At 48.6% G+C, this 136377-nt stretch overlaps 7 protein-coding genes, 2 long non-coding RNA genes and 1 pseudogene across 28 annotated transcripts in view, besides 32 other annotated features; 3 read left to right on the top strand and 7 right to left on the bottom strand.

The window, feature by feature from the left end:
• Positions 1–11310: 11310 nt before the first annotated feature.
• Positions 11311–18291, bottom strand: Gm41577. The gene is made up of 3 exons (XR_876776.1): positions 18143–18291; positions 17242–17328; positions 11311–11420 (listed from the first exon to the last, which is right to left on the bottom strand). It is a non-coding gene; the product is annotated as a predicted gene, 41577 (long non-coding RNA).
• Positions 18292–37939: 19648 nt separating this feature from the next.
• 2300002M23Rik (RIKEN cDNA 2300002M23 gene) lies at positions 37940–39400 on the bottom strand. The gene is made up of 2 exons (NM_175148.3): positions 39265–39400; positions 37940–39051 (listed from the first exon to the last, which is right to left on the bottom strand). Exons 1-2 carry the CDS (start codon positions 39329–39331, stop codon positions 38069–38071), a joined length of 1050 nt encoding a protein of 349 aa, NP_780357.1. The 5' UTR covers positions 39332–39400; the 3' UTR covers positions 37940–38068.
• Gm9613 (predicted gene 9613) lies at positions 44751–45162 on the top strand (annotated as a pseudogene).
• Positions 45163–49704: 4542 nt separating this feature from the next.
• Cdsn (corneodesmosin) lies at positions 49705–63784 on the bottom strand. 2 transcript variants are annotated; one of them, NM_001355275.1, is made up of 2 exons: positions 63706–63784; positions 49705–52224 (listed from the first exon to the last, which is right to left on the bottom strand). In NM_001355275.1, the coding sequence occupies exons 1-2, from the start codon at positions 63725–63727 to the stop codon at positions 50624–50626; spliced, it is 1623 nt and encodes a 540-aa protein (NP_001342204.1). In that variant the 5' UTR covers positions 63728–63784; the 3' UTR covers positions 49705–50623. The 2 variants fall into 2 exon arrangements, with proteins under 2 accessions (NP_001342204.1, NP_001008424.2); NM_001008424.2 differs by lacking the exon at positions 63706–63784 and adding an exon at positions 54600–54757.
• An 8453-nt stretch (positions 63785–72237) lies between these two features.
• Psors1c2 (psoriasis susceptibility 1 candidate 2 (human)) lies at positions 72238–73684 on the bottom strand. Its single transcript, NM_020576.2, has 2 exons — positions 73591–73684; positions 72238–72986 (listed from the first exon to the last, which is right to left on the bottom strand). The coding sequence occupies exons 1-2, from the start codon at positions 73643–73645 to the stop codon at positions 72634–72636; spliced, it is 408 nt and encodes a 135-aa protein (NP_065601.2). The 5' UTR covers positions 73646–73684; the 3' UTR covers positions 72238–72633.
• Positions 73685–75869: 2185 nt separating this feature from the next.
• Positions 75870–89836, bottom strand: Cchcr1 (coiled-coil alpha-helical rod protein 1). 15 transcript variants are annotated; one of them, NM_001372298.1, is made up of 18 exons: positions 89656–89836; positions 88602–88734; positions 88293–88506; positions 85707–86010; positions 82276–82439; positions 82051–82186; positions 81798–81908; positions 81476–81625; positions 80395–80505; positions 80170–80276; positions 78704–78816; positions 78498–78543; positions 78197–78345; positions 77919–78107; positions 77739–77840; positions 76586–76737; positions 76327–76441; positions 75870–76184 (listed from the first exon to the last, which is right to left on the bottom strand). In NM_001372298.1, the coding sequence occupies exons 2-18, from the start codon at positions 88615–88617 to the stop codon at positions 76051–76053; spliced, it is 2313 nt and encodes a 770-aa protein (NP_001359227.1). In that variant the 5' UTR covers positions 88618–88734; positions 89656–89836; the 3' UTR covers positions 75870–76050. The 15 variants fall into 15 exon arrangements, 14 of the variants coding, with proteins under 14 accessions (NP_001359227.1, NP_666360.2, NP_001359228.1 ...); NM_146248.3 differs by having other exon boundaries at positions 88602–88668; NM_001372299.1 differs by having other exon boundaries at positions 89774–89836.
• A 211-nt stretch (positions 89837–90047) lies between these two features.
• Positions 90048–94155, top strand: Tcf19 (transcription factor 19). 4 transcript variants are annotated; one of them, XM_030249438.1, is made up of 4 exons: positions 90048–90126; positions 90346–91007; positions 91865–92411; positions 93701–94155. In XM_030249438.1, the coding sequence occupies exons 2-4, from the start codon at positions 90770–90772 to the stop codon at positions 93705–93707; spliced, it is 792 nt and encodes a 263-aa protein (XP_030105298.1). In that variant the 5' UTR covers positions 90048–90126; positions 90346–90769; the 3' UTR covers positions 93708–94155. The 4 variants fall into 4 exon arrangements, with proteins under 4 accessions (XP_030105298.1, NP_001157236.1, NP_079950.2 ...); NM_001163764.1 differs by having other exon boundaries at positions 90061–90126; positions 90455–91007; positions 93701–94150; NM_025674.2 differs by having other exon boundaries at positions 90061–90174; positions 90455–91007; positions 93701–94150.
• Positions 94156–96107: 1952 nt separating this feature from the next.
• Pou5f1 (POU domain, class 5, transcription factor 1) lies at positions 96108–100853 on the bottom strand. Of its 2 annotated transcripts, none has more exons than NM_013633.3 (5): positions 100402–100853; positions 97662–97782; positions 97347–97477; positions 96746–96904; positions 96108–96597 (listed from the first exon to the last, which is right to left on the bottom strand). In NM_013633.3, exons 1-5 carry the CDS (start codon positions 100783–100785, stop codon positions 96334–96336), a joined length of 1059 nt encoding a protein of 352 aa, NP_038661.2. In that variant the 5' UTR covers positions 100786–100853; the 3' UTR covers positions 96108–96333. The 2 variants fall into 2 exon arrangements, with proteins under 2 accessions (NP_038661.2, NP_001239381.1); NM_001252452.1 differs by lacking the exon at positions 100402–100853 and adding an exon at positions 97989–98078.
• Positions 100783–105554: a promoter, noted in NCBI's record as "4.8 kb fragment from XhoI site to ATG translation start site". NCBI's record gives the evidence for it as "EXISTENCE:reporter gene assay evidence [ECO:0000049][PMID:15557334]".
• Positions 100786–100911: a conserved region, noted in NCBI's record as "conserved region; CR1". NCBI's record gives the evidence for it as "COORDINATES:sequence alignment evidence [ECO:0000200][PMID:11309664]".
• Positions 100807–101076: a promoter, noted in NCBI's record as "MspI/MspI 266 bp promoter fragment". NCBI's record gives the evidence for it as "EXISTENCE:reporter gene assay evidence [ECO:0000049][PMID:8289783]".
• Positions 100834–102734: a promoter, noted in NCBI's record as "2 kb AvrII/HindIII fragment". NCBI's record gives the evidence for it as "EXISTENCE:reporter gene assay evidence [ECO:0000049][PMID:1915274]".
• Positions 100867–100893: a protein binding site, noted in NCBI's record as "OL3 probe spanning Hormone Response Element (HRE) half sites R1-R2-R3". NCBI's record gives its function as "positive regulation of promoter activity" and the evidence as "EXISTENCE:protein binding evidence [ECO:0000024][PMID:8152920, PMID:8832901, PMID:7823919]".
• Positions 100872–100901: a protein binding site, noted in NCBI's record as "SF1 oligo". NCBI's record gives the evidence for it as "EXISTENCE:protein binding evidence [ECO:0000024][PMID:17442571]".
• Positions 100873–100892: a protein binding site, noted in NCBI's record as "RAREoct". NCBI's record gives its function as "negative regulation of promoter activity" and the evidence as "EXISTENCE:protein binding evidence [ECO:0000024][PMID:7823919]".
• Positions 100873–100892: a protein binding site, noted in NCBI's record as "RAREoct, similar to OL3 probe". NCBI's record gives its function as "competes with Rar/Rxr for binding; negative regulation of promoter activity" and the evidence as "EXISTENCE:protein binding evidence [ECO:0000024][PMID:8152920, PMID:8832901, PMID:7823919]".
• Positions 100875–100886: a protein binding site, noted in NCBI's record as "DR0; includes SF1(a) site". NCBI's record gives its function as "positive regulation of promoter activity; synergizes with retinoic acid receptor" and the evidence as "EXISTENCE:protein binding evidence [ECO:0000024][PMID:10692469, PMID:15831456]".
• Positions 100875–100886: a protein binding site, noted in NCBI's record as "DR0". NCBI's record gives the evidence for it as "EXISTENCE:protein binding evidence [ECO:0000024][PMID:15831456]".
• Positions 100875–100886: a protein binding site, noted in NCBI's record as "R2-R3 GCNF probe". NCBI's record gives its function as "represses promoter activity during postimplantation development" and the evidence as "EXISTENCE:protein binding evidence [ECO:0000024][PMID:11702949]".
• Positions 100878–100896: a protein binding site, noted in NCBI's record as "DR1". NCBI's record gives the evidence for it as "EXISTENCE:protein binding evidence [ECO:0000024][PMID:17187077]".
• Positions 101037–101083: a protein binding site, noted in NCBI's record as "UPE; includes SF1(b) site". NCBI's record gives the evidence for it as "EXISTENCE:protein binding evidence [ECO:0000024][PMID:10692469]".
• Positions 101059–101083: a protein binding site, noted in NCBI's record as "-297 to -273 NONO site". NCBI's record gives its function as "positive regulation of promoter activity; methylation sensitive" and the evidence as "EXISTENCE:protein binding evidence [ECO:0000024][PMID:23212346]".
• Positions 101068–102076: an enhancer, noted in NCBI's record as "BamHI/BstEII fragment for proximal enhancer (PE)". NCBI's record gives its function as "enhancer for preimplantation embryos" and the evidence as "EXISTENCE:knockout evidence [ECO:0001091][PMID:8631266]".
• On the top strand, positions 101148–106244 carry Gm32362. The gene is made up of 3 exons (XR_385564.3): positions 101148–101459; positions 103801–103899; positions 106188–106244. It is a non-coding gene; the product is annotated as a predicted gene, 32362 (long non-coding RNA).
• Positions 101201–101231: a protein binding site, noted in NCBI's record as "-426 NBE". NCBI's record gives its function as "positive regulation of transcription" and the evidence as "EXISTENCE:protein binding evidence [ECO:0000024][PMID:16997917]".
• Positions 101649–101848: a conserved region, noted in NCBI's record as "conserved region; CR2". NCBI's record gives the evidence for it as "COORDINATES:sequence alignment evidence [ECO:0000200][PMID:11309664]".
• Positions 101701–101730: a protein binding site, noted in NCBI's record as "PE2". NCBI's record gives the evidence for it as "EXISTENCE:protein binding evidence [ECO:0000024][PMID:15831456]".
• Positions 101701–101730: a protein binding site, noted in NCBI's record as "PE2". NCBI's record gives the evidence for it as "EXISTENCE:protein binding evidence [ECO:0000024][PMID:15831456]".
• Positions 101703–101729: a protein binding site, noted in NCBI's record as "Esrrb-P1". NCBI's record gives the evidence for it as "EXISTENCE:protein binding evidence [ECO:0000024][PMID:18957414]".
• Positions 101744–101986: an enhancer, noted in NCBI's record as "-1132 to -889 fragment for RARE 1; activity is antagonized by retinoic acid". NCBI's record gives the evidence for it as "EXISTENCE:reporter gene assay evidence [ECO:0000049][PMID:1915274]".
• Positions 101762–101791: a protein binding site, noted in NCBI's record as "PE1". NCBI's record gives the evidence for it as "EXISTENCE:protein binding evidence [ECO:0000024][PMID:15831456]".
• Positions 101762–101791: a protein binding site, noted in NCBI's record as "PE1". NCBI's record gives the evidence for it as "EXISTENCE:protein binding evidence [ECO:0000024][PMID:15831456]".
• Positions 101772–101798: a protein binding site, noted in NCBI's record as "Nanog site". NCBI's record gives the evidence for it as "EXISTENCE:protein binding evidence [ECO:0000024][PMID:18957414]".
• Positions 102071–105396: an enhancer, noted in NCBI's record as "BamHI fragment for distal enhancer (DE)". NCBI's record gives its function as "enhancer in embryonic stem cells, germ cell lineage cell lines, preimplantation embryos" and the evidence as "EXISTENCE:reporter gene assay evidence [ECO:0000049][PMID:8631266]".
• Positions 102084–102188: a conserved region, noted in NCBI's record as "conserved region; CR3". NCBI's record gives the evidence for it as "COORDINATES:sequence alignment evidence [ECO:0000200][PMID:11309664]".
• Positions 102378–102400: a protein binding site, noted in NCBI's record as "Esrrb-P2". NCBI's record gives the evidence for it as "EXISTENCE:protein binding evidence [ECO:0000024][PMID:18957414]".
• Positions 102762–102892: a conserved region, noted in NCBI's record as "conserved region; CR4". NCBI's record gives the evidence for it as "COORDINATES:sequence alignment evidence [ECO:0000200][PMID:11309664]".
• Positions 102767–102805: a protein binding site, noted in NCBI's record as "CR4C". NCBI's record gives its function as "positive regulation of transcription" and the evidence as "EXISTENCE:protein binding evidence [ECO:0000024][PMID:16980957]".
• Positions 102798–102906: an enhancer, noted in NCBI's record as "-2110 to -2002; contains site2A/site2B". NCBI's record gives its function as "core enhancer in ES cells" and the evidence as "EXISTENCE:reporter gene assay evidence [ECO:0000049][PMID:15557334]".
• Positions 102817–102841: a protein binding site, noted in NCBI's record as "site2B; contains Oct/Sox box". NCBI's record gives the evidence for it as "EXISTENCE:protein binding evidence [ECO:0000024][PMID:15557334, PMID:15988017]".
• Positions 102817–102841: a protein binding site, noted in NCBI's record as "site2B; contains Oct/Sox box". NCBI's record gives the evidence for it as "EXISTENCE:protein binding evidence [ECO:0000024][PMID:15557334, PMID:15988017]".
• Positions 106245–132321: 26077 nt separating the features above from the next.
• H2-Q10 (histocompatibility 2, Q region locus 10) overlaps positions 132322–136377 on the bottom strand; it is a 4475-nt gene continuing 419 nt past the window's right edge. The window contains exons 2-7 of the mRNA NM_010391.4: positions 136240–136377; positions 135784–136059; positions 133527–133802; positions 133296–133399; positions 133085–133117; positions 132322–132744 (exon numbers count right to left, since the gene is read on the bottom strand). The exon at positions 136240–136377 is cut by the window's right edge and continues 132 nt beyond it. Of these exons, the coding sequence (NP_034521.1) occupies positions 133317–133399; positions 133527–133802; positions 135784–136059; positions 136240–136377 (773 nt within the window). The 3' untranslated portion in view covers positions 132322–132744; positions 133085–133117; positions 133296–133316. The remainder of the gene's footprint in view (positions 132745–133084; positions 133118–133295; positions 133400–133526; positions 133803–135783; positions 136060–136239) is intronic.

Here is a 136377-nt window from a genome sequence, read left to right as displayed (position 1 = left end):
TTGTAGACCAGGCTCATAGAGATCTGCCCGCCTCTGCCTCTCGAGGGCTGGATTTAAAGGTGTGCTCCACCACCATCTGACTATCCCCACAGTTTCTAATGTGTGGGAGACAGGAGGGCCATCATAAGAAGGAGATTTAAAGACATTATAAGGCTGACACTGAGGTGGAACACAGAAACAACCTTCAAAGTCGGGGGATACACTCAGATAATACAGTGACCGAGAAGAAACTTATGAACTCTCCAGAAATTAATATTAATGAGGTTTGCAGACCCCTAACAATGAAGTTGTTAAAAGCACCTTGTTCTAGAGACACCACAACCCCCTCCTCACCCCCACCAGTCACCGATTTCCATTCATTCTCCTGGCCCACTAGCCCTCTCTTGTCTCTCTCCACACCTGATCCAGAACCCCCATTCCCCTTCCCATTTCCTCCCCCTACCCAGTTCCCTGCCTCCATCTGCCTCCTATGACTATTTCATACTCCCTTCCTACTGAGATTCAAGCATCTTCGCTTGGACCTTCCTTCTTGTTTAGCTCCTTTGGGTCTATGGAGTGTAGCATGAGTATCCTGTACTTCATGAGTAGTATCCACTTATCAGTGAGTGCACACCATGCAAGTTCTTTTAGGTCTGGGTTACCTCACTCAGGATGATATTTTCTAGTTCCATCCATTTGCCTGCAAAATTCATGTCCTTGTTTTTAACAGCTGAGTAGTATTCCATTGTACAAACAGCACATTTTCTGTATCCATTCTTTGGTTGAGGGACATCTGGGTTGTTTCCAGTTTCTGGCTATTATGAATAAAACAGCTATGAACATAGTGGAACATGTGTCCTTGTGGTATGGTAGAACATCTTTTGAGTATATTCCCAAGAGTTACCACTTCAGCAGGGTCTTCAGGTAGTGAGCTATTTCCAATTTTCTGAGAAACTGCCAAATTGATTTCCGGAGTGGTTGTACAAGTCTGCACTCCCACCAGCAATGAGGAGTGTTCCCCTTTCTCCACATCCTCACCAGCATGAGTTGTCTCTTGAGTTTTTTTATCTTAGCCATTCTGATGGGTGTAAGGTGAAATCTCAGGGTCGTTTTCATTTTCATTTCCCTGATGACTAAGGACATTGAACAAATACCAAGCTCTGAGCTGGGGGCTTTTGGATTTACAGTCACTTAGCCCTCATAGCTATCCTATGATGTACAGACTAGATCAGTCACAAAGCAGAGGGAAGCTTGCCATTCAGAAAGGAGCTGACACATGAGCAAGCTGAGCAGGTTTGCTGACTCTGGCTGATGTGTGTGAGTGGTTTGCCTGCCTGCATGCATGTTTGCACGTATGCATGCATGTATGTACACCACATGCATGTCTGATACTCAGATCTCCTGGAACTGGAGTTACAGACAGTTGTGATCTGCCATGTGAGTGCAGGGAATGGAACCCCAGGGTCCTCTGCAAGAGCGAGCTCTCTTAACTGCTGAGCCATCTGCCCAGCCCCTTTGATTGGTTTTGAAGAGAAAAAAAAAGTGTGAGAGATTGTGTTCATAGCATGGGGTAACTGACCACACTCATCAGTCCCACACTTGAAATATTCAAATTTCAAATCAACCTCCAACTGTCCCCCACTTTCTTTTATTTTTTTCAGTATAGCCCAGACTGGCCTCAAACTCACTATGTAGCTGATGATAGCCTCGGACTTCTGACCCTCCTGCGTCAACTTCTTGAACACTGGGATTACATGTGCACACCACCACACTAGTGCAGTTTGTATGAAGTTCTGGGGCTCAAACCTGGGTTCTAGGAATGGTAGGCAAGAACCAACAAGGCCACTTAAACCCAGCTCAACTTCCAAGCCCTTCCCAAGGCTTCATAGACTCTTGATCCCTGCCCCATCTCCACCCGACACCCACTTTTCTACCACAATCCCTTCCCTTTCTACTTCTAGAACTCGTTCATTCATCTGTTTTTATATCTTTGAATGTCAGCTTCAAAAGTACTTGTATTTTTCTATCTTTTTAAAAAATGATCTATTTTATTTGTTTTATGTATATGAGTACACTGTAGCTGTACAGATGGTTGTGAGCCTTCATGTGGTTGTTGGGAATTGAATTCAGGACCTCTGCTCGCTCTGGTCAGCCCCACTCACTCTGCTTGGCCCCACTTGGCCCCAGTTACTCAGTCCCTGCTCACTCTGGCCCAAAGATTTATTTATTATTATAAATACACTGTAGCTGTCTTCAGATACACCAGAAGAGGGCGTCAGATCTCATTATGGGTGGTTGTGAGCCACCATGTGGTTGCTGGGATTTGAACTCAGTTCCTTAGGAAGAGCAGTCAGTGCTCTTACCCCGTGAGCCATCTCTCCAGCCCATATTTTTCTATCTTGTCCACTAAAAGTTAATGACAACAGATAGTAGTCACTCATGAAATATCAGTTATGTGACTGTTAGCATCCTCCCATCTCATGGCCTGTGCACACATACTGGTTCATGCACACACCTAAATGCTCTAAGGTCCTTCCTCTGCCAAGAAGCCAGATTCCCGACGGGCACGGCCACAGCTTACTCAGTCACACGTGATATAAAGTTAAAACTCCCACAGTATAGCCCTTTCACAATGCGGTCTGTGCTGTTCTCTGCAACCTGATCCATCCTCTGTCCCCCATTCTGCTTCTAGGCCCAAGCCCCTCTGCCAGGAGTCTGGCCAATTCCCTTTATAATAAACCAATCTCTGATACAGATGCATTGGAGTTGGGAGGGGAAATAAAGTCAGCGTCTGGCCACACATCATAGGCAGGGTCTGCTCCTGCAGTCTCCAACAGCAGTCGCACGGCCGATAGCTACACATTTCGTGGTCCTCCAGGTTCACGTGGCTTTAATTTTTTCTGAAATCCTCTCGCCATGGTTTTGACTTACAAAGAGACCACCTCCTTCCTTCCTTCAGCTCTCACCTACTTTCTCCCTAACTCTGACCCTAACCCTAATTGCAGACGCCGCTATGAGCTTGTAAGATGCTTCCTCTAAACAAACCTTTGCGTTCTTTATGATAGTCAGATGACAGTAAGGAAAGAATACATGCAGAATGTCTGGGCAGGGCACCCGTGTCCCAGGGGATCATGGGTAACATTTGGTCCTACCGGGGGCGGGGAATCAGAAGAGGGCAGAAAGCAGGCATGAGGTGGACGAGAAGAAGGCTGTGCCTTGACTCTAACTGACCGACCGTGGTAGCCGGAGGACATTAAACTTAGGCTCCACCTGCTGGGTTTTGCTGGACTGTGCCAAGGCCACTGAGGGCTCCTTGGACTGGTGAGTCTCAAACTTGTGTGCATAAGTATTACCTGATAGAGGTAAAGTACGTGTTTCTGTCTCCCCCAACCTGCTTCCTTTTGGCTATCTTCTCTAGAGGGATACAACGCCATTTGGAAGGTTGCTGTGTGCATTCTGGGCCCTCCACTTTCTCTTCATGCACTATATCTGTGAAACCTTGCAAAAGACCGGAGTATCAACAGAACTGCCCCACTGTGACCACAAGCCACTGCCTCCTGCACGCAGGTGTATGGTAGTTACGGCTGAGAGCTGGCTCTGGAGTCAGACTTCTTTGAATTAAGCCTGCCCCACCACTGTCTGCCAGGAACCAGTTGCTTTATTTGCTTACTTTCAGTCTCCTTGTCTCTAAAATTTGGAAGATAACAGATCCTATCTCATGGAGACACTGTACGGATTTTCGGCATTGATTCCTATGTGGGCGGCACTTTGCACAATGCTTGGAACATAGACCCAGTAAGTGACTGGCTATCATTATTGTCGTTATAAGTAGTATAATATACTAATGTAATAAATAATATGATAAAATATTATTAGTATATTAGTGTAATATACTAATAGTGGCAATAATGATATTGTCCCATAGGTAATATAATATACTAATTAATATAAGTATGTTAGTAGCTGCTAAACTAAGCTAACCCTGCAATGGAAATGACCAGCCACTCTCTCTCCCCAACCCCACTCCAGGCTCCTGTCAGAGCATCACAAGCTCTGACCCTGGAGAACCCACAGCAAATCTCCCTGGAGCCACCTGTGGCAGCTCCTGGGACCTGTGGATCCAGCATAGTGACCACAGCCTCCAACATCAACATCATAGTAGCTACAACCCCAGCGTCACCAGCACAAGGCCACCCACTGCAGGAAGCAAAGGGAGAGCCTAACCAGGCCAGCTGAGGCCATGGGAAGTCACCCTAACTGCAATGGTCTCCATGGTTGTGGCCTCGGCCGTGGCTGTGGCTGTGGCTTTGATTCTTGCTGCAGGGCTTGTAGCCTCTCTTGTTGAGTATCTACAGAGTCTACAAATCTTTTTTCCTAACCAGGAGTTCAGGCAAATGAAGACAGAGGGCTGGAGAGCAGAGGCTGTCTGCACGGGTAACAAGAGGGACTGAGGAAGAGTTACACAGAAATGGCGGGCTAGAACTAGCAAGACAGAACATTGGAGAAGCTAGGTGCTATCCAGAAGATGCTAAAGAGGGGGATCAGGGTAGAAGACCCCCTTAGGGGTGAGCTCCCACAGGGCTAAGAGTGCAGAGGATGAAGGGATGGGAAGGGGGGACACGCCCCTGAGGTGTTGCCCTTGCCTGAGAAGCCTCACACCAAACCTGAACCACCCCCACAGCCCCAGCCACGGGCTGCACCCTCAAGCCTATCACCAGCCAAGTGCCACTGGACTCGACTGCAGAGACCAGAGTCCTCCTGCAACCGTGGAGCTGACTGGGAGATACTGTACCTGAGCATCCCAAAAGGTGACCTGGGGGTACCCAGAGGGGCAGGTTCCCCTGTCTCCATGGCAACCAAGCAGCCTCCCTCCCACTTGGCTGCCCACCAGGAAAAAGAGGAGTGTAGGCTGTGACTGTGTGATTAAACAAAATAAATGAACCTAATCCCCATCGGAGCCCAAGTATGGGCACATCACATGACACATCACGGAGGAAGGTGCCACACCCCAGTGTTACAGTTTGCTCACTGTTGCTGTGATAAATTTTGTACTGAAAGCACCTTGGGTTGTGGGGGGGTGGGGGGCAAGCAAGGGTTGGAGGAGGGAGGGTTTGTTTGGCTTACATTTATCTCCAGGGCAGAAGCTCGCAGGAGCCCGGAGGCAGGAACCATGGGGAAGTTGCTTGCCGGCTCACTCTCTCCTGCTCTCCTGCTTAGTTAGCTTGCTCGCTTTCTTTCTTTCTTTCTTTCTCTCTCTCTCTCTCTCTCTCTCTCTCTCTCTCTCTCTCTCTCTCTTTCTTTCTTTCTTTCTTTTCTTTTGTTAGCTTTCTTACACAGCCAGGACTATCTGCCCACACCCACATTCCAGCTATCCACGGTGGGCTGGGCCATTCTGCATAAGTTAGCTATCACAGAGACCTCCCACAGATGCGCCCACAGGCAAACCCAATCTAGGCAATTCCTCCATTGAGGTTTCCCTCACAGGTGTGTCAAGTTGACAGTTGAGGCTAACCATGAAGCCAGGAGACACCCTTCCCAGAATTCTCCCAGTCCCCAAATCCCTTGAGTGAAGTTGGGGGGGGGGGAGCAGGTGTGGACTTCAGGTTTGTGCTGTGCAGTGAGTGAGACACAGTTTCTGTGAGACAGACCAGGGTTGGGGTTGTGGGGGACTATGGATGTATGGATGTGTCTTGCTGATGATGGGGCTGCCCCGGTTCAGGCCACATCCTCTCTCAACAGTCAGTTCCAGGACTGAGTGCAGGTAACACCACCTGTCTCTAACCAGCCTTGTCCTGCAGAGAGAACTGCACCTTCAGGCATGGCCTGCACTTTTGTTCTTGAACCTGGTGCTCAACAGGCCCTAAGAAGCAGCCCTCTGACAAGGTCACCATGAGATCTCTCCAGAGGCTGGGCCAGTGTTCTTCCTCAGGGCTTCCAGGTCGCCTGGCTTGCCCACAAAGCTGCCAAGTCTCCTCTGCCCCTAGGTTCTCTCAGCCTGGGGCTTGACCAGAATCTCAGGACCTGAGTTGTTTCTCTGTGCACAGTTCACAGTGATATCGACAGAATAGGAGCCGTGTAATGTGAACAGCATTGTCAGTAGAAAATAGGGCTCTCATAAAATTCAAGAACGGAAGCTGGGATTGGTCATGAAGACCTTTGATCCGGGCTACCGAGAGGCTGAGGCAGGAAGATTTAAGACCAGTATCAGCAATTTGCTGAGCCTTGTCTCAAAACAAAAAATAAATTTAGTGTCTGGGGTGATGGCTATGGAGTAAAGTGCTTGTTGTACGAGCATGAGGACCTGCGTCTAAAACTCCCACACTAAAAAAAAAAATAAAAATTTAAAAGGCTGGGCATCGAGTGCATCTTTCCTGGGGAGTTGGAGAGGTGGATCCCTGGGCTTGCTGGCTAGCCAGACAGCCAATCAGCAAGCTCAAAGATAAATGAGAGACCATGTCTCAAAAGTAAGGAGGAGGGGCTGGAGAGATAGATCAGTGGTTAAGAGCACTGGCTGCTCTTCCAAAGGACCCAGGTTCAATTTCCAGCACCCACATGGCAGCTCAAAGCTATCTGTAACTCCAATTCCATGATCCAACACCCTCACACAGATATACATGCAGGTAAAACACCAGTTCACATAAAAAAATAAAATAAAATAAATAAGTTAAGTGAAACCAATACAGGAAGATGCTAGATGTCACCTCTGGCTCACACACACACACATACACACATGTGCCTACACATACATACATACACACATACACACATGCTCACACATATGTGTTCACACACATACACATGCTCCATGTACATATGTCCACACACATGCTCACACACACATACATGTGCTACACACATGCTCATACACATGTGCTTATACACACACATACATATATATTCATATGTACCACACACGTTTGCTCACACTCACATGTGCTTACACACACACACACATATACATATATATACACACATACACACACACACACACACATATATATATATATATTTACACACAGGTACTACACACACGTGCTCACACACGTTTTCACTCATATATATACACACACACATACACATGTGCTCTCACACACATATACACACGTGCTCCATTCCCACATTTGCTCGCACACATGAACACCTGTATGCATGCGCACACAAGTATCTTTTAAAGAGCTAGGAGTATGGCTTAGTAATATATACAGGCTGTCTAGCACGTATATTTAATCTCTAGTACTCAAGGGAGGAAGGAGGCCAGGAAGAAGGAAGAAAAAAAGAAAATGAAATGAACCTGGCCATGGTAGCGCATAACTTTAATCCCAACACTCCAGAGGTAGAGGCAGGTGGGTCTCTGTGAGTTCCAGGACTGCCAGTACTACAGAGAGAGACTCTGCCTCAAAAATAAACAAACGAATACACACAGAAAAGCAAAAAGACAACACAGGTAAGACTGACTTACGGTGACTGGGTCTCCTGAGAATGGAGTTGTAGAAAAGGAAGCTTCCTTGGTACCGGAAACAGTTGATATGTTGGCTGTGCTCTTACTGGCACAGCTAAAAATGTGTCAAGATTGGGCTAAAGAGACAGATCCGTGGTTAAGAATGTTGCTCTTTCTGAGGACCCTGGTTTGGCTCCCAGCAATGCATAGCTGCTCATAACCATCTGTAATTCCAGTCCCAGGCACTCTGATGCCCTCTCCTGACCTGCAAGCAACACGTGCACATGGGGCCCTCACATACGTGTAAAATGTCCATACACATAAAATAAAAATAGGGACTGGAGAGATGGCTCAGCGGTTAAGAGCACTGACTGCTCTTCCAGAGGTTCTAAGTTCAATTCCCAGCAACCACATGGTGGCTCACGACCATCTGTAATGGGATCCGATGCCCTCTTCTGGTGTGTCTGAAGAGAGCAATGGTGTACTCATATGCATAAAATAAATAAACAAATCTTTAAAAAAAACAAAATAAAAATAAATAAATAAAAATAAATTCAATGTTTAAAAACCATAAGATTTATGAATATTTAAGATCTGTACAAGAAGAAGAAGAAGAAGAAGAAGAAGAAGAAGAAGAAGAAGAAGAAGAAGAAGAAGAAGAAGAAGAAGAAGAAAACAACATCCGGGCATGGTGGCACATGCCTATAATCCCAGCACTCGGGAGGCAGAGGCAGGCAGATTTCTGAGTTCGAGGCCAGCCTGGTCTACAAAGTGAGTTCCAGCAGGACAGCCAGGGCTACACAGAGAAACCCTGTCTCGAAAAACCACAGGGGGGGAAAAAAAGATCTGTACATTACAGTGTTGTAAATTTTACCGCGTTAAAATAAGAACAATGTAAAGGGTTTTATAAAATGATATCCTGAAGCAGTGATTCATTGCTCAGCTACCTGATTCGTCACAGAGCTCTCTCCTCTTCAGCCATACCTTTATTTTAAGACCTCCATCCTTCCTTCATCCTTGCATTAAATGTACAAAGAGCCTGCTTGGAGCCTGAGAAGGTCCCAAGAAGATGGGGAGACGGGACACACAGGGCGGGGAAGGCTCCAGGGATGACCTGCAGGTCACCGTGTGGGCAAAGAGACAGGTTTATAGACAGATGAGTGGCAGGCTGTGCCCAAGGCTTTTCAATTGTCCTGCCCCAGAGGGAGGCTAGAAACTTGGCTCAGAGGTGGGGCTGCTCACAGGCAGGAGACAGGTGGACCATGAAGAATTTGGGGAAAGAAACAAGAATCCAAGAATACAGGCTGCAACTACAAGCCAGGGCGCGGCCAACGAGGGTCAGAAAGATTGTGGAGCTAGAAAGCGTAGCACAGGAAAAACGGTGGGGTTAACACAGCGCTAAGGATGCCACACAGAGGAGTCAGGAGTTAGGCCTGCCATAACAGGAAGCCAGCCAGCAGGGCAGTATAAGGAGTACGGAACAAAACACAAACAAAAGCAAAAACCAAGAGCAGGTTGACCACTGAACAAGGGGAAAATGGAGGACAGAATCAGGCCAGAAAGCTCCACCAAGCCCCAGCAAACAAACACACACACAGCCAGGGGATCCCCAGCGTGAATGGGAAGGAAGCAAGAAAAATGAGGATTTCAGGACATCTCTGGCCAGAGCTTTCATTTATTCTTTAATAATTACATACATGTATATACTGGACCTTGACCATACCCACTTTCAGCTCCTCTGTGCCAACATATCCCTCTCACAATGCCTCACACCCCAAAACAACCCCTCACCTTCACCCACACACACCCCAGTCCACCCAGCACACCCCAGCACACCCCGTTCATATTTTCACATTTTCTTTATTTTTCCAGTGACTCACTGAGTAAGCAGGAGCTGCCTAAAGGAACATGGATGATCTACCATTGGCCACACCCCCAGAGGAGAACCATCTACCTGCACCAGCAGCCAGCAGCTGACAATAGCTCCTCAGATGGAGTGAGTTTGGGGTGAGATCTCCCGAGTCTCTCCCCATTCATGCTGGGGTGTCTACTATCTTGATCGTGTGCTGGTCTTATGTGAGAGCTCAGAGCCTCAACCAAAACCACAGAGCAGATGGAGCAAACTAGGAGGGTAAAGTCATAAACAAAGCCCACCCACAGGGACACTTCCTCTGCCAGTGTCAGTCTCCTAAACCTACCCAACAGCGACCCCAACTGGAGACAAAGTGTTCAATACCAGAGCCTATGAGGGACTTTCCTACTCAAACCACCACAGGATGCATTTGAGGGAGTATTGGGAACTGGGGTAGAAAGGAGGCAGGAGTGGGTTTGGGGTGTGAGAGAGAACTTTGCTGAGACACAGGGAGAGACAGAAAGAAAAGAAAGAAGAAACTGTAGGAAAGATGAAGGGGAAGGAGAAGGAATGTTGAGAGGCTGAAGAGAAGGCAGAAAGGGCAAAGGGGGAAGGGGAGAGAGCACAGAAAAGGGGAAGTGGCAGTCAGAAAGAAAACACAAAAATACAAACAAAAGGGCTGAAGAGATGGCTCAGTGTTGGGAGCACTGACTGCTCTTGCAGAGGTCCTGAGTTCAAATCCCAGCAACCACATTGTAATGGCTCACAACCATCTGTAATGGGACCCGATACCCTTTTCTTGTGTGTCTGAAGACAGTTATAGTGTATTCACACACAGAAAATAAGATAAATAAATCTTTTTTAAAAAATACAAACACAAGTTAGGTGTGCTGAACACAGTAATCCTAGCACTTCAGGGCTGAGGCAGGAGGATTGTGAGTCTGAGGCAAGTATAAACTACAGAGTTAGGAAGATGTAATTCAGTCGAGAGCTTACGTCACATACAAGAAGCCCTGAGTTTGGTCACCAGCACTGTATAAAGTAGGGACGGTGATGGGTACTGTGATCTCACCATCTAGAAGGTAGAAGCAGGAGGGTCAGAAGTTCACGGTCATTCTCAGCTACAAGGAGAGTGTGAGGCTAGCCTGGGCTATGTGAGACACCGCCTCAAGAAACAAAGGAGAGAGAGATGGCTCAGCACTTGAGAGCATTTGTTGCTTTTGCAGAGGACCTGGGTTTGGTTCCCAGCACCTATGTCACCCATAACCACTTGAAACTCTACCTTCAGGGGCTCTGACACCTTCATCGAGTTTATGGGCGCTTGTATACATGTGGTACACACACATACACTCAGGCAAATGCGCATAAATATATATTTATATATTTACATGTATATTATATTTAAATTTATATTATATTTACACACACACACATATATACATATATAATTTTTTAAAAAATAAAGTATGACCTAGGCCTCTGTGTTTCTCTAAGACTTGACACGGTGTCTTCCTTTCCTGCCTCTCTTCCAAAGATCAAGCCTCGCCGTGTTCTGGGCTCCTCGAGGAGGAATGGCTGCTCATCTTGTGGTCTGGACCTAAGAAGCAGCTGCTCACTGCGATTTTTTAAAAGTGGCAGCTTGTGAGCCGAGCCAGCCTGTTCGGGTCGGTAAAGCCTCTTTAATTGATGACTGAGGCCATTATACACTGACCTCTGCCCCGAGAGGCAAAGCCACAGCCCCCGAAACATTTACACACGTGAGTAAAACCGAGGGTGATGAGCACACAGTTAGAATGCTCAGGTAGTGACACCTTGAAACATTCGGAAGGAATTCGGGAGGGAAGTGGCCACAGATACTTGATTCATGCATTGGTCATGTGCAGCACTTACCGGCAGAGGCGGGGAGCACAGCTCAGTGGTAGAGCTCCTACTTGGCACTAAGGAAGCCTTGGGTGAAATCCCCAGCACCCACAAAAGTTCTAGTAGAGGGTGCATTTGTGACCTTTCTTCCTGCTACCACAAAACACCTGACAAAGAGAACTTGGGCAAGTTGGCTTTATTTTGACTGGAATGCTAGGGTATAGTCCATCACGGTGGGGGAGGCTGGCAGCAGGAACCTGAAGAGATCGGTAGTCGCATTGTATCCAATATCTGGAAACAGAGGGAAAAGATGAATAAAAGATGAATGCAGTTACTCTCGCTTGCTCTCTCTCTCTCTCTCTCTCTCTCTTTCTCTCTCTCTCTGTGTGTGTGTGTGTGTGTGTGTGTGTGTTCACGCGTGTGCTGTCTACCTAGTACCCTCGGAGTCTAGAAGAGGGTATCAGATCTCCTGGAACTGGAGTTATGGATGACCGTGAGCCACCATGTGGGTGCTAGGAACAGACCCAAGTCCTCTACAAGAGCAGCAAGTGCTTATAACCGCTGAGCCTGCCCCTCCAGCCCTCCATTTCCCTTCTTTATTCACTTCAGGATCTCTGCTCTCGGGATCATACCACCCGCATTTAAGGTGGGTCTTTCCACTTCTATTTTAACCAAACCTAGAAACTTCCTCAAGGATGTGTGATGTCTCCTCCTGGATCCTGAGGTGCTGACCCTCCCAGTGCGGGATGGTCACTTTCTCCAGCTCCTCAGCCTCCAAACCAGAACTAATGCAGGGCATGGATGGCTCCCAAACACCAGGCCCTCCTCATCTTTCATAGACAACACAAAACAAAGGTGCACGGTATGGAAAATAAGAGGTACAACTACACCCCTATATCCCAAAACGTTAAATTTTTATTTTGTTTTTTGAGACAGGGTTTCTCTGTGCAGCCCTGGCTGTGCTTAGAACTAGCTCTGTAAACCAGGCTGGCCTCGAACTCACAGAGACCCACCAGTAGGGTGTGTTGATTGGTTGAAGATGGTTGCTGGTTTGTTCTGGGGACGTTGCTCTACAACAAAGAGCGGCCCTGATTTCAGGAGATGGGTCTAATCTGAGCCATCCCACAAGAGGAGGAAGCATAAGTTAGGGACGACCTCTGACTACAAGAACACCTTCACCTCTGTGAATCCAGGACTGAAGTCTCTTGCAGAGGATCCGGGTTCCATTCCTGGCGCATACCTGGTGGCTAGAATTTTATCCTTTTAAAATGAACTAATATTTATACCAATAAAAGCATGTGGGGCAGGAGCTATGGTAAAAACCTGCTAGCTTACCAAGGCAACCTTTTTTTAAAACTATTTACAAAATAATCTCTTTACAAGCCTGATTCTACAACTAAACTGCTAGCTCTTTAGAAATCTCTTTTTATCCTACCACACCACACTAATCTATCTTTATTTTGAGCTCCTCCAAATTCACAAGGGCTCCTTAGGTCTCTTCCCTCAAATCCTGTTTTATCTGTGTCCTGCCAGCTGCTTCTCTGCAAGCCCAGCGAGAAAATCCCTATCGCTAACCTGGAGAATCCCTATCGCTAACCTGAGGCTTCCTCCATGAAGCTCTTCTAAGCCAAACACAAGAGACCCCAAAGAGAGTGCCCCAGAAGAGCGCCCTCAAAAGTCCAGCTGCTATAAAGAAATCTCTAGCTCCTCCCCTACACACTTGACCATGTCACCGTCATGGGGTGGGGCTCCAATCCAAGTCTATAGAGGCTGAACCATTTCACCCTAGTAACCACAAGACCACTCCCAAGCAATTTGCCTTAAAATAGACAGGAACTTTCGATTCTTATTTATCAAGCCTTTAGAGGCACACCCAAACTTCAGGATCTTTCCTTTCCTTTCCTTTCCTTTCCTTTCCTTTCCTTTCCTTTCCTTTCCTTTCCTTTCCTTTCCTTTCTTTTCTTTTCTTTTCTTTTCTTTCTTTTTTTGTTTTTTTCGAGACAGGGTTTCTCTGTGTAGCCCTGGCTGTCCTGGAACTCACTCAGTAGACCAGGCTGCCCTCGAACTCAGAAATTCAGGATCTTTCTAAGCTTGTATATTTTACTAACAATTAGGTTTTCTATGAACCATAATCCAATAATCTGCAACGACCATCTTTAACGCCAGTTTCAGAGGATACAGCACTCTATTCTGACTTCCATGAGCAATGCATACACATGCTGCACATACATAAAGCCAGTGAAATAGTCATACACAATAAATTTTAAAAATATATACAATACATGTATAAATATATATTTTATATTTATAATCAATATAAATATCTATATTAGAGAGAACAATGATGTCTTATATATGTATACATGTGTATATTTGTATATGAATATACATTATATTGTATATGTACAACATATAATCTATATACAATGTATATACTATATATACAATGTATACAATATATAAATATATAGTATATACACAAATACACACACACACACACACATATATTCACCTTACTGTGTAATAGTTCAAAGGGTTTCTTTTTCCTAACTGTAACTTCGCACCCACTAATCTATTTTTTTCTCTCTCTCTTTTCCTCCTTCCTCCTATCATACTTTAAAATTTATGTGGAGGCTAGCGAGATGGCTCAACACTTGTTGCCCTTGCAAAGGACCCAGACTATGTTCCCAGCAACTAGGTGATAGCTCACAGTTGTCTATAACTCCAGCCCTGCCTCTGCAGGCACTGGACACACAGGTGGTACATAGACATACATGTAAGTGAAGCACTCATGCACATAAAATCGTAAATCTTAGGGCCGGGCGTGGTGGCGCACGCCTTTAATCCCAGCACTTGGGAGGCAGAGGCAGGTGGATTTCTGAGTTCGAGGCCAGCCTGGTCTACAAAGTGAGTTCCAAGACAGCCAGGGCTATACAGAGAAACCCTGTCTCGAAAAACCAAAAAAAAAAAAAAAAAAAAAAAAATCATAAATCTTTTAAAGTTAATAAAATCTTTAACTTTGTGTGCACGCAGTGACTATGTGGAGTTCAGAGGACAGTCTGTGGGGTGGTTCTCTCTCTACCCCGTGGGCTCCAGAATGAATCTCAGCTCATCAGGTTTGGCACCTTTACCTACCGCGCTACCTTGCTGGCATCACTATTTAAATTGTGAGTCCTATAAGGGCAAATGCAAGGACTCCTATTAGCTTCGCTCGGGTTTTGCATTTCTCAGTGGGAACAGGAAAATGCTCATATTACGGGGCTTTTAAGGACTATCGATGAGGGCAAAGCAAACGAGAGAGTTGAGTCCCGGCCTCTCTTTCATACTTGAAGAGGCTGAATTCTGTGTGAGGTGGCATTGTGCCTGCCTGAAAAACATCTTTTCCCAATCTCCCTTACACTCTCTGTGATGGCGGGGCGCTGCTCTGTCTGTGTGGTGTCTGTAGAAGTCGCTGCGGCTCCAGAGAGGAAAAAATAAAGAACACACCTTGATAACCCCCCCTGAGCCCCTGACCTTTCACAGGGGCTCACTAGAGCGACAAAGATTGGCAGTTAGCTTCCAACCACAGTTGCTAGTTCATTCATGTACAAAACTCAAGGGTAGTTAACCCATACCTGTTTCATGCCTCACCTTTTGCGCATGCGTCCAGCCCACCCCATCTAATAGCCTCGCTGTGTGATTAAGGAGTGGAACCAAGTCTGGGTGGGCTCAGCTGACACACACCATCACGATGCATCCTGAACTGAGTAGAACAGACATGCTCACCCCAGAGAAATAACCGCTTAGGTGAGTCACTCTTACAAACACATCTCGGCTACCGGCGCACATTCCAATCAGCCCGCATCCACCGCACGAGGATGCTGCGACACCTTCCTTATAAAGTATCTTTGACACCTTTGTAAACACAGCTGCAGTCAGGACTTTCCCTACCGTTTATCTGGCACAGACACCCCTTCGGTCTCTTACACCTCAGTGGAGCCAGCCAGGAGGTAGACTTGAGTTTCCGTAAATATATTTGTTCACTGCCTGCATCCTCTGCTAGAGCAAGAAGTGTCAGGCAGTGGTGGCGCACTCCTTTAATCCCAGCACTTGGGAGGCAGAGGCAGGCGGATCTCTGAGTTCAAGGCCAGCCTGGTCTACAAAGTGAGTTCCAGGACAGCCAGAGCTACACAGAGAAACCCTGTCTAAAAAAAAAAAAAAGAAGTGTCCAAAACCACTGAGGCATCTTTCCAGGCTCCTGAACAGTATTAGAAATCTAGAGAAGTTGCCAAAAAATGTGAACCATTAAAAAGTCACTGGAGCATCCCACTAGGAGCTACTGTCAACCGGACAATAGACCGGTTCTTTCCGGTTACCATTAGTATTCACTCCGGGTGATGAGCAGCCTGCTGCTGCTCTCTGTTACATGAATGGCAGCACCACAGAGCTGCAAACAAATTAAAGAGCAGCTAGTTCTAGAAGCTTCCGGGTTGGTGAAAACGGAAGGTAAAGGAGTGGAACCAAGTCTGGGTGGGCTCAGCTGACACACACCATCACGATGCATCCTGAACTGAGTAGAACAGACATGCTTAGCCCAGAGAATGGATGACATGGTCTGAATATATGCTCAGCATGCAAAAATAAATAATGGGAGAAAACAAGCCACAACAGTCAAACAACTATGGAAACAGTATCCATGGCAACCAAGGAAGGCCTCCAGAAGCAATCAAGACTGCCCGCCTGCAAACCCTAGACGAAGCGTGCTCATGAGCCCCCTAGTGGCAAAACTGGGTAGTGGCCCAGGGATTAGCGTCTCTCCTAAGAGTTAGTTGATTTATTATTTTCAAGAACGGAACTCGGGAAGTTGGCATGCATTGAAGTCCCTAAGATCCCTGTCACACCCCAGCTCCCTTCTCAACCGTGCTTGACGACATGTAGGCAGAGCACACATCCACTAACACCAACCAACTCCCTCTGACTATAAAGACCCCATTGGCTACGTAACACCATTCTTGCATGCACCACTAAGAAAAAAAAATAATCAATTTGGCTGGAACATGACGCTAGTGCTAGGACATAGCCACATTCGAAAGACGTTAAATGTGAAAATAATTATGTTTTATAACCCACAAAATGTGATAAGTGGCTTGGTGAGTCACTTAACCCCAGGGCCTCACTTCCTCACGTAAAACAGTTACGCCCTTCGGCCGCTTACTCACGCTGTGTTCCTCACGGGGCACTAACTCTGAGACAAGCACTGACTTCAGCTGGGAGGGTGAGTGAGAGCGGGACAGCAGAGATTTACCGAGTTTTCCTCTTCCAGGCGGCACTGCAGGGTTTTTTGGTTGTTTTTGTTTGTTTGTTTGTTTTTTAACCTTTTTTCAAAAACTTTAAAATGGCAGACGTGCGTGCGTGCGTGCGTGCATGTGTGTGTGTGTTGTTTTGTTTTTTTGTATTTTGAGAGAGGGTGGAGTGTACCTCATGCTGGCCTTGAACTTGCCAAGGATGAGTGAATTCCTGATGCTCCTGCCTCTGCCTTCCAAGGGCTTGGAATTCAGGCGTGCAGCAGGACACCTGTTCTAACTGTAAGGCTTCTGACGACCCTTGTCACATTAACAACCTGAGTCAGTGGTTCTATGACAAGCTGCAGAGTGAAAACAGAACCCAGATAAGGCCAGAACACCTGGGTCCTCCTTCACAGCCATAGGCACGCCCGATCCAGTTTTGTTTATCGGTTCCTCAATGGATTTGGTCATGTCTTGCCTCCTCCGCCTAACTTATGGCTTATCAAGATGAGGCTATATTTTTCTCCCAGTGAGGCCCTTCGAATAAAATAAAGTGGTAGTCTAAAAAACAACAACAAACAAACAAAAAAACAAAAAAGAAGAAGAAGAAGAAGAAGAAGAAGAAGAAGAAGAAGAAGAAGAAGAAGAAGAAGAAGAAGAAGAGGAAGAGGAAGAGGAAGAGGAAGAGGAAGAGGAAGAGGAAGAGGAAGAAGAAGAAGAAGAAGAAGAAGAAGAAGAAGAAGAAGAAGAAGAAGAAGAAGAAGAAGAAGAAGAAGAGGCTGGAGAGATGGCTAACAGTCCAGAGCACTGGCTGCTCTTCAGGAGGTCCCAGGTTCAGTTCCCAGCACCTCCGGGGTGGCTCACAACCATCTGCAACTTCAGCTCTAGAGGATCCGACATCTTTTTCTTCTGGCTTCTGCATACAACAGGCGCACCTGTGGTTCACAAACATACATGAAGGCAAAACATCCACATACATAAAATAAAAATAAATCTTTAAAAACAAAAAAGACAGTAAAGGAGACTCCACTAAAGTACAGTGACAAAAAAATCCTTTGGAGACAGAGGCAGGAGAATATCTGTGAATTTGAGGCCAAGTGTGGTCTATATAGCAGGTTCCAGGCCAGCCAGGCCTACATAGTAAGATCCTATCATAAAAACAAACAAACAAACAAACACATCAAAATATCTGTGACTGAGCTGGAGAGATGGCTCAGTGGTTAAGAGCACTGACTGCTCTTCCTAAGGTCCTGAGTTCAAATCCCAGCAACCACACAGTGGCTCACAACCATTCATAATGAGATCTGACGCCCTTTTCTGGTGTGTCTGAAGACAGCTACAGTGTACTTATTTATAATAATAACTAAATCTTTAGGCCAGAATGAGCAGGGTCGACTGGAGCGAGCAGAGGTCCTGAATTCAAATTCCCAGCAACCACATGATGGCTCACAGCCATCAGTACAGCTACAGTGTACTCACATACATAAAATAAATAAGTAAATCTTAAAAAATCAAACACAAAAACAAAAACCCGTGACTATGGTTTCCATGGTAACCAAGAGCCTATCCTTTCTTGTCCTCAGATCAAGAACATTCCAGAAATTTTCTTAATAACTATAGGCGTTAAACAGTATTGTTTTTCTACATATAAACATCTAACCCATAATAAGGTCTTTAAATTAATTTAAGCATTTAAAAGAGGTCTGCAAGCTCCTTGGAGGACAACTGTGGCTGAAGCTGGACACTCACCTACAGATCTGAGCAGAAGGCAGGATGTTTTTCTGCCCCGGGCGGGGTTGGGGGCTGGAGAAGCTGGTGGGGATCTCTAGTCCCCAGATTTTCAGGACAAAAGCTCTGGTTAAACAAGTGAGAGCCACGCTAGAAAGAAAGCTAATCCTGTCTGACATGGCCCCCCTGGGTGTAAGCAAGCCTAGGCAGGAAGAAGCTGAGCCTTTCATTCCTGGGCCAGTGGGGGCAGAAAACTGGAAGGAGAGAGAGAGAGAGACTCCTTCACAGCAGGGATTTGCAGCTGAATCGCCAGTGATGCCTTAGGGAACCCAAGTTAGGACCAGGCTCTGCTGCTTTCTTGTTTTGTTTTGAGACAATATCTCTCTATGTAGCTGTGATGGTTTGTATATGCTTGACCCAAGGAAGTAGCACTATTAGAAGGTGTGGCCCTGTGGGCGTGGGCTTTAAGACCCTCATCCTAACTGTCTGGAAGCCAATATTCTGCTAGCAGCCTTCAGATAAAGATGTAGACCTCTCAGTTCCTCCTGCACCATGCCTGCCTGGATGCTGCCATGCTCCCGCCTTGATGATAATGGACTGAACCTCTGAACCTGTAAGCCAGCCCCAATTAAATGTTGTCCTTATAAGAGTTGCCTTGGTCATGGTGTCTGCTCACAGCAGTAAAACCCTAACTATGACAATCATCCAGGCTGGGCTCAAAACCTACAATCCTCCTGCCTCAGCTTTCACATGCTAGGATAACAAGTGTGCTAGGAACAAGCTTTAAGGGCTGCAGATGTAGCTCAGTTGGTAGAGTGTTTGCCTCGAATGCCTAGGGCCTGGGTTCAATGCCCAGCACTGCATAAACCTGGTATGGTGGCACAGGATTGTAATCCCAGCTCCTGGGAAGGAAGGGAGAAGGAGCAGGTGGTAATATTAGCCTTGGATGCATATGAATTCTAGGACAGCCTGAACTACATGACACCCTGTCTCAAAAAAATAAAATAAATACTTAACATAGAGAAGAGACATAATTGAGAAGTCTAGAAATCTTTTGTTTCTTAAGATTTGTATGTAAATCCACACCAATGCCCTCCTAATGTGTTTGCTTTGGGTATGGATCTAAAAACTCAGGGTCAGGAGCTGAGAAAATTCTCAGCTGTTAAGAATGCATACTGCTCTTACAGAGGTTTTGAGCTCAGCTCCCAGCACCCATTTTGCATGGCTCCCAACCATCTGTAACTCCAGCTCCAGGGAATCTGATGCCCTCTTCTGGCCTCCAAGAGCACTGCACTCTCATGCACATACCCACATGCAAACACACATGTATCCTTTTTTATTGGGGTGGGGGGCACGGGGACTGAAGAGCTGGCTCAATGGTTAACATCACTGGCTGCTCCTCCAAAGGATCTGGGTTCAATTCCCAGCACCCACATGACAGTTCATCTGTAACTCCCATTCCAGGGGACCCAATGCCTTTTACCGACCCCTGAATGCACTAGGCACACAAGCAGTGCACAGATGTACAAGCAAGCAAAACACCATGCATATGAAAATTATTTTTAAAAGCCCTGAGGGGCTGGTGAGATAATTTGTTGGCTAAAAGCACTTGTCAGACAAGTTCAAGGACCTGAGTTCAATCTTCAGGGCCCATGAAGAAATCCAGGAGTGGTGGCCATATCTGTAATCCCACCACTCCTTTAGCATGGTGGGAGGCTCAAACAGGAATGGTACAAACCCAAAATGTTCTCCTCTGACCTCCATACACACGCACACTCACCTGCAGTCATACACACACACACACACACTTACCTGCAGTCATACACACACACACATTCACATGCAGTCATACACACACACACACATTCACAGTCACCTGAAGTCTCTCACACACTCACCTGCAGTCACACTCACACTCACCTGTAGACACACATACACACACACTCACCTGAAGTCACACACACAAACATACACACACACACACAAGCACCCACATGGCATCTCACTACTGCCTGTAACATCACTTCCAGGGCATCCAACATCCTCACAGATGCAACAACTATGCACAGAAAAAATAAAAATAATGAAGTTAAAAAAAAAAAAGTCAAGTACTCTCAGAGTGCACTGGTGAAACTCAGTTTCTCAGACTTGGGCGTGGTGGCGCACGCCTTTAATCTCAGCACTTGGGAGGCAGAGGCAGAGGATTGTCTTGAATTTGAGGCTAGCCTGAGCTACCTAGCATAATTCTGTCTCAAAAAGAAAAAAAGAAATTAAGAAAAGAAAAGAAAAAACAAAAACAAAAACAAAACGTGCTAGAGGGGTGAAATAAAACAAGACTCCAGAAGTATGAAATAAATAACTCCACACAATTCAAGTAGACACCCTGGCTTCTCCTCAGTAGGTACGGCTCTGTTTCCTTTGACTAAGTGGGGAGACAACTGAGTGGTTAAATCAGGATTGAACATTAGTGGCCATGGCAGATAAGTGACAAGTGGATTTGGCAGATAAGATATTCCGTGGAACATTCTGGAAGCAGGATTTCCACAGCTAGACCTCAGCAGGGATGGGGGTACCAAGAGCCCTCAGGTGTCTAGAACGCCTGACCTAACTGACCAGGTCCGAGACGCTCACACCCTGCCTGAGCCAACACGGCTCAGGGACCCCACCCCTGCCTCCTGCGTTCCACCCTGTGAGTGGTTTGCTCACTGAAGGCTGAAGCCTGTCATGGAGATCCTGCTAGCCATGCTGAAAATTATTTAAGATTAAGTCAAAACCTGTTTCCAACCTCCCCTGCTCCAGCCTTCCCAGCTCTTTCCAGGTAGTCCTGAGAACTTGGCAGCTGGACCTGCCCCAGGAAGATGAATGCAGAAATGCCCTCAGGGAGTGACCAGGTCAACTGATACCTGCAGAGCCTTCAATGAGGTGTTCCAAGGGGAACTGGGCTACTGTTTGCTTCAAACACACCCCTCCAGGGGGATCCTCTGAGGAGGAAGACGAGACCCAGGGCTTAGGTTTCTTTCCATTTTACCAGCCTCATCGACATAGGCAAAGGTCCACAGCTGGGTAGCCTCTGTTGACCCCACTGGCAGCAGCTGGTCCCTAACTGCAGGTGCCTGGCTTTCCTGTGACAGCTTTGTCACAGCCTCTTATGAAGACCTGGGACCACACACAGACTACAGCTCAAGATGCCCACTGCAAGGCTGGCAGGATAGCATAGCACTCGCCCGTAGTCCCAGGTCTCGGAGGCAGAGGCAGGACAATCAGGAGTACAAGACCATCTTCAGCTCTACAGTGAGCAAGAGGCCCATCTGGGCTACATGAGATATGTCACAAAACCCCTAAATCTGGGGCTGGTGAGATGTCCCATCTGCTAAAGGTGCTTGCTCCCTGCCAAGCCTGGTGACAGGGTTCCATCTCTGGGACCCATGTGGTAGGAAGAGAGAACTGATTCCCACAAGTTGTCTTGGACACATACACACAAACACACACATACACACACACACACACACACACACACACACGTGCGCGCGCCTTAAAAAAAAATCAGAGACTTGAGAGAGCTCAGATTTTAAGAGCACTTGCTACTCTTCCAGTGTTTGGCTCCCAGTACCGACGAGGTGGCTCACAACTGTCAGTAACTCCAGTTCCAGAGGATTTGACGTCCTCTTCGGCCCTCCCAGGACACCAGGCACATAAGTGACCCACATCCACTTAGGCAGACAAAGTTTTCACAGTGCATACATACATTTTTTAAAAAAAATTATGTAAAAACAAACCCCCAAACCCAAAAATCAATCAAACAAAAAGAGGTCCACCAAGGATTCAAGGTATAGTCAGGAACTAGGAGTCAACCTTTGACCCAGATTGTCGCTTAGTAAGCAATGGGGTAGTAACTTCAGTCATATAAGAAGCCAGAAACCTTCCTGGGACTGAGTTAGAGGACACACAAAACGGCGACGTTGGAAGGGGATGCCACTCACTACTGCACTAGACTGCATGTCAAACAGTCTGAGCACCTGGTTGTCAGATGACATCACTTTTATCCTGGGACCACAGTCAGGGGCGCCGGTGAGGCAGAGAGGTCTGAAGGGGAGAGGGGTGGTTGGAAACCACTTCTTGTATGCAAGGCCCGAGGCGCTCAGTCTCTGTCTGTGGTCGAGAGAACACGCGTCCTTAGCATACACAGCTGGGATTGAGCCCCCTGAATGTCACTGGACCACAGAGGGCTCCTGCCCAAGCATTCGCCAGAAAGCAAGCGTTCTTTCCTCTACTGGCGTCCCACTGGCTCCCTCTGCTGGCAACAGATCGATATTGAGCTTCCCAGACTGATGCTCTGTGGAGAACCGAATGTTGTCTGGTTGCCATTCCCCAAAGCTCTGCACCTGCTCACTCATTTCTTCTAAACATTGTTGCAAGTTCTTAAGGCTCTCCAGGTAACCCCCTGCTGATTACTACAGCTAAACAATGTCAATGCCAGGGCACTAAACACAGCTGGGTAATTACACACTGTTAAGGAATAAAACAAAAAATAGGGGCTGGAGAGATGGCTCAGCAGGTAGGAACAACACACTGCTCTTGGAAAGGACAGGACTTCGGGTCCCAGCATCCCATACTGCGGCTCATAACTCTCGGTAACGCCAGTTCCAAGGGACACAACATTCTCCTCTGGATTCCATGAACACTAGGCGTTCACGTGATCCCAGACATAACGTGCAAGCAAAACGCACATGCACACAAAAAATAATTTTTTAAAAAGAAGAAACAATGGCCGGGCGTGGTGGCACACACCTTTAATCCCAGCATTCGGGAAGCAGAGGCAGGCGGATTTCTGAGTTCGAGGCCAGCCTGGTCTACAGAGTGAGTTCCAGGACAGCCAGGGCTACACAGAGAAACCCTGTCTCAAAAATCAAAAAAGAAGAAGGAGAAGAAGAAGAAGGAGAAGAAGAAGAAGGAGAAGAATGAGAAGGAGAAGGAGAAGGAGAAGGAGAAGGAGAAGAAGAAGAAGAAGAAGAAGAAGAAGAAGAAGAAGAAGAAGAAGAAGAAGAAGAAGAAGAAGAAGAAGAAGAAGAAAAACAATGCTGGGCCTCTGGACCTGGCTGGTAGTAGCACTAGCCTGGTGTGTGCATGGCTCAGGCTTGTGGATGTTAGTATTTTAAAGTGTATATGACATGCTAATGTGGTAAAAGTTTAAAACTGTTCGTTAAGGTCTTGTAGGAATTAATATACATTAAGGCACTAAAGAATTGAACTGGCGCATGCCTTTAATCCCAGCACTCGGGAGGCAGAGGCAGGCGAATTTCTGAGTTCGAGGCCAGCCTGGTCTACAAAGTGAGTTCCAGGACAGCCAGGGCTACACAGAGAAACCCTGTCTCGAAAAAGAAAAAGAAAAAGAAAAAGAAAAAGAAAAAGAAAAAGAAAAAGAAAAAGAAAAAGAAAAAGAAAAAGAAAAAGAAAAAGAAAAAGAAAAAGAAAAAGAAAAAGAAAAAGAAAAAGAAAAAGAAAAAGAAAAAAAGATTTGAACTGTTTTCTTTTAAATCAAGGCTGGAGAGATGGCTCAGTGGTTAAGAGTACTTGCTACTCTTACTCTTGGCAGAAGGATCCAAGTTCAAACTCAGCCTCCACATAGAGCAACTCACAAACACCTGGAACAGCCCTGGCTCCAAGGGATCTGGTGCCCTCTTGTGGCCAGCAGTAGCACCTGCATTTGTGTGCACAGATATACACAAAATTAAAAATATTTTTGAGGGAAGGGGATTAAAGGCATACGCACCACTGACCAGCCCAAAACTTTTTTTTTTTTTTTGAGACAGGGTCTCTCTGTGTAGCCCCTGGCTGTCCTGGAACTCACTCTGTAGACCAGGCTGGCCTCGAACTCAGAAATTCGCTTCCCTCTGCCTCCTGAGTGCTGGGATTAAAGGTGTGCGCCACCATGCCCGGCCAAAATTAAGTATTTTTAAATTAAATAAATATATACATTTTCAAGAACTCAAGCAGGAAAGATCGCCACCCAGGAAAACTGGCTGTTGCATTCGCTGTGGTGTCTGGACACTCCCACATTCTTGGAGATTTACAAATGTATCAGGATACCAATGTATCCTTTTGGGAGCTCTGAGCCTCTCAGCATCCTGTCCAGGGCACACACTTTCCTTTCACACTTTCCACTCCTGTCCAGAGCTGAGCGAGGTGCAGTCCACACATTTTGGACCACTGTGTAGTTTTCAGAGCTTTGTCTTCTCCACACTTTTGCCTGGTCGTCTCCCGATTTCTCCTTCCAGAGACCCAAGACTCGTCCAGCCTTCTGCTAATAGCGTCCCTGTGCTTTGTGCTCTGGGGCCAGTGAGTCTCAATGTGTTATGTGTCCCCTCAGTACTGGCCAGAGTCCAACTGAAAGACAGCTGCTCTTGAGATTTGAGACTCTCTAATGTCTTGGGCTCGAGTTCCTGGAGCCCGGTGCACAAGCACTGCCTCATTTGCATTACTCTATGAAGTCAACATTGCTTCTTTTGTTTTTAGGTTTTATAAGTAATTTCTATTTATGTGCGTGAGAGGCAGGTATGTGCACATGACTGCAGGTTCCTTTGTAGGCCAGATGAGGGTGCTGTATCCCTTGGAGTCGGAGTTATAGGTGGCTGTGAGCCACCCAACATGGGTGCTGCAAACCCAACCTAGGTCGTCTGGAAGAGCAGTAAACACCCCTCACCACAGAAGCAACCTTCTGTTGCATTTTCTTTCTTTTTTTTAAGATTAATTATTATTATAATATCTAAGTACACTGTAGCTGTCTTCAGACCCACCAGAAGAGGGCACCAGATCTTATTACAGATGGTTGTGAGCCACCATGTGGTTGCCCGGATTTTGAACTCATGACCTTTGGAAGAGCAGTCAGTGCTCTTACCCACTGAGCCATCTCTCCAGCCCCCTCTGTTGCATTTTCTAGATTGCCACGTCCGGGTTAGTCTTCAAATGTGGGGAAACATAAATGAGGCTCCTAAGTCCAAAAGTCCCAATCAGACTCCTGCCAGATGCTCAGAGTCCTGCTGAGGTCTGAGGAAAAGCATGAGTGGCAGATATCCCTTCTGAGGCTGCTCCAGAAGGCAAGTGCCCTACCAGGAGGGGGCATACCCTCCAGCTGAGAGAAGTTCTGGAAGAAATCTGTTCCTGTCAACACTCTTGGCAGTACAGAAAGAGACTGGTCCTGAAAGCAGAACATGGGTGGCACACTAGTCATCTGGGACAGTTACAAAGACCAAGGATGGAATGTGGTTGGTTGGGTGGTCTTGGTTTGTTTGTTTGTTTGTTTTGAGACAGGGTTTCTCTGTGTATCCCTGGCTGTCCTGGAACTTACTCTGTAGACCAGGCTGGCCTTGATATGTTACTATCAGAGAGAGATTTGTTACTATCAATAAATGTTTGATTTTAAAGACCTGTTTTCCATACTTAGAAACTCAAGATGGCATAAACATTTCTCAGGTGGGCATCTACAATGGCTCAGCAAGTATGCGAGCTTGCTGCCAAGCCTTGAACTTATGTTTGATCCCCAGAACCCACATGTGAAAGGAGAAACCCAATATCTTCAGTGTTTTTACTGTCCTATCACACACACACACACACACACACACACACACACACACACACACACACACTAAATAGATAAATGGATAGATAGTTTTATATTTTCTCATCAAATAAGAACACAAGTGAAAAGACTTAAGACCTGTACTAACATTATTAGAAAATGTGTCAGACACCTGTTAACAAATCAAGAAATTATTTCAAAACAGAACTTAAGTAGTTAAGGAGCTGGCAAGATGGCTCAGTGGGCAAAGGGACTTGCTGCCAAGCCTGATTATCTGGATTTGATCCCTGGGACTCACACAGTTGTGATGATGCCTTTTTCTGAAAATGTCTCCCCCATTCTAAGAAACAGGAGTTTTTGTTGGACCTCACAGCCAGAGCTCATAATACACCTCGAAGTCACGGAAGAACTAAGGCTGCTGTCGCACTGTGTTTTCAAACTGTTTGTTTAACCTGCCATTAAGAGAGCAATATAAAAATCAACTGCTGGGCATGATGGCACACTCAGCACTCAGAGGCAGGAGGATCTCTGAGAGTTCGAGGCCAGCCTGGTCTACAGAGTGATTTCCAGGACAGCCAGAACTACACAGAGAAACCCTGTCTTAAAAAACAAAAACGTAGAAACAAACAAAAACATCAGAAAAATTTAAAAGGCAACCTTACTTGTCTTGGATTTCCCACATAATCAACTTTTACAACAAAAACTAATGCCTAGCTGTGATTTTAAAAAAGATTTATTTATTATATTATTATTATTATGTGTATATAGCTGTCTTCAGACAAGCCAGAAGGCAGCATCAGATCCCATTACAGATGGTTGTGAGCCACCATGTGGTTGCTGGGAATTGAACCGAGAACCTCTGGAGGAGCAGTCAGTGCCCTTAACCACTGAGCCATCTCTCTGGCCCCATGGCTATGATTTTAAGTTGTACTCTTCCATGCTCCCACCCCAGACTCTGCGTGTGTGTCATTTGCTGAAGGTAGCAAATGCAGACGTAGAAAACAGTACTTAAAATCTATCACAAAGGTTGATAAACAATGATGTTTATTGTCTGGGTCAGTTGGGATCTATTGAAGCCAATGACGTAACCCCTTTAAAAACCCTGTTAAAGATTTCTATAAAGTGTCCCATTCCTTCCCCATGCGATACCTTCTGTGCTGTTCAATAAATAGGGAAGAAAAACCCTGTGTGAGAGACAGATACCACTCACAGAGAAACAGACAGACAGACACATGCAGCTCATACATCAGACAAACAGACAAGGAGACAGACACACTGGGTGACAGGCACACAGACACGGGGACCAACCACAAGGCAGCCTTCTGGCTTGCACTGATTCAGACTCAGACAACAGACAGGAAACACAGGGAGCGTTAAGTAGAGAACTCAATCCGGACTCTCTCTCTCTCTCTCTCTCTCTCTCTCTCTCTCTCTGTTAAACTACCCCAAAGGGAAATGCTCTTCTTTCTTTCCTTGATGTGACACCACCAATGGTCGCTTAGACTTAATCACTAATACCTTGTATCCTGTGAACGCGGTGGTATGAGAAAACCACCTCCCACAACTGACCCACAATGCACTGCACTGCACACGCTTGCACATATACAAACAGCATCCAGCCGTCGTTGCACATATACAGATATAATCAACACACTTTTAAGTTTAAAATGTTAGGTTATTAAAAATCTGTGAAAAAGGGCTGGAGAGATGGCTCAGTGGTTAAGAGCACCGACTACTCTTCCGAAGGTCTTGAGTTCAAATCCCAGCAACCACATAGTGGCTCACAACCATCCATAATGAGATCTGACACCCTCTTCTGGTGCATCTGAAGATAGCTACAGTGTACTTGAATATAATAAATAAATCTTTTTTAAAAATCTGTGAAAAAACCCACATTATAATATGTTCACCCATGCTGTGGCTGCTATTCAGCCAATGGGTGGAGTGTATTCTGGTAACATGGCACAGAGGGATGTATCTCACATGACACTTTGCTAAGCACAGTAGGCCAGTCACTAAAAGACTGCATAATTCCACTGATATTAAATATTTGAGGGCAGAAGCTCAAAGTGTCAGAGAGTAGATTAGTAATCACTGAGGACTGGGACCAGGAGATAAGTGTTATAGTTTAGTGGGCATAGAGCTCGTTTGGAGTGGTGGAAAATTGTGTAAACAGTCAGTGGTTGCGGTCGCTTGACACTTTGGAATGTAGTCCATGCCACTGAATCACACATGTTAAAGGTTCAAATGGTATCATTCATACTCGATATACATATGAAGCCACGATATAAGAAATCCCTTTCTTTTAAATGCATGACGGCTCTAGCTGCATGTACACCTGCAGGCCAGAAGAGGGCAAAAGATCTCATTACAAATGGTTGTGAGCCACCATATGGTTGCTGGGAACTCAGGACCTCTGCAAGAGCAGCCAGTGCTCTTAACCGCTGAGCCATCTCGCCAGCCTAATATAGGAAATCTTAATGGCCTTGCCTTCTAAATGATTTTAAAGGTCAAAATAGGAGAACATTATATAAAACTTGTGAACTTCCCTGGTGTGGCCTACACAGTGGCTGCCATCTCCTGCAGGGCATCTTAGCTCCTCTCAGACCCTCTGGGAAACCCCAGGGTCATCAAAAAGAGGGCCAAGAAGCTTGTTCAGCACCAACTGGACCAGAAGTCAAAACTAAGCGCAACTGGTGGAAGCCCAGAGTTACAGATGCATACACTTGACATCTGTCATTCCGCGATTTGCCACTAGAGGGAAGGCTCTGGGTTCCATGGTGCTACCGTCTGCATGCAGAGTCTGCCCTCTAGTGGTGAAACTCAGAATGACAGGTACCTTTTTTTTTTTTTTTTTAAGTATGGGTCACCACACCCTCTTACCAAATTGCAGTGAGAAAAATTAATGATTGTAGCCTTGGCAATGACGCTAAGTGTTCCAGGACTCATAACTTCATATCTGGGGGAGAAGGGGACGGTGATTCGATCTACTCCTGCTCTACAAATTCAAAGTGGAGGCAGCTTGTCCCATCAGCCACTAACTAATGGCTACAAGAATGTCTGTGCCTACTTGGGACACTTGCCTGCTCTGGTTCCTGCTGCCTTGGAGTTTGTCTCCTTAGCGCTGGCTCTTTTCCTTCTCTCCCCTTGAAAGCTCACTCATCCATCACACATGGGTGTTTGCCTTCTGAGGCTTAAGGGCTGCACTGTATGAGCAAGCCTGTCTAGTAGAGGGGTGGTGCCATCCCGAGACACTCAGTTCCAGAACACCCGGAAAAGAAACTGAGTTGAACTCAAGATTGTTGCTGGGTCTCCAATACCTGGCCACTTAGCTACCAAGGTAAAGTGTTCTTGTCCATTGTCAAGAACACTTTAGGTAGGTACAAGCTACCTAGGAAAGGCCAATTGCCAATCAGATCCCCCAATAATGACCTGGAAGTCAAAGTCAGGAGAGGTGGATCTTTGGGGGACATTTCAACCAGATCATAGGAAAGCCTGGGCCTGCAAAAAAGTGCAGGACCATTTACATGAGCCTTGCTTTAACATCGAAAGCCAGAGGGACACGGTGCTAAGCATCTTGCGTGTTAGCATTGGGTGGCTTCATCCCAACAATTGTAATGCATTGGGCGCTCTGACTATCCTCATTTCACAGATAAGGAAACTGAGGTGGAGGGAGCTTATGCCAGGCCCATTAGTTACATTAGCCAGAGCTGTAATTATTCAATGCCATGAGAATGGCAGCATGAATGTGGGGAGGTGACCAGGGGTCAGGACGTTCACCTGTGAGTCACCTGCAGATGCATGGGCTTGTCTGTTTGGTTGTTCTGCTCTCATTGTAAGTCGCTCTGCATGGTCCTTGAAAGAGAACAAAGAAGTCAAAAAGTTCTGAAGAACTTCCTCCACCAGAGTAGCCACCAGAACCCTCATGAATGGACTCTCACAGGGACCGATGCAGGGGGTGCCCCATGGAGGATGCCAGGACCCTGGAACTCTATGCCCCTCTCTACCTTCAAGCCTCTGGATAGAACGAGGGGGCAGGACCATCCTGGAATCTGGATGCCTTTATTCTACCTGCTGGTCACTGTGGGCTTGCTCCAGCCTTCCCGGAGCTGAGGACATGGGCCAGCCTTTGCTTTCATTTGGTCAGTAGTTATTTGAAGTCTTAGCAAAACTATTTAAGTTAATATTCGCACGCGTGTGCAGATGCTCCTGAGCGTGAAGGTCAGAGGGCAACCTCCAGTGTGGTTTCTTCTCCAGTATACTATCCAGCCACCTTGTATTCTGAGATAGAGTCTCTCACTGGGACCTGGAGCAGGCTGATTCTCCATCGTGACTCCCAGGGACCCTATTGCCTCCTTCTCTCCAGCACTGGGGTTTATAACCATTCTCCATCACACCCAGCGTTTTAAAAATATTTATTATTGGGGCTGGAGAGATGGCTCAGAGGTTAAGAGCACCGACTGCTCTTCCAAAGGTCCTGAGTTCAAATCCCAGCAACCACATGGTGGCTCACAACCATCTGTAGTGGGATCTGATGACCTCTTCTGGTGTGTCTGAAGACAGCAATGGACTCACATAAAATAAATAAATAAATCCTTTTTTAAAAAGCTACAGTGTACTCATATAAATATAATAAATACGTCTTTTAAAATATTTATTTTTATTTTATGTGTATGAATGCACGCGTGTATATGCACTATGTTCATGCCTGGTGCCTGTGGAGGTTAGAAAAGGGCATTGGATCTCCTAGAACCGTAGGTAAAGATGGTTGTAAGCTGCCATGTGGGTGCTGGAAAACAAATTGAGGTTCCCTTTGCAACAACAGCCAGTGCTCTCAACTGCTGAGCCAGCTCTCCAGCCCCACTCCCAGCTTTTTAATGCATAAGCTGGAGATCAGACTCAGGTCGCCATGCCTGGGAGGCAGCACCTGACCCACAGACCATCTTACCAGCTCTTTTACAGCAACTTTTAAAAGCACCACAGACAATTCAGTTTTAGTTTTCCTCTGAAGCAAGCACACCTTCCCTTTCCCGTCTGTCTATCCATCCCTGACCCTGTTGTCTGTCTATCCCTGACCCCGTAGTCTCCTAAGTCGCCCCAGATTTTGTGAACACCCTCTGGAACTAGAATCTAGTGGGCGGATGGACCATTTACTAGACGGAGGTAGAGGTGGGTGGATGCGAAGCACAGGGTGCATAGTCAGCCCGGTTTTAAGGGCAGGTCACTTGGTAGGTCAGCAGGCGGGTCAGTGGGCGGGTGCCTGCAGCATTTATGAACTTATTTGGCCCAGCAAACATTTTGAGTGTCAGGCCGTGCCTACCCAAGGTGAGGGTAAGGAGCAAAATCAGCCCAGCCCAGAGCACTGGGTGGCTGGCTACACAGAGCCGACCTCTAATGCGCGCTCCGGGTCGGGATGGCACTCAGCTCACCTTTAGGGAGTGATGATCTGGATGCCTGGCTTGGAGGTGACAGAGCCTGCCCTTATGAGACAATTAAGAGACTGACTAAGCACCCGGCAGGAGGCCACGAGAATCCCCATGTGAGAAAGAAGAGCATAAACAGGAAACACATTTAATAATTAAACAAAGATAACTCCCTCGTGTGCGCGCACCGGGCCAGCCCCTATAGAAACATCTGAGGAGTCACTTCCTCCCATGACTCTCGCCCGCCCGGCCGGCTGGAGTCGGCTCCTGGCAAGCTTCAGGCACCTCAGTTGTCCTGAATACACACAGCACCCTTTCCTTACTGAAGCCCCTGAGAGCCTCCAGTTCTCCCTCCTTGCTCACCCACACTTCCTCCCTCCCGGCCCCTTCAGCGTTCCAAGGGGTAAATGTGGGCTGGGAAGACAGCTCAGCAGTGGAGAAATCGGGGTGCAGGTCAGTTGCTGCATAGACACACAGGTACACACACATATACAAAATTAAAAAAAAAAAACCCAACAGTTTCTTTGAGATAAAGACTCATTATGTAGCATTGACTGGCCTAGAACTCATAGAGATCCACATGCCTCTGTCTCCCAAGTGCTAGGATTAAAGGTGTGTACCATCGTGCCTGGCAAAAGTTTTAAAGAACACACACACACAGACACACACACACACACACACACACACATATGTGTGTGTGTATATGTATATATACACACAGATATTAAAGAGTTACATATTCTTTATATATTGCATATTATATATTATATTACATATCACATTATATATTACACATTAAACATTACCTATTACATCTATTACATGTTATATATTTTATATTATATATTAAATTTATATATATACATATATACAGACACACACATACACATAAATGAGCATTGGGAAGTAGAGGCAAGAGGTCTTAAGAGTTCCAGGCTACTCCTAGTTACACAGCTAGTAGAAGGCCAGCCTGGGTTACATAATAGATGCCTCGAAAACAAAAACAAAACAATTAAGTAAGATACAATGTATATAAATCATCAAATTCGGGAACCTTATATCATTTGTCTACCTTAAAGGTAGTCAGCAGATGAATTAATTAGTTCTCTTTATTTCCAGTCCTGGAGACCAAACTCAAGGCCCCATGCACGGCAGGCAAGTGCTCTGTCACTAGGCTACGAGCTTATTTCCCAGGAGAAAAGCATCTTACCACCAGCTTTCATCTGATGCCAGCACCTTGTCTGTGGTTCAAATCCTAGTCTCCGCTTAAGGAGATGAAGGTCTCATGTGTCCAGAGAGATGGCTCAGTTAGGACTCGCTGCTCTTGTAGAGGACAGGGTTTCAGTTCCCAGCACCCACAGGAGGCCCACGACCATCAGCAAGTCCACTTTCAGGGAGTCTGGTGCCCTCTTCTGACCTCAGTGGACACTGGGCAAACGTGCAGTACACACGTGTACATGCAGGCCAAACACTCAAACATGTATTTAAAAAAAGTTCTTTTTTTTATGTATAAATAAGTCTGAACTAAAGATAAATCTTAAAAAGAGAGGGGAGAGAAGCTGGGAGGGAGGGGGAACAGAAAGGGGGAAAGAGGAAGAGAGGGAGAGAGAAGGAGAAAGAGAGGGAGAGGGAGAAAAAGAGAGGAAAAGAAAGAAAAAGAGAGAGAAAGAGAGGGAGAGAGAGGGAGAGACAGAGAGGAAAAGAGAGAAGGGGAGAAAAAGAGAGGGAGAGAGAGAAAAGAGAGAGGAAGAGAGAGAAAGATAAAGGGAGGGAGAGAGGGAGGGAGAGAGGGAGGGAGAGGGAGACAGAGAGAGTGAGAGAGAGGGAGAGAGGGAGAGGGGGAGAGGGAGGGAAAGGGAGACAGTGAGAGGGAGAGAGAGAGAGAAGGAGAGAGAGGGAGAGAGGGAGAAAGGGTGAATGTGAAGCTCAGGTGATGGCTGGTTTTACCAGTCAGGGAATATCAGGATAGGAGTGGAATGTTCTGTCGCCTCCAGAAAGCAAAGATGTTTTCAAGAACAATAAAGAAAGTTCCAGAAAGAACTGGTCTGCAAGAGTCTGCCATTGTTCAAGTGGGGACGTGTAAGCACAGGACCTGAGAGGCAGGGACAGAACTTGCAGAGGCTGTGGTAGCCGCTGACACTCACCTGGCACTGCTCACACAAAGGTCACATAGTATCTATCACCCCTACAATAAAAATGTAGCCTTCAGAACGGTGAACAGTAAAGGACCTGGTGGAGTCTGTCTTCCCTGTCAATTGTGTGCTCTAAGCAGAGGGAATAGTTAAGTTCTGTAGGCAGAGAAGAGGCCTACAGGGAATCGCAAGAAAGCAAATAGCCCTGCATTTCATCATGAACATTCATTGAAATGAGGCTCCTGGCAGCGGCTGGAGAGATGGCTCAGTGGTTAGGAGCACTGGATGCTTTTGCAGAGGACCCAGGTTCAGTTCCCAGCACCCACATGGTGGCTTACAACTGAATGGAGCTCTTCTGACCTCAGACACGTGTGTGGTTCACAGAACACTCATACACATAAAATAAACAAATCTAATAAAATAATTTTTTAAAAAGATGTCTGACAGGGGCTGGAGAGATGGCTCAGTGGTTAAGAGCACTGACTGCTCTTCCAGAGGTCCCGAATTCAAATCCCAGCAACCACATGGTGGCTCACAGTCATCTGTAATGGGATCTTATGCCTCCTTCTGGTGTGTCTGAAGACAGCTACAGTGTACTCATATACATAAAATAAATAAATATCTCTTTTAAAATATTTTCATGCTTATTAGTAGTGTAAGAGTGTGTGTGAGTGTGTGGGTGTACACACATGCACTATATCACATGTGTGGGGGACAATAGTTTCAGGAATCAGCTTCCATCCTCTGCCCTGTAGGTCCTGGGGATTGAACTCAGGGCGTCAGAGCTGACAGCAAGAGCCCTTACGTAACCCATGAGCTATCTTGTCCAAGGGTGACGATAAAATATTTTTTTATTAGCTCAAGAAAGTAGACTGCAAGCTTTCAAAAATCTATGTGAAAGCCATATGAACTCTGTGATAGCCTATCATGGTGGCACAGGCCCTTACTACTAACCTGTAATCATACAACAGGGGAGGCAGGAACCGGAGCAACATCACAAGTTCAAGGTCATCCTGGTTGGTCTATGTAGCAATACCCTATCTCAATAATAATAATAATAATAATAACAATAATAATAATAATAATAAAAATAGAAAATCATCTGACCAAAAAAAAAGAAGAAGAAGAAGAAGAAGAACTGGTATGTGCCACCACAGGGAAAACACTGTGCTTACAACAGAAGAGAAAGTTTTTATTTAATTTTACTTATGTGAAATGCTTCAGGTAGACCAATTCACAAGACAGAAAGTAGGTAGCCTAGACCTGGCAGGGGGCCAGGGCAATGACTGCCCTCGGAGGGCCTGAGCAGGTAACAGGGAATTAATGACCTCACAGCGTCCCAAATCTGCCATGTAGCCCTTGGTCTGCACACTGTCGCTCCTCTCTCCAGGAGAGGCCACGGGACGCTTTGTCTTCTCAGTGCACACAGGAGTGTGGCGCCACCTTCAGTGTCAGAGGCCCTCACTGTCTCCACCCTATAGAGACTGTGGACTGACCGTCACCAGGCTTCCTCAGTTCCCCAACTGGAGCGTTCTCACAAGGCCCTCAGAAATGACCGTCAGGGCACAGGGTGTTGTAGTGGCCATGGAGGACTGGGGAAGGCAGGTGGATAAAAGGAGCTCCGGGTCCCATTTAAAGTATACAACTCAGGACGTTTGGGCGTGCTCACTGATTGGCAAGAAGGCAAGTCTGTGGGGCATTTTATTGATTAATGATGGATGTAGGTGGGCCCAGCCCACTGTGGGCAGCACCACCCCCAACCAGCCCCAACCAGGTGGTCCTGAGTAGTGTAAGAAATCAAGCTGAGTGAGCCAGGGAGAGCGAGCCAGTGAGCAGCTCTCCTCCATGGTCTCTGCTTCAGTCCCTGCCCTGGCTTCCCTCAGTGATGGATTGAGATGTGGAAGTACAAGCCGAATAAACTGACTGTAACTCCAGCTCCTGGGGATACGACACCCTCTTCTGGCCTCCTTGGGTACTGCATACTTGTGGTACACATACAAAGATGAAAGGAAAACACGTACACACACAAATAAATCTTTTTTTTTTTTTAACCTGCACTCTGACCACACCTACTCATAGAGGCCTCCCCCATTCCATTCCCAGCTCCTGAGCGTCATCAACAGCACCTGCCACGCAAGGCAAGCTTCACCCCGTCCTGTCTGGGGCTCAGTATCCCCTGCACAAGGGCCACTGCCACACCTTCCGGGGAGGCAGGTGGGAAGACTAGTTGGAAGGATTCGCATACACACCTTGTCCATGATGTAGCATGCACGGTGAAAATTAGCTGGTATTTCTGCTAATTGCCCTGTGCCTGAACACTCCCTGGATGGATGAGCTTGGAGTCACTGCCTCTGTCATCCCTGACTGTGTGAGTTGCTTCATGTCCCTGACTCTGTTTCTCTGTGTGGGGAAAAAACAAAAAACAAAACAAAGCCAAAAAAACAACGTAAAGTACTTTCGTCACAGGTAATAATCGTCACAGGTAATAATGAGGATGACATGGTGAGAAGGGCAGATCCTTGCTTGCACAGACCGAGAACAGTCTCAGGAGGCTCTGGGAGGGACGTGGCAGCCGTTCTGTGCCGTTCCGCACAGCCCGGTGGTTGAAGGATTGAATAGAAGAAAGAGAAGCCTGGAGACTTGGTGTTGGGCGGAGCTATCATAACTCACCGAGACAGTCAGCTTACAGAGTTTTGTCTGAGCTCATGGTTGCCCCTGTTGTTTGGGGACTGGGGGGAACTGGCAAGAGACAGCTCGTCAGGCAGGAGTACGCTATTGAAATAAACCGTTCATCTTATAGAAAACCAGGGAGCAAAGAGAAGAGGCCGGAGTCCTGTGATCTCACTTAGCAGCACTCTCTCCAATGATCCAATGCCCTCCCTTGTAGGCCCTGCCCCTTAAAGCTTCCAGTGCCTCCTAAGAGTACCAGGCTGGAGGCCAAACTGAAAACATGGGCCTGTGAGACCATCTTAGTTCAGTGCTGTGGATGGATGAGTGGGTAAATGTGTGGATAGATGGTGAATGGATGGACTGACAGACAGACAGGCAGCAAAAGGATTTGCCTGCTCATTCAGTGTTTGTTGAGTGTTTGCCTTCATCCAGACATTGTTCTGGAAGCACAACATTGAAATATGAGTTCCTTATCACACTGGTACAATTATAACAGGTCTGTGAGACGGACACATAACTTTGAAATGCATCTAGGAAGGGCTGGAGAGATGGCTCCGCAGATAAGAGCACCGAATGTCCTTCTAGAGGTCCTGAGTTCAATTCCCAGCAACCACATGGTGGCTCACAACCATCTGTAGTGGGATCTGATGCCCTCTTCTGCTGTGTCTGAAGAGAGTGACAGTGTACTCACATACATTAAGTAAATAAATTGCTGGGCGTGGTGGCACACGCCTTTAATCCCAGCACTCGGGAGGCAGAGGCAGGTGGATTTCTGAGTTCAAGGCCAGCCTGGTCTACAAAGTGAGTTCCAGGACAGCCAGGGCCATACAGAGAAACCCTGTCTCGAATAAATAAATAAACAAACAAACAAATAAATATTTTTTTTAATACACATAGGAGTGACTATAGCGTGGTGGGCAACTAGAGAGAGAAATGAGCTTGCATGCCTGATATGACCTTGGGCCTGTGGGAAAGAGAAGCTAAAAAAGTCCCCTACTTTTTCCCTAGGACTGAGAAAACTCAAGAGTCCAAGGAGGGGAGAGAGGTGCGTGAGGAGGTTGAGGCGGCAGAGAAGTGTGATTGGTTAGGGGAAACGTGGCTTATGAGGAATTGTGAGAACACCATAGACTCCAAGACGGCACGTCCCACTCCCATCCCTCAGCTTTCACCTGCTCCTCTTCAAGTTGCCCAGCCTCCCGATCTGGGGTGATGGCAGGCTGTACAGACCGTTGGTACACACATCTGGACCACCGAGAGCAAGTACAGTGGAGGAAATGCAGTCACGTCTGTCCCGGGTGACTTTTGTCTTCACCTCTGAAGCTCCACCCTCCCCCCACCCCCCACCCCACCGCCGCTGCCCTCACTCCCATCTTGTGCCAGGATGCTGAGCTCCTCGGGAAACCAGAGGGTGGAGGGAGAGACCACAGTTCAACCAAAGGAAGGGGCTGTGTAAGCCCGTGAGAACAAAGCGGCGCGAAGCGGCTGTGGGGCTGCTGGCTGCGAGACGCAGCCTTCTCTTTTCTCTCCTCTTTTCTCTTAGTAGGCAAATGTTCAAAGTCTGTGACTGCGCATAAAGCGCTAAGTGGTGCGTGCGGGAGGAGATTGACTCACCCTCCGTTTCCCAGAAGAGCATCTGGGAATAAAAGAAAGCATAGGTCACACGACCTCCCCTAGCCCTGGGTTCTGTGAATGCAAAGGCATTTGTCCCTCCTGGCCTGGTGCCTGCTTGGTGCACTTCCTTGCTCCCTCCCTCCTGCCACAGGTGGTCTCTCAAAATTTCCGACCGTCCTGCCTCTCCAGCCTCATGGGAACCAACTCTGCCACCTGGACAGTGGTGAAAGCATGGAGTCAGCCCACCTTCAAATTCCTGGGCTTTGATCTTTCTTCCCCAAAAGATGAGGACAACAAGATGGCATGTACAGGGAACCCTAGAGAGGCATAGGGGTGGTTAGAAAAAGAGGAGGCCCCAGGTACACTACCGGTACAACCAGAAACTGACGCGGAGAGAAATCGATTTCAAGAACTGCTTGTATTTATTGGCGACCAGCTCTGGTCGACAGAGGAGGCTTTAAAAATGGAAAGAGAAGGAGAAACCACGTGACTGGGCCCAACTGAGCCCTAACCCCGCTGCAAACCAGTTGTGAGATTAGGGGGTGATCCCAGAAGAGCCAGGACGTTTGGCTCCTGGGGGAAGCCGATTCTGACCTTTAGTTCCCCAGCTACCTGCTGGATATCGACAATTGGGCCTCCGGCTGCCTGCTGGATACTGGCAATTGGCCCCCCAGGTCCCTACTGGGGGGTACTGACCATAACCGCCCCAGGGCCCTACTGGGGGGTACTGACCATAACCGCCCCAGGTCCCTACTGGGGGGTACTGACCATAACCCCCCCAGGTCCCTACTGGGGGGTACCGACCATTACCCCCCAAGATCCTTAATGGGTACCAACCATTTCTCCCCCAGATTCTTACTGGGTAAGGACCCCTACCCCCCAAACTAGTACCTGATACTAAACCATTGCTACCCCATATTCCAGAAGGATATGGCATGGGTCTTGTTCCCCACCCAGTTCCAGCCCCTCCACTTCCCCAGGATGTTCCAGGCCTTAGGATCCTCCCAGATGAGCCAGGCAGAAGCTTGTGGATGAGAAACCAGAATGGGCTCCGAGCAAAGGCTTCTGCCTCAGTTTCCAGTGAACTGGAACCAGGCTGCAGTCCAGCCTCGGAGTCCTGAGGGTAGGAAGCCGCTAGTGAAGGTTGCCTGAGCCGTGCAGAGGAAGCCTCAGGCAGACGACCGCCTCTGGAAAGGTATGGCAGGGCTTCTGGCAGCATTTGCTCTAACTGGTCCTCAGCAACAGCAGCCATCCCTTGCTGAGGGTCCTCTGAGGGCCAGGACTCCATGGGGGGCGGCCCCCAGAAGGGAGGCCCGTTGGGCACCTCAGAGCCGCCCTCAGGTAGAGCACCATCTTGTGGAGATTCGCTGAGCCTGGGAAGAACTCCTAGTAACTCATTATTCACAGGGTCTGGCTTGGGCTGAGGCTGTCCAGGGTTAAGGAGGCTGGTGAAGGAAGGTTGTCCCGAATGTGGGGAGGCTTTCTCCTCTGGTGCCCCAGTGCTCCGTGCAAAAAGACCTGAAGGAAACGGAAGAGAAAGCAGCCAATGGGTCAGATTTGGTGCCCGCTACTCTTTTGACTCGCTGGCCCCTTCGCTGAATGCCTGATTCTGTACTGGCACTCCCCACTTCCCTCGGGAACCTAAATGCACAACCTTCCAAAACTGTGCACACTCCTACCTTCACCTTCTCCCTTAATTCCTGTTCCCAAGGACCCCAGTACCCTGCATACCTGGCAGGCACAGACAGATCAGGAGCAAGCCCAGGGGAGCCCGGCTCCCACCTGCGTGGCTCTGCATCTTGCTCAGCTCCTGCTTCTGCCTGGGCCCCAAGAGAGCAGCCTTTATCCTGTTGGTCGGGTGGAGGACAGCAGAAACAGTCTGGGAACAGTGGTTATAGAGACAATGAATCTGCCCAGTCCACCCTCATTCTTGATTCGGTCTGTGGCAACAGGTGTCACTTGAAAGTTCCTGAGGAACTGGGTGTTCCTCACCTGGCTACTTCCTGGTACTCCCTGCCCCTTCCTCACCCAGGTGCTCTACCATTATAGAGCACCCGGGTGCTCTATAATGCTCTACCATTATATAGACTATGATCAATTGTTGGCATGCAAACAGCCAACAATTGATCATAGTCTATATAATGTATCAAATGATCATAGTCTATATAATGTATCAATTGATCATAGCCTATATAATGTATCTGTCATTGACTAATAGCCTCCTCCACTTTCTGGGAAGCTAGTCAGCTATTCGTCCCTCATCAGTTCATTGTCAGAGGGGACTTAGGACTTGCATCCCCCTTGAGGGTACCAAGCAGAGGTTTAAGTTCTCCTGTAGTAAGCTTAAGATGAGGTCTTAGCTGATTAATGTCTCTTAACAACCTTCGAAAATCATTTAGAGTAACTAAATTATTTTTTCTTACTTGAATTTTCTGTGCTGCAATTTGTTCAGGCTGTAACTTATGTTCCAAATATTGAAAAAAAGAATTTGCCCTTGAATCTTTTCTGGAGCAACAACTACTCCAAAATGTTAAAGCTCATTGTATAAGAGCAAAGCCTTGTAGTAAAATTCCATCAGAGGGATCAGCTAATAAAATACCATCTACATATGAATACTATACACCGAAAAATTCCCAAGTCCTAACTTCTTGTATTGAAGCAGCGACAAAAATTTTTTACATAAAGTATGGATGGCTATTAGTCATTCCTTGAGGCAAAACTTTCCAATGACATCGCTTCATGGGCTCTTTAAAACTACAAACTAACTAAAAGCAAACCCTTTACATCATCAGGATGCAAAGGAATAAAGAACAATCCTCCAAACCCATCATAATTCTGTGTGGAGTAGGCAGGCCAGACTGCAATGCCCCTACAAGCTCCATAGTTTTATTAACCTTTCTCAAATCCTGCAACAATCTCAATCTGCCGGATTTTTTTCTTAATTACAAATATGTGCTAGTTAGAATCCTGAGCCTGTGCTCGAACTACAAGCTGCAGCCAATGGAACACTGGCAGTTTAACCATAATTTTTAAGTCTCTCTTATAACACAGGAGCACAACCACAATTTTGGCAAGCAAAACCTAATTTTAATAGTGTAAACAATCCGTTTCTTTAAAATCAACACCAAAAGCATGACTTTCACGTTACAAGGTTTTTAAGTGTCTCCCTACTTTTGAACTGCAGTTAGGGAGCCTGAGTCATTCTGAGATGGCGGCCCAGAACACGCAAGAACTTTGGAAAGCAAAGCTCAACCTCTAACAACCCAGTCTCTCCAAAAAACACCAGGTAAAGCACCTCCATGCGACAATGTTTGGCTGCCCATTCCTGCACACGAACGCAAGACGGTGCAGCCTCCAATACCTCCAAGAGACAGACACTGCCCTAAATCCTATCTTTTATAAGTCTGGTTTCTAGGATAAGAATTACATACAATATTACCCAATTTGGTGTATCTTTAGAGACCTGTTTCCATGGGTTGAGTCATGTCACATTACTCCAATCCGGTTACCAGTTTTTTGTTTTTTTTTTTAATTAGGTATTTTCCTCGTTTATATTTTAAATGCTATCCCAAAAGTCCCCCATACCCACCCCCCCAATTCCCTACCCACCCACTCCCCCTTTTTGGCCCTGGGGTTCCCCTGTACTGGGGCATATAAAGTTTGCAAGTCCAATGGGCCTCTCTTTGCAGTGATGGCCGACTAGGCCATCTTTTGATACATATTCAGCTAGAGACAAGAGTTTCGGGGTACTGGTTAGTTCATATTGTTGTTCCACCTATAGGGTTGCAGTTCCCTTTAGCTCCTTGGGTAATTTCTCTAGCTCCTCCATTGGGGGCCGTGTGATCCATCCAATAGCTGACTGTGATCATCCACTTCTGTGTTTGCTAGGCCCCAGCCGGTTACCAGTTTTAAGCTGACTTCCTGTTACCAATGTTACAAATTTCTAATCATACTCAATAACTTATAAGCTAATAATCTAAAACCAAGATATGTGGAACATGTATACTTTTAAAACCAGTCAGAAACAAAAAATGAAATGGCTGCATACAAGTTACTTATCTAAAGTTACTTATCTAAACCAGACAAAATTCTTAACTTCTCTAGCTGTAATTTCAAGAGAGGAGCCCCTTGTCACCTGCTGAACCCAATAATCACAGTCACAGAGATTATCCTAGGAAAAACAGCCATCAGCTCCCTTACCATAGAAGCCAAAAAGCTGCTGGCCCCTTTAAGAGCGGCTTCTACAGAGAAGCTCCTGGCAGGGCTTCTCCAGCTGCGCTAGACTCCTGACTACAGGTGCAGGGCTCCAAAGGCCAATTGAGACTGGTTTTTATTTAATTTTTTTCCTCTTCTTTTTAAGTTTTAGCCATTTTTTCTTTTGAACATGAAACAGAACAATCAATCAAACCACAAAATGAAAACACAGACTTAACATAAAACAGCCAGTTTTGGCGGACATGGATGGATTGGCACACCAAGGACAGACAATACACAGAGAGGGAAGAGAATTAGCCATCCCGAAGAGACCTAAATATCCTTCTTAAGAGACCCAGAACCAAGCATTCTTCCAGTAGGAGCCAGAGAGGGGGCAGGACATCTCCCGACCTCCTCCTGTCCCTAGGAGAGTTCTGAAACAGCTTACGTTCATTTTCCTTCTCTTTCACCAAATCGTCCCCAGATAGTCGGAGAGGAATACTTTTCTCAAACCCGTTCTCTCATGTCTCAGGTGTAAACTAGCTCTAGTCAGGGTCCAAAGGCTAAAATACCTTCACAGACGGGTGGTGGTGACCCACGCTTTTAATCCCAGCACTTGGGAGGCAGAGGCAGGTGGATTGCTGAATTCAAGGCCAGCCTGGTCTACAAAATGAGTTCCAGGACAGTCAGGACTATACAGAGAAACCCTGTCTCGAAAAAAAAAATTACCTTTGTTTCTCTAGATTTTTGCATAGCTCTAAACACATACCAAAAAAAAAAAAACAAAAAAACACACAAACAAACAAACAAACAAAAACCCACATTTTACCTTTCCCTTGTCCTTCTACAGGGTTTATTCACCGCTGGCCCAAATCTTCTTTACTTTCATTCATTTGCACGTGCTTCCAACTCCCGTGGTGTCCTTCACTGTATTCCACTGTATTCCACTTAGAGCTCCAACGTTGGGGCACCACCTGACCAAGCCCACTCAGTCAGTCAATAGTTTCTCCTGCGCAGGAGTGAGGATTAAAAAGAAAAAAGACGGTTAGATAGCATTGTAGCATGACCTCAGTTAATTCTGAGACTGAAGGCAAATTTAATTTTCCCAATCTGCTTTTTATACAATTTTAATTACATGCAAGTATTAAGGGGAGCAGTACAATAAGGAACTAACAACAATAGTCAGGGAACAAGCAAGACAATAAGCACAAAGCCCCATGATCACTCCGGTGATGCTGTTTCTAAGGACGATCAAGATATCTGAGCCTACTTCTTTGTTCTACCCTAAAACCAGATTCTTCCTTGTCCTTGGCCAATGTCAGATTCCTGTCAAATGGCACCCAAAAGGCTCTCCACAGATCCCCATTACAGATGGTTGTGAGCCACCATGTGGTTGCTGGGATTTGAACTCAGGACCTCTGGAAGAGAGTAGTCAGTGCTCTTAACTGCTGAGCCATCTCTCCAGCCGCTTTATCTTATTCTTAATTACGTGTGTGTGTGTGTGTGTGTGTGTGTGTGTGTGTGTGTGTGTGAGTGTGTGTGTGTGCGCGCGCACTTGGGGGGACAGGGGGATGTGCATGTGAGTGTAGTGCCCAAGGAGGCCAGAAGAGGGCGTCAGACTCCTAGAGCTAGAAATATATATAGGTGGTTGTGAGGAGCCTGACATTGGTTCTGAGAACTGAACTCTGGTTCTCTCAAGGGCAGCCAATGTTCTTAACCATGGAGCCATCTCTCCGACCAGTCACCATTCTTTACAACAAAAGTCTAAACTGGGTCTTTCTGGGTTAAAACAGAGGGATCCGAGGACTGAGCCCTGTTATGGTAGCTCTAGAGAGACTGTATTTATGGCCTTTCCCAGTTCCCAAGACCACGTGTGCTTCTTGTTGTAGTAAATATTTAATCTCAATCAGGAGTTTCTACCCCACGTTTGATCATTCAGTTCCCAGATAGAAGACATAAACCTTTCTATTTTTAAGTCTTTAAAGCATTGGAGATGGACAGATATCTATACTCTGAGCTATTAGTATTCAAGATTCAGGATAAGAGCTAGAAACCATGAGCTCATGGCCAGGAGAAACAGCAAGTATTTGAGGAACACCACTAGGGAGGTAATAGGCCAGCATTTAGAAAAGTAGATTAGGGATTACAACCAACACCACCCCAATAATTGTCGAAGCCAAATAAAATAACCATATTCTGAGTCTCCTTTATTTGTAAGCTAGTCGGGGATAAGCTGAAATTGGCTGTGCTACAGTTTCTGGCCTCTTGGCTCCCTTCTCCCTCCTTCCAAGCCCCACACAGTAGGTCTTCCTTCCCACACTGTATCATCTGGCTTCCTCTTCTGCCTCCCAAACTCACAATTTGAGACACTGTGTTTATGTTGGACCCACCCAGATAATCCTGGATAATCCCTTTATAGTAAAGTCAGATGACTAACAACCTGAGCTGAATCAAGAGTGTTGTTTCCCTTCGCTGAGTGATACAATGCATCCATACATTCCAGGGATTAGCACGGTGACATCTTTGTAATGTTGGGGGTGGAAGCAGGTGTCAGATGTATCCACAGAATATAAGAAACAGGGGGCCAGGAATATGGCTTGGCAGTTTAAAGTAATTGTTGCTTTTTGGTTGGTTGGTTTTTTGTTTTTCGAGACAGGATTTCTCTGTGTAGCCCTAGCTGTTCTGGAGCTCAGTCTGTAGATTAGGCTGGCCTTGAACTCAGAGATTCTCCAACCTTTGGCTCCCAAGTGCTGGGATGGGAGGTGTGCACCACCACCATCAGCTGAGTAGTTATTGTTTTTGCAGAGGACCAGGGTTTGATTCTCAGCAACCGTCTCCTGACTAACAACCTCCCTTAACTCCAGTTCCATGAGATGCCCTCTTCTGGTATCCATGGGTGCCAGACATGGACAAGGTGCATAGACATACATACAGGAAAAATAACTCATACTCATAAATTATCAATCTAAAAAAAGTGTTGTCAGGTGGATATAAGAAATTCTCAGAGGATCAGGGTCTGGTGAAGGGGCTGGAGGCGCCATGTCAGGCTGGGAAGGTGGCAAAAAAGAAGCCCCTGAAACAGCCCAAGAAGCTGGCCAAGGAGATGGATGAAGAAGATAAAGCTTTCAAGCAGAAACAAAAGGAGGAACAGAAGAAACTCGAGGAGCTAAAAGCCAAGGCTGCCTGGCAGGGCCCCCTGGCCACAGGTGGAATTAAGAAATCTGGCAAAAAGTAAGCTGTTCCTCACATCTGGGGTGATGGTGACCCTCCTCTTCCATTCCTATTTAAACATCTGGATTCCCTGCCATAGCATCTTTGCCTCCTACAGCTAGAATGAAGTGTTATCCTGTAACCTGTCAAACATCTGGATTCCCTGTCATAACATCTTTGCCATGTAATAGATAAAATGAAATGTTATCCTGAAGCCTGGTGTACATTGTAATAAACTTTTGTAAAAAAAAAAAAATGAATAAAGTAAATAATGCAATGGCTCGCTGTCTCTAGTGTTCAGCAATTCCTACCTCAGCTGTGAATTTAAAGTAAACTCAGTCTGGAATCCCACTAGAGCCTACTGTTCCATCTTCATTGTACTCTGAATTCTGTACCACTTTGAATTAAACCAACTCCTTTAAAAGCCTAAAAAAAATGCTCAGAGCACCCACAGAGAAGGGCATTTAAACACTGCTCTCAAATGACCGTGACTTCAACCCTGTTGCAAGGGTGACAGGAGCTCATTAATGATTGGTCTAGCTTTAAACACAGATGCTATTGTTTACATACGCCTTGGGAGTATTCCTCATGAGTCTCCAGTGTGGGGCTATTGAGAGATGCAGGACCTTTAAGAGGTGAGTCTATTGCAAGGTAGGTAAGTCACTGGGTAGATTAGTGGGGACTTGTTGGCATGCACGAGTTATTGCCTTGGGAAAGGGTTGCTACTGGAGTGAGTCTTGCTGGCTCTGTCGGCCTCAGGTCTATAGTTTCGACTTCTTGGAGGCTGAAGTTGGAGGGTGACAAGTTCAAGCCCAACCTGGGCTACAGAGTGAGTTCAAAGGCAGCTTCAGCAGCACAGTGAGACCCTGTCTGTCTCCAAAGAAAAAGGTTTAAAGGGGGAGAAAGGAGACTGGTGTGATGGCCCATGGCTCGGGACACCTTGCTGCTCTTGCAGAGGACTAGAGTTCAGTTCCTGGCATCCCCAGGGAAAAGGTCACAACCGGCTCTTGGGGATCTGAGGCTCTCTTCCAATCTCCTCAGGCATCCACACTCATAACGCATATGCCCAAACACGTAATTAAAAACTAAATATTAATACTAATACTCTTGAAAGTTTGGGGGGGTTGTTTATTGGTTTTGGGTTATTTATTTATTTATTTATTAGGCCGAGGACGAATCCAGGGCCTTGTGCTTGCTAAGCAGGTGCTCTACCACTGAGCTAAATCCCTAACCCTTTGTTTTCGTTTTTTTTATAGAGCAAGGGCCTGGAAAGGTGGCTTAGCAAATGATTAGGAGCACTGACTGCTCTTCCAGAGGTCCTAAGTTCAAATCCCAGCAACCACATGGTGGCTCACAACCATCTCTAATGGGATCTGATGTCCTCTTCTGGTGTGTCTGGAGACAGCTACAATGTACTTACATATAATGAATAAATCTAAAACACAAACACACACAATAGAGTGCTTGCCTGTCATACAATAATTCAGTCCCCACCACTTTGAAAAATAAATAAATAAACAGCCAGGTATGGTGGCACACACCTTTGATCCTGTACTCCTGAGGCAGATACAGGCAGATCTCTGTAAGTTAGAAGCCAGCCTGATCTATACAGCATGTTTCAGGACAGCCAGGACCACATAAGAAGACCCGGTCTCGAAAAACAACCAACAGTGAGGCCAGCATCCTGCTCTGCCGTGTGACCTCTCCTCAGTTCCTCCATGATGCTCAGAACTGGGCAGATGCTAGACCCATGCTCTTGAACTTGACCTGTGAGCTAAATTGACCTCTATTTGTACATATTCCTAGGTCTCAGGTGTTTTATTATAGCAACAGAAAGTGAACCCATGCAAATATATGTGAGGGGCTGGGGGGTGGGGGAGTGGCTCAGTTGCTAGAGTCCCTGCCTGGCAAGCAGGAAGCCCTGCACCCAGCTCCTGCACCCCATAAGACTGTAAGACTGGTGCACACCTGTAATCGCAACACTCAGGAGGTAGAGGCAGGAGGATCAGGAGCTCGGAGTCACCCTTGGTGTCCTAGTTAGGGTTTCTATTGCTGTGATGAGACACCGTGACCAAAGAAAAGGACAGGGTTTGCTTGGCTCACACTTGCACGTCACTGTTCATCACCAAAGGAAGTCGGGTCAGAAACTCAAGCAGGATAGGACCCTGAAGGCAGGAGCTGGTTCAGAAGCCGTGAGGGGTGCTGCTGCTGACTGGTCTGCTCAGCCTACTTTCTTATAGAACCCAGGACCGTCAGCTCAGGGACCGCATCGTTCATGTGGGTCCTCTCCCATTGATCTCCAGTTTAAAAATGACCTACCGGCTTGCCTTCGGGTCCATCTTATGGAGGCACTTTCTCAATTAAGGCTCCTCCTCCCTGCTCTCTCTAACTTGGGTGAAACTGACATAAGACTAGCCAGGACACTCAGCTTCATCGTGAGTTCAAGGTCAGACTGAGCTACATTTAATCTTGTCTCAAAAATTAAATAATATATATGTGTGTGTGTGTGTGTGTGTGTGTGTGTGTGTTAGTCAGGGTTTGTATTCCTGTACAAAACATCATGGCCAAGAGGCAAGTTGGGGAAGAAAGGGTTTATTCAGCTTTCACTTCCACATTGCTATTCATCACCAAAGGAAGTCAGGACAGGAACTCAACACGGGAAAGGAACTTGGAGGCAGGAGCTGATGCAGACAGAGGCCATGGAGGGTGCTGCTTGCTGGCTTGCTTCCCCTGGCTTGCTCAGCCTGCTCTCTTCTAGAACCCAGGACCACCAGTCCAGGGATGGCACCACCCACCATGGACCCTCCCACCCTTGATCACTAATTGAGAAAATGCCTTACAGCTGGATCTCATGGAGGCATTTCCTCAAGGGAGGCTCCTTTCTCTGTGATAACTCCAGCTGGTGTCAAGTTGACACGCAAAACCAGCCAGTACAGTGTGTCTTTGAAGTTTTTTGTAGTAAGAGGAGCTTATTGTTGTTTTATAATACTGGGACTTGAACCCACATCCTCAGGCATGCTAGGTGAGCCCTCTACCACTAAGCTATGCCCCACCCTTCTCCCTGTTAGCCTTCAGCTCATTCTGTAGCCCAGGCTGGCTTCAAACTTGTCATTTTCCTGCTTCAAGTTTCCAAATAGCTGGGGTTACAGGCCTATACCACTAGGCACACTTAACAAAAAGTGTTTGGTTGCCTTTTTAATTTTTAAAACTAATGATTTTGTGCGTGTAGGACATATGTGTATATGTTTGTGCACATGGCACGGCATGCATGTGGAGGTACAAAGACAGTTTGTGAAGTTGGTTCTCTCCCTCCAGCTTTACATGGGTTCTGGGGATCAAACTTAGGCTGCCAGCCCTGCGGGGCAAGCTTCTCTACCCACTGAGCCATCTTGCTGGCCCTTGACCACGTTTGTTTTCTCAGTGTCCTCTAGAAAGCTGTCGGGTAGGTGTCCCTGGCTGCCTGAGGACACACACTCGCTATTGGCTGATTTCTCTAGCTCCACCCCCATCCCATCCTCACCAGCCATCAGTGATAAGCCCTTCCCTGAACTAGCCAGCAGGGAACCTTAAAGCTTAGTTCCCGGTTTTGAGGTGACATACACCAACTGCGCCCAATTTTGGTTTTGTTATCTTGAGACAGGGTCTTGCTATGTAGCTCTGACTCTCTTGGAGCTTCGTAGACCAGGCTAGCCTCGAACACACAGATGCTTACCTGCCACTGCCTCCCAAGTGCTGGGATTAGAGGAATGTGCCACCATGCTTGCTTTGGCTTTGCCCACATGTTTAACGTGAACTGTACCAGAGACTAGAGGAGTCCCATGTAAATGTTAGCTTCTCCTGAGGTTCTCACCCTTGGAGACTATGAGGGCTGTGCCTCCTGGCACTGTCTGGACCAACGACTCTTTAAATATATATATTTATAAATTATATATATATATGCATATATATATGTATATATACATATACATATATATATATATATATAGTTTCATGTATATGAGTACACCACTGTAGCTGTCTTCAGACACACCAGAAGAGGGCATCAGGTCCCATTACAGATGGTTGTGAGCCACCATGTGGTTGCTGGGATTTGAATTCAGGACCTCTGGAAGAGCAGTCAGTGCTCTTAACCTCTGAGCCATCCAGCGGACCAGTGACTCCTTAGTAGACCTTGAAGCCTGACTTAGATCCCAGGGCATCTGTGGTCAGTTCAGGGTGAAGCCACTGTGGACTGGGCACCTGCTCTCTCCTTCCTAACGGGAGGGGGAAGGGCCGGACATGAGGGCAGAAGTGAGCCTTGTGCATGGAACGAGGATCTTCCTAGAGGGATACACACACCCTTCTGTCCTTCCCAGGCTAATGTCTGCCACAGTGCTCTCACCACAGAGCTTGGGCTGAGGAGGTGACACTGTGGCTTTGTCTATCACAGAACCTCATTAAGTAGGCCGGTGAGTCACCTCTCACGCTAGGATGTTTTCTCTCCCCACCCCCAGCTCCCAGAACACCCAGGCTCCTGCTCAGTCGTCAGGAATCTTGCCTGGCCTGGTCCAGCGTCCCAGAAACTCAAGATCGGCATTATGGCCTCTCAGAGATGACGGAGTTTAGAAGGTGAGGCTCACTCATGGAGAAGGCTAGGCGGGAGAGGAGAGAATGAGGGCTTTTTGGAGGGAAGGGAGGACTCCAGTGTCCGTGGGAAGCACAGAGGGGACAAATTTCTTGGAGGTGAGACAGGGAGAGGAAGGATCTGGACAGCAGGCAACTCGGTTGTCAGCTCAATCAATATTTATTGTTTTCCTTCTCTGTGGGAGGAGGGGTAATATAGGAAACACTGAGCCAAGTTATGAATGGAAATGGGAGACGTGAGCCCTCTAGAGGCACGGGAGGTGTACTACCAGACCCTCTAGAGGCACGGGAGGTGTACTACCAGGCCCTCTAGAGGCACGGGAGGTGTACTACCAGGCCCTCTAGAAGCACAGGAGGTCTACTACCCAGGAACTAAGAAGAGACCTTGGACCCCAAGAAGGCAAATAGTCTGCACAAAGTCCACAAAGTTTATTGAGCCCTGTCTAGGATCCAGAGGGAACTGGGAGTCTGTGCCAGATTCTGTGGCTGCCCTGGGGCACACACACACACAGAGTAACATCTGTGCTGTGGATGAAGCACAACCAGGCAGAAACCGACATGGAGAGCTGGGGAAGGAGAGGCACAGGTGTGCTGGAAATGGGTCTGGTAGGGTGTGGTGAAACTCATGATGAATGGTGGGAACCCAACAATTTAGAGGGCTGACTGAACGGATGGTGGGGGGGGGGGGGTCGCTGAGACATGCAGTTTGGTTCTCAGGCGATGGATTGGACTTTGCCTTATTTGGCAAACGGGCAGAAGCATGCTTGACTTATCCAGGCACCCAAGGTTGAGGTGTGCGTTCGAGGACTTCCCAGTCAAAAAAGTGTGTTTTAAGGCAGGTAATCGGACAGAGAGAACACCCCAGCAGCATGGTGCAGAAGCACCAGGAAAAGACGAGGAGGATGGAGTCCACCATTTGGAGTGTTGAATAAAGTCAAGAGCATCATCCGGCTAACCGCAGCATGTGAGGCAGCTCTCCCGGGGGGAGGGCAGGAAACTGGGCCCCTGGACGTCTTCCAGTTGGGAGGTGACTGGCAATTGGAAAATAGCTGGCATGCGTGACTTAAGACTTCTCAAGTGGCTCTCCCTGTGGCTCTCCCTGTGGCAGAGAAACTTTGGGATCCATTAACTGGGGTCCCAAAGGCTTCACTTGGGTCAGAATGTTGCGGATGGAACGGCAGGGCACTCTTCCAGGGCTGTTGAGGCCACAGAGCTTGACACCCACGGAGGGGACAGGCTGAGGAGAGCCATTCAGACCACCATTCAACGGGGAGGAGGGAACAGAAAGGCAGGGGTAACCCGAAGAGGTAGATTTGCTGCCGCAGGGCTGAAGGACGATTTTGCCAGAGGAGAGGGAGGAGCTTCCCCCACTGATGGAGCCGGTGCCTGGTGAGGAGCAAGGACCCTGGGAAGGACCACCGCTGCAGGGGTGGTAGGAGGTACTGGAGCTGCTGGAGGTGATCTGAATTCTCGTACCCGAGCAAGGGCCCTTAGAGCTGACAGAGCCAGTGCCACAGGGCTGAACCCCGCCAGAGCCCACGGGCTGGAACGCAACGCCCACTGGGTAGCCACTGGAACTGGAAGAGCCACGGCTGGGGATGATGGGGTTGCTAGAGAAGTACTTGCCCTCAGAGACTGGGGGCCCAGCTGCAAAGGAGGGGGCCCCTGGCGAGCCCCTGATAGGGTTGTCCTTGGTGAAGTAGCCCACGGGGTAGATTTTACCCCCACTGTAGGTCATGCCTGGGACCAGATAACTGTTGGCAGAGCCACCCACCACCTCATAGCCGCCATAGGGTTTCTGGACAGAGGTGATGGGAGGGCAGGGCTTACCTGCGGGGCCTCCATTGCTACAGGGCATGCCTTGAAACCCAGGGCCACCAGAGCCATGTTGCTCCACCACCACCACTACAGGTCTCTGGCCACCGGATACAGTGTGGGTGCCAGAGATGTAGGGCCCCGAGTGTGTGATGACAGGCCCCCCGCTGCAGGGAGAGTCGGGCACGTTGGAGCTACAGGGCCGCAGGTTGGAGCTGCTGCTCTGGGAAGTGGACGAGCCTCCAGACTGAGACATGCCTGATGTCTTGTCACCGGTTGGTAGAGCAGAGCCACTTCCGGGTCTGTCGCGACTGCTTCCTGAACTTCCGGACTGAGAACTGCTGCTTACCCATTGAGAACTGCTGCTTACCCATCTTCCTGACTGAGAGCCGCTGCTTCCTGACTGGGAGCCACTGCTTCCTGACTGAGAGCCACTGCTTCCTGACTGGGAGCCACTGCTTCCTGACTGGGAGCCGCTGCTTCCTGACTGAGAGCCGCTGCTTCCTGACTGAGAGCCGCTGCTTCCTGACTGAGAGCCGCTGCTTCCTGACTGAGAGCCACTGCCTCCTGGCCGGGAGCCGCCAGAGCCATAAGAGTAGCTACTCTGGGAATACCCTGTTCCTGGTTTATATATCAAGGATCCTGAAGAACTTCCCTGGGAGCTGCTGGATCCACCATGGCTGCTGAAACTGCTGGATCCACCTTGGCTGCTGAAGCTGCTGGATCCACCTTGGCTGCTGATGCTGTTGGAGCCAGTCTTTCCAATGAGACAAGGGTCATTCGGGGAGGTGATCCTCGTGGGGTCCTTACAGGGGTCTGAGAGGGTCCCAATGCTCTTAGCCAAGATTCCTGGGGATGAGAGCAGTGATCTGTAAATATCTCTCATCAGCCATCAGCCCCATCCCCGTCATCTGCCCAATATCTCCCAAGAGGAACCCAGGCAAGTTTGGAGGGAGAGAAAGGAAAACCTGGCTATTGTCTTTGAAGGTGGAAGGATCAGGGACGTTTCATTGTCCAAGCAAGTGAGGGGGTGAGCTTTTCTAAGAGCTCAAACTTTTCCAAGAAAAACAGATGCTGAAACTCTGAGAAGGTAGGCATTGAAGGAGTACCCTTCATAGTAGGCAAGGGAGCGAATAAGTCAGAAACGAGACAGAGTGTGGAGGCTGAAGCTATGGGGCAGGGCAGTCTGAGGCCATCGTGGGTCAGACCATAGAACCAAACGTAAGAACAGAGAGGTTGAGCAGGGTTTGGGGGCACTGGCTTAGCATAGGCAAGACCCTAGATGTGATGGGGAAGGGTGCTGAGCCAGGAAAAGATAATGATGCTAATGCAGAGGTGCCAGCTCCCAGAGGAGGAGCACACTTACTTAGCTGATACTCCACCACCAGCTCCCTAGTGAGAGTCCAGACTGCATGAGGGGTGGCATCCCTGCTTCCTGTCCCAAGTGTGGCCATTCCAGTAAATCAGGGTGGGGGCCAGGATGTGGGGGCACTCACCTGTTGCTTCAGAACCTGCCAGTACCAGTGTGACAGGACACTGCACCCTGAGCCACCCATGTTCTCACTGTCCCAACCCAGGGACAGAAGCATGAAACCTCCTCCAAAACACATGACCACTATCAATCTCCCCCCCCCCCCGCCCCCTGCCCCCCACCCGGTATTCATACTGCAGTGCCTGCTGCCCTCATTTCCCTCCACATTGAAGACTCTTGCTACTTTGGATCATCTTTAGGGCTATCCTCCACTAACTCTCTGCTCCCAGCCACATGTTCCTCTTCCCTCAGTCTGTCTACACAGCTCTCATCTCAGTGTCTTCTGCCCACCCCAACCCCTTCAGAGCTACACATTAGCAAGTGACTAGCCTTTTCAGGTTTATATATTCAGTAAGGCAAAGTCGGCCACACCTTCCTACAGGCCACAGTGAAGACCATGTGACATCTCTCTGGACCATATATGAAAACAGCAAACTAGACATCGCGCAGTTCATAATCAATACTCATGCAAGAGCAGTCCACCAGCAGCCAGACGGCTACCACCGGCCACTTCCTCAACCCCATCTCAAAAAGAAAAGCTCTGAATGCTGGACAGTGGTAGCACAAGCCTTTAATCCCAGCACTTGGGACTCAGAGGCAGAGTCTTGGATCTCTGGTCTCTGAGTTCAAGGCCAGCCTGGTCTACAGAGAAAGTTTCAGAATAATCAGAACTACACACAAGAGGAGGAGGAGAAGAGAAGAAAAGAAAGAAAGGAAAGCAGGCAGGCCCTGGTTTACCCTCACAACAAACCCTTCCCTTGCCTCTGTCCCTCTAACCTTAACACAGGCCACAAGCCACCCAACCTGGGCTCAGATTCCTGGATACCCTGCCTCTACATGCAATCTAAAGCCAGTTTCCTTCCAGATCCTCAGCTGCAGAGTGGAAACAGCCAGGGATCTACCATGCATATCTCAAAATGCTAATGTATTTAGAGTGCCAGCTACAGTGTCCCATTTAAAAGGCTCTGGGCTAAGGGTGCTACATGCCTGCAATCCTAGCTCTCAGGAGGCTGAGTTGGAGGCGAGGCTGGCCTACAAAGCAAGACCTTGTGTCAAAAAAAGAAGAAAAAGAAAGAAAGAAAAGAAAAAGGAAAAGAAAGAAAGAAAGAAAACAAAAAGGACCAAAGATCCTAGATCACTTAGCAAGCATGAGGCCTGGGGCTTCACTTCCAGAACCTCAGTAAAAAATAAACACAGAAGAAAATAAATAAATACATGCAAGTTGATCTAACTAAAATGCGTGTAAAGGAGAGCTCTGAAAATGGTAGCAATTGTTACTTCTGTAAAATGGGCTGACTGTATCTTCAGGTGGTCATATATAGCCACCTAGAACTTCTTTGGCTGTGTCACATGCATCATTTGCGTCAGAAACTGAAGCTAGATGATATTAACCCCCTCTCTAGGTTTCAGAAACAAGCTCAGAATGGCTTGGAGGATGGCCTGGCTGCAGAACACCCACCTGCTCAGCCACTGTGGAGCAAAGAACAAAAGAATTTGCCTGCAGTGACCATAGAGAGGGAGCCAGCATAGATGAGGGGTAGTCCCAGATAGAAAGGTCAGAGTCTAGACCCCTGCCTATGCCCTTGTTAGGGCCTCTCCTGGACCCTGTGCTCCAGACATTGGATCCCCCTAGCATCCCTGCCCCATGGTCTGTATCCCATACTGTCCCCCTCCCAAGGCCCCAGACTCCTACCTGGCAGAATAAGACCGGCCATCAGCAATGCCATCAGCCCGTGCCCTCCCACACTCCCCATCCGGGGTGCCCGAGAGGAACCCATTGTGCACAGCGTGGCCTCCTGACTGACAGAAGCTCATGGGCACCGGGACCTTTATGCCGGGCTGGACATTCTCTGGGCAGGAGTCACTGTGGGGAGGAGGAGGGGTGGAGGGGGAGGCTGCCTGAGGGAAGTTGGTGTGGCAGGAGAAGCTGAGGCAATCCGGTGTCACATCTGCCTACTCAGCAGAAGAGGTGACTGCGGTGCAGGGGACCTGGAGCCACTGGGCACTAGCCCCTACCCCAGCTGGCCTTCCTTAGCTCTCCATTGCCTAACCCAGAACCAGGTGCTCTGCCCCCGGGCCACCTCCTGGAAGCTGGCCACTCTCGCCCAGGGACCCAGTCACCCTGCTCTTCCCTCCCTGGCTTGCCCAAGGCCCAAGCTCCCAGTGTCCCTCCATCGAAGAAGAGTGGACAGCACAGCTTTCCCTCCTGGCCCCTGAGAAGCACCCTGCCTGCCCCTGCTCAGCCCACTATACAATACAACTCCACCGGGGCTCACACTATAGCTCCTATCAGCTTGGTTCCCTGGGATCCCATGCCTCGGCCTTCTCCTGCTTCAGATCTGAAGACCAGCCCCCCACTCCAGACTCCCCTAAAGCCACCAAACACCAGCCTGCCACAGGCCTATTAAATTGTCCCATTACCAAGCAAGGCTTTTTTTCCTTTCAGAAACTGGGCATCCATACGCTGAAAACCTGAGGGCTCTTTTCTGGGGGCTACTGGGTCAGCGGGAGTATTAGGTACCAGAGCTTGGACCAGGGAGAGGTCTGGGTTGGGACCCCTGTCATAGCTGAGCCTCGGTGACTCACAGGCCACTCACAGTCCCCATCCCATGGTAGTGACCCAGACTAAGGAGGATGAGCAAGAGGCCAATGAGGCTAATTGGGAAGGTGGTGGCCAGGCTGCTCATTAGCCTGCTCCTCCTCAGCCTAGCTGGGCAAACGGAAAGCATCTGAGGCTTGTGCCTGAGTAGGATAAAGGACAGCCAGACCAGCTCCTGGGTCCCTGGAGAACAGAAGGACAGAGCCGGACCCACTAAGAGGAAGATCGTTTCCCCTGGCCTGATGTCCTTCCCTCCTCCTGCAGTGCAGGCCCCACCCCAGCCAATTGCTCACTAGTATTGTGGGAGTATCAGTTTCAGAGGAAGGGCCCCGAGTTTCCCTTGCTCGGCCCCTCCTTCTTTCCAGACGTCCATCTCTTCACAAGGTATCTCTGTCCCTCCAGACCTTGGGTTGGTCCCTCCCTCTCTCCCTGCCCTGCCCCGTTCTGAGCCATGTGGTAGTAAACGTGGCCTTGTGTCAGTATTGTCTGACACCCCAGCTCTCCCCTGTGCCACACAGGACAAAAGCACTTCAAACGGTCGGTATAAGCCACTGAGTTCTTGTTTTATTTAAGTTTAAGTCTAAAAGACCATATGCAGGCTGGAGAGATGGCTCAGCGGTTAAGAGCACTGACTGCTCTTCCAGAGGTTCTGAGTTCAGTTCCCTGCAGCCACATGGTGGCTCACATTCATCTGTAATGGGGATCCAATGCACTCTTCTGGTGTGTCTGAAGACAGCTACAATGTACTCAGATAAATAAAACAAATCGAGAGAGAGAGAGAGAGAGAGAGAGAGAGAGAGAGAGAGAGAGAGAGAGAGAGAGAGAAACAGAGAGACAGAGACAGAGAGAGAGCGAGCTGTTGCTCAGCACTGTCTAGCCCTTCACTTCTCATTGGTGCCTAGAGGAGAGGATGGAAGGGGAAGAGGTCCAGGGAGCACCGCAGAGAGTAGAGACCAGAACAACAAGCCCTGAGATGGGTAGTGGACGGTTTTATGTATAAAAAACTACATGTGTGTAGTTCCTGAAAAGGCCAGAAGAGGGTGTTGGCTGACCCTGGGACTGGAGTTACAGATGGTTGTTAGCCTGCGTGGAAAGTGCCGGGAATCAAACCCAGGTCCTCTGGAAGAGCAGTCAGTGCTCTTCACTGCAGAACCATCTCTCTAGCCCACTGGAATTATTATCTTATAAATATCAAACAGGAGATGATCAGAGAGAATAAATTAAACAGGACCAGAATGAGGTCCCCTGCAGCGTGGCTCCCTGGCTGGAGCTCTCGGTTCCTCTCGCCTGTGTATTCCCTTTGGAAAGGCAAGCCAGACATTCACTCTCAGCCCTCACCCCGAGAGAGGATGCTCTTTCTGGAGCCTGCGATGTCTCCTCAGCCCCTCCCTAGACTCTCAGGCCCCAGCTAGGATCTGGAGAAGGAGTGGGGCCGAGGCAGGGTGAGGAGTGTCGGGAACAAGACAGGGAAAGGAGCCTTTGTGGTCTGAGAATGTGGGCATCCCCAAATGGGTGGAGAAAAAACAAACCGCTTTCCAGCACAGCTTCCCCCGGAGCCTCAGAGTAGGCACCCTCTTGTTTTCTTCTTCACATTCCTCCCTGTTGCCGTCAGACCTTGGCCAACACAGCCAGGCTGGGGGAGGCACAGTCTCTCTCGGCCTCACGCCAGCTCCCAGCCACCCACGCAGTCACGTTCCTCACCCAGCCTCTCTCCTGTCTTCTCTGTCCACCCTCTTCCCAACCTTCACCGCCCTGCCCATATCTGGGACCTGGAAGCCTCAATCTGTTCTCTGTGTTAGTACTGAAAGCTTGTCTGTTCCCCCTTATCCAGTCTCCCTCCCTCCCTGTCCATCATCCACAGTCTAAAAATAGTACATGGAAGGGGGTGGAGGGATGGCTCAGTGGTTTAAGAGCACTGGCTGCTCACACATAAGGAGCTTACAAATCCAACTCCAGGTCCTGGCGCACCCACATGATGCACTTACACATAAGGGCAAAACATCAATACACACTCACTAAGTAAATATTTCTAAAAAAATAGTAACAATGCAGTAAATTGCAGAAATAAGCAATTTGTTGTTCTGTGAATAACTCAATACAGTATATCATTATACTTGTCATGCTTAACTGTTTATCTCTTATTGGGTCTAATTCATAAATTAACCTTACCATAGTGTACAGAGGATGTTTGAGGCTACCTCAGGTATCACTACGCTCTTGGCTTGTACCCCACGCAGATAAAGAGGCTGCTATTCTAGGCCAGGTCTCTCCCTGTCGCCATAAGCCCTGTCAACCCAGGCTGCAAAACCCTAAAACCAGTGGGGATCAGAAGTTGAGGCAAGGGGTGTTAACTGAGTGACTGCACAGGCCAGGGTTACCTCTGGAGGCTGCTGGCTGGCTGAGGGAGACTCGATGGGTGCTCTGTCCAAGCGTGAGTGCTTAGCGTCTTAGATTGATTGTGTAAGAAACTGGGTAGTGCAGAGCAATCCCTTCCCCAGAGGAAACCCAAAGTCAAAGCAAGAGCCTTCGATGGGTAGGAATTCCACAGAAGGGGGTCTTTGTAGGCACCGGCTTAGGCTGGGGAGAAGGAAGTGAATGACAAAGAGGAAAGACTGAGAGGAGTCTTCCTGTGTAAAGACAGCTGGAGAGAGGTTGTCCTTAGCTCCTCCCTCCTCTCCCTGAGTCCTCAAGAAGAAGGTGACAGTCCTGGCCCCCTCCCACTGGGCATGTCCTCAGAGCTGTTTTTCCTGTAGTGGGGATTGGCGGCCCTGACCAAGAGCACTGAGGGACAGGATTTGTCTGTGTGTTCAGTCCCTACCAGACTAGGCCCCCTGTGACAGAAATCTCTCTCAGCTCCACTCATCCCTGGGAGCACTCTGCTGGCATCTTGGGAGCACTCTACTAGCATCCCTGGGAGCACTCTGCTGGCATCTCTGGGAACACTCTGCTGATATCTACAGTTTCTACCTTACAGAAGACAACCAGCTTTCTTCACTCTCTCCTCACACAGCCTCTGCAACCTGTCTGGCTCCCAAACACAAAGAACATTTCCGTAGGACCTCAGACTCTGGGACAGTGAGCGACATATGTGTGTACCTGAATTGCTAGCACTCATCCTTGGGAGGCACATGGTGATGCGGGGTGCGTGTATTACATACATGTTCATGTGTGTGTGTCCGAACAAATGCACACGGAAGCCACTGGTCTACATTGAGCATCTTCTCAGTTACCATCTACCTTTTAAATCTGTTCTTTGCAGTCAAGGTCTCTCACTGGCCTTGAGCTCACTCATTGGCCAGGCTGGCTGGATCCACCTGCCTACACCTCCCCAGCCCCTGGAATACAGGCTTTTGGGTATCTGCTATGGATTCAGACAGAGGTTCTCAAGCTTGCCAGACAAGCACCTTACTGACAGAGCCATCTCCGAGGCCAGTGGTCGGTGGTGTGTTTTGGATCGTGGGTTGTGCCCAAGCCACACTGCCTCTTGCGGCTTCCTCAAGGTTATACAGCGCCTCTCTCTGGGTCTTTGCCTGCCTGCCTGCCTGCCTGCCTGCCTGCCTGCCTGCCTGCCTGCCTGCCTGCCTGCCTGCCTGCCTGCCTTCCTTCCCTCCTTCCTTCCTTCCTTCCTGTCTGCCTGATGCCCCTCCCCTTCCTGCCAAATGCAAAGCCCCAAGCAGTGCTGAGGGGGACCTCCAGGGGCGCCATGCTGGTGAGCAGAGCCCAGATACCCGGGCTTAGTTATTGACTCCCTACCAGGCCTCAGTCTGTGCTGCCCTCATTCCTTCCAGGTGATTGACTCCCCTAAGCCACTCTTCTCCCCTTGTTAATTATATTTCCCCCCAAGGGAAGCAACATGTCTCTGACACACAGCAGTGCTCATTGGCTGCATTGAGGGTGTACAGGCTTTCCCCTGACCCATGAAATGGCCAGATGCTGGGCTGGGATAGGGCAGTGCCCAGTATTGGAAACCCCCTAGGGGCTCCGATGGGTGCCCCTCCCCACCCCGTGTAACGCATTGCCCCTGGCTGGGAGTCACACTCTGAGAGCATCTATCCTACATTCCTCCCTCAGAAGGTTCTAGAGTGTGAGCTGTTATGAAATCTGCTTCACTTTTCTGCCCCTCAACTCCTACCATCTGTTTCCTCCAGGTTTTCCCTCGTGAGCCTAACTTGGCAAGATTCCATTTTCCACACTGCCCATACCTGTCCCTCACTTAGCCGCTCACTGATCCCTCCAGGGGACCTAAGTGAGAATAGGGTCAGAGACAAATGCATCTTCAGGCTTGAATTCTGAAAGGAAAAATTGGTAAATGGGGGCCCCATGCACCAGGACTCTTCTTCCCTCATACCACTCTCCCCAAAGCAGCACAGAGTCACCTGAAGGACAGTCATGTTCCTTGAGCTCAATACATGGCCCTATTTAAGTGACATCTAATTTAGCCACCACCCCTCTCATCCTGTGAAGAGACACAGAAAGAGGGTGTGATTAGCTCTCGGATTAACAAACTATTTTCCTCTTGTCTGCTTTGTGGCACACGTGCCAGGGAAACCTGTGCTCATCACCTGCCAATCAGCACGCCTATTAAGTAGTCATTCTTCCATTGTGCCCCAGAATGCTTTTTAATTGGTCATCCAGAATCAGAGATTCTGAAATGCAAGAGAGGCCGAAGGAAGGGAGAGAGGGAGGGTCCGACACGGTCTGATGGTTTCATGGCCTCCAGGGAGGCTGGAAGGACGGGTACTGAGAGGGACTTCTAGGCCAGCATGACATCCCAGTGGGTCTATGCTCTTCTGTTCTCCCTAGAGTCTGGTAAGTCAGCTAGCACACCAGATGAGCAGAGAACAAAGCCAGTCCCTGGACGCTGCAGCATTGTCACAAACATAAATTCAGAACAGCAGCACGACGCCCTCTGGGCGCCCTGGAACACCGACCCAGTAGGGAAACAATGAACTCCGCAAACTCTGCGCATGCCACACGATGCCTTGCTCCCTTGTTCCGGGCTGTTCTTGTCACCCATCATCTCCTCAGAAGGGTCTTTCGTGCTTTTTTTACTTAAAAATATGTCGACTGGGAATATGACTCAATTAGAGTCCAATCCCAGCACTCCTACGGAGAGACAGGAGGTAGAAATGCGAGAATCACCCCGAAGCTTGTGGACCACACAGCATAGAGTGTGTGCTATATAGCAGATACCGGAGCAACCATGCCTCCATAGGGTGAAAGGAGAGAGCTAGCTCCTGGAAATTACCTCCTGACCTCCACACATGCTCTGTGGCGCACACACATAAACGATTTTGAAAGTTTGTCCTAGTTACCACATTCCCAGTCCTGCACTGCGAGCCTGACTCACCGATTGTCTATCTCTGCCTTTCTGTGTGTATGTGTATGTATGTATGTATGTATGTATATGTGTATATATATGTATGTGTATGTATGTGAGTATGTGTATATCTGTGTGTTTGTATATTTATGTGTGTATATGTGTATGTGTGTATATGTGTATATGTATGTGTGTATGTGCATATGTATGTGTATATGTGTATGTATGTATGTATATGTGTTTATATATGTATGTATGCATGGGTGTATACTATGTATGTGTAAATATGTATATGTGTATGTATCTTTATGTGTATGTATGTGTGTATGTGTGTGTATGTGTGTATATATGTATATGTGTGTATGTGTGAAAGGAGAGAACCAACTGCTAAAAAATACCTCCTGACCTCCACATGCATGTGCAAACACATAAATAATATTGAAAGTATGTCCTAGAAACCACATTCCCACCCCTGCTCTGCGAGACTGACTCCCTCTCACAGATACTCTGTCTGTCTGTCTGTCTCTGCCTCTGTTTGTGTTTGTTACTGGGCTTCATAGCATGTATCACTACACGATGTCCTATTCCAGAAACCTGTATGCACCTGTTCCACAGTCACCACATCCCCCACTAGGGGAGCAGGGCCACTCTCAAGTCCCCTAACAGTTGCCACCAGCGTTAGAGTTGGTTTCTGAAGGAATGAACAGAGTGGGTGAGAGAGGAATGGTTGTGGAGTCTGGGGACCTGCTGTGCAAGCATCCCCACCTGAACTCAGATCCTGTTGGAAGGGTGTGGTGGCTCAGAAGGTGGAGATAGGGGACCCCCAGATCGACAGGGCTAGCAGGGCTAGCCATATTAGTGAGCTCTGAGTTTGATTGGGCGGCCCTGCCTCGGTGAACAAGGAGGGAGATCAATAAAAAATGATTTTTAACATCAGGCTCAGCCTCCACCGGTGCATGTACATATGTGCACATGAATGGGCCACGAAGAGTGCATAAAGGGACGATTGTAAAACCAAGCAGACTATATAGGAATTTTCCTGAAGTCTCCAGTTTCTCTCATCTCACTTCAGCTGCCTGGCTCACCTCGAAGGGGTCAGTCCCCCTGTGCTGACAGCAGCCTGAACCAAGGAGGGCTCCTGAATAAAATACCGATTAAGAAGCTCTAGGCTGCCCTCTGGTGGCCGTTTGAGGAACACCCACACAGGAGAAATGAGGGCGCCACCCAGCACTGAGTGCTCAAAGGTCTGGGTAGGGGTAAAGGTCTGCAACCCAAACACTCTAGTAGTGGCATCAGGAAGGTCAAAAGTTCAAGGTCATCATATAGCAAGTTCAAGTCCAACTTGGGCTAGGTGAAACCAAGTCTCAAAATACAAAATAAAAAGCAAGATGACAAATATCTACACTCAGAAGTCTGAAGCAGGAAGATGGGCCACAAGTTCAAGACCAGCCTGGGCTACAAATCAAGAATCTGACAAAACACAAATAAAACCTTAGTCCAGGTGTTATGGTGTATATATTTAATCCCAGCACTCAGGACACAGAGGCAGGTGGATTTCAGAGTCCGAGGCCAGCCTGGTCTACATAATAAGTTCCAGGGTAACCAGACCTACACACTGAGATCCTATCTCAAAATAAATGAATGAATAAAAAGCTGGGTCCTGTGGTGCACACTGGCAGACTCTAGACTCAGCTAGTCAGGGACTGAGTGAGGCTGGAGTATCCTTTGATAATGGGACTCTGAGAACAACAGAGAGCAACCATGCCTTAACACTTACAAAGAGGAAGTCTGGGGTGTGCCTCGGTGTTGAGTGCTTGTTTGCCTAGCATGCACGGAGTTCTGGTTCAATGCCTGGCACCAGGATGGTAGTGCAACCCCAGCAGTCAGGAGCTGAAGGCAGGAGGATCAAACATTTCGAGGTCATCACGAGCTACATGGGGAATTCAGAGACAGCAAAGGCCAAAGGAGACTCTGTCTCAAATAGGAATCGTCATAAGCACCCTAATGGGTGAGACTTCCGGTGTAGGGCAGGGTTCCTAAGAATCAGCCCAAGGATTGAAAAAAAAAGGAAAAATAGGGACAAATCAATAACAGTGTGAGAGAGAGGCTGAGCTCACAACAAAGCAAGTTGTCAGTCAGGGTTTGAACATGACACGGGCAGATGCCCTAGCTTAACTGGAATATTTCTTATTGCCACCACGATTGACGTGTTTATTTTTTTCTCTAGACACGGAGTTCCTTGAGGGCAGGGAGGACCAACACTGCTTCCTGGATCTGCCACCACACCCCTACCCCTCACACAGCAGGAGCTCAATAAATGCTGAACAGGAGAAAACAGGAACAGATGATTGGTTAGAAGATCCCTGCCTGACAACCGTCTCTCCTCACTGTCCCTCGGAGGACACTGTCTTGCCTGCAGGCTGGACTGCCGCTTCTATAATTAGATTATCCCACGAAACTAACACAGCTGTTCTGTTGTGGGGACAAACATTTATGGACTGCCAGTCATGTCCGCGTTGCTATTGTTATGTAAATCTGTTGTTTTATTTCATCATTTAATTCCGTGACTCCTTGTTGACACAAGAGTGCCACGTCCCTTCTGCGTGCACTCTCTGGTGACAGAAGTCACATCAGCGGGCACAATGGCGCTCCCTGGTTAAGGATTCCTCACTGCCCAGTCCCACTCAGTTTCCTCCCAGCTAGTAAAAACATGCCATGCTGTCAATGTAAATGCAGCCTATTAATAGGAACTGAAACCCCCAGTTACATTGTCTTCTCCGTCCCACTCAACCACCTACTGCTTCCAATGGAGACCGGGTTGGAGCCAGGCAGCCCTGAACTGCCTTATCCACACTAGCATGTCTCAGGCAAGTGAGTTACCTCTCATTGTCAGTGTAGACATCTTGGCCTCTCTCCCAACTTCTTCCCTCCTTCCATTTCTCTTTTCCTTCTTGCCTTCCTCTTCCTTGAGACAAGCTCGCACTATACTGCCCCGCCTGGTCTGAAGGTAGTCCCGCTCCCTCAGGCTCCCAAGCGCTAGAGCTGCAGGCGCCACCACCTACTCCTGGCTTCACAGTATCCTAACCTTTGAAATGGGGCTAAGCACCTGCTTCGTTGAACAACTCTTGGCTAAGGATTGAGGAACAGAAGGAGAATACAGAGCCAGACAAGCCCCAGTCCCCGACTCAGAACGCCCACTCTTAGTAGAGAAAGGCACAGCAAACAGTGTACCACAAAAGCAAACGTGGATCGTGACGTCAACAGCTTTTGGTGGGCCACGCATGGGACCGAAGAACTATTTCGTTCCTTCAGTTCCCTGTCTTGTGAGACATTAGCGTTGTTGTTGCCCCTTCTCCCAAGTAGGCTGAGAATGTGCCTCTGGGGAAAAAAAAAAAAAAAAATCTCCCCTAGGGCTGGAGAGATGGCTCAGTGGTTAGGAGCACTGACTGCCTTTCCAGAGGTCATGAGTTCAGTTCCCAGCAACCACATGGTGGCCCACGACCATCTAAAATGGGATTTGATGCCCTCTTCTGGTGTGTCTGAAGACAGCCACAGTGTATTCACATACAATAAGTAAATATTTTTTAAAATATCTCCCCTAGGGGCTGGAGAGATGGCTCAGCAGTTAAGAACACTGATTGCTCTTGCAGAGATCCTAAGTTCAATTCCCAGCAACCACATGGTGGCTCACAACCATCTGTAATGGAATCAGATGCCCTCTTCTGATGTGTATGTCTAAAGACAGTTACAGTGTACACATATAAATAAAAATAAATAATTAAAAAAAAATCTCGGGCTGGTGAGATGGCTCAGTGGGTAAGAGCACCCGACTGTTCTTCCGAAGGTCCAGAGTTCAAATCCCAGCAACCACATGGTGGCTCACAACCATCTGTAACAAGATCTGACGCCCTCTTCTGGAGTGTCTGAAGACAGCTACAGTGTACTTACATATAATAAATAAATAAATCTTTTAAAAAAAAAAAATCTCCCCAGCCGGGCGATGGTGGTGCACGCCTTTAATCCCAGTACTTGGGAGGCAGAGGCAGGTGGATTTCTGAGTTTGAGGCCAGCCTGGTCTACAAAGTGAGTTCCAGGACAGCCAGGGCTATAGAGAAACCCTGTCTTGAAAAAACAAAAAAACAAAAAAAAAAAAAAAAAAAAAAAGTACCAGGGAAGGTTGGCACAAACAAAACAAAACAAGACAAAACCCCAGGAGTTCGAGGCCAGCCTGGGCTACATGAACCTTTTTTTTTTTTTTTGGATGATGTTGTTTGTTGCTTTCAAAGGTGAGGGAGGAGGCTAGGAATGTAATTCAGAAGTTATGCCTTAAATACTCAAACCCCTAGGCCAGATCTCTAGCGTAGAAACTGGACATGGTGGTCACCCTCTGTTCCTACTGTCCGGACGATGACAGAAAAAGATTCAGAAATTCGAGGGCCAACTTAGTCGCACACAGAGGTCACTGATGACATGACACGCTGTCTCTAAATGTAACTTTAGTCCCAACCCTTGGGAAAAGAGATATATGGATCTCTGTGAATTTGAGGCCAGCCTGGTCTACAGAGCAGTTCCGGGCTAACCAGGGCTATGTAGAAAAAACTTGTCTCAAAAATAAAATAAAGTCTGGGCGGTGGTGGTGCACGCCTTTGATCCCAGCACTTGGGAGGCAGAGGCAGGTGGATTTCTGAGTTCGAGACCAGCCTGGTCTAAAACTGAGTTCTAGGACAGCCAGGGCTATACAGAGAAACCCTGTCTTGAAAAACCAAAAATAAATAAATAAATAAATAAATAAATAAATAAATAAATACGTTTTAAAAATTTCAAGAGAGAATGAATAAACAGAGAGGCAAGGTGAGGCAAGGAGTGGGGAGGTGAGGAGGGGCCTTGAACGTGGCACCAAGGCCTTCCCTAACAGCCTATCCAACAGTATCTGTCTTTTGTCCAGGTTACAAAGTCTTCCCAGCCACCCTTTCAGTCTACTCTCTTACCACTTGTTATCCAGCTCATAATTCCTAAGATATGAATTAAGGGACTGGAGAGATGGCGCAGCGGTTTAGAGGACTGGCGACTCATCCAGAGAATCTGGGTTTGATTCCCAGCACCCACAGGGGAGCTCACTTCAGTTCGAGGGATCTCGTGCCTTTTTGTTTTTACCTTAGGGGTACCAGGTACACACAGGGTATGCATGATATGTTTTGTAATGGGGGAGCATGCCGTGATTGGAGAGGGTGCCTCAGCGGGTACCCCTTCCCGAGGTACCAACCATACAACAGGTCTAGTATAAAATGAGGTTTACTTTTGGACATGAGAAGGGGGTAGAGACAGAGAAAGAGAGGGGTCAGAGAAGGGGGAAAAAGAGAGAGAGAGATGTCAGAGAGAGAGAAAGGAGAGAGAGAGAACAGAGGAGAGAGGACAGAAAGGGAGAGAGAAAGAAAGAGAGAGAGAAAGGGGTCAGAGAGAGAAGAGAAAGAAAGAAGAGAGAAAGAGGAGAGAGAGAGAAAGGGGTCAGAGAGAGAGAGAGAGAAGAGAAAGAAAGAAGAGAGAAAGAGGAGAGAGAAAGAGAGAGAGAGAGAGAGAGAGAGAGCAAATAGTCCTTTAGAGTCCTGGTAAAGCCAGACTCCTACCTACCTGTTGGGTGGAGCCTAACAGAAATGCTAAAAATACATACATACTTGCAGACAGAAATTCATACATTCATGCACATAAAAAATAAATACATTTTATTTAAAATGTATTTAACAAACAAAAACAAAAACCCACACAAGCATTAAGAGTGCAAGACAGAGCCGGCATGGTGGCGCACGCCTTTAATCCCAGCACTCTGGAGGCAGAGGCAGGTGGATTTTTGAGTTCGAGGCCAGCCTGGTCTACAAAGTGAGTTCCAGGACAGCCAGGGCTATACAGAAACCCTGTCCCGAAAAACCACCACCACCAACAACAACAAAAACAAAAAGAAGTTCGTTCGAGACAGTTCAGAGACTGGGTTCTATGTGAGGTGTGCCTAAAAGGTTAGGGACAAGCAAAAGTTTCGACTAAGATTAGAGTTGTCCGTTCAGAATCAGCCAGAGTTCCCATCCCATAGCCATCTCCTGCAGGACCTTCATGAATCACTGTCCTCCCCCAGGCCCTGCTCTCCCCAAGACGGTGACTCCTGGACCCTGCCAGGACAGCAACCTATGTCAGGTGAGGACACAGAGCGTGGAGCAACCTCTTTGCCTCACTTTGCATGCCTGGGGCTCTCCGTTGTGCTTTAGGGACCCTCCTAGTCCAGCCCGCCCTTGCTCCAGGTCTCGAGGCAGCTTCCTGCTGTGACTATGACTATTCACCTCCCTGTGACTCCTCTGAACTCAGGCGTTCCCAGAGCGGAGCTCACATAGCTATTTAGTCTTAGGCACCTTACTCACGGTAGGTTACTTAACATGGGAATGCAAATCCCGTCTCTCCTGGCTTCAAGTTCAGGCCTGTGGAATCAGGTTTTTAATCTTTGATTGCTTTCATTTTGCTCCTCGAGACAGGGTTTCTCTGCGTAGCCCTGTCTGATCTGGAACTCTCTCTGTAGACCAGGCTGGCCTCTGGCACAGAGATCCACCTGCCTCTGCCTCACAAGAGCGCTGAGATTAAAGGCGTGCGCCACCACAGTCCTGCTCAGCTTGCTTTCTTACTCAACCCCAAATCACTTGTCCCATAGTGACAAAGACCACAGTGGACTGAACCCTCCCACATCAAGCCTTAACCAAGAAAATGTCTCACAGGCTCTGCCTACCCAGTACTCTGCTGGACGCGTTTGATAGCTTGTATCAAGTTGACAAAACCAAACACTTAATTGAAACTCTATGACTCTATGGGTAATTTTTTTCTTTTCTTATTTATTTATTTATTTATTTATTTATTTCTGGTTTTTCAGAGACACGGTTTCTCTGTATAGCCCTGGCTGTCCTGGAACTCACTCTGTAGACCAGGCTAGCCTCAAACTCAGAAATCCGCCTGTCTCTGCCTCCCAAGTGCTGGGAATAAAGGCATGTGCCACCACTACCCAGCTCGCTCTCTCTCTCTCTCTCTCTCTCTTAATTTCTTATACTTTCTCTCTCTTTTTCTCTCTCTCTTAATTTCTTATACTTTCTCTCTCTCTCTTTCTCTCTCTCTCTTAATTTCTTATAATTTTTTTTGAGCCAAGATCTCATGTAGCCCAAGATAGTCTTGAATTAACCCTTGATCCTCCTGCCTCAGCCTCCCATGTGTTGGGATTATAGATGAGAGTCACAACACTCTTTAGAGGAGTAAAAATTAAATTTTAATGCCATGAGCTTCAACTTCTTTTAGATTCTCTTCAACCCCAAACCCTAGTCACCGACTGGACTGATGCCAGATCACAGGGATGTATGGACTCCTGCCCTTTGACCTTTGCTAACCCCTGCCCTTTGAACTTTGCTAATCCCTGAACAAATTTGAGGAACTTGTAACCCCAACACTTGGAAGGCTGAAGCAGGCTGTAGGTCAGGGTTTCTATTGCTGAGATGAAACACCATGACCAAAAGCAACTTGGGGAGGAAAGGGTTGATTCAGCTATTCTTCCACATCATAATCTATCACTGAAGGAAGTCAGGAACTCAAGCAGGGCAGGGACCTGGAGGCAGGCGCTGATGCAGATACCATGAAGGAGTGCTGCTTACTGGCTTGCTCATCATGGCTTGCTCGACCTGCTTTCTTATAGAACCCAGGATCACCAGCCCAGGGATGGCACCACCTGCAGTGGGTGGGGCTCCCTCCCCATCAATCACTAAGGGAGAAAATGCCTACAACTGGATTTCATTTACTTCATTGCTGTCCCCTCCTTTCAGACAATTCTACCCTGAGTCAAGCTGACATAAACTACCCAGCACACAGACAGATTTCTAATTGAAGGATAGACTGAGCCACGTAGTGAGAGTTTATCTCAAAAAAGAAAGAAAGAAAGAAAGAAAGAAAGAAAGAAAGAAAGAAAGAAAGAAAGAAAGAAGGAAAGAAAGAGAAAAAGGAAAGAGAAAAAAGAAAAAAAGAAGAAAGAAGAAAGGAGAAAGAAAAAAGAAAAAAGAAAAAAAGAAAAAAAGAAAAAAGAGCCAGGTGTAGTGGTTCATATCTTCTTTAATCCCAGCACTCAGGAGGCAGAGGCAGGCGGATTTCTGAGTTCGAGGCCAGCCTGGTCTACAAAGTGAGTTCCAGGACAGCCAGGGCTACACAGAGAAACCCTGTCTTGAAGAAAGAAAAAAAAAAAGTCACAGAAGCTTTTTACAGACAGAAGCTAAGATATAAAGAAATTCTTGCAAACCTTTTAAGTTTTATTTTTATATGTATGAGTGTTTTGCCTGCAGGCATGTGTGTGTGCCAAATGCATGCATTGCCCATGGAGAAGAGAAGAAGGCGTCAGATCCCTTGAGCCTAGATTCGCAGGCAGTTGTGAGTCACCATGTGGGTGCTGGGAGTGGACTTTGATCCTGTGCAAATGCACCCAGTGCTCCTAACCACTGAGCCATCCTCCAGCCCTGCCTGTTAGCCATTCAGCCAGCGTGAGATTACCTGCTTCCTTGGATTTTTAGCTTCCCTCCTCTCCAGTCCCTGGAATTTCACTAGCGTGAGATAGATTTTTCATTGTATTTCTTTTTTCTTTTTTCTTTCTTTCTTTTTTTAATAAGAATTATTTATTATATGTGAGTACACTGTAGTTGCCTTCAGGCACATCAGAAGGAGGGCGTCAGATCCCATTACAGATGGTTGTGAGCCACCATGTGGTTGCTGGGATTTGAACTCAGGACCTCTGGAAGAGCAGTCAGTGCTCCTAACCGCTGAGCCATCTCTCTAGCCCCTCTTCTTTTCTTAATTCTCTCATGCAATACAGTTTCCCCTCCCACCACTTCTCCCAGCACCCAGCTCTGCCTCCCTGTTTCTCTTGAGGAAAGAACCAGGGATAAGAACCGAACACTGCATAGCAAGATACAATAAAACTAGACACAAACCCTCATATCAAGGCTGGGCAAGGCAACCCAGTAGGAGGGAAAGGGTCCCAGGAGCAGGAATAAGAATCAGAGACAGGGCTGAAGAGATGGCTCAGTGGTTAAGAGCACTGGCTGCTTGTTCTTCCAGAGGTTCTGAGTTCAATTCCCAGCAACCACATGGTGGCTGCTCACAACTATCTGTAATGCGATCCGATGCCCTCTCTGATGAGTCTGAAGACAGCTACAGTGTACTCATATAAATGAAATAAATAAATCTTTAAAAAAAAAAAAAAAAAAAAAAAGTCAGAGACAGACCTACTCCCACCAAGCTAAAACAACCACAACATATATGCAGACCCATGTGGGCTCTGTGATTGCCACTGTAGTCCTTGTGAGCCCCTATGAGCCCTGCTTAGTTCAGTCTGTGGGCCATGTTCTCTTGGTCTCCTCTGGCTCCTACAATTCTTCCTACCCCCTCTTCTGCAGGGTTCTCTGAGCGGGAGAAGGATCCAGTGGAGATCCTCAGTTTGGGTTCTTCCTCCACCTAATGTTTGGCTGTGGGTCTCTGCGACTGTTCCCATCAGCTGCTGTAGGGATGCGATTCAACTGCTGTCTTTTGTGCTTGTGGCTTTGATACAGGATCTCTCGCTGTAGTTTGGATTCCAGTAGGTGCAAGCCCATTGTATTTTTAAAATTAACATATATATACATATATGTATATGTTTATATACATATAAAATAATTATATGTGTGCATGTGTATGTATATATTTTGTCTGCATATACACCTGCACACCAGAAGGTGGCATCAGACAGTTGAGAGCTGCCATACAGATGCTGAGAATTGACCTGAACTCAGCACCTTCGAAAGAGCAGTGAGTGCTCTTAGCCACTGAGCCATCTCTCCAGCCCCTTCTTTGTATTTCTCTCTTGTCTTTTCCTGCTACTGCATATATCTGAGGGTCTTGTGGATCTTGGACTGTCTTCAAAACTGTTCTATGGCTGTGCATGCCAGGGAAGCTCTCTGCCAACTGAGCCACTCCCTTTTCTCTGCTGAACCAGGGTCTCCCGGATTCCAGATGGCATCTGACTTGATGTGCTGTTGAAGATGAACTTGAACTGCTGAACCCTCTGCTCTGCCTCCACTTCCCTAGTGCCAGCATTACAGATGTACATCACCATGACTGGTTCATAAGGCTTGTATTAAAGCAGGGCAGTAATGGCGCACACCTTTAATCCCAGCACTTGGGAGGCAGAGGCAGGCGGATTTCTGAGTTGGAGACCAGTCTGGTCTACAGAGTGAGTTCCAGGACTGCCAGGGCTAAACAGAGAAACCCTGTCTCGAAAAACAAAAACAAAAACAAACAAAAAAGACTTAAATAATTATTCAGCATTAAATTTATAGTACAACTATAAAACACAGATATTAAAGTTAAAAATACTAATTAGATATGGAAAACAAACTTTTTATTTATTTTTTTATTTTATGGAAGTACACTGTTACTGTCTTCAGACACCAGAAGAGGGCATCAGATTCCATTACAGATGGCTGTGAGGCACCATGTGGTTGCTGGGAATTGAACTCAGAACCTCTGGAAGAACAGACAGTGCTCTTAACTGCTGAGCCATCTTTCCAGCCCTGAAAAGCAAACTTTCATTGAAAATGCATCTGTAGAGGCTGGGAGGAGTCGGGTATGGTGATGCATTCTTTTAATCCCAGCACTGGGGAGACAGAGACAGGTGGATCTCCGTGTGTTGGGGGCCTGCCTGGTCTACACAGTGTCAGGACAGCTAGAAATACACGGAAAGATCCTGTACACACACACACACACACACACACACACACACACACACACACCCCAAAACAAAAAAACAAACAAAAAAGAAGCTGGGAAGAACTGTGTTTCTTTACTGGGCAGGTTCCAGAAGAACACCCTACCCAGGCTCAGTGTGGGCCAGAGGCCCTGTTCCAGAAGGACCTTGAATGCATCCAGAATGGAGTTCCTTAAAACAAACTGCCTAGCTGGGTGGTGGTAGCACACGCCTTTAATCCCAGCACCCAGAGGCAGAGGTAGGTAGATCTGTGTGTTTGAGTCAGGCTTGCTCTACAGATTGAGTTCCAGATAGCCAGGGCTACACAGAGAAACCTTGTCTCTAAAACAAAACAAACTACTCATACACCCTACGGGTTTACATGTACCACCTAGGGCAGACAAGCCACAGCCATTAGAGAGCGGCAAGCTTTCTCTTTCACAGGAACACCAGAGGAGCAAGACCATGGGTCTGCATACCCTTGTGATGTGAAATTACGTACTTAGCCCTCCTCCCTGCACAAGTGCAAGACAAAAAACACACACCATTTCTAGATCTCTGCAAGCTAAGAGCTGAGAGGAACGCGACTGAATATTTAAAAACCTAAGCAACGGTAAAAAAAGCAGACTAGATTCAGAAGAAAACGTGGCTTTTATTTTTCCATTGGAAGCACCATCCTGATCGACTGTCAGTTCCCAGCTAAGAAAACCAGGGGGCAGCAGAGAGCACAGAGCTCAGGCTCTGCCTAGAAGTCCAGGTCTAGACAAGCAAGAACAGGCTGAGTGAGGTAGGAGTGTGCTTTCTGCTGATCAAGAGAAGCGAAGGGACAACATAATGACTGAACAGGGACCACAAAGTGGAGGGAGGGGGGGTTGCAGAGCATAGACACTTCCAACATAGAACACAATTCAAACAGAGACTGAGGAAGGGAACTAAGGGATTAGGGAAAATTGAGATTCTAAGCGGGCAGCCAATGAAAAAGGTGGGCTTTGGTGTGCTCTGTGGAGGCTCACGTTCCCTAGGGTCCCCTATCTATACTCTTCCTGGGGTGGGTCAAGGTCTGGCTCCTCCTGAGATTCATGGTCCATCTCAGGGGCAGGAGGCCAGGGGTTTTCTGGGGGCTGGGTTCCTGCTGGCCAGGGGTCATCAGGCAGAGGAGGTTTAGGGGGATCAGTGCTTGGGGGCTTTGGGGGCCAGGCACCACTGTCAGGAAGATCTCTCCAGGGACGGTTGGAGCCTGGAGGCGGAGGTTCATCAAACAAAGGAGGCGCCCCAGGCCAGGGATCACCAGGGATTGGGGGTCCCAGAGGCAATGGTGGGGAGTCCTCCTCTTCGTGGGTGTCTGTAGATCCGGGAGAAGGGTCGCCATTGCCTGAAATGCCTGTAGAGGAGGAAGGAGAATAAGAGATACAGTCGCAGAACACTTCCCACCCAGCTTCATACCCAAAGGTTGAGCCTCACTTAGACTAGCACAGCCTGAGCCCCAAAACAGATCTCAGAGTGACCCCCAAAGTGCTCTCCATACATTTCCCAAACACTGAGGCCATCTTCACACGGTGTGAAAGCCCTAGGCTCATCCGGACCACTGACACGATCATACTTCCAAATGGTTCTCTGTTCAACCTTGGTTGGGATACTCCACTGGAACCTCCCCCAGGGTGGTCTGCACTGGAAGTGGTCTTGGCCCCACCTGTCACTCAGGCGCCATCTCTGTAATAACCAGCCCTCAGTCCCAGTGACTCCCTAGGCCTGGTGACTCCACACAACTCTATCGCATCCCTCCACCTGACCCAGCAACATATTCAGAATCAAGGTGCCCCTGCCTGCAATCCCCTGAGCTTCCCCACTAAGGACACTCCAAGAATCCCTTCTGCTCTGCGTTCCTCTTACTCCTTTCCTCCTGGGGGCGTCCCCTCCCTAAGGGTGGGTCATTTCGACCATCTCCATCACCCCAGCTGTGCTCCTGGCCTATTCTGACGACTCACCTCCTGCACACAGGCAAAGGACCAGCAGGCCTAGCAGCTTCCAGGTGAGCATCATGGCTGTCTACTGGCCCCCAAGGCGGGGTGCTCCGAGTCTAGGTGCTTGAGAACCTAAGAGGCTTTATAGCAGAGGAGGTAGAGGGGGTGGCCAGTCTGTGGGGAGGGGCCAGCTCAGCACCCTAAGGAATCCCTACCAGAGCCTAACTGGTCAAACCCGTTTACAAAGAACCTGCCAGTAAGCATCCCTCTTTTCTGTCCCCCAGTCCCGGGGGCCGGGGGCAGCCGGGTCTATCAGTGACCCAGACCCCAGGAGGCTCCACCCTTGTTTTCACACCTCCTCCATCCACACCCGGCAGGAATCAGGACCCACCTGTCATCTTTATAATCACAAGGAAGGCTACCTTTCATCCGTGATAGTTATTGGAAGCCACAAAATGGGGGCAAACCTCGCGTGGGGAAGCTTGGTAATTAGAGGCAGAGGCGGGACGCCTGGGTCAGAAAGCACCCTCTAGACTGGCATCTCAGCCTCGGAGCTCCGTCCCCCCACTCCCCTCTGGACCATGCTCTCTGGCATGTCACCTCAGTCAGTCACTGGGAACTTCCCAGGCAGTGACATCTAAGGAATTCCAGGGGGAGCCACCTGGGTGACGCGGGAAGCCAGGATATCCTGGTTCCTGACCCCATGCAGAGGTGACTGCATCAACACCAAAGACTCAGGAAGAGCTCCCCTCCCCCACCCCTGCCCTTGTAACCCTAGAAATCTTCCTTCTTCAGGATGGCCCTGAGCATCAGGGTCCTTAAGACACACCCACCACCACCACCACCACCACCAAGAGAGATTGCTTCAGAAGGCTTGAGAGTGTCTGGACTACAGCTCCAATCCCCACACATCTGTCCCCACCTGGTCGGTTTGGGATTCTACTTATGGCTGATCAGGGAAACTTGGTTTCCACTTGATAGCCCTGGCCCCAGAGCATCCATCTTGATCCTGGACCATCTCCCTCAGGCTCCCAAGGTTTTAACCCATTGTTACTCTTCCTCCCTCCTCTCACACACAGATTTTTTTTCTTCTTTCCTTTCTTTCTGGTCTACAGAGTGAGGTCCAGGACAGCCAGGGCTACACAGAGAAACCCTGTCTTAAAAACCAAAAAAAAAAAAAAAAAAAAAAAAAGAAAAGAAAAGAAAAAGAAAATGTGAGTGTTTTACATACAAGTGATGCACAGGGAGGTCAGAAGGCATTGAATCCACCAGAACTGGAGTTATAAACAGTTGTTCGACTCCATGTGGTTGTTAAGATTTTAATCTAGATCCTCCGGAAGAGCAGCCAGTGCTTAGGACCACTTAGCCATCTCTCCAGTCCATCCCAAAGCCCTTCTGGAACTGTGCCCTGCCCCTGCCAGGAACCCCCTGCCGTCCATCACAGTCTGGAACTGTGCCCTGCCCCTGCCAGGAACCCCCTGCCGTCCATCACAGTCTGGAACTGTGCCCTGCCCCTGCCAGGAACCCCCTGCCGTCCATCACAGTGGCCCTGGCCTAGGACAGCATCTGCTGAGATTCCTTGAATGTTGACTGTTTAGTATCTTGCTCCAGGCATTCATCAACACCCAAAGAAAGTGAGGACAAAGGAAACTTGGTCTGGGTAGCAGTGGCACAGGCTTCTAACCCCAGCACTGGGTGTGTGTGTGTGTGTGTGTGTGTGTGTGTGTGTGTGTGTGTGTTTGAGTATATGTATGTGTGTGTGTGAGTGTATGTGTGTGAGGGTGTATATGTGTGTGTGTACGTGTGTGAGTGTATGTGTGTGAGAGTGTGTATGTGTGTGTTGGGGGGGTGCACAACACAATAGCAGGCAGATCTCTGAGTTTGAGGGCAGCTTGATTCAAGGAGTGAATTCTAGGATAGCTAGGGCTGCACAGAGTTCCTGTCCTGGAAAAAAAAAGGAGGAGGGGGTAGACAGAGAGAGACAGAGACAGAATGAACTTGGGAAGCAGGGGCAGGTGGGTCTCTGAGTTCAAGGTCAGCCTGTTCTACATAATAAGCTCTAAGGCATCCAGGGCTACTAAGTCTCAAAAGTCAAAACAAAAAACAAATAAAACCAACAACAAAATCAAACCAAACCTGGGGTGGGGGAGGGGGCTTGGGGTGTGGGGGTGGAGGGCTTCTCAGAACACTTCCAGGGCAGTTAGGAAAGAGATTTGGAAAGAGGCGCCCGAAGGGCAGGGGTAGGAGGACAAGCTTCTCACAGCCCCTGCCTCAGGAGCCGGCTCAGGGGAAATCGCAGTCTCTCAAACATCTCCAGGCAACACTATTGCCATCTTTATTCATTGCAGAGTTTGAATTTGGTAGAAGCTGGGGTTCCAAGGCTTGCTGGGGGGCAGGGCTAGGCTGGCCCCCACCCCATTTCCTCCGACCCAACCCTCCTGGGGGTCCAGCTTCAGGCTGGCTTCATTCTTCCCCCTGGCAGCTCTAGCTCAGCAGTGGATCTGAAGGAGGGTTCTTGGTTTTCTTGGTGTTCTGGTTATCTTCCACACAAATATCTTCATCTCTGGAAATGGCCTCGCTCAGGCCTTGCAGGTTATCAAGCAGGACGGTCAGGGAGCCTGATAGAAGAGACATCATGGGGTGCACACCGGGGTGAGAGCAGGCTGCATGTTGCCCAGGGCACGGGGCTGCACTGGCTAGGAGGCCCTGAGGGAGATTCCTGGGCACTGGCAGCACAGATTAAAGGCCAGTGTATTCTACCTTTCACAGATTCCTTGCACGAAGCAGCTGCCGGAGACTCAGAGGATGAGGACTCCACAGACCGGGGGCTGCACTTCTTATTCACTCCCGAGGGAAGCACTGCTAACAGGCGCTGCTGCTTGTAACAGAAGAGGAGACCCTCCTGCTTCAAGGTGGCCTGGGGAGGAGAGGGTGAGCCGGCCGGCCCAGGCCAGCCACCCGCCCCTGCACACCTTACTCACCCACCAGCTACCGTGACTAGCTCCCTGCTGTCCCCTACCAGCATCAGGTTCTTGTCCCTCTCCAGCTCCTGCACACGCCTCGTCAGCCGCTGACCCTCTTCCTTCCGGGCTTCATCCTGCAGGCGCCTGAGCTCCTGGTTGCGCTCCTTTTCCTGAGTGGCTTTGTGCTGGATCTGGCGCAAGGAAACCACTAAGGAGATGGGAGGGGGTTAGCCCAGAGCCCCAAAATGAGACTTGAGCTCTCAACTCTGTCTCTCAGGGACTCTTCCACACCACGGGTGGGCTGATGTCATGGGATCCTGAGCTCTCTGAGCCCTAAGTACTATCTCCATCCCTGATGCAAGCTCCTTAGGCAAGATGTGGACAGGGGCGCCGGAGTCACATCTCCTATAGTTAGTGCTCATGTGACCTGTTGATGTTGTTTTGAGACAGGTTTCCCTATGTTGTCCAGGCTAGCCCTAATCTATCCTGCCTCTTATTTTCAAGTGCTGGAGTGACAGGCAAGTGCCACCATGTGTGGCTAGGGCTCATGTTCTTACGACGCTAGGTATCACGATTAGATAATTTTCTGGCTGTGGGGTGTGCAGCTAAACCATCATGTCTGCTGCAACTTACACAACTCGAATGCCTACTCGTGTAACCATGGGAGCACAGGCGAGCCAGCAGGGGTGTTGACTGTGTTCTACTCAGGGAAGACATGGACATTCATCCTGCTCCTCTAACTCATCCAAGTGTTAAGTTTCTGGGGAGGGCAGTCGCCAGAAGTGGGGACACAGCAGTGGCGTCCGTTGAGGGGCAGTGATGCAGGCCTGGAGCCAGAGTTGTTCCTGATCCGGTGCTGGCTGCTGTGTGTTCACTGCATAAGAACTCATTCATGTCAGTCCTACGTTACTTCGCTACATACACTTGTCAACAAAAAGCTTCAAAAAAGGTAGGTGTGCCGGGTGTGGTGGCGCACGCCTTTAATCCCAGCACTCGGGAGGCAGAGGCAGGAGGATTTCTGAGTTCGAGGCCAGCCTGGTCTACAGAGTGAGTTCCAGGACAACCAGGAGAAACAGAGAAACCCTGTCTCGAAAACAAACAAACAAACAAACAAAAAAACAAAAACAAAAAAACCAAAAAAGGTAAGTGGGCTGGGGAGGGGTTACCAGCCCTGTGTCTCAGTGCTGCCTTCTTCCTGGCACATCTCACCAGCCTTGGCCTGCTCCCTTCGGGCCTCGTTCAGCCTCCTCTTTGTGTCTGAGAGCTGTTCCCGAAGCCGAGTTTCCACCTCGGCCACCTTCTCTTGCAGGGCTGCAGGTGAGGGTACGAGACAGTGTCAGGGAGAGCTGCCCATCCCACAGGGTCGCACACACCGCCACGCCCCCACACCTTGCCCGTAGATTTCCTGCTGCTGTGTCAGCTCCTGACGGAGGCTGGCAGCTTCCTCCGTGCTCTCCTGCTGGCCCCGACGTGCTGCCTCCAACTGCTGCCCAACGCTGGCCAGGGATTCCTGGGCACGCTGCAGCTCCTGCTCCAGCTGCTGGGCCACCTCTATCAACCGTCGGCGCTCGACCTCCCCTAAAAGGAAACCGTGGTCACACAAGACCTCTTGCTGGCACCTGAGCCTCAGATGGTAGAGAGTCTCCTCCAGCCCCACGCAGGCATACCTTGCTCCCGTGCCCGGCCCACCTCCTGCTGGATCAGGTGGGCACTCAGCTGCAGCTCTGCATCCAGGCGGTTCCGTTCTTCCCGTAGCTGTTCCAGCTCAACGCTCAGGTCTGTGTCCAGTGGGGGTGCGGCTTCCGATGGGGGAGAGCTGGGATAGCAATGACAAGAGTCAGAGAAAATTCCCCCAGCAGCTACCTGCTTGGTGCCTCCACCCCTCCTTGGTCCCTCTGGGTCCTAGCAGCCAATAGATTGCCCCCAACATCCATACCCCCCCTTTACCTCAACTAGTCTGGACTTTACCTCTCCACGCGCAACTGAGCAAGAGCCACCTTTCGAGCCATCAAACCTGAGAAGAGAGGACAGGGAGATGAGTATACATGGACAGAGGGTGGTGGGAGCACAGGACTGAGTGGCAGTTACCAAGGCAACAGAGGATAAATGTGAGGTTAGATCCAGGGCTAAGAGCAAGAGGGCCAGGCCGGAAACCCCACAGTTGCTCTACGTACCCTTAATGGTGTGGACCTTCCGGACAGCATAGCTGAGTCGGTTGCTGAGGCTGGGAATCCGGGCTACAGCCTGATCCATCCTGGTCATGGTGCTTTGGAGTTTGGCCTGAGTGCTGAAGAAGATGTAGGCTGCTCACTGTCCTCCCTCCCCTCATCCCTTCAAGACCTGCAGGGTCTGATGCAGAGGACACATCTGTCCTGAAGGCCCTGCAGGGTCTGGTGCAGAGGACACATCTGTCCTGTCCTGTTACATGAGCGGGGAGGTGGGTTGTTAAGTAGCAAGCAAAGGAGAAACGGAAGTCACCAGGAGAGGCAGTGCCTTGGCAGACCCTGCAGGTTAGTCAAGCTCCTTAGCAAACCTAAAGAGAATCTAAGTGCTTAAGCTTGGTAACTGTCAGGTTAAAAACATCCAGCTGAAAATGAACTCCTGCCACAAAACCTACAGTGTCTAATTTGGTCCCTTACAGTCTTTTTGTATGGGTGGAAGAGGATGGGAGACGATTAGGGTTAAGACAGGGTGGCTAGAACTTCACCATCATGCTTGGCCTGCAATGTATATAATAACCTGCAGTGAGGAACCATTAAAGTCCATGGGCTCAACTCCTACCTGGATCTACATTCTGTAGCCCAGGAAAGGGCTCAGCAACAATTCTACAACAGCGGGTACCAGAGGCTGACTAAACTCTGAGACCTGTACCTGTAGGCTACCACTCAGGCTCCGGGCACTTGGGACCTGACACTATCTGCCTCACCTGGGGCATACGGTGTTCAGAGCCTAGAAGGGCTTTCTGGTGACTTTTATTAAAAACCATGTCTGTGACCTGGCAGAAGGTAAAACCCATGCACCACACCCCAACGCCCTCCTGGAGGCAGGCACCCCATATACAACACTCCAACACCCTCCTGGAGGCAGGCACCCCATACACCATACCCCAACATCCTGCTGGAGGCAGGTACCCCATAAGCAACACCCCAACACCCTCCTGGAGGCAGGCACATGCAGTGCTTTGAATCTTCCAAACTAGTTGGTTCTTCCAAACTAGTCTGACTCTGTGCAAGTTAAAAAGTTTCATCTTTTTATTCTGGTGCCAGGGATTGAAAGCAGAGATACCTGAATGCTAGGCAAGCGCTCTACTACTGAGCTACAGACCAGACCAGCTGTACAATTAGGGTGCCTCCCCCAGCCAGACCAGGCGAGTGTGCAAAGGAAGGAAGGAGGAAGAGAGGGAGGAAGGACTGCACATGGCTCCAGTTCCCATCCCTGAGCTCTGAAGCCACAGCCCCGCCTAGCTGTCCTACTTAGCTTCAGAGCGCACTAGACTGAAGTGCAGGAAGCAGGATCCTCTGCTGTGGCCCAACCACAGCTCAGTTCACTGCGGGTGATGCTGGTGTGATACAGAGGTGACACCCCTCCACCCTGCACCCTCCTGCCCCTCTTCCCCGAGGCTCTTCCAGGCAACAGATACCTGTTCATAGCACCGACCACGAACTTCAACTGCTCTTCAGCAGAGGCTATCTGCTGTTCCTGCCTCCGCCTGGCCTCCTGAGCCTGATCCAGCTCCATCTGCAGGCTCTGGGAAGGATGCAGCTTTGTGTGTACTTTTTCTTGTAGACCTCCCTCCCTGGCACGTGGCCCACACACCCGGGCTAGGGTCTTCTTCACCCTCCTCCCTTAGGGAGCACCCTCAGACCTTGGTGCTCATCCGCTCCACCTCCACCTGTGCAGTTTTGTCTTGCAGGGCACGCTGCAAGATGGCCTGCTCCTGGCTTTGGGAGGTCACTTGCTCCTGGAGCTCTGCTACCTACGGAAGCAGAAGGAGCTAAGCAAGGAAATGGAGAGCCAAAGCTATGGGAACACGGGTGGGAGGGGAATGAAGGAGACAGGGCGGGAGTCTCCGGAGTCGGGCTGCAGAGACGGCCCAGTGGCTAAGAACGCTGGTTGTTCCTGCAGAGTTCCATTCCCCTTTCCCACATGATAGCTCATAACCATCTGTAACTCCAGTTCTCGGAGAGCAAACACCTTCTGACTTCCGTGGGCACATGGTACACATACATACACGCAGGCAAAACATTTATACACACAAAACAAAATAAGCACACCTTTTATTTCTTTCTAAGACAGGGTTTCACTATGTAGCCCTGGCTGTCCTGGAACTGACTATGTAGACCAGGCTGGCCACAGATTCAGAGATCCTCCTGCCTCGGCCTCTGCCTCCTAAGTGCTGGAATTGAAGTGTATCACCACACCCAACTAAATTAATAAGTACTAAAAAAACAAAAAGAAAATAAAAAACCCGGTGTGGTGGGGCGTGTCTTTAATTCCAGCATGAGGGAGAGACAGGCAATCACTTATAGGTCAGAACAGTCTACAGAGTGAGTTCCAGGGCAGCCACAGAACATAGAAACTCTGTCTTGAACCTTCTCTCCGACTCAGGATGCACAAGCCCACACTTTGGGAAACCCTCCTGACCCAAGCCTTCCCCTGACCGTGCCCGTGGCCATGCCCTGGTGGACGTTGTGGCCTCAGAGGCCGTCCCTGACCATCCTATCCATCCACCTCAGTCTGTCACCACTGCTTTTCCGCAGCACTTATGACAATGTGACGCCTACCCATCTTTTTACGTATCCTTCTAGAACTCAAGCTCCGTGAGAACGGGGACTCCTCGGCTCGGGGCTCTGTGCCCTGCACGTGGCAGTCACCCCGAGACTAACTGTCATCACTGTGAGAGACACGGGGTGCGGGATGACAGTGACAGAGACGCAGCCCCTGACCTGGATCCTCAGCTGCGACGTGGAGTCCCTGTGCTGCAGGTCCTGGGCTTTGAGCTGCACCATGAGGGCAAATACCTTCTCCCGCCAGTTGCGCAGCAGCGAGCGGCACTTCTTAGGAAACTCGGGTTCCAAGGGATCTAAAGGCTGAATCTGTACGGGGGAAGAAGGGAGATGGATGTTCTAAGAAAGTGGGGACCTTTGTCCTGCCTGTCCTGCCGTCCACAGTGAGGAGTTTAGGGGTCTTGGTGGCATACCACCCACTACCCCCAGAAAGGGAAGGCCTGCAGCAGGGCAGGGTCTGGAAGATGAGGGAGGGTCCTACCTTCCTGGTCAGCTCCTCTTCCTGCAGGGCGAGCATGTGTGTGAGGCTCTGTACTCGTACCTGCAGTAACTCCACGGTGGCCTGAAGGTCAGCCCGATCCTCCTTCAAGTGCTGGGAGAAGGAACTCCACCAGTCAGGATCTCCATGCTACCTCAGGCTGTGAGCCGTCTCAAGGGCAGCATGGCTTCCCCTCTAGGGCACTGTGCTCTCTCCTCCCAGGTCATGCCCTGATCCCTGGAGTCTTTTCTCTCACCTTCAAGGTGTCTAGAAGCTCCTTTCGTTCCAGCTCCCATTCCTGGCTAGGAAACTCAGGAAGAACTTGTTCCCCCACATACTTCCTCAGACTCTCCACCAAGGTCACCTGAGCTTCCAGCTCTTCTTGGGTCTTGCTAAGATTGAAACAGAAATGGACCAGTCCTCGGTAGAACAGCCTGGCAATGCCGCACCCCTCACTAACAGCCCTGCGCAGCCCACTGACCTCAGCTGGTTCCTGAGCATGTCCGCCTCCTTCTGGGCCATAGCCAGCTGCTTGGCTTCCCCTGCCCGTTTCGTTTCCAGGCTATTCAGAGACTTCTCCAAGCCCTCGGCCTTGCTGGCCAGACTGTCGAGAGCCTTCTGGTGAGCCTGTGTCAGGGAGGACAGCTGTGGAGGAGGAGCATGCTCAGAGAGGGCCAGCCTGAGGGGCTGGAGAGCTCAGCAGGGCAGACCCAAGCTCAGTTCCCAGCACCCAACGCGCAGTTCAGAGGATCCAATGTCCTCTTCTGGCCTCTGAGGCCCTCACACATGTGGTATACACTCACTGACACAACACACACTCACAAGCATAAATAAATCTTCAGGGGGCAGGGCGGCTCACCCCACCTTGGGGCCTTGTCTCTCAGAGAGCCATCTAACTGATCATGCTGCTGTAAGCAATGGAGGAAATCTTGGCCTCTGGTTCTCCACAGTTAGTTTTAAACATCAGCTCCTGCCAGTTCACTTCCCGGTCTCTCCGTGTTCATGCTAACAGCGAGAGTAAAGGACCCCACCTCATGCCTGAGTCTTTCAGGCTGTAGAGACTTGAGTTAGGAGCCCCAAAACCTTTGTGAAAAACCTAGACAGGCCAGCATACACCTGTAATCACCCCTGCTCTGTGGGATGGAAGGAGACACGGGCAGATCCCTGAAGCTCCTGGTCTGGCCTACATGATAAAGTTGCGGGTCAATAAAAGACCCTGTCAGTCTGGCATGGTGGCGCACACCTTTAATCCCAGCACTTTTTTGTTGTTGTTGTTGTTGTTTTGAGACAGGGTTTCTCTGTGTAGCCCTGGCTGTCCTGGAACTCACTTTGTAGATCAGGCTGGCCTGGAACTCAGAAATCCATCTGCCTTTGCCTCCCGAGTGCTGGGATTAAAGTTATGTGCCACCATTGGGAGACAGAGGCAGGCAAATTTCTGAGTTCGAGGCCAGCCTGGTCTACAGAGTGAGTCCCAGGACAGCCAGGGCTACACAGAAAAACCCTGTCTCGAAAAACCAAAAATAAATAAATAAATTAATTAATTAATTAATTAATTTAAAAAAAGACCTTGTCTTGAGTGAAAGGAGCTTGAGACCCACACCCGAGTTTGTCCTCTGACCCCCACACATGTGCCAGGCACCCTCACACCCTCACCCACAGACCCACGCCTGAATGTACACACACTCCTCAGTGCATGGTGGGAACAAATGTCTTCAACCCCACGTGCTGGCTCCTCTTTGGTCAATCTGACATGAGCTGGAGTTATTTGAGAAGGGTAACTCAGTTGAGAAAATGCATCCATTAGATCATGCATCCATTAGATCATCCTGTAGGCAAGCCTATGAGATATTCTCTCTGATGCGTGATTGATTTGCAAGGACCCCGGCCCACAGTAGGATGGTACCACCCCTAGATAGGTGGTCCTGAGTTACATAGGAAAGCAGGCTGACCAAGCCATGAGGAGCAAGCCAGTGAGCAGGGCCCCTCCATGGCCTCAGCTTCCCTCAATGGACTAGGAGCAGGGTGAGATAAGCCAGAAGCCCTTCCCTTCCTTCCCAAAGTTGCTTTCTGTCAGTGCTTTATCAGAGCAATAGAATTCTAGTACTTGGGAGGCTGAGTTGGGAGAACTTCCTCAAGCTCAAGGCCAGCCAGGGCTACAGATCAAGACCCTACCTTAATAGCCCTCTACCCACAGAAAACAGATTTGCTACACCCACAAAGCCTACTGCAGGAACAGCACACTTGCCGAGCTCTCTCCTGTGGCTCTCCCTGCTCAGGCGCTGTTCAACCCTCAGGGAGACCCCTCATCTGCCCTTTCCCTGCTGGCAGCTTTCTGAGCTCTAGCAGCAGGTCGGACCCTACTTCTGTGTGATCATGAGGATGCTCTGGGGAGGGAGGGTCTTTCTCACTAGACCCCAAACAGCGCCAGGGGCAGCAGAGCAGATGGAGCTGTGGAGCCAATGGTAAGGGGCATGCCCTGCTTCCTCCTACAGGGTAGGTCAGCCCTGCCAGCCCTGTCTCCATTACCAGTATCAAGTTTGCAAAGTCGAGCACAGGTGTTTTTAGACGTACAAACCTGACTCTGTTATTGCCCTGTTTTTGTTTTGTTTTTTCTGAAGCTTGGTGTGGTGTCGCACACCTTTGATCCCAACACGTGGGAGGCAGAAGCAAGAGCCAGGGCCAGCCAGACAACAAAAACCTTTCCTTTTCTGGGGACACGGGGGGGGGGGGGCTGTACCTGTAGCCTTGCGCAGAGAGCAGGCAGGCACTCTGCCGCTGAGCTACAGCCTCAGTTACTTAGAACCTGCCAATGGCTATCTGACTTTTTTTTTTTTTTTTAAGAATTATTTATTTTGCCGGGTGTGGTGGCGCACACCTTTAATCCCAGCACTTGGGAGGCAGAGACAGGCGGATTTCTGAGTTCGAGGCCAGCCTGGTCTACAGAGTGAGTTCCAGGACAGCCAGGGCTACACAAAGAAACCCTGTCTCGAAAAACCAAAAAACAAAAAAAGAATTATTTATTTTATATATATGAATACACTGTAGCTGTCTTTAGAAATACCAGAAAAGGGCATCGGATCCCATTACAGATGGTTGTGAGCCACCATGTGGTTCAGGACCTCTGGAAGAGCAGCCAGTGCTCTTAACCACTGAGCCATCTCTCCAGCATCTTTTGACATTCCAGCAGTCTATCTCACTCACAATGTCTGTCTAGAGTCGACTTCTGAATATGGTACCACTAATAGAGGTTATCGAACATCAGAGTAGGGCGCTTGCTTAGTCAAGCGACAGATTCAGAGAGCCTTCCTACGGGTAACTCACAGGCAGCAAGGCTGTCCCTGCTCCAATATTACGAAGAAGATACTCTCATCTTTAAAGCCTCTCTTCCTGAGCGCTCCACCAGCCTGGGGTGGCCCTCTCTGTCCCTAGACTATGCTTCAGCACTTTCCCAGTTGCAACTGGCTATAGCTGCATTAAGTGTGTCCCATGCAGGCAGGCTATGGGCGCCATTCATGAGAGCAGACTCAGACAACTTGAATCCCTAGCCAGATCCTACCTCAAAGACGGCAAAGAGAAGCACTGGGTAGCCTGACTGAAAAAAATCTACCTTTCCCAGTGTTCCCTGGGACCCATACCACTGCCCCATCCTACCCCGACCCCAATCCTTCCCTCCACCACGTTCCCAGAAGGGTACCTGGCACAGAATATGGAGAAATACTACTTCTGAGGGTATTGAAGGTTACGAGCTCACTGACTCCCAAGTAACAGGTGCAGCCTGAGGGAAACCAAAATACCCAAGTATTTTGGGGGGCTTCCCCCACCTCCACGGGTCTGCTGCTCCCGAGGCTCCTTGCAATTTACTGGACGGCGTGCCCTGATATGCTTCTAAGCCCCTCCCACCCCCGTGTTCACCTGCTCTTGGTGCAGGCTCTGAATCTCCTCCAGCTCCTTGTGCTTCGCCTCTTCCAGGTTCTTCCGAACCATTTCAGCTCCGGCCAAGGCGGTGCGCAGGCCCTCGGCCTCAGCTTGGCCGGCCTTCTCTGCCACTGCCAGAGCATCCAGCTCCACGGCCTGAGTCTCCAACCTCATCTTCTGCTGCAGCGAGGTCTCCCGTAGGGACCGGACTTCCTCCTCCAGCCGCCGCAACTCTTGGAGCTGCCGTGAGATCAGCTCGGCCTGCTGGCTCAGGGCACTGGAGAACCCCAGCTCCAGAGACCTTCAAAGACAGGAGGGGAAAAGGTGAGCTGCTGGGAGGGTGGAAGCAAGGGGCTGAGCTGAGGCAGGAGGATATATTCATCTACCACACCACTGTCAATCAACCACCAAGTCCCTACTAAGCACACGTGGTCATCCACTTTCTGGGCTCAGTCGACCTAAGGGCTAGTGAGATCAGGCGAAGAAGAACACCATCTCTCCAGAGATCCACACATAAGCAGGCAGATGGGTTAAACGTCAAACAAGCACATCGGAGGGCTTCAAGTTTTGAGTTGGAGGATGTCTGAATTCTAGGTGAGGGCAAAGAGCTTCTGCTACCAAGATGGTGGCAAAGCCAAGTGATTTTTTTTTTTTTTTTACACTTTTGTTGTTTCATCTTGTTTGAGACAGGGTCTCATGCAGCCCAGGCTGACCCAGTACATAGCAGAGGCTAGCCCCAGACTTGGGATCCTCCCTGTGCACCAAGGCATGCATGTGTGCGCACGCATATCCACATGAGTAAGTATATAAATGCAACAGAAGGAAAAGGAGGAGGGGGAGGGGAAAGGGGAGAAGGGAGGAGGAGGAGGAGGAGGAGAAGGAGGAGAAGGAGGAGGGAGGAGGAGGAGGAGAAGGAGGAGGGAGGAGGAGGAGGAGGAGGAGAAGAAGAAGAAAAAGACGACTATGATGACAAAGTCACTCACGTTTCCCGATGGTGTCTTCCACTTCCCTTCCTGATTTCTCAGTTGCCAGGGGACTTCCCTACCTTGCACTATGTCAGCAGGCTGGCATCTGTCTTCTCTAAGACTCTTTCCCAGGCGTAACTGGGATTACAGGCACTCACTGTTACACCCTGCTCTTTTGGTGCGGGCTTTTTCCGTGAGTGTTTGGTACATTGCACAGGGAGTCTGAGGCGTCTGCATATCTGAATTGGTTATGTGGAGGCTCCAGAGGCATCTCTGTCCCTGAGAATGGCAGGATTTCCTTTAACTGGAGGCTAGCAATGACTTGCCACAGTTCCTTACAATCTGTCTCCTAACATGCCCCTCTGACAGAATGACACCCCAGGACACTGGGGGAAAGACACAGACGAAACAGAAGTAAGAATGCTCATTCACACAGAGCCGAATGTCCACAGGGGCTGGAGAGCCGGCTCGGGGTGCTAAGAGCGCTTGCTGATCTTGCAAAGAACCTGAGTTCAGTTCCCAGCCCCCCACATTCAAAGGCTGACAGCTGCCTGTCACTCCAACTACAGAGGATCCTTCACCCTCTTTTGGCCTCCAAGTATGAATGCTCACACACAATCATACACACATAAATAAAGTCTTTGTTGTTGTTTTTTCCAGACAAGTTTTTCTCTATGCAGCCCTAACTGTCCTGAAACTCAATCTCTAGACCAGGGTTGGGGCCTTGAACTCAGGGATCTGCCTACCTTTGACTCTCTAGTGCTGGGATTAAAGGCAGACCATACTAAGCTCAAAAATAAAATTCTTAGGGCTGGAGAGTTGGAGCAGAGGTTAAGAGTTCTTTAGGGGCTGGAGAGATGGCTCAGCAGGTAAGAGCTCTGACTGCTCTTCCAAAGGTCCTGAGTTCAATTCCTAGCAACCACACGGTGTCTCACAACCATCTGTAATAGGATCTGATACCCTCTTCCGGTGTGTATAGGAGTACAATGTACTCCTATAAATAAAACTAAATAAACCTTAAAAAAAATTTTTTTTAATAGTCTTAAAACACACATTGACACCAGGCGTGGTGGCGCACACCTTTAATCCCAGTACTCGGGAGGCAGAGGCAGGCAGATTTCTGAGTTCGAGACCAGCCTGGTCTACAGAGCGAGTTCCAGGACAGCCAGGGTTATACAGAGACACCATGTCTTGAAAAAACAAACAAACAAAAAACCAACAAAAAACAAAAAAAAAAAAACAAATAAAACCACATTCACAGAGCATAGCCAGCTCCAGTTGCACATTCCTGTAAAGGCCTGCTTAACTACTCCAAAAGGAGCCAGTATGCCTCTGGAGAACTGGGTCAGCATGTCTAAGCTGCACGTCATTTTGCTTTAAAACAGCTTTTGCAGAACTTATCCCCTCCCTTAAGACATTTACATTCCTTATGTAATGAGAATTTAAGTCCAAACATCTATTCTCACTAACCCCAACGCATGTGGTCTATGCGTCGTAGGGGCCAACAATGGCCTATAGAAAAACCACACAAGTTATAGAACCAGGGGCTGAAATGAAGGCATGCGTGTATGAAGGACCATGTGTCAGTCTGAGGAAGAGGTGATTGGCAGATCCCTACCTGCCTCTCCGCCCTAGCCCCTGCCCATCTCCACAGAAATCCTGTCCCCACGTGGTCACTGTCGACCTCTGAGCATCTAGCCGTCTCTCTAAGACATCTTGGCTGGCCGGAGATTGGACCAAGGGAACGTCTGAAGCCCAGGTCGGGGCCATTCTTGGCAGAGTTGGAAGGGGCCGAGCTTGGAAGTGGGAGGGAGGAACCAGCCCAGCAAAACCTGAGGGGGTCACAAGAATAAAGACTGTCAGATTCTGAGAGAGGGGGAGAGGGAAGAGGGAGATGATCCTGGTCTCCTTGACTAGCCTCACTGACCTGACGGTGGCAACATCTTCCTGTTATATGAATCCTGTAGCTCTTGTCTCCAGTCACCTATGTTCCCCTGGACAATAGGAGAAACAAGGATACTTCAATTCAATTTTTCAGGCCACCTTCCAAAGAAAAAGCCCTATAAAAACAAAGTCATAATCCTTAAGTTACTGACAGGTCTATCGGGCTGTACGCTTCTCTTTTCCTACTTCCCTAAGGCACACGGTAACCAAACCACTTGCTTGTCCCAACTACGCTCCTGATAGAATGAACCAGGCAACAACCCTAAGGTAAATTTACTGAGACGAGGCTTCCTTCTACTTACAGGAATGTGGGTGGTGTGCCTTTACCTTCCTCCTTAAGTGTCTACGGTCCCTGCAGCTCAGGACTCTCTGGACACAGTATAAGGAGCCCACTCTCCACAGTCCTTGCCATGGAATGGTAGGGCCGTTGGGAAGCCCATCTAGGCACCATCGAGCCAGGATTTCTGAGTCATTTCCTATTAAAGAGTTAGCCCAAGGCCTGGTCCGGGAAGAATGAGGCCACATGTGGGGTTAAGCGTCTTCCCTAGGATCCCTGAGGAATCGGAGCAGCCGGGAGCCCGTTGCTGGGAAGCCAGCTTCCTGGCAACTCATCTGGGCCTCTCTGTAACGGGCCTCAGTTGCTCTCTATCCCCTCGGCTTCCATTCCCGATGCATCTCTCTTCGGAGTCCTACAGCATCTTCTTTCCCCCACTTCCATCAGAATTCAAGTTTTTGGGTTTTTTTTTTTTTCACTCAACCCCCGCGATTCCTACCCGTTTCTCTTCCTAGACCTAGTATGAGTCTTTTTCGATGGAATTATCTTGGTCGCTCCCTGTCCTGTCTCCCCCACTTCTCTCCCGCACACACCCCGGGCTAATCCCCGTCAGGACCCTGAACTCTGAGGCTGTCTTGACCTCCTCATCTATCCTTTGACCCAGCTCCTGCACCCCTCTTGCCCTGTGGATCCCCTCCGCCCCCCTTGCGCCCCCTCTCAGACTCTTCCCGCCCCCAACTGACTCTCCCCGAACGCCCCTTACCCAGCGCGAGATCCGCCCTCTTGCCACGCCCCTTACACCTAGCACCCAGTCTAGACGCCACACCCAGATCACGCATGCGCGGGGCGGCGGGCTGCTCTACAGCTCCATTTCTCCCTACCGGAAATAGGAAGAAGAAAGGTGCAAGCAGGCACCCTGACGCCCCAAACTTTCTCCGCGCCCTGACGGCCCCTCCTCTCCCCGGGAACCCGGGAAAACGTGCCGGCCAATCAGAAGTGGCGGAGAGCGGGAGATGAGCAACTCCCCCCTGCGCATCGGCCAATAGAGCAAATGGGTGCAACTCAGATGGCCAATCAGAAGCAGCCGGCGGGGGGGCGGGCTCGCGGGCGCGAAGTCGGACCCGGGAATTCCGAAGGAGGAGTCTGCGCAGCGCGCGCGCGCGCCTTCACCCAAGCCCCGCCTTCGGGGCGGCTTCCTTGGCTGTCAAACCTCGGCGGGAGCGCGGGACGCAGGGTACGGAATCCCTTCCTCAGTTTACCCCGCGAGCGAAAAAAAGAAAGGGTGAGATCCACTTTGTTACAGAATTAGGGACCCGTCTGCGCCGCCCTTTGCGGGTGACAGTGGATTCACTTCCCTTAGGGGAACTGATCCGAAGAGCGGGGGTGGGGGGGAAAGATGGAAGGGGTGCGCTACTTGGATTAGAAAGTTTAACCATAAATTCCCTGACTCCAGGTTACACTTAGGGAGAAGACCCGTGTCACACGCACGTTTGTGTACCAGGGCCCCTTCACCCCCTCTGCCTGTTCCCAGTTGCGGTTTAAACTAGCTTTGCCTTGCACAGATTGTCGGAGGCTCCCGGATGTTGAGCCGCCTGAGGATCCGGCTTCACTGAGGTGCCACAAGACGTCTTCCTGGTTTTGCATCGCATCAGGACTTTACTGGAATTGCTTTTTAAACCTCATCTTGACAGCCTCTGTCTTGGTGCATATCCAGGCCTCTGGCGCTCTGAATCTGCACTGCTTAAGTTGGCATTAGGCACAATACTTAGCTGTTGACATCAGAGAGAACTGAATTGAAGCCCACGGTGCATGACCCAGGAGTAGGAGAGGGAATGGACTTCTGAGGTGGGCAAAGTGGTGCAGAGGGGGCACCCCCCATGCTGCCCTGTTTCCAGCTGCTGCGTATAGGGGGCGGCAGGGGCGGTGACCTCTACACCTTCCACCCCCCGTCCAAGTCTGGCTGCACCTATCGATTGGGCTGCAGGGCCGACCTGTGTGATGTGGCCCTGCGGCCCCAGCAGGAGCCCGGCCTCATCTCTGGAGTCCATGCGGAATTGCATGCTGAACTCCAAGGGGACGACTGGAGGGTCAGCCTGGAGGATCACAGCAGCCAAGGTAAGCAATGAGCAGAAGAGCCCCAGACAGGCATGAGTAAGAGGAGCCTCTGGGACCCTGCTACCTGCCTCCCAGAGTCCTAGTCTGGTGAGCAGTCTTGGTTCCGTCTTGTCTGCTCACACTTCTGTCAGCTCCACACAGGACTAAACCTGCTTGTCTGCTTTAGCCTACACCGGACCTAAGAGGGGTGTGCAAGCTGTCATCAAATTCTACATTCTAGTATTAAGCTCAGATTTGACTGTTCCCACGTTTGCTGAAGCACCTTGTTCCTGCTAGGCATTTATGAGTGTTCTAGTGACCTAGGCATTCGGTCCCAACCCAAGACAGTCCACAAAGGCTGGGGTTTACCTCAGTATTCCATCTTCAGGTCTTAGCTTCCTAGACCAAATGCAATGTTTGGAGAAGCCTAACCTGAGGTTGTCGTGGGCATTATTAGTCCCCAACAGGCAACAGTGAGTTTATGGTCTGGGCCCTATTCTGTTAGATGTAGATGGATGCTGCCTGCAAGGGAAATGAGACACAAAGAGGCTAAGAGACAGCAAGAGGCAATCTCAGCACTCAGAGCTGAGGCAAAAGGATCCTGAGTTCTGGGGCTGTCTTAGGTAGAAAAAGAAATAAGCCTTTTATCAGAAGTGGTGTTTAAGCAAGAGCTAAGCACAGAAGCCTCCCACTGTCGTCGTTGAGAAAAATAGGCTTGTTCCTAGCCAACAAAGCTTGCATGTGAGGTTTTGAGTTTAATGCTTAATTAACCCTGTGTCCCCCTGAAAAATTGAACAGCCAGCCAGATCATGTTAATTCTGACTACAAGTCTGTTCCTGTTCTCGTCACCTGTCTTATGTCTGTCTCATTATCACCAGGGACTTTGGTCAATAATGTCCGACTTCCAAGAGGCCACAGACTGGAGTTGAGTGATGGTGACCTTCTGACCTTTGGCCCCCAAGGTCAAGCAGGAACCAGCTCCTCCTCAGAGTTCTACTTCATGTTTCAACAAGTCCGGGTTAAACCTCAGGACTTTGCAGCCATAACCGTCCCTCGGTCTAAGGGAGAAGCTGGGGGCGGTTTCCAACCTATGCTGCCCCCCCAAGGGGCACCTCAGAGGCCACTCAGCACTCTCTCCTCTGCCCCCAAGGCCACACTGATTCTCAATTCCATCGGCAGCCTCAGCAAACTCCAGGCCCAGCCTCTCACCTTCTCCCGTGGTGGTGGCAGGCCACAGGGCCTGGCTATTCCCTCTCAGCATGGGGAAGCGCAAGTTTCGCCTGCTCCACCCACAAGAAACCGGAGGAAATCAGCTCATAAAGTGTTGGCAGAGCTAGATGATGAGGTCTCCCCAGGCCCCCTGTCCGTCCTGACGGAGCCCAGGAAGAGGCTCCGGGTGGAGAAAGCTGCTCTGATAGCCAGTGGGTAAGTGGGGTCACCTGTCAGCACCTTGAATTCTAGATCTTTGAACAGCCTCAGACTGAGGTCTTAGAAGGCAGGGAAGGGGGGTGCACGGGCACAGCAGACACCCAGGTTAGCTTTCACCCATAAATGCATGACAAGCTACTATGTGGGAACAATGGTTAGGACTAGACTATACAAAGCAATCTGGGAGACAGGGAACAAAGAGATGTCTCACTAGAAGAGCACTGCCTAGCAAGCACCTGACTTGCCCATGTTTGGAGTCCCAGCACTATACATAAAAAACCATACTAACACTGTCTCAAAACTAGAGGAGAGCAGGTCAATTCAAGGCTGCTTTGTTTGCCTGCATGATTGGGTATCACACTTGCATGCAATACCGGCAGAAGCCAGAAGAGGGCACTGGGTTCTCTGGGAACTGGAGGGATAATTGCTAGCCACTATGTAGGTGCTGAGGTTCAAACCCAGATCCTCTCTGGAGGAGACACCCAACTCTTTTTTAATACAAGGTCTCACTGTGTAATCCAGGCTAGCCTCAAATCCCTCATGTAGTCGGGATAGAGCATTCAGAATGGGAGTTGTGATGGATTGAAGGCGTCAACAGCTCATATCCAAAGCCAAGTATCTTTTGTGCTATGCGTATGCTCTACTTAACATCCCTAATCTCCAAGTTCCTATATCCCAGTCTTAGCCTCCTGTTCTGGCTACCAGTTACCCAGAGGCAAGTTACTCAAAGGGTTTCTCAGGAACACTCACTCCCTTAGGGAGTCCTGTCCAGCTTCTTTTTGCTAGAGAGCAGAGCCTGGGTTGGTGTGATGGCTGTGACATCTGGTACCCTCTGGCCTGCACTGGCTATAGCATCCAGGATGCCATAATGGCATCTTGACTTTGCAGTCAGGACACAGATGTGGCTCAGGGTCAGGCACAGTGTAAGAATGTATCTTGGGCAGTAAGATGGCTCAGCAATTAAGGGTACACTGGCTGCTCTTCCAGAAGTCCCAATTTCCAGCAACAACATGATGGCTTGTGACCATCTCTAAAAGGGATCTGATGCCCTCTTCTGGCCTGCAGGTGCACATTCAGGCAGAGCACTCAAACATAATAATAGAAGAATGGCTCCTAAGGGCTGAAGCAGTGTGTGTGTGTGTGTGTGTGTGTGTGTGTGTGTGTGTGTGTGTGCACGCGTGTGCATGTGCGTGCGTGTGTGAGAGCGCATGCACACTCACGCATGTGTACATGCAAAACACTCATTCAAAGTTACCATGGACTTTGAGGAATGTCTTTCTCCAAAGGGAATGACCACAGGGAAAGGTCCATTGCTAAAGACTGACTCAAGGCTGGAGAATGCTTGCAAATGAAGTGACAGAAAAGATGGTTTCCTGCCAAAGATGTTGCAGCCTCCAAGTTTCCAGTGAGCTACAAGCCCAGTCACAAGGAATAAAGCCTTGCCTCCATGGATGCCAGGATACCTGCAGTTAGAGCACCGGTCCCAGAAACCATTCCTAGAAGGTATGGTTTTATTTTGCTGAAGCCAGCATATACCAGGCAAGTGCTCTGCCACAATACCCTAACCCTACTCATGTTCTTGAATGGCATCGGCTAAAGCACCCTGAAGGACCCAGAGCACATTCCCAAGGCATCCTCATGCCACCGCTAGCTAGTATCACCACCAGCTGAGTCTCTGGGACTAGCTTTTCAGAGCTTAGTCTTTATTCCCAAATAAAGAATAAACTGTTTCATCCACTTGCGTTGAATCTAAGTCTGCTTTTCAAAGGATGGGGAGATTAGATTTGGTGAGGCCTGGAGATGGAATTCTCCATAGCACAGGGGCTCGTGGAAACCAAGCATGGAGTTGGGCAGGAGAAGACTATGAGTCAAGGCACTTGCTGCCAAGCCTAGCGACCTGGACTTGACCCACAGGACCCACACCATGGAGGGAACCAACTTTTTTCCTCACATTGTGACAATCTTCACACATAAATATGCACATACTTACTGTGTCCAGGCCAGCTTGGTCTTCATGAGATACTGGGGGGAGGGGAGGGGAGGGAGGCAGAGATCTGGTAGGGCTGACATTCAGCAGCAAAAATGCTTTAAGACTTGGCTTTGGGGGCTGGAGAGATGGCTCAGCGGTTAAGAGCACTGACTGCTCTGCCAGAGGTCCAGAGTTCAATTCCCATCAACCATGGTGGCTCACAACCATCTGTAATGGGATCCATTGCCCTCTTCTGGTGTGTCTGAAGACAGCTCAAATACATAAAATAAATAACTTTTTTTTTTTCTAAAGGAGCTGCTTGGCTCCTCCTCTCTTTTTTTTTTTTAATTTATTTATTATATATATATGTAAGTACACTGTAGTTGTCTTCAGACATACCAGAAGAGGGCGTCAGATCTCATTACAGATGGTTGTGAGCCACCATGTAGTTGCTGGGATTTGAACTCGGGACCTCTGGCAGAGCAGTCAGTGCTCTTAACCACTGAGCCATCTCACCAGCCCCAAAATAAATAACATTTTAAAAAATAAAGACTTAAGCTGGGAGTGGTGGCGCACGCATTTGATCCCAGCACTCACTGGGGAGGCAGAGGCAAGCAGATTTCTGAGTTCGAGGCCAGACTGGTTTACAAAGTGAGTTCCAGGACATCCAGAGCTATACAGAGAAACCCTGTCTCGAAAAACCAAAAAAATAAAATAAATAAATAAATAAATGGTTCAGCAGTTAGGAGCTATGGCTAGCTGGCCTGTGGTGGTACATGACCTTAATCCCAGCTCTTGGAAGGCAGGGATGGATAGACTGGATCTGAGTTCAGGGACAGCCTGGCCTACAGAGTTCCAGATAGCCAGGGCTACACCGAGAAATGTCTCAAAACAAACAAAAACAAAAAGCCAATGGCTCTTCTTGCAGAGGACCCAGGTTTGGTTCTCAGAACCTACATGGCTGCTCCCAACTCTCTATAAATCCAGTTCCTTGAGATCTAAAGCCTTTGACCTATTCTGGCATTGTAGACATGTGTACAGACCCTACTCCCAGCACTACTACGCCCAAAAAAGGTGGTCATCAGCTAGAATAGAAGCATAACAATTTAGCCTAGAGTGGCACGGGCCTTTAATCTCAGCACTGCGGAGGCAGAGGCAGGCTGATCTGAGGCCAACCTGGTCCGCCAGGACTACACAGAACTCATCTTGAAGGAAAAGAAAAAAAAGAGTTTGAGGGCTGGAGAGATGGCTCAGCGGTTAAGAGCACTGACTGCTCTTCCAGAGGTCCTGAGTTCAATTCCCAGCAACCACATGGTGGCTCACAACCATCTGTAATGGGATCCCATGCCCTCTTCTGGTGTGTCTAGAAGACAGCTACAGTGTACCCATATAAATAAAATAAATCTTAACCCCCCCAAAAAAACTCTTTTTTTTAAAGTATAAGCCCACCAGAACTCCCAGAGTGACAAGAGGAAAGAAGGCGGCTGCCAGACAATGGCTATGAGGTGATGTCCATCAGCTAGCAGAGACTTACCGCCTCTAGGATGGCGAATATGCAATGCCTTCCTCTATAGGTTGGGCTCCAACCCCAACTATCCCTGGGCATTTTGTGGAACTCCAATGGTTTCAATGGCGCCTGTTTTGAAGATCACCTGGGGTTTGAGAATCCATTACTGGCTTTCTCCAACCGCAGGCTCTCTAGGAACTGAAGGAAAACAAAATTCAGCTATCTACTGTGTGTCCCAGTCTTTATTTAAGAACAAAATGATGAGTGACAGACAGGCCAGGCTCCTGATCAACAGCATCACTGAGCTTCTTTCCCCATCCCACCCCCCACCCCTGTTGTGCTTTTAATCCCTCCTCAGTAAAAGAATTTAACCCCAAAGCTCCAGGTTCTCTTGTCTACCTCCCTTGCCTTGGCTCACAGCATCCCCAGGGAGGGCTGGTGCCTCAGTTTGAATGCATGGGAGAGCCCAGAGCAGTGACGGGAACAGAGGGAAAGGCCTCGCCCTCAGGAAAAGGGACTGAGTAGAGTGTGGTGAAGTGGGGGCTTCCATAGCCTGGGGTGCCAAAGTGGGGACCTGGGGGCAGAGGAAAGGATACAGCCCCCCCTGGGAAAGGTGTCCCTGTAGCCTCATACTCTTCTCGTTGGGAATACTCAATACTTGATCTTTTGCCCTTCTGGCGCCGGTTACAGAACCATACTCGAACCACCTAGGATGGGCACAGAGATGGACATCAGATCATAAGCTCTGGGATGCTGCAGTCAGCGGTGGCGGCGGTGGGGGTGGGGGGGTGGGGGGGGTGGGGAATGGGAACAGGGAAACATCCAGGTACCACAGGGCAGGATCTTGGCACTCACATCCTTCTCTAGCCCAAGCTGATTGGCGATGTGAGTGATCTGCTGTAGGGAGGGCTTCGGGCACTTCAGAAACATGGTCTCCAGACTCCACCTCACACGGTTCTCAATGCTAGTTCGCTTTCTCTTCCGGGCCTGCACCAGGGTCTCCGATTTGCATATCTGGGCAGGGGAAGATGGGGGCGACAAGAGCAACTTTAGTATTTGACTTGGCAACAGCCCCACCTTGAGATGGGACTGAAGAACAAACCGCTAAGGGATTGTGCTAAGGGAGCATTGACTGGATGTGGCCCCAGAGCCAGGGGTTACTGAAAGGGGCTCTGGAAGGGGCTGGTAGACCTAGGTCTGAGCCTTCACCAGCACTAGACGGGGTTCTGGGGAGGGACCATTGTCAGGCTGGTGGGGGCAGAGGGTGACTCAGAAGGAGAGAGCCTGATTGATTAGCAAATGTTAAGGCTCTGGATTCCAATTCATAGCAGCAGAATAAGGACACAGAACTTCTCCTGCGAGCTCCGGTTGGAGAGGGAGGAGTTTCAAGCCAGGAATGGAAGCAGCAGAAGGGACTGTGCCTGGCAGACATTGCACACATCCTGCCACTCCTCACCTCCTGAAGGTTCTCATTGTTGTCGGCTTCCTCCACCCACTTCTCCAGCAGGGGCCGCAGCTTACACATGTTCTTAAGGCTGAGCTGCAAGGCCTCGAAGCGACAGATGGTGGTCTGGCTGAACACCTTTCCTGAAAGGCCGATCAAACAGAGTGAGTGAGGCAGCAAGAAGGGAGCCCAAGCCCCCACCTCTGACAGTTCAAGCTACAAGCGTCTAATCCTCCCTTACCTGTGGAGAAGCAGCTCCTAAGATGCCCCACCCCCTTGCGCCTACATTAAGAGCCGTGAGATCAGAACATGCTGGGGGAGACCCACCAAAGAGAACGCCCAGGGTGAGCCCCACGTCGGCCTGGGTGTACCCCAAGGTGATCCTCTTCTGCTTCAGCAGCTTGGCAAACTGTTCTAGCTCCTTCTGCAGGGCTTTCATGTCCTGGGACTGTAGTGAGAAAGGCAGACTTGTCAGAGTCACACCAGCTGGGACTGTGACCCTAGGGTGCCCCATGAAAAGATCTCAGCCTCCTCAAGGGCTGGTCTGATTATATAAATGTTATTCACTCTATTCCTAGGTGACATAGATGGCTCTTTCCCCCCCCAGAACCTAGCCATCTACAGTACCACACTACCCAGAGTTCTGTGCAGTACCCCAGCAAGTTCCTATCTGCTCACAGATTACTCAAAACCGCCCCACTGAGGACAAAATGTCACCCTATTCTGAAGAAGTTTTAAGGCTGCAGAATTGACCAGACGAACGAGCATGTAATCCCTTTACTCAAGAAACACATGGCTCAGCAGTTAAGCTCTAGCTCTTGCTCCTTCGCCTGCTTGCTGCGTGAGACTAAGTAACTGCTAGATCCTTGGACTTCCATTCACAGCTGCGACTGAACCATTGTTGGGAATTGGGCTGCCGACTGTAAGTCATCAATAAATTCCTTTACTATCTAGAGACTGTCCATAAGTTCTGTGACTCTAGAGAACCCTGACTAATACAGAAGTTGGTATACGGACTTCTCTTCCGGAGATCCGGAGTTCAATTCCCAGCAACCACAAGGTGGCTCACAACCTTCTGTAGTAGGATCTGATGCCCTCTTCTGGTGTGTGTCTGAAGACAGGTACACTGTACTCATATAAAAAAAAAAAAAATCAAAAGAAAGAAAGGAAGAAAGAAAGTCCCAAAGTATGACACAGTATTAGTGAAGATATTGAAACAGGGACTCACTAGGAAGCTCTCCTGCCTCAGTGTCTCAAGGGCTGGGGTAATAAGATCCATCCCTCTGTTCAGCTCTAAATGAAAACCTACACAGCACACTCTAAGTAGCCAAATGTCCATGCCCCAGGAGCTGACAACACTCCGGAGTGCGAAGAAAACTCCTGCTGTACTAGAGTGCGACAGAGAAAGCAAGGCAGCAGGCTAGAAGCCTCTGGAGGTGAGAAGCCTTGAGGCCCAAACCACAGGAAATCATCTGACTCACCCTGGATGCGGTACTGGCCGGAGGGTGCAGAGGACCACCTCTGACGCCCACAGGTGTACAGTAGCAGGCATGCACACACCACAAAAAAAAAAAAATTTTTTTTTTTCAAAGTTGAAACAGGGATATCAATCGATGTATGAGCAATAGAACGGCAGGGGCACTCGAGGGTGTGGCTAAGGCTGCCTTCTTCTCAGTAGTACACAGTGATGGTTGGGACCAGGTGGGGAGGGTATAACAGATGGCCAGTTGAGTGTGCTTTCTAAGTTGCAGCGTGTGAACCGGACCCCCCCCCCCCAAAATGGCTGTCGGTTTCTCAGGCTTTTCTGTCTCTAACAGAAGACAGAAATGGAGGCAGTCATCTGGGGAGATGCAAGTCAGCCTTGAGGGCGGAAGAGGAGCAGGTTGTTGGAGCAAAGGTCCAGGATGGAGGGCTGAGGTGCTCCACAAAGGCTGGCCAACCCAGGGCACAGACAGAAGCAGCAGCCAGTGAGGCACACCTCAATGCCATTTCAATGGAAAAGGATTCTCTCGGCTTCAGACAGACTTTCATCTCCAACTGCTCCTCAAAAGACCAAAACTTGTAATCGCCCTCAGCAGTGTCTTTGGCTTTTCTAAATCCTATTTTGAGGATTTGGGATTAGCTTAACTAAGGTTCAAATCTCTTGCTTCATTAAGGGCCATTTAAGATGTGAGATAAACTATTAATGCCTTCCTAGGGGACTCCCGGCGGCATACAGGACCTGAGATAACACAGAAACTGGCACTTAGGGAGGGGACTCCTGCTACAACAATCGCTAAGCTGTCGGAACTCCCGGCGGGCATCGGTATCCACTCGCACCTTGTTCTTAAGGCTAATTGCTTACACTTGCTCCAGAGTGCTGGCTGTAGGCCATCAGACACTAAGCAAGGCCCGTGCACTCACAGAATGATCTTAAGATGGCCTGGAGATAAAACTCCCCTACCCAAGGGTGTCCCTTTCTTGTTTACAAGGAAAGGTAGAAAGGCTGAAATCGATCAGATCTGCACCTCAGGCACTACAAGGGTCTGCTCGTGTAAAGGTGACTCATGGAGTCTGAGGCTAAAGTAGACAGGCCGTAAACTTGACTGAAGGTGAGCCCTACTCCACACATGGCCCAAACAAGAGCTCCTATCAGCAGCCAGTCACACCCAACCTCTTCAGTAACAATAACTCCAGGATAAGCACCATTTTTTACCCCCCCAGCCATGCCTAACCTTAAGGCCAAGTTCCTGGGTCCGACTGTGATCCAAGTCCCCAGAGGGGCTGATATGTTTTTTTTTTTGGGGGGGGGCTGATTTTCACGCATCACTGGTGTACAGACAGTGATGGCATGAAGCAAGTGTCGGGACACAGGCCAGGCCTAGGTGACCTACATGACAAGGGCCAGGCCGAAACAATCCAGGCCGGTTTCTGATTCTTGCAATTCTGGGTTCTAGTCCACACTGCGTCGTGCTTCTCAGGAGGCCCGGCAGCCATCACCACCTTTGGCAGGCAGGGTGGCTACCCTACATGTTCCCAATTCCCTTCACTGCTGCCTCTGCCAGCCCAGCCAAGTCCCTTCACTTACCTCCTCGGGAGTTGGTTCCACCTTCTCCAACTTCACGGCATTGGGGCGGTCGGCACAGGGCTCAGAGGAGGTTCCCTCTGAGTTGCTTTCCACTCGTGCTCCTGCCTGGCCCTCAGGCTGCAAAGTCTCCACGCCAACTTGGGGGACTAGGCCCAGTCCAACCTGAGGTCCACAGTATGCCATCCCTCCGCAGAACTCGTATGCGGGCGGACATGGGGAGATCCCCAATACCTCTGAGCCTGGTCCGATTCCAGGCCCACCTGGAGGCCCTTGGAAGCTTAGCCAGGTTCGAGGATCCACCCAGCCCGGCTCCAGCCCTGCTGACCCATCACCCCCACCTGGTGGGGGTGAGAAGGCGAAGTCTGAAGCCAGGTGTCCAGCCATGGGGAAGGTGGGCACCCCGAGCCGGGGGCCTGGTGGAAAGACGGCTCACCTAGGGACGGTTTCACCTCTCCCTCCCCAATCCCACCCTCTAGCCTTGACCTCTGGCCCCGCCCCCTGGGTGGGTGGAGGAGCAGAGCTGTGGGGGTGGGAGAAACTGAGGCGAGCGCTATCTGCCTGTGTCTTCCAGACGGAGGTTGGGGACGTCTGGACAGGACAACCCTTAGGACGGGACCCCAGGAGGCCTTCATTTTCAACCTTCAAGGTCCTCTCACCCCTGCCTTGGGTCACCGGACACCTCACAAACCAGTTGCTCGGATGCCCCATCGCACCACAAAGCCTGTTGGCACTGCACCCTCTCGGCCTGTCCTTACAGCCCACTCAGCCATCCTCTGGAGAGCCTAAAACATCCATTGAATGTTCGTGTGCCAATTATTTCTGGGGCCACTCCTCAGTTCTTGCTTACCCACCCGTCTAGAGTCCTAGATATGGGTGAACCCAGTATTTCAGCCCATGTCCAAGGCCAGGACAAGACAGCCATTGCACCTCCAGTCCTCCAGAGTTTAGAGGCTCTACACCATGGGACCCCGAGCCCCAACCAGATATGTCCCCAGAGACCCCAGAGAAGTGCTGGCTCTGCGTTTTCAGAGCACAGTATTCCATCTTGTGTTGTCCAGGTTGGTAGATTAGACACTAACCACCCCCCAACCCCCATAAGACCTGCACCCAGGCTCCATCCCCTCACAGTTAAGGCCGGGGCCTCTTTCCTCAAGATTCTCAGTTCTCCCTCCCCCCACCTCCTCATCCCAGGCTTCCAGCCTAGTTCCTGGGTGGAGAAACCCAACGGGTGGGAGGTGGGTAGAGAGAAGAAATATCTGACTTCAGGTTCAAAGGGGCCTGGGAGGGACTGGGGGAAGGGGGCAGGACAATGGCCTTGGCTGGACAATCCTGGTCCCCAGAGGGGGCAGCTCTAACCCTAAACAAGTACTCAACCCTTGAATGGGCCAGGATGGCTCCCCTGGGGACAACTTCCTGCTCCCCAACCCCCTCCTGAGCCCCAATCCCCTCACACAAGACTTCCCCAGCTCTCCACCTCTCCTCAAAGACAGAGCCTCAGATGGAGATACCCTGCTTCCCTTCCTCCAGGGACTCCGGTGTTCATCCTCGTCACCCACCCCTCCCCCATTCCTGTGCTGGCGGAAAGACACTAAGGAGACGGGATTAGGAGGAGGGGGTGCAGAGAGCCTACCCTGAACTTCCCTAGAGTGGTTTTCTGGGCCCAGTCTGAGGATCCCATTACTGGCCTGGTGCTTAGTTATCTTTGCAAGAGAATAGCCCTCAGAGTGCCTGTCTGCAAGGGATGGTGTTTGTCTGTCTGCTCCTACACCATGCTCTGAACGAAGGCCCCAGGGTGAATCACACAGCCTCAAAAAGCCCAGAGCACCCCACAGTGTACATAGCCAGGACAGAGTTCTGAGCCTGGGCCCAGCCCGCCTGAGCTGTTGGCTAGGGTCAGTGGCTCTAGGTGCCCTGGGGGGCGGGGGTGTCTCTTGATGGTAGTCTTCATCAGGTAGAGATGGAACCTTTCTCTATAAAACAAGCTGCCCTTGAACTCCTGATAATTCTCCTGCCTCAGCTTCATCGACTTCACCAAATTCACCCTGAGACTTTGAAAAAAAAATTGCGTTTTATTTTAAGGGTGTGTATGTACCTACACACAGCTACACATAGCACATGTGTGGAAGTCCCCTCCTTCTACCACATGGGTCCAAGTCATCCCCCAGGGTGGCTGAGGGGCCATCTCTCTGGCCCTCTCCATGAATCTTCCGTTTCCTCCACTCTGTCATGCTCACCTCCCAATTTCTATACATTCATTGTGGAACAGTGCCATAGGTTAGTTGGAAGACCTAAATAAAGGCAGCGACTTGGAAGCCGCCAAGTTCACAAAGCTTCCTCAATAGCAGATTAAGGAAGGGCTAGGACGAGAGGGACCCCTCCCCAACCATCTTCTCTGCCCCCAGGGCAGAGCTATCATGCACCTTTGTTATGCATCTGCCGTCTGCCCAGAACTCTCAACCTCCCTGGGGGGAGGGGCAGGGTCGGGCTACAACCTCCCCACACCCAGTTCCTCCCAGGGCCAGCCTCTAAGGCCTAGACAGCACTCTCCACCACAGTTCAAGTATGCCTGCAGCCCAGCAGTCCTGTCTGTATTCAATACCAACCTTGTCTTATGGATTGTGATTTCTCTTTTGGTGACTCACTGGCCAGGACAAGAGACATATTCTGAGTCCTTTAACTGCCTAGTGACTGGCTTTGCAACCAGGTTAGCCCTAAGCGTGCCTAGAGTATAATACAGTCCTTAACAGCAACTTTGTCTGAAGTCCCAAGTCTTCTTAGAACTAGCTTGAAACAGATGTGCCCTAGCCTGGTCCCGAGCTGTGAGCCTGGTGGCCCTGGAGATGGGACAGCAGACCTGTTGGCTCATCTGATCCAGTTTCTTGCCTCCTGGGTCTTAGAAAATCATCAGACTAACTTTTGGGTTTGATTCAAGGGTTCCCTACATAGCCTTAGATGGCTTGGAACTCACTCTGTAGACCAGGCTGGCCTTGAACTCACAGAGATCCACCAGCCTTTGCTTCCTGAGTGCTAGGATTGAAAATATGTGCCACTCTGCCCCCTTTAAGAGTCACTTTGGGCCGGGTGCGGTCCCAACTCATGGCTTTAATCCCAGCACTTGGGAGGCAGAGGCAGGTGGATTTCTGAGTTCCAGGCCAGCCTGGTCTACAGAGTGAGTTCCAGGACAGCCAGGGCTTCACAGAGAAATCCTGTCTCGAAAAAAAAAAAAAATCTGTCACCCTCTTCTGGTGTCTGAAGTACTTACGTACAATAATAAATAAATCTTTTTAAAAAAAAAAAAGAAAGAAAGAAAAACAAACAAAAAAGAGTCACCATGGTATCTTAAATACCCCAAATTTGAGCTAAAATTCGTTAACTTGCCACAAACCACCTGTATTTTAGAACCAAGTCAAGATCTGTCTCGGAGTTCTGTCTGGAGAACCAAAGACAGCAGAGAAGCCCACACGTCCCCAGCCAGAGATGGTCCACCAGCATGAAAAGGTATCCTGGGAAGCCAGATGCGGAATGCCACACCTATAATGCCTGCCCTTGGGCGTTGGAAGTGATAAGAACAAAGGTCCAAGGCTAGGGGCTGGGAAAGAACTCAGCATTTGAGTGTACATTGCTCTTTCAGAGGACCCTTTTAAAATTCTGTTCCTAGCACCCATATTGGGTGGTTTACAGCTAGGAGAACAGAAATCTCTTGGCTGCTGTGGTCATCTGCAGTTACATGGACACACATATATACACATGATTTTCTTTTAAAGAGAATTTAAGGCCAGCCTTAAACACAAGAGTCCTCCAGGCCAGCTTGAGCCAGCCTCAGCAGGAGACCTTGTCTAAAACAAAACAAACAAACAATAGGCGTTGACCCCCACAGCTTTCTTACTGTGAGTTCAGCCACCTCCTCACAGACTGGGTGATCAGTTAAATGGACTCACGGAGGACACTAGACTAGAGCAGGGAAATCACTCGTGTTAGCATCCAGGCTGGGTCTCCCTATGAAGCCATAGGGAGAAATGAGGAGTTTCAGCGACATGAGCTCAGTCAGGCCTGCCCCAGCCAGGAACAGCTTCCTTGCTGGTTAGCATCCCCCTCCCCCAACCCCAACCCCCAGCCGCCCTGGGACCAGCAACGTCTCTTCCCAAATCCAGATGTTCTGGAAGGGAGGAGGTAGTTTCTCTGGCTGGCATAGATTCCTTAGCTAACTGCATCTCCCTTTCCTTGTCTTGGTTTTCTTGCCTAATCAAAAAGACTTGCAGGGGGCAGGAGGGGGGGGGGGTTGGAGGGGGAGACTTGAGGGGAGGCCTGAGAGGAACCTGAGGACAGCTCAGCAAGTAACCACACTTGCTGAGCCTAACGACCATGGATTTGATCCCTGGGGTCCATTTCAAAGAAGCATTTGATCTCCAGAGGTTCGATATTGATATTGCACTCAGATACACACACACACACAATACAATAAAAATTAAAAGAAAAAACAAAGATCTAGAAGCTGAAGGTAGGAATAGGTCACCAGCAGAACAGAAGGCTTGCGGAATGTGCCTGCTCCCTTTGAAATAAATGAGTTCTATTTCTCCCTTTTTTTTTTTTTCTTTCTGAGACAGGGTTTCTCTGTGTAGCCCTGGCTGTCCTGGAACTCACTCTGTAGACCAGGCTGGCCTTGAGCTCAGAAATCAGCCTGCCCTCTGCTTCCCAAGTGCTGGGATTATAGGCATTCGCCACTACTGCCCGTTTCCTTTTTTCTTCTGAGACAAATTTACATGTAGCAGAGGCTGCCCCTAAACTCTACGTAGCCAAGAAGGCCCTTGAACTTCTGATCCTCTTGCCTTCCCAGTTCTGATGAGCAGTGTCCAAATGCCTTTTAGACTTGCAGAAATGGCTTCACCACTACACCCAAGGCTGCCCCTGATAACCAGAACCCCACGACATCACTCATTCAAGATAACCAGCCACCTTGATCTGCCTTGTAGGTGGAGAGTCTCCCCGCTAGGATCCTGTCCCTCAAATCACAGACACTCTTAAGAGATTAAGAGAGTGGACCTGACCTTCTGCTAAAATATGTCACATAGGTGAGCAGCTGTGGGGAGACAGGAATGAGACATTAGTTAGGAATTTACAGAGTGTGAACCTTTTTTTTTTTTTTTTCTCTCGAGACAGGGTTTCTCTGTGTAGCCCTGGCTATCCTGGAACTCACTTTGTAGACCAGGCTGGCCTCGAACTCAGAAATCCTCCTGTCTCTGTCTCCGAAGTGCTGGGATTAAAGGCATGTGCCACCACCACCACCTGGCTGGCTTAGAGTGTGAACCTTATGTGATGACTCTCAGCAAAATAAATCTTGTTATATTACTACATATAGCTACCTACTTGCTCACACCACCAGTGCTAGAATTCCCTGTGTGTGTATGTGTGTGTGTGTGTGTGTGTGTGTGTGTGTGTGTGTGTGACACCCCAGGGGGGTGTCACTACCTTCCCTGGCCTAACTCTCCATTTTCTTCCAACTTGAAAAGAAAACTACAGCCCTATTCCCATGCATCCTCCTGCCCTTCTCACTCCACATGGGTCGGGGTAGGGAGTTGTCCCTGTGCCTCTGTAAAGAAAAATTGGGCGTTAGAGAGATGGGTGGGGCACCTTGTGAGATGAAAGCAAGTCTTCTGTACCCCACCTTCTACCGCCAACCTCCACACAGTCTTCTTGGGAAAGCTGGCAAGGTCTCCTCTCAAGCCTAATCAAACTAGACAAGACTTGAGCAGTTTGCAAGCAAACCGGTGTTTGTCTTTGTCTTTCAGTACTAGTACGTGGATGTCTGTGAGAAGAGCATCCCAAGCTGTAAGCTGAGCAAGGCGGCAAACTCCTGCAATCCCAAGTGGACACTCAGAAGCTGAGGCACAGCAAACTGAAGATTAGCCTAAGCTACATGGTTAAACTGTGTCAAAAAAAAAAAAAAAAAAAAAAAAAAAACAGAGAGGAAAAGGACTGGAGAGATGGCTCACAGGTTAAGTGCACTGACAGCTCTTCCAGAGGTCCTGAGTTCAAATCCCAGCTCCCACTTGGTGACTCACAACCATCTGTGACAGGATCTGATTCTCTCTCTCTCTCTCTCTCTCTCTCTCTCTCTCTCTCTCTCTCTCTCTCTCTCTCTCCTGGTGTGCCTGAAGAGAGAGATAATGTACTCACATATATAAACAAATACATCTTTGAAAAATGCTTGCGCCAGGTGTGGTGGCCCTTGCCTTTGATTCCAGCACTTGGGAGGCAGAGGCAGGCAGATTTCTGAGTTCGAAGCTAGCCTGGTCTACAGAGTGAGTTCCAGGACAGCCAGGGCTACACAGAGAAACCCTGTCTCGAAAAACCCAGAAAGAAAAAGAAAAAAGAAAAATGCTTGCATACATAAAATAAAAATAAATAGATAAGCAAATGGGGGGGGGGATTGGGAGGAGGGAGAGGACTCCGATGCCAAATGACCATTTGGGTGGTTCTAATGCTGTGAACAGACCTATTGTCTTGATCATTTACTTCTTCCATTGACACGATTGCCCGTTTCCACCCTTACTCCCACCTAGCTTCCCCCCTCTCTCCCCGCCAGGCCCTATCCTGTTCATGTAAGGAGTAGACATTACAGTCCTGCCTGACCTAGAACTCACTTTGTACACCAGGCTGGCCTCCACCTCCTGGGATTAAAGGCGAGTACCATGCCCAACCCAAGTTTTGAGATTCCTGATATAAAAGAGTCTGCAGAAGAGCTGTAATGAGAGGAAGTGAATGCACTTTGAGAGTCAAATTCAGGCATTAGGAGAGCCCGCCTATGGACTGGAGCTCCTGCAGGTATACTGGCTAAAAGAGGTGATTGCAGCTGAGGCTAAGAGAGAAAAAAAAATTGAAATTTTTATTACAGTTAGGTGTTGTGATGGATATCCTTAATCCTAGTACTCAGGAGGCAGAGGTAGGAGCATCTCTAAGTTTGAGGCCAGCCTGGTCTACAAAGTGAGTTCTGAGACAGCCTGGGATACATAGAGAAATTATGTCAATAAATAAATAATAAAATTTAAAAATTTGTGTGAGAGAGAGAAAAAGAGAACAAAAGGGCAACTTTAGGCGATGGGCTAGCTTCTTCCACTGTGTGGGTGCTCGGAAATGAACTCCTGGTTATCAGGTTTGTCAAGGAGAGTCCCTACCCAACATGGCCAGAGGTTAAAGGGAAGGAGGACCTGCTGCTAGCCTAGGGCCCTTCTCTCCCAGCCCTCCCCACAAATGCCCTTAGCATCTGACCTAGCTCCCGGGGTTCCAGAGAGGATTTGCCTCTCTGGGTCAGGATAACCTTTCCTCCCCCTCTCTGTGGTTCTGCTTGTTTCAGATTCAAAAGTCTCCTGGGCGCTGTTGCAGGGGGTTATGACTGGTTACTTGGTTACAATTACATGGTGGATGTTTTTTCTGGTGGCTCAAAAGACCACCCTGGTTCAGAGAGTGGTTCTTCTTACCTCCTGGAATACCTGGGGTTGATTCCCAAGTCCACAGATAGATAGACACTCATTCTGTCAAGCAGATGTCCAACTAAGGAGCCATGCTGTACCCTGTGTCCCCTGCAGCCAGTGGCTCCCTCCTGCACCACCAAAGACCTCCTTCACACCACCTATTCGCTTTCCTCTTATGATGAAGAGATAACAGTCCATACCCCCAAGGGAAGATTGATAGGGCTTGTTTAGAGATTTTTTTTTTTTTTTTTTTTTTTTTTTTTTGTCTTTCGAGACAGGGTTTCTCTGTGTAGCCCTGGCTGTCATGGAACTCACTTTGTAGACCAGGTTGGCCTCGAACTCAGAAATCTGCCTGCCTCTGCCTCCCAAGTGCTGGTATTAAGTGCGTGCGCCACCAAGCCTGGCATTTAGAGATTTTCAATGCTTAGACTTTGATCACGAGTGCCCCAAGAGTTCTACATAGCTTAGAACTTTTTGTTTTGTTTTGTTTTGGTTTTGGGGTTTTTTTGTTTGTTTGTTTTGGTTGTTTTTGGTTTTTTGTTTGTTTGTTTGTTTGTTTTCAAGGCAGGGTTTCTCTGTGTAGCCCTGGCTGTCCTGGAACTCACTTTGTAGACCAGGCTGGCCTCAAACTTCGAAATCCGCCTGCCTCTGCCTCCCAAGTGCTAGGATCAAAGGCATGTGCCATCATCGCCCGGCGTAACTTAGAATTTTTTATATAGACCAGGTTACTTTTTATATAAACCAGGCTAGTCTCAACTTCAGAGGTACACAGCCTTTGAGTGACTAGATCTATGTCATTCATTACCACACCTAGCCCTGTTCTGATTTCCTGAGTTCTAACTCCCCCCCCCACCCCCCCAAAAAAAACCCCAAAAAACAAACAGCTTGTTCTCTTAGTGCTTTTTTCTCAGACTCCTAGAGAGACATCCTGTGGAGTTTCTTACTGGCAGGGGGTAAGGACAGGGATGAAGGGTGTGTGTGGAGGAGTGAAACCAGAGGAGGTGGGCTGGGTGAGTTCCCTCTACCACCACCACCACCACCACCACCACCACCACCACCACCACCACCACCACCACATAGAATAAAAGACACAATCCATGCAAGTATATGGAGTGTGGCTCAGCAGCAGAACCCAGGCCAAACACTCCAATGACCCTGGATTCAATCCCAAGTGTTGAAACAAACAAACAAACAAAACCAACAACAAAAACTGTACAAATAAGAATTTATAATCCAGGGGCTGGTGAGATGGCTCAGTGGGTAAGAGCACCCGACTGCTCTTCCAAAGGTCCGAAGTTCAAATCCCAGCAACCACATGGTGGCTCACAACCACCCGTAATGAGATCTGACGCCCTCTTCTGGTGCGTCTGGAGACAACTACAGTGTACTTATATATAATAAATAAATAAATCTTAAAAAAAAAAAAGAATTTATAATCCCAGCACTTGGGAGGCAGAGGCAGGCAAATTTCTGAGTTCGAGGCCAGCCTGGTCTACAGAGTGAGTTCCAGGACAGCCAGGGCTACACAGAGAAACCCTGTCTCGGAAAAAAAAAAGAAGAAGAAGAAGAGGGAGAGGACTGGCCTCGAACTCAGAAATCCTCCTGCCTCTGCCTCCAGAGTGCTGGGATTAAAGACGTGCGCCACCACGCCCGGCGAGAGAGAATTTAAATAGCACCTGCTGCTCTTGGAGAAGACCTGAGCTCAGTTCTCAGCACCTGAATGATGGATGGCTCACAATCATTTGGAACTTCAGTTCCAGAGGATCCAATGCCCTCATCTGACCTTTGAGGGCATGCTCACAGGAAAGCAAAACCCTCATACACATAACAAACTAAATTTAAAATAACAGTAATGCTATTATTTATATATAACAGTAATGCTATCTGGGAGTTCAGGCTAGCCCCTGCTGCATAGTGAACACTTAGTAGGCCCAAGGTTATTTGCTAGTTGGAAATTATGTATGACAGAAATAAGCTTTGCGGTCTGTACTGGCTGGTTTTGTGTGTCTACTTGACACAAGCTGGAGTTGTCACAGAGAAAGGAGCCTCCCTTGAGGAAATGCCTCCATGAGATCCAGCTGTAAGGCATTTTCTCAATTAGTGATCAAGGGTGGGAGGGCCCATTGTGGGTGGTGCCCTCCCTGGGCTGGTAGTCTTGAGTTCTATAAGAAAGCAAGTTGAGGGGCTGATGAGATGGCTCAGCAGGTAAGAGCACTGACTGCCCTTCCAAAGGTCCTGAGTTCAAGTCCCAGCAACCACATGGTGGCTCACAACCACCCATAATGAGATCTAGTGCCCTCTTCTGGTGTGTCTGAAGACAGCTACTGTGTATTTAAAAAAAAAAGCAAGCTGAGCAAGCCAATAAGTAACATCCCTCCATGGCCTCTGCATCAGCTCCTGCTTCCTGACCTGCTTGAGTTCCAGTCCCGATTTCCTTGGTGATGAACAGCAGTATGGAAGAGTAAGCTGAATAAACCCTTTCCTCCCTAACTTGCTTCTTGGTCATGATGTTTTGTGCAAGGAATAGAAACCCTGACTAGGGGGCTGGAGAGATGGCTCAGTGAGTAAGAATACCTGACTGCTCTTCCAAAGGTCCGAAGTTCAAGTCCCAGCAACCACATGGTGGCTCACAACCATCCGTAACAAGATCTGACGCCCTCTTCTGGTGTGTCTGAGGACAGATACAGTGTACTTACATATAATAAATAAATAAATCTTAAAAAAAAAAAAAAGAAACCCTGACTAGACACCATCTTTATAACTGCTGGATCAGGGGAGGGGTACCCCAAAAAGAAAGCTGCTCCTGAATTTCAAAAGGCTGGAGTGGATTTTTTTTCCCCTATAGGGAAGGCTAAAGGCAAAAGCTAAAGGGGTTGACACCTATCCTGGAGGGAAGGAAAAGGGGTGGTCTTACACCCCAGTCTACCCCTTCCAGAATCTGCATGCAGGTCTTGGGCACCCCTGGGGAGTAACCACAGAGATGAACTCCTCAGGCAGAAGAAGAAAATAACCAAGATCTCAGTCAAGACCCAGAGCCCAGCTCCAGACCCAGCACAAAGAATTACAAATCCTATACAAAGGATAATAAAAACAGCTCCACGTATTTTGGGAAGATTTTTTAAAAATTTTGTTTTGCTTTTATGTTGGTGTGTGTGTGGGTGTTAATTTAACGTTTTTTTGAGATTATAATATTATCACATCATTTCCCACTTTGCACCCCTCCTTCCAAATCCCCCCACATACCCCTCCCTGCTCTCTTTCAAATTCAGGGCCTCTTTTTTTCAGTAACTGTTGTTAAGTATATATACATGTATCTAAGTATATAGTCTTAGATGTAACTACACAGTCGTATAATGTTACTTATATGTGTCCCGTCCCCCACCCCCCACCACCCCCGCCCCTGGCTGACAATTTGGTATTGGGTGACCAACTGCTGTGCTCTTCCCTGGGGAAGGCTCCATCTGCGCTCAGCGTTCCTTAGTTACCTGCAGTCCTTTATGTAGGGTGGAGGTATCATGGGTTTCCCCCATCTGCTCCTTGTCCAGTTCCTGTTTAAGTGATCATGTTGTTGAGATTTTTGTGACATTATTAGAAGACAAAGTCTTTCACAGCAAACTGGCTGATCCTCTGGTTGTTACAATCTTTCTGTCCTTCCTTTCTTTTGAAACATCCCAAACATCCCCTGAGTCTTAGGTGTAGGAGACCCCCCCCCCCCCCCCCCCCCCCCCGCCCCGAGACAGGGTTTCTCTGTGTATATTCCCGAATCACATCATGGCTGGATTTGTGGTTTCTGCTAGTTCTCCAGCTCCAGGGTGAGCATTCTGGTCAGTTCCAGCTCAGGGGCCTCTGGGCCCCTTTAATTTTTTTTTTTTTTTGTCTGAGACAGGGTTTCTCTGTGTAGTCCTGGCTGTTCTGGAACTTACTTTGTAGACCAGGCTGGCCTCGAACTCAGAAATCCACCTGCCTCTGCCTCCCAAGTGCTAGGATTAAAGGCATGTGCAACTTTTTTTTTTTTTTAAAGATTTGTTTATTTGTTTCATGTATATGAGTTGTGTAGCTGTCTTCAGACATACCAGAAGAGGGCATCTGATATTATTAGAGATGATTGTGAGCCACCATGTGGGTGCTGGGACTTGAACTCAGGACCTTTTGGAAGAGCAGTTAGAGGTCTTAACCACTGAGCCTTTTCTCCAGCCCGTAGGGGTTGTTTTGTAGATGCATCCCTTAGGGCTGGACTCAACTCCACATTTTGATTGGAAATGGTTTTTGTAATCTCTCTATTCCAAAGAGAAGTTTCCTTGGTGAGGGGTGAGGGTTATCTGTGGGTAGAGAAACAAGTATTTAGGGGCTCTGCTGGTTTGAGAAAGTAATGGTTGTAGATTCTCCTCCAGAATCCATGACTTCGGGAGCCCTGGGTGAAGGCTAGATTCCCAATACCAGGCATGGCTTCCTTCTTGTTGAGTGGGTCTTAAGTCCAAGAGAGCTGATAGTTACCACCAAGGTATATGTGCCATTACTGCACCGCTGTGGTTCCATGGTGGCTGTAGTTCCCGAATCACATCATGGCTGGATTTGTGGTTTCTGCTAGTTCTCCAGGGTGAGCATTCTGGTCAGTTCCAGCTCAGGGGCCTCTGGGCCCCTTTAACTTTTTTTTTTTTTTGTCTGAGACAGGGTTTCTCTGTGTAGTCCTGGCTGTCCTGGAACTCACTCTGTAGACCATGCTGGCCTCGAACTCAGAAATCCACCTGCCTCTGCCTCCCGAGTGCTGGGATTAAAGGTGTGTGCCACCAAGGCCAAGGCCCGGCAACTTTTTTTTTTTTTTTTTTTACATTTACTTGTTTTGTGTTGTGTGCATGAGTATTCTGCCTGCACGTGTACCATATATGTCTTGTGCCCTTTGAGCCTTTGAGGCTGGAAGAGATGAACTCCCAGATGAGTCCTTTCCAGACCCATCAAGTACAATATTCTGTTACTTAAGGGCTCCATAAAATAAATGAATATTTTTGTTTTTGTTTTTTGGATTTTTTGAGACAGGGTTTCTCTGTGTAGCCCTGCTGTCCTGGAACTCACTCTGTAGACCAGGCTGGCCTTGAACTCAGAAATCCGCCTGTCTCTGCCTTCCAAGTGCTAGGATTAAGGGCGTGCACCACCACTGCCCGGATAAATATTTTTGTTTTTATTGGGGGTCGGAGAGATGGCACTGGCTGCTCTTGCAGAGGACTAGGGTTTTGGTTCCCAGCTCGTACATAAAGGTTCATAACTACAGTTCCAGGGGACCCAACACCCTCTTCCACCCTCTGTGGCACCAGACACAGGGTCCATAGACACATACAGGCAAAACACTGTACACATAAAATAATTTTTAAAATATTTGCAGTCAAGTAGTAGTGACATATACCTTTAATCCCAGAACTGGAGGCAGGAAGGTCTGTATGAGATTGAGGCCAGCCTGGTCTACAAAGCAAATTTCAAGACAGCCAAGGCTACACAGAGAAACTATGTCCCCCAAAATTTTCAGGGTTTGGTGAACCCCAGCACTTGAGAGGCAGAGACAGGAGGATTTCTGGGAGTTTGAGGGTAGCCTGGTCTACAATGGGTGTTCCAGGCTATGTAGCACTATACTATACTATATATACTATATACTTATACTATAGTAAAACCCTGTCTCAAAAAAAAAAGTTCTTGGGCTGGAGAGATAGCTCAGCTGTTAATAACACTGACTGCTCTTCCAGAGGTCCTGAGTTCAATTCCCAGCAAGCACATGGTGGCTCACAACCATCTGTAATGGGATCTAATGCCCTCTTCTGGTGTGTCTGAAGACAGCAACAATGACAGTGTGCTCAACATATATATATCTTTGAAAAGGAAAGTTTTCTTGAGATAATGTATTTGATTGATTGATTCCTTTCTGATAAAGGTAACATGAACTATTTCAGAATATTATGAAAAAAGCCAGAGGGAGCTAGACATGTTAGTGCGCCCCTTTAATCCCAGTGTTCCCAAGAAAGAGGCAGACTTCCTGGGATGCGTACAGAAATTCTCTCAGGGGCTGGTGATATGGCTTAGCGGTTAAGAGCGCCAACTGCTCTTCCAAAGGTCCTGAGTTCAAATCCCAGCAACCACATGGTGGCTCACAACCATCCATAAGGAAATCTGACGCCCTCTTCTGGAGTGTCTGAAGACAGCTACAGTGTACTTACATATAATAAATAAATAAATAAATATTTAAAAAAAAAAAAGAAGAAATTCTCTCAAAAGAGCCCCGCCTCCTCCTCCTGTGGCTCACCCCACTGAGGTTGCCTATCACTTCATAAAAGACAAAACCAGGCTCTCCAGCCCTTGGTGGATGCAGCTAGTGGCCTTAGGTTGCTCTTCCTCTTGTCATTCTTCTGCTTGGAGGCTGACTGCTCTCAGCTTTCCTTGGTGGCTCCAGGTTCTGTAGTTCTTCTGGTGGTTTCCTCATGGCTCCTCCTGCCTCACACTGCAAATGATTCAGGGCCTGACAGACTAGCCTTCCATCCCCTTCACTGGCCTTCTTTGTCTTTTTTTTTTGTCTCTTAAAGCTCTCATCCTCATCCCTGCATACAGAGGACCTTTCTTCTTTCTTTCTTTCTTTCTTTCTTTCTTTCTTTCTTTCTTTCTTTCTTTCTTTTCTTTGTTTTGCTTTTTCGAGACAGGGTTTCTCTGTATAGCCCTGGCTGTCCTGAAACTCACTTTGTAGACCAGGCTGAGAAATCTGCCTGCCTCTGCCTCCCAAATGCTGGGATTAAAGGCATGCTCTACCACACCTGGCACAGAGGACCTTTCTTGAACTCACCTCCTAGTACTTTCCAACAGCAATCCTTCAGAGGATCATCCCACTTCCTGTAATAAGAGTCAGTTTCAAGGCTTGGCTGCTGTGGAAACCCAAGGCACCTGCCTAGGATTTATTAAAAGAACTAGATAGATAGACATCTCTCATCCAGTGCTAGTAGCGTGGATTTCTGGGAAAACTTCTAAGCCAGGGGCTGGAAAGATATCTCAGCATCTTGCAGAGGACTCAGTTTCAGTTCCCAGCATCCTTGTGGTAGCTCAGAACCATCTGCAACTTCAGTTCCAGGGGGGGTCTGTTGCTTTCTTCTGACTTCCTTAGGTACTGTGCACATATATACAAACAGGTAAAACAAAAACAAAAGCAATCAACACACACACACACACATCCCTCACATACATAAAATTAATCTAAAAAAATTTACGCCAGGCAGTAGTGGCACATGCCTTTAATCCCAGCACTTGGGGGCAGAGGCAGGCAGATTTCTGAGTTCCAGGCAAGCCTGGTCTATACCGGGAGTTCCAGGACAGCCAGGGTTATACAGAGAAACCCTGTCTCAAAAAACCAAAAAAAAACAAAAAAACAAAACAAAACAAAAAAACCCACAAAAAACAAAAACAAAATACAAAAAAAACCAATCAAAACAAAAAAAACAAACCAAACAAAAAATAAACAAAAACAAAAACAGATTTCAAAACAAAGATTATTTTTCAATGTAGGGTATCTCTGTGTGGCTCTGGATGTCCTGGAACTCATTTTGTAGACCAGGGTAGCCTACAAACTCACAGAGATCTACTTGCCTTGGCCTCCTGGGTGCAGGGTTTAAAGGCATACCACTGCCCGGCTAAGAATCAAAAGTATTTCTGAACTCCTTTTGCTTATCTGTAGACCAGAAATTAAACATTCTAGGAGAACATAGCTCCTTGGTAAATGTTACAAAGTATCTTAGGGGAGGACTCTGCAGTTCTTCTCTACTCTGGCCTCTCCTGTGTTTGCAGAGCCTGGCTTTCTGGCTTCCTGTTGCCTGGAGAGCCCTCCACTGGTATCTTTCTCAGTCAAGCCTGTCTGCTTCCAAGGCAGAATTAATTCTCTCTCCCACCCCGAGAGAGGATCCCAGGCTGCTATACAGTCTGCTGCCTCAGCATATAGATTTTATGGATCTGCTTAGCAGTTCTCCAACAGGAGACAGCCTCCAAGATCACGACTCATTTATCTTCCTGACCCTTAAATCAAGTAGGAAGCAGGTATTAGAAAGTCAGTTTCATAGAAACCTCATTTCTCTGTCCACCTCTTTCCAAACGGAACTGTTGGGAGAGGATAAATTAGAGAGTCAAAGGTATTAGAGGGCAGGTAAGATTGCTCACACTAGTGGCTCCATCACTTCAGAGGCTGAAGGCAGGAGGATTTCCAGTTCTAGGTCAGCTTGGCGACATACCCAGACCCTACTTAAATCACAAACCATCACGACAGGTGTGGAATTCATTGTAGATGTACCATCAATCTGCCTCTGAGAGGCAACCAGTCTCTGGGGGACCCTGTCTTACCTGGGCTCCTGGAAGGCTCACAGGGCTGTATAAAGGCTGCAGAATAGGGAAGGGCATTGTTCTCCGGAAGGGCAAGCTTTCTACACAATGGAGCACATTTGAGCCCTTAAGTCATTAGCGCTTTGTGAATGGGGACCAATGGTAGCAGCTGTGGTGCACACAGCCTGTCCTGTGAAGCTGGGTCTGGTGCAGCCTGGGTTGGGACTCAGCAGAACTGCAAGTAGAGACAGTGGACACTATACTCACGTGGTGCCCGGCAGCCCCTGGCTTCACTTCTGCCAAGAGCGAGTCAGACTGAATGCTGGGCACCTAGTGCATCTTCTCTCCTGTACCTGGCATAAACCTTCGGGACCCCAGCAGCAAAGGACAGCTTCCCAGGACAAAGAAGTCAGAGGGAGTGGGGACACAGGACATGGAGAGCCCCCAAAAGCCCAATACAGAGACAGGTTCCCTGAAGCTGAAGCTCACCTTTTTTGTTTTTGTTTTTTGAGACAGGGTTTCTCTGTGTAGTCGTCTCTTTTTCTTCTTTTTTCTTTTTTAAGATTTATTTATTTTATGTATATGAGTAGACTGTAGCTCTATTCAGACACACCAGAAGAGAGCATCCGATCCCATTACAAATGGTTGTGAGCCACCATGTGGTTGCTGGGAATTGGACTCAGGACCTCTGGAAGAGCAGTCAGTGCTCTTAACTGCTAAGCCATCTCTCCAGCCCCTAGGTGTGTGTTTCCATGTGAGATTGTACACCTGAGTGCAGGGGTCCCCAGGAGTCAGAGGTATCCAATATCCTGGATTTGAAGTTAGAGGTGGTGTGAGACACTGTGGGCCGTAGGAAGAGCTCTGGTCCCACTCATGTACCTCAGGCTGACTTGTTGTCACCCACTGTGATGGTTTACCCTAATCGGCTCCAGGCATGCTGGTGCATGTCTGACTGTAGATTGAGCACTCTGGGAAGCAGAGGCAAGCAGATCAATGAGAGTCTGAGTATAGCCTGGTCTACATTTCAAGTTGTAAGAAAGAAAGATGTTGGGCTGGAGAGATGGCTCAGTGGTTAAGAACACCAACTGCTTTTCCGAAGGTCCTGAGTTCAAACCCCAGCAACCACATGGTGTCTCACGACCATCCTTAATGAGATCTGATGCCCTCTTCTGGTGCATTTGAAGACAGCTACAGTGTACTTAGATATAATAATAAATAAATCTTTTTTTTTAATTAAAAAAAAAAAAAAAAGAAAGAAAGAAAAGCCGGGCGTGGTGGTGCATGCCTTTAATCCCAGCACTCGGGAGGCAGAGGCAGGCAGATTTCTGAGTTGGAGATCAGCCTGGTCTACAGAGTTCCAGGACAGCCAGAGCTACACAGAGAAACCTTGTCTCGAAAAACCAAAAAGAAAGAAAGAAAGAAAGAAAGAAAGAAAGAAAGAAAGAAAGAAAGGAAGGAAGGAAGGAAGGAAGGAAGGAAGGAAGGAAGGAAGAAAGAAAGAAAGAAAGAAAGATGTCAACATGACAGGATCTAGTATGACCTGGGCTGGGAAAGGAGCTCTGAGCCTGCCAGCTAAGGGTTATCTTGATTAGGCTAGGCCTCCAGGCATAGCTGTTAGGTTAGGTTAATTAAACATGGGAAGAGTCACGGGAGGGAGTTATGGCAGCACTAGTCCTGTGGCCTGGGATCCCGGGCTGACAAGCAGAACAAGAAGGAGGTAGGGAGTTGGCTCACTCCTAAGAAGGGTTTCTGTAAACACAAAAGGAGTTGAGTTAGATTCCCCCCCCCATTCCCACACCCCGGGCAACCACATAAAAGTTGGGCAGGGCTGTATCTGCCTGCCATCTCAACACAGGGCAGAGACAGATCCTGGGAGCCTAACCCAAAAAAGGTGAGCTGGCGTGGTGGCGCACTCCTTTAATCCCAGCACTCGGGAGGCAGAGGCAGGCAGATTTCTGAGTTCAAGGGCAGCCTGGTCTACAGAGTGAGTTCTAGGACAGCCAGGGCTACACAGAGAAACTGTGTCTCCCCTCCCCCCTCCCCCCAGTAAAAAGAGAGAATACAGTATTTTGAGAAAGAGAGAAGGATAATTATCTTGTTTGATGGCTGACTCAGGCTCAGAGGGTATTTTTATGGATGGTGTGAAGCCACAGGCTCTTTTATGACCTCTCACTTCTGCTTCCAGAAGGGTCTTTCCCCCTGCATATCTGTTGGCCATAGGCGTTACGCCGGCCATCTGAGCTCAGAAATAAACCTTTGAGACAGGCTGAAATACCTTATCTCCTGTTCAGGCAGGTGACCAGTTCACTGGTGGCTTCACTAGCCACACCCTGGATGAGGCTGAAAGTAGCCCTTGGGTTCAAGGTGAAGGTCACGGGCTCAGCTTCCAAAGTATGTATGTATGTAAGTATGTATATATGTATGTATGTATGTTTGTATGTATGTACGTATGTGAATGAATGTATGTATTGGTACTGCATGCATAGAGTGACTGAGGAGGTTGCTTGATCCCTTGGAACTGGAGTTACTGCTGGTTGTCAGCTGCTCATGTGAGTGCTGGGAACTGAATCTAGGTCCACTGCAAGAGCAGCAAGTGCTGTCTGTCAATCTTACAGCTCTCTCCAGACTGTCCAGTCCTCTAGGGCTTTGGATGTAGTTCTAAGAGCAAGATGGAACATTCCTGGAGGGTCTGGAGGGTGTATGGTCCAGGGTTCAAGACCCTCTGTACCCAAAATAGATAAAGAAAAAAATCTCTCTGAGAAATAAAAATTACTGATTTTAAATTTTATGTTTTTTTTTTTGGGGGGGGGGTGTTGTTTGTTTTTAACCTTTTTTTTTTTTTTTTTTTTTTTAGCAATTGTATCATTGTAGTGAAGAACAAAAGGGAATTGGAAATCAAATCCCTTTGGGAGAGTCAGGCTCAAGATTCACAGAATCCGGGGCTGGTGAGATGGCTCAGCAGGTAAGAGCACCCCACTGCTCTTCCAAAGGTCCTGAGTTCAAATCCCAGCAACCACATGGTGGCTCACAACCATCCCTAATGAGATCTGACTCCCTCTTCTGGTGTGTCTGAAGACAGCTACAGTGTACTTACATATAATAAATTAATAAATCTTTAAAAAAATTCATATTAAAAAAAAGATTCACAGAATCCTCCAGGCATAGTATAATCCCAGTGCTTGGGAGGCAGGGTAAGGTGAATCTCTGAGTTCGAGGCCAGCCTGGTCTACAGAGTGAGTTCCAGGACAGCCAGGGCTATACAGAGAAAGAAACCCTGTCTCCAAAACAAAACAAAAAATCAACCAACCAACCAAACAAACAAATTCCCAGAATCTTTTGCATGTCCTCACTTTGTGCACTTGGGGTGGGGCTAGGAAAGACTGATAAAGAGAGTAGTAGACCCAAGGCTTTATCTTGGTCCAGACCGAGGAAAGGCAGGGCCGGTATGAGCCCGCAGCAAGGGTCTTCTTCCATCTCCCTTTCTTTCTTTTTTTTTTTTTTTCTTCTTTTCTTTTTTTTTCTTTTCTTTTTTTTTTTGTTATTTTTTTTCTCCATCTCCCTTTCTTAGCTTTGGTGATGCAGGGTCTGGGCCAGTGATGGTCTCCTGGCACTAAGGTTTGTCGGAGTCCCTTGGTGGGTTTCGCGCCTGTGGCCCCGTCACAGCCCCACCCCCACCTCCTTCTGATGGGTGGGATTGCCTTTAACCTCCTTCCTCCGTGCCAAACCAGTTCCTGCAAAGAAACATCTCCCCATCCCTGCGGCCACAGTCCTCGATAATGTTGGGGGTGGGGTGTGCTGCCTGGTTCCCATCTGCGGCTTGGCTTGGCTGGTCCTTCTCCGGCATCTTTTTTCTCCTTGGCTCTGTAAAGTGAGGCCCTGGAGGGAGAGGAGGAGGAGAAGGGAAGGAAGGCTTGCTCAGCCCAGCGTCAACCCTTGAAACTTCCTGATTTATTTATTTATTTATTTTTTGGTATCATACTTTATATCAGAAATGAATGGTGGCCCAACTCTTTTTTTTTTTTTTTTTTTAAGATTTATTTATTATATGTAAGTACACTGTAGCTGTCTTCAGACACACCAGAAGAGGGCGTCAGATCTCGTTACGGATGGTTGTGAGCCACCATGTGGTTGCTGGGATTTGAACTTTGGAAGAGCAGTCGGGTGCTCTTACCCACTGAGCCATCTCACCAGCCCGTGGCCCAACTCTTAAGGCGAGGGACCATGAATTTGTGACCAGCTTGGGGCTTTACCTTCAAAGCAAAATGTGTGTGTGTGTGTGCGCACACGGGAGAGAAGGAGAGGGAGGGAGGGAGAGAGAGATAGAGATAGATAGAGAGAGACTCTTTTTACTAGTTTGAGTTGTCCACTTTTAAAGCTGAAAAAGACAAAGCAAACAGAAAAACAAAACAAACAACAAAACTAAACTGGAATTTCACAGGAAGTTAAAAACTGGGGCAGAGTATGTCAGTTTTTTTAGGTTCTTGAACTGCTGAGGGAGATTTATTTATTTGTTTGTTTGTTTATTTATTTATTTATTTAAAACCTGTTTCAGGAGATTTCTCTGAAGGCTGAAGGAGCTAATTCAATAAGAATTCCCTTGTCTAGGTCCCTCAGATAAAGAAGAATAGCAGAGCCTAGCCCAGTCACCAGAGCCCTGTCACCTCAGGGCACCTGTCTTCTGCTCTCACCAGGTCCACTTTGTTCTGGTTCGGGCTTCAGGCCAAATTCCTGTGGGAAGGCCTCCTCAAGGTCACAGACCCAGCATCACGCTGTGTCTTCACTGTGCCCTGCCTCTCAATGGCTGCCCCCACACTTCCTTTGTTTGCCTTGCTAGGCTTCTGTGTATTTACCAATCGATCACCTGTTGTCGGGAAGTGATTCCACACTGAAACAAGGGACAGAATTGGAGGAAGGTGATGGAAAGCCTGGTGTGGAGGCATGTCTGAAATCCCAGCACTCTTAAAAACAGAGGTAGGGGAGCCATTTAGTGGCCAGCTTGGTGCATAGTCAGACTTGACCTTCAAAATAAAATGTACACGCTTGCACGAGCTCTCTCTCTCATTCTGACACCACACACACACACACACACACACACACACACACACACACAGAGAGAGAGAGAGAGAGAGAGAGAGAGAGAGAGAGAGAGAGAGAGAGAGAGATATTTTATTTTTACACCTTTGTCCATTTTTAAAGCCTCCAGGAGACAAAGCAAACAGAACAAAAATGAAAAAATGAAAAATTTAAACTGGGATCTGGCTCACGACAGGTCAGGCTTTGGGGGCAATCCCCAGCATGGAGTCACAAGAACACAAAACACAACACACACACACAAATGCTAAAAACAATGTTTTTGCTTCATCCATTAAAGTTAAAAAATACTATTAAAAAGCTGAGTACCATGCTGGGCCTATGTCTGTATCTAAGCACTGGGGGCTGGGAGGCAGGGAACTTTGAGGCCAGGCTGGATTACAAGACGCACAGCACACAGACTGGGCAGTGGTGGCGCACACCTTTAATCCCAGCACTTGGGAGGCAGAGGCAGTGGACTTCTGAGTTCGAGGCCAGCCTGGTCTACAAAGTGAGTTCCAGGACAGCCAGGGACATACAGAGAAACCCTGTCTCGAAACAAACAAACAACAAAAACAAAACAAACAAACAAACAAACAGAAAGAAAGAAAAGGAAAAAGAAAGGGGGGCTGGAGAGATGGCTCAGGTTAAGAGTACTGGCTGCTCTTCCTGAGTTCAAATCCAAGCAACCACATGGTGGCTCACAACCATCTGCAGTGAGATCTGACACCCTCTTCTGGAGTGTCTGAAGACAGCCACAGTACTTCTATATAATAAATAAATAAATCTTGAAAAAGAAAGAGAGAGGAAGGAAGAATTCTCAAGTGAAGGTGCCTCCTACCATTTTAATAGGGATTAGAAAAAAAAGTTCTAATCCATCTCTCTTCACATATGGGCTAAACGGCAAAATAGCGCCGAATGTGGAGATTCCCACGAACAATCTCAGCACTTGGGAAGCTGAAGTAGCTTGGATTTGAAAGGAGCCTTCATCACATGGTGAACTGGGCCAGCCTGGGCTACAGGTAAGATCCTTTCTCAGAGCCCCTTCCTCCGGCAAAAGAAAACAGATGGGCTGGAGAGATGGCTCAATGGTTAAGAGCACTCGATGCTTTCCCAGAGTCCTCGAGTTTGAGTGTCAGCCCCCACAAACCTGTTCACTCCTGTTCTCTTTTCTGGCTTCTCAGGTGCACCAGACGCATCTGTGAAGGCAAAACACCCATGTACACAAAGTAATACAAAATAAAGTATAATTTTTATGATAAATTCAGTTTGGCAAAGAACAATTTGATCAACCTTTAAGGGAGTCTCCTGGAAGGACTCTGGGTGGCTTCCGCGAGCTCAGCGCGCCCCCTAGTGTCCTCTAGGCTCCAGCACACCGTAGGTAGAAAATACGGACGGTACTTTGGTAAATCTTTGAAGCCAATGGGCCAATTTTCAGTGTCACTATGGCCACCTTCTGATAACCGTGTAATTTGCTCATATCCCTCAAACTATCAAGGGTGAGAGGAGTCCCAGAGGCCCTCTGGTTACATCCTTTCCCTGACAGTTGCAACAGTACAAGGCCAACTGGAAGACCCCTAGCCTCTTGGTGTTGTCAGCTTCTGGTCATCTGGTTCTTTTGGGCAATCAAGAACACTGGCAATTTCCTGTGTTGTTGTTGGGGCCTCTCTGCTTGACAGCTCAACAGGGAGATGGCTGAGCCCTGGGACTGAGTACCCTTTTAAAAACTCCTGGTTTGGGAAATAGCCTTTTGTTTGTTTGTTTGTTTGTTTGTTTTTAGAGACAGGGTTTCTCTGTGTAGCCCTGGCTGTCCTGGAACTCACTCTGTAGACTAGACTGGCCTTGAACTCAGAAATCCATCTGCCTCTGCCTCCCAAGTGCTGGGATTAAAGGCATGCACCACCACTGCCCGGCAGAAATAGCCTTTTAAAAACAACATCACACTTAGTAACCCTGGTTGTCCTGGAGCTTGTTATACAATGTGCACCAGGCTGGCCTCGAACTCACAGAGATCTGCTTGCCTCAGCTTCCTGAGTGGGTAATTCTTCTTTTGAGAGATTTCTGTTCAGTGCCACGGCCCACTGTTTGGTTGGGTTGTCTACTTAGTGTTCAGTTTTTGAGCTCATGTGAATTCTGGATAGTAAGCTGTCAGGTGTAGTAGAGCTCGTAGAGCTCACTTTGTAGACCAGGCTAGCCTTGAACTCAGAAATCCACCTGCCTCTGCCTCCCGAGTGCTGGGATTAAAGGCGTGCGCCACCACCACCCGGCTCACAAATGATTTTTTAAAAGTACCTTTTTTTTTTTTTTTTTTTTTTTGAGATACAGTCCCACTGTGGAGTCCAGGCTGTCCTGGAACTCACTCTGTAGACCAGGCTAGTCTTGAACTCCTAGAGATCAACTTGCCTCTTAAAGTGGAAATTTCTGGTTTCTTTGGAGACTCAGTTAGGTTGAAAGATTCTCGAATTCCCGGCCCATGTACCAAATGAAAGACCCTCGAGGGAAGACCCTCACTCAGACACTCAAGTCCCGGGACAGCCGCGTACCCAAGAAGACACTGAGACCATACATAAAATGTAGAAGGTAAGATTTAATAAAGCAGCGACATGAAAGCACACAGACCAGAGCTCTGGGGTCGAAATAAAGCAGCAACATGAAAGCACACAGAGCTCTGGGGTCGAAACTCATACACCTTAGCACAGGGTAGAGGAGTCTCGACGACGACTCAAATTTTTCACAAGCTTTTAAAGGAAAAAACCACAAACTGGGAGGGGGAATGGGGAGGGAATAGGGGAAGTTTAACAACCACAAATTTACTCAACCAAAGAGTCATATCTTGTGTTTGGCAATACATCTGGCCTGTTGAAACATTCTGTGGTTGTTCCAGAAAATGTTTTTTCTCAAGTATGTTTTCCAGATGGGAGGGGGTGGGCTCCGAGGTGAAAGTTCATGTTCTCACAAGAGGCCAGTAATTTTTCATTCTTCATTCCCCACTTCTTCTTGTAAGTAATTCTAATCTTAGAATTTCAGAAGTCTATATCTCTATGTGGAGAATACTGCATTTACTCTATCTTTAACATGGGAACAAAAACAGAATAAGGTGGATTAGTAAACAGAACTAGGCAGGGACCCTTTTAGTGAGGCTTGAGGGTCTCAGCATGACGCAGGTGTACGTAGATCAGATCTCTGGCTGGAACTGGTGAGTTGTCCTTGGGGTACCTGGCTCGTTCACTGTAGCCAGTTGTGACCAGACTTTTTTCTGCACCACCTGCAAGCCTTTTAACTTAACATATAGATCATTATTATAACAACATAGGTTTAAACACATCATTTAAGACAGTGATGGGCACAGGAGCCCCATAAAGGATCTTAAAAAGAGTAAAACCGAATTAAGAGGGAGTATTTTCAGTTCTAAATAGGGCAAGGGGAAGGAGTACCAAGTAAGTCTGTGCCAGTCTCTAGGATTAATTTTGTCAAGGTCTGTTTAGAGTTTTATTTATTATTTCTATCTGTCCTGAGTTCTGAGGTCTGTACACATAATAAAATTTTTATTTGACCTCTAAATACTTGGCCACACCCTGACTTACCTGGGCAACAAAGGCAGGACCATTATCTGACACTATTGCTTTTGGCACTCCGAACCTTGGAAAATTTTTAATAATCTTCTTGATGACTATCTGAGCAGTCTCAGTTTTACAAGGAAAAGCTTTTATCTATCTTGAGAACGTTCACAAAAACCAGAAGGTATTTATACACATTTTTTTTTCAGTAAAGTCTATTTTTCAGTAGATGTCAGGTCTGTCTTCTCATGAGAGGACTAGTTTTCTTTTTCTTCAGTTTCTACTATTTTATACAGGGTTTCTTTTACCAGTCTTAATTTGTCTATAACTTGATAGTCTTCAGACTGTCAGGATCATTGCTCTTTAGGATGTCTGGGCGGTTAGATTTGCCATCTGATTTCTTTTAGCCACAGCATCTTAGGTCTTTTTCTGCAGATGTCTATATATATAGAGCTTGTATTAAAGCCACAAGTTTAGCTTTTTGGGCTGAAGTCCCTTTAGGGAGGCTGCTGGCCTAGATCACTTGCTTTCTGTCCACCACTGCACTGCTGTCCCCACCTTCCGCTTACCCTTAACCTCGAGGCTACTGCCATCCGTGTACCAGCTCAAACTCTCAGGCCAAGGCTGATCTGATCCTTCAGATCATTTCGAGTATGAGTTCCTTCTGCCAGAATGTCAGCACAATGATGAGTAGGTGAAGTCTCAGGCAGTAGTGAGATCGAGGATAGCAGGGGGAGCGAAGGTCACTCGTTCAGTCAACAAAAAGCTCTGACAATGTGTCCATCGGTCAGGGGAACAGTTGGATAATGTTTTCAAGAGCGTTAGTCAGCCATCGGTCATGGGGGCTGAACCACACTTTTTAGGACATGTGCCAAGTTTTGTCTCAGAGTCAATTTATCTGCGTCCTTGACTAGAAGCCACTATGTGCAGACAAGCAGGCCATCCTACAGCCACCAGGTCTAATTTCTTACAAGTATGCCACAGGTCTTTTTTTAGGGTCCCAATCTCTGAGTAAGAACTTCTTTGGCAATACCTTTGTTCTCAGTCACATCTAGGAGTCCCATAGCTGGGGATAACATTAGGGCAGTCTCAAGAGCATCTAAGGCCATCTAAGATTGTTCTTTATTTTTCTATACGAAGGGCTTTTATCTCTTTAACTCAGCAAAACTGGAATCCACAATCTGCAAAAGCCCGCAGTGCCCAGGAACTTTTTAGCTTGTTTTGCACTGGTCGGTGGAGGAGTATGAAACACAGTCTCTTTTTCTAGCTGCTTCAACAGGTAGGCCACCGGACTCTTTTAAGGACTCAGCTTCTGTGTTAGCACCCCTTTTGTTATCTCTTAAACACATTGATCTTTAGCCAAAAGCTTTCTTTTGTTGCCAGGTACTATCTAAGTTTTCTAGTTTCCCTGACTTTTGTGGCCAACATTTTATTTCTCTTATCTTTTTGTCTCACAGCACAGCTCTGATTCTGACTCTGGTCTCTGTCTTTGTCAGCCTCATGTTTCCTTAACTCTTCTTCTTGTCTGACTCTTATTTACTGGTTCTTCCTCTAAATATTTCTCATTCAGAGTATCTCTCTCATTTTAGACCTCTCTAATCTCCTTCATCTTTATTTTTACCTCTCTTCACTGTTAACCTATCTATTTGCCACTGTCATCTATCTCTCCTGAGTCTGCTGAAGATTTGCTTTTAGCTCACTTCTTTGCAGACCTCTATCCTTCCTTTGTTTTTCCTCTTCTGCACTTTCTTATCTACTTACACTAACTTTCTTACCAACTTAACCTGTCCTTCTCTTTGCTTTTGTATCTTCCTGTTACCTTGGTCAGATTGTTGGGATACTTTCTAGTCCCACAGAGACGAGACCCCCATCAGAGCCTGGCAGTTAGACTCACAGGTGCTCCTTACCTTGGACAGAAGCCCCAAGTGGGCGGATGCCTCCCTCACTGGAGCTTAGAACAGACTCACTGTCAGCAGCTCAGGGAGGGGTCGCCTTCTGAGATGAGGGAACTTTAGAGCAGAGACGGGAGTGCAGCTCTCACAGCTGGCTGTATCGGGCCACTCATATCTCAAAGTGAAAGCAGTTTTTCTGTTAACAAGAGACGGGATGCAAGGGACAGGGGAATGAGAAGCTGCCTGGGAACCTGCAGCGCTCTTGGCCGGCTACTCGAACAGCCTCCTCTTCTTTTTTTTTTTTTTTTTTTTTCAGCAGCCACAGCATCCAGGCCACTGACTTCTCAGGGACCACCCCTCTTTTGCTCCGGATTTCCGAGCTCATTTTTCCCTAGGCTCCAGGTCCATGGGCGGGACCACTGTGACCCGCTGGCTGCTCTCTGGAGTTGGAGTGGGAGGCAGGGCAGCTGTTGATCTGAAAGGAAGTGGTCAGCATAGGGATCTGACAGGATTTTTAGGCTTATTTCAGAAGGCATAACTTAAAAACAGTCGTCAGTCATCAGTCCAAGTCCGAACACAAAGAGACACAAAAGACACACACAGAAACCGTAAACCACAAACAAAAACAAGATAGTAACAGACAACATAGACGACTCACAAAAACAAACGTAAACAAACAAAATTACCAAGCGACAGAACCAGAGTCAGAGAAAGGGGAGTGGACACAGATTGTCCCATTTTTAGAAAAACAGTAGTCACAACAAGAGCAGACACGAGACTAAGACAAAAAAGAAACCAGAAGAATCAGATGGCCTCTCCAAGGCCGGCCGATTGAGACCCTCTGCACGAGGTGGGACTCGAACCCACGATCTCGTGACCAGACGCGAGGTGGGACTCGAACCCACGATCTCGCAACAAAACACGAGGTGGGACTCGAACCCACGATCCCGTGACCAGACGCGAGGTGGGACTCGAACCCACGATCTCGCAACAAAACACGAGGTGGGACTCGAACCCACGATCTCGCAACAAAACACGAGGTGGGACTCGAACCCACGATCTCGCAACTGGGCACGAGGTGGGACTCTAACCCACGATCTCGCAACCCCAAATGGTCTCTTGGCCTTCAAAGGGGTCCACCAGGCGTCCCTGATCCTCCCCTGTTCCTCCTGGGACGTCTCCCAGGGCGAACGGACGGTGGACACCTGGACACGTCTATCCTTATCCACCCCGCACTCCCTCTCGGAGCGCGGTCTCACTGAGCGTCCGCAAAACTGAAACTGCGATCGCACCAGACTTAGAAACAGAACACAGACATCAGAACACAGACATCAGACCAAAACAGAACAAAGAATCTTACCTCTAAGTGGGTCTAGGACCTCTGGGTGGTCGCGCTGTTTCCCGGCCAATGCACCAAATGAAAGATTCTCGAATTCCCGGCCCATGTACCAAATGAAAGACCCTCGAGGGAAGACCCTCACTCAGACACTCAAGTCCCGGGACAGCCGCGTACCCAAGAAGACACTGAGACCATACATAAAATGTAGAAGGTAAGATTTAATAAAGCAGCGACATGAAAGCACACAGACCAGAGCTCTGGGGTCGAAATAAAGCAGCAACATGAAAGCACACAGAGCTCTGGGGTCGAAACTCATACACCTTAGCACAGGGTAGAGGAGTCTCGACGACGACTCAAATTTTTCACAAGCTTTTAAAGGAAAAAACCACAAACTGGGAGGGGGAATGGGGAGGGAATAGGGGAAGTTTAACAACCACAAATTTACTCAACCAAAGAGTCATATCTTGTGTTTGGCAATACATCTGGCCTGTTGAAACATTCTGTGGTTGTTCCAGAAAATGTTTTTTCTCAAGTATGTTTTCCAGATGGGAGGGGGTGGGCTCCGAGGTGAAAGTTCATGTTCTCACAAGAGGCCAGTAATTTTTCATTCTTCAAGGTCATATGTTTTGCTGGGGCAGACCCAGGTGAGAGGATATTTTGCGGCAGCAGACACGTGATATTTTGGGAGGATAAACCTGACTCTACAGGCAGTGTGACAAAGGTCGGGCGTTGGTTTGCCTTGCTTGGATTCGCTGGTTTGTGCCGATGAGGCTTTCGCATTGGTTTTCCCTGGCACTGCTTTGCTGATCTTTTCTTTTTCTCTGTCTCTCTTTCTTTCTTTCTTTCTTTTTCTTTTTCTTTTTTTTTTTTTTTTTTTTTTTTTGGGTTTTTTTTTCGAGACAGGGTTTCTCTGTATAGCCCTGGCTGTCCTGGAACTCACTTTGTAGACCAAGCTGGCCTCAAACTCAGAAATCCGCCTGCCTCTGCCTCCTAAGGGCTGGGATTAAAGGCGTGCGCCACCACTGCCTGGCTCTGCTGATTTTTTCTAGTTGTGACTTTGTAGAGAGAAAATGCACCAGAGAACTTCTTGTGATATACAGGGGGCTTCCTGCCACTTCTGTTGACTTGTGTCAACTGGGCGGAGCGGTGGTATTTGTTGAGTGGGCTGGACTGCTGCTGCTGCTGATTCCTGTTTGGTAGTTTGCTAGTGGACCGAACTGCTGATATTCTGACGACAAAGATTGGAACCACCCCAAAGAACTATTTCTACACAGGTCCACAGCTCCCTTTGCCTTGTTAGCCTTTCTTTTCTACTATGTTTCTCTGGTGGGTGGTGGGCTGGGGGGGGTTTGAAGTGTTAAAGAACCCTTATTAAAGTAGGTTTTGAAAAATTGAAGCTATCAAAAGATGGCCTAGTCGGCCATCACTGGAAAGAGAGGCCCATTGGACACGCAAACTGTATATGCCCCAGTACAGGGGAACGCCAGGGCCAAAAAAAAAAAAAAAAAAAAAAAAATGGGAATGAGTGGGTAGAGAAGTGGGGGGGAGGGTATGGGGGACTTTTGGGATAGCATTGGAAATGTAATTGAGGAAAATATGTAATTAAAAAAAAAGAGTTAGAACAAAAAAAAAAAGAAAAATTGAAGCCTACAGCCTCTGAAGTCAGAGACCTGACTATAAACACACACACACACACACACACACACACACAATCTTAAATAACAATAACTCAAAGAGTGGTGGATATACAGCCTTTATTCCCGGCAGGGGCAGGGGCAGGGGCAGGGGCAGGGGCAGGGGCAGGGGCAGGGGCAGGGGCAGGGGTAGTCTGATTTATATTTGAGGCCAGCCTGGTCTACATAGTAAGTTCCAGGACAGCCAGAGCTACATAGGGAAACCCTGTATTGGAAAACCAAAAATTAAAAACCAATAGCTCTCTGCCCTGTTCCTCTCACCTGCACTCTGGGCGCCTTCCCTTCTACCCTCCAGCTCCCTACACAACTTGTTCTTATTTATTCCTTTACATTGTATCACATGCATCTTTCCACTACAGAGCTTGCTCCAGGATGTATTTCTTTGTATATCTTAGAAACAGGGCTTAGATCTCAAATCTGGAACAGACACTCTGGGCCAATGACAAAAGACACAGCTATGTTACCTGCTTGAGAACATTTCCTTCAGCCCAGATGGAGACGGTGACAGCAGACCAAGGAAAGCATCCATCCATGGTCAGCTCGGTGAACCCTGAGCTCCCTGGTTATTCACAGAAACATGTGTGAGTCGGGGGATAACCGCTGAGCAGCCCTGCCCAGTGTGCATGTCCACTCACAACAGCTGCATCACTGAAGACCCCTGCACAGCTCCCAGCAGCCTCCTCTCCCTCAGGAACTACTGCTGGTCCAACCCCAACAGGGACTTGCTATACTGTGTGAGCTCAGTGAATCTGTAGCCATTGTGTTTCCTGGGCCTCATCAGCCTCCTCCTGGCTACAGCAGGGAATGTTTCAGTCTGGAGGAGAAAGTCATGCAGTCACCTCCAGCTTCTGCAGAGGCTCTGTTTGTTTGTTTGTTTGTTTGTTTATTTATTTACTTTGGTTTTTTGAGACAGGGTTTCTCTGTGTAGCCCTGGCTGTCCTGGAACTCACTTTGTAGACCAGGCTGGCCTCGAAATCAGAAATCCGCCTGCCTCTGCCTCCCAAGTGCTGGGATTAAAGGCGTGCGCCACTATGCCTGGCAGAGGCTCTGTTTATTAATACAACCTGTGGTCAAATGTGGTTACGGGGAAACTCAGCTCCCTGTCCCCTCACACTGAGCTCAGGGTCACCTGAGATGTCCCCTCAGCAGAGCCCTCCCTCCCTCTCCACACCTACCTTTCTGTCTTTGACTCATGACCTATATTTTATTTTATTTTATTTTTTTGGTTTTTCGAGACAGAGTTTCTCTGTGTAGCCCTGGCTGTCCTGGAACTCACATTGCAGACCTGGCTGGTCTTGAACTCAGAAATCTGCCTGCCTCTGCCTCCCAAGTGCTGGGATTAAAGGCCTGTGCCACCACTGCCTGGCTGACCTATTTATTTTTTGTTCATTCATAAAACATTTATTGTGTATGAATGTTGGTCTGCTGGTCTGAGGAAGTCATCATCCTTCACAAGATGAAGATGGCTGCATCAAGACAGAGATTACCGCCATGTTGGTATACACACTCTTGACTGGATATTACGAAGCTAGAAGAGAAAACTTCAAGGGCCGAAACCTGGAGCAGTAAACAAAGGAATTTCTATCTCTGGCATCTTGCAATGTATTTTTGAAAAGATCTATTAATTTTATGTCTCTGAGTGTTTTTTTCTGTATGTATTTGATCCCTTCCATGAGTCTGGTATCCACAGGACATTGAAATCCCTTGGACTGGAGTTATAGATAGTTGTAAGCAACCATGTGTGTGCTGGGATCTGAGTCCTCAGAAAGAGCATCAAGTGCTCTCAACCACTGGGCCATCTCTCCAATCCCTGGACCAGCTTTTAAAATAAACATAAATCTAACGTAGACTCATCCCGTCAACCCTTGAATCTTCTCTGGAGGCAGCACCAGGATCCTCAGAGTCAGGGAAGGACAGGGGCCATGGGCACAGCAGAGACCCAACAGGACCAGATCTGAGATGAGAGCCTGTGGATCCCTCCCCTGTGTGGATCCTGCAATCCAGGGTTAGCTGGGGAAAGATGGGAAAGATGGGGAGAACTCCACGGAGGCTCCTGGAAAGAGGAACTCAGGAGAGTTTAGTTCACCTGTGCAGACCACAGTGTCCTGAGAGCAGGGCCCTTGTTGTGTCTGGTGGGGACAAGAATGGGAAAACACCTCCTAGTCCTGTCACAGGTGGGCATCCATGAGGAGAATCAGACAGGAAGCACTTGCAGGAAAAGAATAGACTCAGTTCTCCATATGAACTAAAGATGCAAGAAATAAACACAGAAGACAAAGTAAAGAGCCACAGTCAAGACGGAAGCCTGGGCTGCTCATAATCCTGTGGACAGGACAGGACAAGGCTCTGGCCATCCTGTGTCTCTGTGATCACAGACTCTCAGCATGTGCCTCACAGTAATGGAGAGAGCAGAGCCCGGAAGTTAAAGAGCTGGGGGTGATCCTATCTTAGACAACAAGGAGCTCATCTGGGCACAGCCCTGTTCACCATCAGCTCCCATAGCCTTATTCTGTCCCAACACACACACACACACACACACACACACACAGCATACTGACACAGACTCTGGAAGGTTCTCCATCTGCCATTTATTTCCTCCACAAACTCTAAGTATTCTTAATTCTTTAGTTTACCTGTCAATCAACCCTCAGATCAAGGATATGAACAATAAAGTTCACATCCAGATTCTTATTCTCAGTGTGGAAGTGAGGAGCTGCAGCTTAGGGTAGCGTGGAGCTCACAGGATGCAGATGTCTCCCAGTGTTTGGCTGGAGTTGGAAGGCTGACTGTAGAAGGGAGCAAGCAATGCAGGGACAGGGTCCTGGTGTGCAGGGCAGGCTGGGCTACACAGTTCTTCACATTGAGCCCACAGGAACACAGAGAACATCAGACACTGTTGTCTAAAGAGAACTGAGGGCTCTGGATGTCACAGGAGAGACCTGAACACACTGGTTGTCACTCAGTCCACTCCAGTCAGGTGTCTTCACACTAGAGAATGAGAGTCATGAACCATCACTATGAAGTCAACACCCCAACAACCCATCACTCAATCACAGGGGATTCTGGGACTCCCTGAAACCCAATCATATCCACCTTGCTCTTCCCCAATCTGGCCCCAGAGTGTCACCTTTAAAATCTGGGAGAGGCATATCAGAGCTCTGGGAGCTATCCCTGCCTAGGTTAAGAAATATATAGAGATATATTCATAGCAAGCTAAAACCCAAGCCCCCAGAAGATTTCTCTGGAAGAGTTATTATGGATTCCCAGAGCTCCCAACATCTCCAGCTTCACTGCAATGTCCCCAGGACAATCCTGTCCCCACACTAACCTGGAGCGGGAGCATAGTCCCCTCTTTTTCTACCTGTGAGAGGAAAAGATGTGAGAGTTCAAAGAAGATCTTGACACTAGGAAGTTCCCAGAACTGACAGCAGACCCAGTTTGAGTCAGTAGCAATGTGGGGTGTGGCTGTGTTTCCCATTAATGAGCAGAGCACACTCTAAAGGAGGCTGAGAGAAAACTCAGACCCTGCCCTTTCCTACCTGTGTTTCTCCTTCTCTTCATCACAAATACCACCAGAGCTTTAATGATGGCCACAGCAGATCAGCAATGTGTGACATGATAGAGTCAGTGGAAGGAGGAGGTTCTGGGAAGGACAGGTACAGGAAAAGAAGGTGAGGGTCATGACCCCAGCTCTCAGCCCTGACCAACTCAGGGTCTGTAGAAGGCTCCAGCTTTCCCTGACCACAGCTCTGCACCCACACTCTCCTTACCCCATCTCAGGGTGAGGGGCTCAGGCAGCCCCTCATGGTACACATGGCATGTGTAATTCTGCTCCTTCCCAAGAGGCACCACCACAGATGCCCACTTCTGGAAGGTTCCATCCCCTGCAGGCCTGGTCTCCACCAGTTCCATGTCCTGGGTCAGCTCCTCCCCATTCAACTGCCAGGTCAGGGTGATGTCAGCAGGGTAGAAGCCCAGGGCCCAACACCTCAGGGTGACATCACCTTCAGATCCTGGGTGATGGGTCACATGTGTCTTTGGGGGATCTGTGTGGAAGATTCAAGAAATCGCACAATTAAGAAGACAAACTGAGGACTGGGGAGATGGCTTAGAGGGTAAAGAGCACTGAATGCTCTTTTGAAGGTCCTGAGTTCAAGCCCCAGCAACCACATGGTGGCTCACAACCATCTGTAATGAGATCTGACGCCCTCTTCTGGTGCATACGAAGTCAGCTACAGTGTACTTATGTACAATAATAAATAAATCTTTGGGCCAGAACAAGCAGGGACTGAGCTGAGTGAGCAGAGTTGACCCTTAGGAGTTGACCGGAGTGAGCGGGGCCGATCAGAGCAAACAGAGGTCCTAAAAAAAAATTCAATTCCCAACAACCACACGAAGGCTCATAACCATCAGTACAGCTACAGTGTACTTCCATACATAAAACAAACAAACAAACAAACAAACAAATAAAAAGACAAACTGAAAACTGCTAAGACAAAATTAAATCAGTAATTACACTGAACTATGTGTCTGTATGAACACTTCAACTGTCATGGCACTAGTGACCTGCAGGCAGAGCTGGTCCCTTCAGCACAGAACTGCACATTTTCCTCGGGGACTCAGAAGCTAAGAGGGAATCCACATGAGACAGTGGGTCAACATGGTCATCCTTATGTGATGTTCAATAGCACGAGATAGGTAGCTATATAATGGAAGATGGAATGGAAAATAAGAAATTTCATATGTGTTTGAGTTCGTATCTAAATTAGAAATCAGGACCATATGCTACTGGAAGAGTGACACCATTGAGACTAAACCACTGTGGTCATCTTGCTGACCAACATTAACTGTCAGTCCAAGTAAACAGCCATCAGGGAGTGTGTAGCAGAAATGTGGTGAACCTCTGACACTCAGCCAGAGAAAATGACTCCCAGCCCCTGACTCTGGGGGACAAGGTACAGGTGTGTCACACAGGATCCCTGGAGTGTGCTGTGGACCCCAGTGCAGCACTCACTGGAACACAGTGGGCTCACAGGGTGTGTGGTCTTCCCTCTCACTCAGCCCTGGATTGCAGAAGACCCTGTCTCTCAGAGTCCAAGTCCTGATTCACCAGGAGGAGCACTGTAACTTGGTGGGGCACAGGGATATCAGGAGTGATCTGGATGGTTAATTCTGCCAGAAAACATTTTAAACTCACAGGAACCTTTCTTCTGCCCAGTGGTGGTGGCCCACGCCTTTAATCCCAGCGGCAGAGGCAGAGGCAGGCTGATTTCTGAGTTCAAGGCCAGCCTGGTCTACAGAGTGAGTTCCAGGACAGCCAGGGCTACTGATACAAATGATATAGGCGGGGGTGGGGGTGTGGTGGGGAGAGAGAGCAATATCATTCCAGTGCCGAAGAAAAACCGATTATAAGCAACATAATACCCTTAAAAAAAAGTAAAGATATAAAGAAAACGAGAGGGGAAAAAACACAAGAAAAGTATTTGTTTAGGGTAACCCATAATGGCTCATGTGACCATTCACCATTGCAGGAATAGATAGAATTGGGTGTCAAAGGATGCAAACCCCACAGACAGGGAGGGATCTGGTAGAATGTATTCTTTGGAAAGTTCTAGAAACTGGGGAAACCAGCCTAGTGTAGGATAGTCCATGTCTCCCATCGGGTAAAGGAGACTTCAGGTCATGAGGTGTAAGGGCTGACACACTCAGCAGGATAGCAGTGGGTGTGGGCAGAGAACTCAGCCTGGGAGAGCTATGGCTGACAGAGGCTGCAGGGGAACTGAAGGGAGCAGCTGTTGTTACCTCAGGGAAATTCTCTCCTTCCCTCCTGAGACAGCCTGGGCACTGTCCAGGGAGAAGGCTGAGCCCTGGGAGAGTCAGTGCAGTCACTGTGATGAGGGATCAGGAGACCCAGGGTCACTCTCTCCCCTCTGAGACAGGGGCATCACCCCAGCTGAGGGTTTCTTCTTCCCCAGGACTGAGCCCCAGCCCGAGGGCAGAGGGAGGAGCTGCCCGCGGCCCCTGCACCTGTGCGCAGCAGCGTCTCCTTCCCGAGCTCCAGGTATCTGAGGAGCCACTCCACGCACTCGGCCTCCAGGTAGGCCCTGTAATACTCTGCAGCACCAGCCTGCTCCCACTTGCGTCGGGTGATAATCGCCGCCACGTCCGCTGCCGTCCACGTTTTCAGGTCTTCGTTCAGGGCAATGTAATCGCGGCCGTCGTATGCGTATTGCAGGTACCCGCGGAGGAAGCGCCCGTCGGACCCCACTTTACAGCCATACATCCACTGGATCGTGTGAGAGCCTGCGGGATCCTGCAGTCAGCCCCTCCCCCGCCCCCTCTCCCCCCTGCGCGGACTCCTCCAAACTGAAAGGGAATCCGGTCCTGGGTCAGTTCTGCTCCCGAACCTCGGACTTTGGACCCGGGACGTCACCGGCCTCCGTTTCGGGACGTGGAGGGGTCGTGACCTCCGGGGTCACTCACCGCTCTCGCTCTGGTTGTAGTAGCCGAGCAGGGTCCTCAGGCTCACATGGAAACTCTGCTCATTGCCCTTGGCTCTCTGTGTCTCCCGCTCCCAATACTCCGGCCCCTCCTGCTCCATCCAAGGCGCCCGCGGCTCCA

Source organism: Mus musculus, chromosome 17 (genome assembly GCF_000001635.26).
Source record: "Mus musculus strain C57BL/6J chromosome 17, GRCm38.p6 C57BL/6J".
Taxonomy (NCBI): domain Eukaryota; kingdom Metazoa; phylum Chordata; class Mammalia; order Rodentia; family Muridae; genus Mus; species Mus musculus.
This window is presented reverse-complemented; position numbering and strand designations above follow the sequence as displayed.

What these genes read in the sequence shown, in the direction of transcription:
- 2300002M23Rik (NM_175148.3), bottom strand. Translation starts at nt 39,331, where the DNA reads ATGCAGAGCCACGCAGGTGGGAGCCGGGCTCCCCTGGGCTTGCTCCTG. An exon ending in GATCTGTCTGTGCCTGCCAG is followed by an intron (nt 39,052 to 39,264) that starts GTATGCAGGGTA and finishes CGTTTCCTTCAG; the next exon opens with GTCTTTTTGCACGGAGCACT.
- Cdsn (NM_001008424.2), bottom strand. Translation starts at nt 54,684, where the DNA reads ATGGGTTCCTCTCGGGCACCCCGGATGGGGAGTGTGGGAGGGCACGGG. An exon ending in GGCCGGTCTTATTCTGCCAG is followed by an intron (nt 52,225 to 54,599) that starts GTAGGAGTCTGG and finishes TCTCATCCCCAG; the next exon opens with GAATCTTGGCTAAGAGCATT.
- Psors1c2 (NM_020576.2), bottom strand. Translation starts at nt 73,645, where the DNA reads ATGATGCTCACCTGGAAGCTGCTAGGCCTGCTGGTCCTTTGCCTGTGT. An exon ending in CCTTTGCCTGTGTGCAGGAG is followed by an intron (nt 72,987 to 73,590) that starts GTGAGTCGTCAG and finishes CCTCCTCTACAG; the next exon opens with GCATTTCAGGCAATGGCGAC.
- Cchcr1 (XM_011246445.2), bottom strand. Translation starts at nt 89,143, where the DNA reads ATGTGGCCTCATTCTTCCCGGACCAGGCCTTGGGCTAACTCTTTAATA. An exon ending in GGGCTAGGGCGGAGAGGCAG is followed by an intron (nt 86,011 to 88,292) that starts GTAGGGATCTGC and finishes CTGTCTTTGAAG; the next exon opens with GTCTCTGGAGCTGGGGTTCT. An exon ending in ATGCTCAGGAACCAGCTGAG is followed by an intron (nt 82,187 to 82,275) that starts GTCAGTGGGCTG and finishes TTTCAATCTTAG; the next exon opens with CAAGACCCAAGAAGAGCTGG.
- Tcf19 (XM_030249438.1), top strand. Translation starts at nt 90,770, where the DNA reads ATGCTGCCCTGTTTCCAGCTGCTGCGTATAGGGGGCGGCAGGGGCGGT. An exon ending in GGAGGATCACAGCAGCCAAG is followed by an intron (nt 91,008 to 91,864) that starts GTAAGCAATGAG and finishes CATTATCACCAG; the next exon opens with GGACTTTGGTCAATAATGTC.
- Pou5f1 (NM_013633.3), bottom strand. Translation starts at nt 100,785, where the DNA reads ATGGCTGGACACCTGGCTTCAGACTTCGCCTTCTCACCCCCACCAGGT. An exon ending in TGGAACCAACTCCCGAGGAG is followed by an intron (nt 97,783 to 100,401) that starts GTAAGTGAAGGG and finishes TTCTCACTACAG; the next exon opens with TCCCAGGACATGAAAGCCCT. An exon ending in AGCTTGGGCTAGAGAAGGAT is followed by an intron (nt 96,598 to 96,745) that starts GTGAGTGCCAAG and finishes TGCCCATCCTAG; the next exon opens with GTGGTTCGAGTATGGTTCTG.